The 118,047-nt window shown below is 46.1% G+C and overlaps 3 protein-coding genes and 1 long non-coding RNA gene across 4 annotated transcripts; 2 read left to right on the top strand and 2 right to left on the bottom strand.

The window, feature by feature from the left end:
* Positions 1–42,859: 42,859 nt before the first annotated feature.
* On the bottom strand, positions 42,860–50,972 carry LOC114036772. Its single transcript, XR_003568369.1, has 4 exons — positions 50,909–50,972; positions 46,780–46,910; positions 44,131–44,225; positions 42,860–43,200 (listed from the first exon to the last, which is right to left on the bottom strand). It is a non-coding gene; the product is annotated as an uncharacterized LOC114036772 (long non-coding RNA).
* Positions 50,973–51,222: 250 nt separating this feature from the next.
* RNF34 (ring finger protein 34) lies at positions 51,223–66,437 on the top strand. Its single transcript, XM_027853551.1, has 6 exons — positions 51,223–51,406; positions 58,900–59,118; positions 60,639–61,046; positions 63,476–63,532; positions 63,695–63,896; positions 65,041–66,437. Exons 1-6 carry the CDS (start codon positions 51,401–51,403, stop codon positions 65,229–65,231), a joined length of 1,083 nt encoding a protein of 360 aa, XP_027709352.1. The 5' UTR covers positions 51,223–51,400; the 3' UTR covers positions 65,232–66,437.
* Positions 66,438–71,180: 4,743 nt separating this feature from the next.
* On the bottom strand, positions 71,181–102,506 carry KDM2B (lysine demethylase 2B). The gene is given in 12 exon segments (XM_027853536.1): positions 71,181–71,648; positions 75,016–75,234; positions 76,764–76,785; positions 76,787–76,926; positions 77,017–77,180; positions 77,728–78,398; positions 78,533–78,571; positions 79,360–79,620; positions 79,832–79,918; positions 81,161–81,304; positions 84,230–84,454; positions 102,425–102,506. Coding segments are annotated over 12 exon segments (2,211 nt in total). The 5' UTR covers positions 102,482–102,506; the 3' UTR covers positions 71,181–71,466.
* Positions 102,507–102,515: 9 nt separating this feature from the next.
* LOC114036819 (nascent polypeptide-associated complex subunit alpha, muscle-specific form-like) lies at positions 102,516–108,315 on the top strand. Its single transcript, XM_027853523.1, has 2 exons — positions 102,516–103,739; positions 108,034–108,315. Exons 1-2 carry the CDS (start codon positions 102,516–102,518, stop codon positions 108,313–108,315), a joined length of 1,506 nt encoding a protein of 501 aa, XP_027709324.1.
* Positions 108,316–118,047: the final 9,732 nt, after the last annotated feature.

Below are 118,047 nucleotides of genomic sequence, written 5' to 3'. Positions count from 1 at the left end.
TAACTTGATTTTGAAAATCTGGGTAGTGGCCTCTCTCCCATTATCCAATTCTGAAGCCTCTCTTCCCATTTCCACAATCTTTCAAAGGTCACTTACAGTCCCCAAGGATGTAGTTCACTAGGCTTAGTGACTTACACCCATGAAGGGCAACTTGGTGCTTTCTTTCTATCTCAAGTATCAATCCTCTATTAGCCATTTTTGTTATTCCAATTATCTCTCTGCAGATATCTATATCCCTAATACTTCCAATATCTATATACCCAGTCTCACTGCCTGGAACACCCATTTACATTGTCAACTGACTGCTGGACATTCTATCAGCATCCCAAACTCAAGATGTCCAAAAGAGAAAGAATTCTTTTTCTTCCAAAATTTATCCCTCCTTTAAATTCCTCTCCATTGAAGGGGCAGCATCACCCTTCTAATCCTGAAAGTTCATTATTTCAGTCTTTTTTTCCCTTTCCTTTTCCTTCTTTCCTTTTTTGTTTCTTTTTCTTAATTTTGCAGTTGTTGAGACAAGTTCTCCCCTATTTCTCCCAAACTCAACTTGTCTTTTGTCTCTGTTATCTCATGTAGATCTATTACCTGGGCCCTCCTCACCTCTGCCTTTCAGAACCCTCGGTTTCTTCAGAACTGAGCCTGGGGACCACCTCCTGATGCCAGTTAACTGCTGCTTCTCTTCCTCCTGAAAAGACTTTGTCTATGCGAAATTATCAGTGTACCTCTTAGATTCCACCCCCACTGAGGAACGTCAGCTCCTTGAAGGCAGATACTGTTTTGTTTCTGTCTTTGTATCCCCAGCCCCTAGCACAGGGCCCGGCATAGAACAAGCAGGTTATAAATGTTTGTTGATCCATTGACAGAGATAGGTGAGGCCCACGCGAACACTCAATACCATGCAGTGAATTCCGAAGTGTTTCAAGGAACTGGATGAGGACATGAGCCATCTTGTACATACCACAGTGCGTAGCAAACGCAGGGCTTTTTCCATCGCTCATTTTTCACGTTCCTCATTGGGCAGTGGTGCACCAGTAGTAAAGTGTTTGCACTGAGGCTTCGCCTCCCACAACAGATGGGAAAGCCAGCAGCGTGGCAGAAATCATGCATTACCTGCTGCTGATACCAGCCTCGCAAGAGCTTTGGAAAATTACGAACTCCAGCTACGGTTGTTGGGCAATTCTAAGACAACAGGTTAGGGAAAACAGATCATCACTGTGATAGCACTAAACATGAATTACCCAGCAGAGGCTTCCCAAGGAAAATGTAATACATGAACCAATTCTCCTGGGAACACACATACACAAACTTGGAATATCCCGAGAAAATACAACATGACTTAGAAACTGAACCTCCGGGGAGGAAAAGATCTTTGATGTTCAGCGAGCACTGACTTTGAAAGGATCGGACTGTCTCCTGGCTCAGTCAATACAGAAAGTTCTGGGTAATTAACTGAGCCACTGGAGAAACTTAATCTATTCCCTATCAAGCATCACTCAAGATTTCCAGACACAAGGTAACATTCCAGCTTTAAGGCACAAAGAGTGAACTGAACTCCCTTCCCTGGGGAAAGCAGATATTTCTCATCTGCTCACAAGCCTTACTGTCCCCTGGAAAATAAATGTCACCAGCTGTAGTGGAGAAGATCAATTAGCAAATTGATTAATTCAGGCCCAGTTTACACTTTGGTTGCCAACTGCAATAATTTGTTTCTTTAAGCTGACCGCCCTCCTCTTCATTAGAACTTGTCAGCAAGAGATAATATGCTTAATTTCCAGAATTGTGGATTTCATGCCTCCTGCATTTCCTTGAAGGGGCCCCACTTATTCTGACCTTATGACAGTTATAATCAAGAAATAGGTGATAATTTAAGATGATGAATGGGTGGTTTCCACAACAGATCTATAAGCAGGACTCTGTTTAATGAATAGGCTCATAGCTCTTTCCTCTTCACAGTATATTAACTCCTGTTCTTTAGTGTGGACCAGTGCCTAAAGCATGAGCTATGAAGCCAGAAAGACATAGATTCAAATCCCACCTCTGACGCTTATTAGCTGGGTGACCCTGGACAAGTCATTGAACCTCTCAGTGTGCTAGGGCCACGCTCTAAGACTGTGAGCGGCTGACCTGCATTGGTAGAGGGTATGGCCTCTTCTGGGAGTTCCTTGTACTGTTAGAATCACAGGTGCAGTCCCTGCCCCCATCTTTAGCAGAGAAATAACAGAAAATTCATTTGGAATAGTTGGCTGAACCATGGAACACAGGCCTTTCCTCTTTAAATTCCATTCTTGATCCTTTTCTGCACAGGAAAGTGGTAAGACTGGGTCTTAAAAGGGCAGAAACAATCATAATTTGTATGTTTTTTAGAATATACAAGTTTTAGTGCAGATATCACCTGCTAGATGACCTGACTGCCATTTTATGAACTCTTTGACTTCAGTGTCCTCATCTGTAAAATGGGACCAAAATGATAGTGGCATTACCCTGGTCAGAACACCACTGGTGTGCTATGAATGGATCTGATTCCAGAGGACATTGATAACCAGGAAAGCACCCAGGGAAAGGTAGCCGGGGCCTTCAGTTCAGGCCACAGAGGATCAGTCAAATGTCCTGGTTGGCATTTACCCTGGAGAAGAGAGGACTTAGAGTATCTTCCTTGTCTTGGGTAGGAGACAAGGACTGGGGAGGAGATGGGGGGAAGGACCTCAGTTAGATAAGACAGTTGTCTTCAAGTATTTAAGGGCCTATCTCATGGAAGAGTGATTAGCTTTCATCTGCTTTGCCCCCAGAGAGCAGAACAAAGTCACAAGGAGGTGATTTTAGGCAGGATATCAGGAAAAACTCCCTCAAATTAGAGCTGTCCCAAGATGGGGTGGGCTGCTTCAGGAACCTGGAGGACCCTCCCTCACTGGAGTTCTTCATGCAAAGGACATAGGACACCTGTCAGTTACATTGCAGAGGAAATTATTGTCCATGTATGAGTTGGGCTAGATGGCTGCTGACGAGCTTTCCATTGCTTTAATTCTGTGAAAATTAAAATCTGTGAAAGCTCACAGGGTTGTCTGTGCTCAGAATGAGATGATGTGGGCAAAGCATTTTGTAACCACAAAGCATTGTATAAATGTAACTTGTTATTCTTGTTTATGGGCTGAATTTAATTACTTTAGATGTAGATTTACAACTCTCTTTCATCCACTCCCTCTCTGTCTCTGTCTCGCCCTCTTTTCTCTCTCCCTGTCTCTCTCTCTCTCTCTCCCTGTCTCTCTCTCTCTCTTCTCTCTTCTCTCTCTTTTCTCTCTTCTCTCTCTCCCTCCCTCCCCTCTCTCCTCTCTCTCTCTTTCTCTCTCTCCTCTATCTTTCCCTCTATCCCTCCCTCCCTCCCTCTCCTCTCCTCTCTTTTCTCTCTCTTCTCTCTCTCTTTCTCTGTCTCTCTTTGTCTCTCTGTCTTTCTCTCCTGCCTTCCCTGTCTCCACCTTTCCCTCACTTCCTCCTCTCTTCTCCTCACTCTTTTTCTCTCCCTCCCTGTTCTCCTACAAAGAGTAACTTCTTATTGGAACAAGCCAAGAAAAGGCATTATTCCCAGCTGACATGTCAGACAGTGCTCTTGGGATCTAAACTTTGCAGTATCTCTGAGTCTGATCAGAACAAATCGGAAACACATTCTTAGCATCTCATTTCAAGTCATTATGGCATGCTCTCATTCCTACCCATGCCCAGCACATGGCATGTATTTCATTCAAGTACTACCTGCTTTGGGTTGATGGTTAAATAGTCCTTGTCAAACCAGATTGGCAAGATAACTCAAAGCAGTTTCACATTTCCTAGCCTTGGCGATGGAGGGCATATTTTATGTGGAGCCTTGTAACTTCAGGACACTGATAATTAAATCTCAAAAATTGGATGTTTCTATTCTTCTTTGCTTTCATTATTCTAAATGGCCTTGTACCAAAGAGGCAATTAAGCTACTGGCAAAAACCTGTAATGTCTTGAATGTTTTATGTTCTTGCACTATTACAATCAGTATATTTCATTGAAAAGCTATTATAAAAGGCCTCATTTCTCAAATATATAGAAAACTGAGTCAAATTTGTAAGAATACAAGTCATTTCCCAAATGAAAAATGGTCAAAGGATATGAACAGGCAGTTTTCAGACAAAAATCAAAACTATCTATAGTCATATGAAAAAATGCTTTAAATCACTGTTGATTAGAAAAATGCAAATTACAACAACTCTGAGGTACCACCTCACACCTATCAGATTGGCTAAAATGATAGAAAAGAAAAATGATAAACGTTGGAGAGGATATGGGAAAACTGGGGCACTTATGCATTATTGGCGGAGTTGTAAATTGGTCCATTCTGAAGAACAATTTGGAACCATGCCCAAAGGGCTATAAAACTGCATACTTTGATCCAGCAATACTATTACTAGATCTGTACCCTAAAGAGACAAAAAGAAGGGGAAAGGACCTATTCTTACAAGGGTATTCATAGCAACTCTTTTTGTGGTGGCTAAGAATTGGAAATTGAAGGAATGCCCGTCAATAAGGGAATGGCTGAACAAGTTGTGGTATATGATTGCAATGGAGTACTATTGTGCTATAAGCAATGATAAGCAGAAAGATTTCAGAAAAAGCTGGAAAGACTTAAATGAACTGATGCAGAGTGAAGTAAGCAGAACCAGAAGAACATTGTATACGGTAACAATATTGTACGATGATCAACTGTGAATGACTTAGCTATCCTCAGCGATGCAACGATCCAAGACAGTCCTGAAAGATTCATGATGAAAAATGCTATCCACTTACAGAGAAATAACTGATGAAGTATAAAATACAGACTGAAGCATACGATTTTTCACAGCAGAGGACAACTACAAGTAGCTCCAGAAAGAATGAAATGGCTGGGCCAAAGCCGAAAGGAAGTTCAGCTGTGGATGTATGTGTCTGGTGATGAAAGGAAGTCCTGTGCTGTAAATATCAGTATTGCCTAGGAACCTGGTATGTAAGATCTATGAACTGAGGGAAATTATTTTTCTATTATATTAATAACCAATTATTTAATTGGGATCCAATTTTTTGGATTAGGAAAGCTTGGGATCCAAGCTTTTAGTTTTCTATTTCCTCATTTAGGGTCCAGCCCCTGGAGGTCAGTCAGCCAGTCTCTGAAGGATAAGGCTGATAGAAGAGATTGCCCAAATCCTCCTGGAACTTGCTCCTTAACCTTGGGCAACACCCCACCCAAGGAGGAGACCTTACTTCTATTTTGAGTGTAAATGGAATCTAATCTATGTATTCCAGCCCCAAAGCAATGAGCTTATACCCTTGTACCCCCACAATGGAGTTTAGGGTAACCCAGCTCATGAAGGAGAAAACCAACTACAGTGGTCTGAGTGGACCTGGATTCCTCTGTCCAGATTGCCAGAGGCAGCTGAGTCTCAAGCCATATCCTTAGTAAGAGGAGCTGAAGGTTTTTAGCCCACCTCCTCATTAATATGCCCATTGTCTCATTAATTATTCATCAATTAGGGTTGATTTCTCCTGTCAGGGGCATTCCCTTTCAAAAAAAATTTATTTTTAAGGCATTAAATATCTTCATTAGTTCTTTGGTTACCAAGAAAAAACACTGACCATCAATTTATTGATTATTAGCTAGCCTAATTAATAAATTGATTATCAATTGCCCAGAAACTCTGTCTCCTGGCTTTTTCATTTGTCTCAGAACCAAGGTAAGTTGGATGTGGTCAAACAGGAGATGGAAAGATTAACATTGACAACTTGGGTGTCAGTGAACTTAATTGGACAGGGATAGGTGATTATTACATCCACTACTATGGGCAAGAATTCCTTAGAAGAAATGGAGTAACCCTCGTAGTCAATAAAAGGGTGAGAAAAGCACTAATGGGGTATAATCTCAAAAATGACTGAATGAGATCTGTTTGAATCCAAGGCAAACTGTTCAACCTGTAATACAAGTCTATGCTCCAACCACGGATGCTGAAGAGGCCAAAATTGATCAGTTCTTTGAAGACCTACAATATCTAAAAATAAAACCCCCAAAAGATGTCACATTCATCATAGGGGATTGGAATGTTAAGGTAAAAAATCAAAAGACAATTGGAACAACAGGCAAGTTTGGCCTTGGAGTACAAAAGGAAGCAGGGCAGAGACTAATAGAGTTTTGTCGAGAGAACTCAGTGGCCGTAGCAAACACTTTTTTTTCAACAACCCAAAAGGCGACTCTACACATGGACATCACCAAATGGTCAATATAGAAATCAAATTGATTCTATACTTTGTGGCCAAAGGTGGAGAAGATCTATGCAGCTATTTAAAACAAGACCTGAGTTAACGGTGGCTCAGATCATGAGCTTCTTATTGCCAAATTCAGACTTAAATTGAAGACAGTAGGGAAAACTATCAGACAATATAGGTATGACCTAAATAACATCCTTTATGAATATGAAGTGGAAATGGTGAATGGATTTAAGGGATTAGAGCTAGTAGATAGAGTGCCTGAAGAACTATGGACAAAGGTTAACAATATTGTGCAGGAGATAACAACAATAAACATACCAAAGAAAAAGAAGAGCAAGAAAGCAAATTGGTGTCTGATGAGGCTTTACAAATAGCTGAGGAAAGAAGAAAAGTAAAAGGTCCAGGAGAAAGGGAAAGATAGACCCAACTGAATGCAGAATTCCAGAGAATAGCAAGAAGGCATAAGGAGGTTTTCTTAAATGAGCAATGCAAAGAAATAGAAGAAAATAAGAAAATAAGAAAAACAAGAAATCTCTTCAAGAGAATTAGAGCTATCAAGGGAACATTTCACGCAAAAATGGGCATAATAAAAGCCAAAAATAGTAGGAGCTTAACAGAAGCAAATGAGACTAAGAAAAGGTGGCAAGACTATACTGAAGAACTATACAAGATCTTAGCATCACCTATAACCATGATGGTGTGGTTACTGATCTAGAGTCAGACATCCTGAAGAATGAAATCAAGTGGCTCTTAGGAAGTATTGCTAATAATAAGGCTAGTGGAAGTGACAGAATTCCAGCAGAGCTTTTTAAAATCCTAAAAGATGATGCTGTTAAAGTGCTGCACTTGATATACCAGCAACTTTAGAAAATCAACAGTGGCCTCTGGGTTGGTAAAAATCAGTCTGTGTCCCAATCCTAAAGAAGGGCAATGCCAAAGAATGTTCCAATTACCAAACAGTTGCACTCTTTTCATATGCCAGCAAGGTTATGCTTAAGATTCTGCAAACTATAGGCTTCATCAATATGTGAACTGAGAATTACCAGAACAGGCTGGTTTTCAAAGAGGTAAAAGAACTAGAGACCAAATTGCCAACATTCACTGGATTATGGAGAAAGCAAGAAAAATCCAGGAAAACATCTACTTCTGCCTCATTGACCACAGTAGAGCCTTTGACTGTGTGGACCACAACAAAATGTGGCAAGTCCTCAAAGAGATGGGAGTACCAGATCATCTTACTTGTCTCCTGAGGAACCTGTAATCAGGTCCAGAAGCAACAGTTAGAACTGAACATGAAACAGCTGATTGGTTCTAAGATGGAGAAAGGAGTAGGATAAGGTTGTACATTGTTACCTTATTTATTTAACTTATATGCAGAGTACATCATATGAAATTAAGGCTGCCAGAATTATCAATAATCTCAGATATGCAGATGATACCACTCTGATGGCAGAAAATGAAGAAGGAAAGTTATCACAAATCTGGACACTACCTTGCCGAAAAGGGTTGGTATAGTCAAAGCTATGGTTTTTCCAGTAGCAATGTATGGCTGTGAGAGTTGGACTATAATGAAAGCTGAAAGCTGCAGAACCTATGCTTTTGAATTGTGTTGCTGGAGAAGCTGGAGAAGATTTTTGAGAGTCCTTTGGATAGCAAGGAGACCAAATCAGCCAATACTTAAAGAAATTATTTCAGACTATTCACTAGGAGGTCAAATACTGAAGCTGAAGCTTAAATACTTTGGCCACATAATGAGAAGATGGGATTCATTAGAAAAGACCCTGATGTTGGGAAAAATTGAAGGTAAAAGGAGAAGGGGATGGTGGCGGATGAGATGGATGGAAAGTGTCAAGTTAAAAATGAACATGAGCTTGGACAGACTTTGGGAGATGGTAGAGGATAGAAGGGCCTGACGTGCTATGGTCCAGGGGGTCACAAAGAGTTAGATATGATTGAACAACTGAACAACAACAACAATAATTCTTTGTTGTAACAGAGAGCTGTATGTATCTATGTGTTGGAGGCTGGGAGGGAAGTCATTGGGGAGTGACAATTACATTTTTAAAAATCCATAAAACATTTTTTAAAAGTTTGTCCCCAAATATTCATAGTTTGGCAAGGTTTGCCAAGAATGAGAGTAACAAGTTTATACCTACCTTTGCAACGATACTTTTCACTAACACAAACTCTGTGCCTCGATGGGACTGATCCCATCGCAGAAGCAACATGGGGTACGTACGAGAGAGGGCTCAGGAGGCAGAAAGTGCTAACAGCTTAGCAAGGCACTAAAACTTTTGGGATGCCCTGTAGAGTCTCAAAGAGGATTTGGTAAGTCAACAAAGACCCTTGAAATGGGAAGAAAATAGAGGAAAGTTGGGGTGGGGAAGAAAGGGGAACATGAAAATTAATAAGATAAAATTAATAAAATACATTCCAAAAAGTGTAATAGAGGGTTCAAAATTCATTATTATTAACTTTAAAGTCATAGTCTTCTATCTTTAATCTAGAGAAATAAAAAACAAAATTGGACAAATCCAAGTTTCTGGTCCAGTCTAACTTGTTCAGGAGTACATGGTGTGAGGAATGCCAAGTGAAACTTGAGCACCGGTTTCCCCAAACTATTACTGTTATCATCTGCTTTATGTTATCAGAAGTTTTTTATAACCAAATTTTCACAAAATGTATGACCTTAAAATAAAAAGATTATAATCTAGCTTTGAGGGATGGTTCACTAAGCCCACAGGGACCCCTCCCTACTGGTTCCTAGCTACTGTGATCAATAGTCAGGGTTCAGTCCCAGGCAAGCAGGAGTTCTAATTAGGTGGATTGGTTCATTAACCCCACCCCATTCATTGCCTCAGGGTCAATTGCTTACGGTTTGTGGTGTGACTCTTATATAGGACCTCAAAACTGGGGGGGGGGCGGTAAAAGGCTACTCATGGTGGAGTGTGAATCAGGTAATAATTTATTTATATTCTCTAAAAAGAATGCTAAGTCTATAAGAACACATTAACAGAATAACTAGAATTCAGTAACTTAACTTGTAGTTCTAATTACAATATGACGGGAGGCTCATATTTATGTCTCATCGGAACAAAAGTAGTTTGGCAAGACTGCTAATTAGTTTACGTTTCATCCGGGCATCACACTGTCCAAATGCTCCCTGTACGTATCTGTTGGTAAAAAGGACAGGTGTGGCCAATCTTCTCTAATGCAGAGGCTTCCCTGCCATCAGTCACTGCTGCTCTGGGGCCATCACAAGTTCTGAACTCACAGGCCTCTCAGAACCCCTGAGTCAAGCATGGCCAGAGCTGGAAGGAAGTGGAGAACATCTCTCTTCGTGTCCTGTACAGCCCCTATTATAATAGGATCATAGGCTTATGGCTAGAGCGGGTCTTGGAGATTATCAACTCCACCCTCCTCATTTCGCACATGAGGATATTGAAAGTTAGGTTGACTCAGTGACCCTCTGTTCCCAGAAACTGCCTGTCAATCAGTGTGGGGGAAAGCATCACCCAGGCTGCAGTTTTGTATTGCCTGATATTCATCACATGGCAAGTCACCCCCCTACCTGTTTGGACCTGAAAATGGTCACGTACTTAATATCTTGTTGAGATGCAATGGCCCATCCCCTTTTACTGACAGGGAATTATCCAAATTGTCTTTATGTCATTACTAAAGTCAACAGTAGAAGTCGGTCCCATCTTGAAGCCATTGTTGATGCCCTGTAATCAGCCCCTAAATGTGTTGCTGCCTTTATGTACTTTAATAAACTTTTAATTCTCTCGTTCCTGAGTTTTGCTTCCTTAATCAGGGTGAAAGCCAGAACAAAAAATTTTCCTTTTGTTAGAAATAAGGCCTTAGAGAAATAAAGCCTTCTAGTTAAAAACGAACTAAGCTCTGAGTGAGTGAAAAATTATTTATTTTATAGTCCGGGCAAAATCTCTTGGAACAGATCGCGCCAATTACAGAAGTGAGAAAGAGTTTTATACTGTTAAACCACGACTCCTCCCTTCCAGGCCCGGATTGATCGGTTCATTTACGGGTTACAATCTTACAAGGCCACCCATCTCATGTCCCCTTGACATGCCCCCTCCATCCCTTGTCATCCAAGAGCTCGTGCCCTTTGTCCTACTTAGGGCTAGTTAAAACTGGCTCTGCCCTCTAGAACTTTGGGTCTATTAAAAGATTAGGGCCCTTCTCCTTGATTTGCCCTTTCAAGGTTTTGAAAGCTCCTTAAGACAATGTAACTTGTTATTAACAAATTCTTTGCTGATGTTATAAGATGTCAAAAGTTATCTTAAATTCTGGGAGCATGATACCTTGTCCCTTATACTTTTAACAACTGGCAAGCCATGTAGTCTTGGGGAAGGAAAAGGGGAGGGATAGAGGCAGAACAATTTGAAACTCAAAATCTCATGAAAAATGAATGTTGAAAACTATCTTTACGTGTAATTGGAAAAAATAAAACTGTTTACTTTGAAAAAAAGATGACCCACCCCCCAAAAAAAAACATTTGGCAAGCCAGCCAGGAGTTCTTTGGAAGGCTTTCTTCCTTGATTATAACTGTGAGCAGGCCTGCTCCATCCCTACTCCCACCCCACCTATCTCACCACCCCAAAAGTCAGCATTCAGGCATTGCCTGAGGGCAGGCTGGAGGGGAGCTCCCTACCCTCCATACTGGTTAGTTAAACAGTGAAGTGGTGAAGAATTTAGTTCCCCAAGACTCGGGATGGGAAGGAGAAATAGGTCCCGAAAATCCAAATTTTTTAATTTTTTTTCACTTGTGTATGAAGAAGGGAAGATGTAAGGAAGAGGCAGGTGAGTAAATGGGAATACGGGTATTCACAGAGCGTGTGGGACTCAAAGGAGATCAAACCGTAATAGCTTGGTGAAATCCTGCCAGTTATGTCCACAACTGAAAGGGGAGGTTCAGTAGGGACTGGGAAAATTATGGAAAAAAAGAAAGACAGTATTTAGGACAGTTCAGAAATGGGACCAATTAGGTATTGTGCCCCGTCAGACGTGCATTCTAGACTTGATATGAAGGTCTGCAGCCTTGGGAAGCTTGGGGTTTTCAGCTTTGAAACAGCAAAGAAGGGAAAGAGAGATTTAGAAAAACCTTCAGAGGAGCCAGAGGAAGGACCAGTCACATGGGAACAGGTATCCCACCCCCACCATAGTTTAAGCCCAAGCTCTGTTCTGAATAATGAGGACAGATATTAACAGTGAGCCGGGAGTGGGGGAAGGTGACTAGGGCCTGCACGTGTTTTTAGAACTTTAAGGCTTTTAAAGAGGGGGGAAAAAAGCGCTCTCTCTCTCTCTCTCTCTCTCTCTCCCTCCCTCCCTCTCTCTCTCTGTCTCTCTTTCTCTCTTTCTCTCTGTGTTTCTCTCTCTGTCTCTCTCTTTTTTCTCTCTCTGTCTCTGTCTCTTTCTCTGTGTCTCTGTTTCTTTCTGTGTGTTTCTCTCTCTTTTCTCTCTCTCTTTCTCTGCCTGTCTCTCTCTCTCTCTCTCTGTCTCTCTCCTCTCTCTCTGTCTCTGTCTCTCTCTCTCTCCCTCTCTCCCTTCCTCTCTCTCTCTGTCTCTCTTTCTCTCTCTTTCTTTCTCTCTCTCTGTCTCTTTCTTTCTGTCTCTTTCTCTGTTTCTCTCTGTTTCTCTCTGTCTCTCTCTTTCTTTCTCTCTCTGTCTCTTTCTCTGTGTGTCTCTGTTTCTTTCTGTGTATTTCTCTCTCTTTTCTCTCTCTCTCTCTGCCACTCTGTCTCTTTCTGCCTCTCCTCTCTCTCTGTCTCTCTCCTCTCTCTTTGTCTCTGTCTCTGTCTGTCTGTCTGTCTCTCACTCTCTTCTCCCTCCCACCCCCCAACCCCATCTCTCTGTCTGGCTGTGGCCAAGCTGGCGAGGTCGAAGAGAAACAGATAAGAGGGAAAGATTTTCCTGGAGTAAGGTTTAGTTCTATAGATAGATAGTCTGGGATGCAACTGGTAAAGGATGCATCTGATCAGGATGTAAAAGAAAGTTGTAATCTGAGTAAAGGGTTTTGGAGATTTGGAAAGAGAAGTGAGGAAGGGTTTGATCTCATTCAGATAAGAAGAAGATGAGAAATTTTATGTGGTGGTTCTTTATAATATTCAGCTAGAAAACTCCCGGGCTCAGAAGCTGGGGGATGAGAATTTGATGTTGCTACCCAAGGCCATTTCTTATCTGAAAAGCCTCAGGCCTGGGTAAAAGAGGCTGGGGACTAAGAATTGATCCAGATCTTTGAGGAAAAGTTATAGGAAGCTAGGATTGCCACCACACATCTTTAAAAATGAGTTTATTGATAATAATGGGCTTTTTTGAAGTGCTAACAGTAAATGGCCCTTGGTTGAAATGAGATTTAAATGTTGCCATTAGCAATTATAAATTCAGAGTTGATTTGACTGAAATCTGTCCTGAAAGTAAATCAGAATGTGGTCTATGTGTGCTCCCCTATTAGGATTGTTGTCAAATGCCTTCAATGAGTAAGAACACAGCAGCAAGGTCAGTTGCCACACTGATGGTAAATTATTCAACTTGAAAAGGCTACAAGCCAAGACTAAAGTGGAGGGAGTGTTGGTGCATGATTTTCTGTTTGCAGATGACTGTGCTCTCAATGCAGCCTCTGAAGCTGAGATGCTACAAAGTATGGACTGATTCTCTACTGCTTGTGCTAATTTTGGCCTAACAATTAACACCAAGAAAACACAGGTTCTCTACCAGCCAGCACCACACCATCCATGTGTGGAACTATCAGTTACAGCAAATGGAGAAATTTTGAATGCTGTGGATACTGTGGATAAGTTTGCTTACCTTGGCAGTATACTTTCCAGGGATGTACACATTGATAATGAGGTTGACGCATGCACTGCCAGAGCTGGCTCAGTGTTTGGGAGGCTCCGAAAGAAAGTGTGGGAGAGAAGAGGCATTAGGCTGTCTACCAAAGTGAAGGTCTGTAGTGCCCTCGTGCTGACCTCAGTGTCGTATGCCTGAGAAACCTGGACAGTCTACCAGCACCATGCCAGGAAAGTGAATCACTTTCATTTGAACTGTCTTAGGAAGATTCTGAAGATCACCTGGCAGGATAAGGTACTGGACACTGAGGTCCCTTCTCCAACTCAACTGCCAAGCATTCAGACTCTGCTTCAGAGAACACAACTTCAATGGACTGGCCACATTGTTCAAATGCAAAATGTATGCTTGCCAAAAAAAACTATGTTATGGAGAACTCACACAGGGCAAGCGCTCACATGGTGGTCAGAAGAAGGGATACAAGGATGCTCTCCAGGTCTCTCTTAAGAAGTTTGGCATTGATTGTGTGACATGGGAGACACTGGCACAGGACCACTCAGCATGGCGTGCCCTCAGCAGAGAAGGTGCTGTGCTCTATGAGCAAAGCAGAATTGAAGTAGCTTGAAAGAAATGTGAAATGTGCAAATTTAGAGAATCCACCCCAAATATTCACATTGACTATTTGTTCCTGACCTGAAGTATAGCCTTCGAAGCTTGTATTGGTCTGGTCAGCCACAGTCAGACACACTGTAACTTGACTCTAACGTAGTGATGTCATTTTGGCCCTTTTCAAGAACAAAAGACAATAACCATTAGGAGAATTGTGGGGAGGCAGCTAGGTGGCACAATGAATAGAGTTCCGAACTTGGAGTCAGGAGGACCTGAGTTCAAATCCGGTCTCAGACACTTGACACTTACTAGTTGTGTGACCCTGGGCAAGTCACTTAACCCCGATTGCCTCACCAAAAAGAAAAAAAAAGAGAGAGAGAGAGAATTGTGGTAAATCAGTACAGTGCAAAAATACATTTGCTATTTAGCATTAAAGCATGAAAATGCTAGAAAATGCATGGATCAGGAAAACCTAAGTTAAAAAAAACTCTACTCTCGGAAATTTGTTAGCTGTGTGAATTTACCTTTGCTAACCTCAGTTTCCCTATCTATAAAGGGAAAAAATGAAATAATAACACCCACCTCCCAAGGTTGTTATGAAGATCATATGATTGTAAAGTGCTTAACACAGCACTTTGCAGATGGCAAGCATTACTTAAATGTTAAGTATTGTTGTTATTATTAATTCTTTAATTAGATGTAATTGTTTCATAGTTGATAACTTCATACAGGGTTTTAGATGTGATTTAGATGTGTAAAATGCCAAAGGTGATAGGAGGAATGATTTTCTATGTAGGATAACTTGGAGATGCATTCAACTGAATTGAGGTCACCTGACCGGTAATAAGTTTTGTTTCATGTTTCAAATCTATAATATTTTTTGTGTTGTTGTTGCATTTCTAGATTTTCTTATATTGTGAAATTTGGTAAACTATTGGCTGTTAGAAAATCAACTTCTCTTATAATCTAGATGTTGTTAGATTATGAATTGAACTTTTAAAAGAAGGTAGAAAAAAAAGTTTGAAAACTGTTATGTTATTTTATCAACTCTGCCAACCACATGTTGTAATATTCTGAAATGCTGAAACTTAAGAAACTACAGTTATCCCTTCCACATTGTGAGGGCTAGAGGCATGGAGCCCCCTCAATCTGGAAAATCCGAATAGAAATTTTTGGCCCTCCCTTCATACCAGAAAAGAAATCTGAATTTTTCTTCTTCTTTTGTGGGTAATTCAGGTTAAGTATTTGGTCATAGGCTCTGTGTTGTCTGCTGGCCTTCACCATCTGTGGCTTCTGCAAAACTCTCCCAAATTCCCATTTAATTTCTATACCAACACTCAACATATCAAAACCTCAATGGAGAAAGTCACAATTTGGAAGAGATAACTGTAGAAACTTTGAGGTTTGCCTATAATACAGTGGAAACTTGAGCTAAAATTATTTGACTATCACTTATGAAAATTATGAGACTGTTAATTAAGTTATTAGGGGTTATTGTCATAATGTTAAAACCTATCAAGTGTTTACATGGGTATATTTTCAAAGGGAAAATTGATAATTAATTACTATGTGGGAAAAGTACAAAGAAAGGACCTCGTACAATCTCCTTATTTGTAAACTTACAAAGTTTCTTGGAACCATCTAATCGTAAACTCTTTTCAGCTTTGTGCATGAGCTTGCTGTGTTGTGAAATTCCTAAACAATGAATTGGTTTACTTAGTAAAGGGGATCCCCTCCTCCATTACAAACACTTCTTGCACAAAATGGGGTTGAAATTTTTGATCCTGCTTATAATGTAGACTGAGTTTCATCTAAGGATTTGCCCATCACTTGTGAAAGTTATGAAGTTATACCTGAAATAGTATATGCTGAGATTATATCTTAAGCCAACTTAGTCTCAACAAACTCCAGTCTTAAAGATTTATTTTTGCTTTAAAAGGTGAATATAAAATACTTTGAGAGATGGATATCTGTTAGTCTGGAGGTTTACAGCAACAGGCCAGTGTTGTTTTTCTGAGTTTGTGAGTAAACTATCATATATTCACTGTCTATATTCTGGAATTTTTGAGTAAACTATCACATATTCACTCTATATTCTGGAATGTAATGATTTTCTTGATTTCCAGTGGTAGATATTTATAACAGGATGAGTTTAAACTGAAAGAGAAGAAAAAGAAAAGGAAGAAAAGGATATTGAGTAAATTTTTAAAGGCCTGGTAAACTTTTATTATTGTAACACCATGAGAGAAATAATAATCACTTAGCCCTAAGGTATGATTAGGAAAAGTTGCTATTTGAGGTAATATCTCATAGGACTGTATTCTGATATTTTTCTAAGTTTGACTTCAGGTTTGATTGTCTGCATTGTCATGAGGCCAATAGTCCACCATTCAAGGGGAATGCCATGTGCTGTCCAGAGGGAGTGCAGTGGCAACTATTGCAGGTGAGATGTCAATGACTAGAAAAGGCTCAGGGGGCAACCTTGGCATGGCCAAAAGTAGGATGCTTCTAACTCAGTTTCCCTATAGTACTGTTTCCTTTTAAAAGGGATGTTTCCCACCTGGTTAAATCCTGAGCCATTAAACCCCTCGAGGCACAGAACAATATTTCAATGACTTGACCTGCCTTGGAAGTGATCCTTTTGGGCCTCACCCAAGTAACAAACACTTTTACTCCTTGTTAAACATAACGGTAGGGGCAGCTAGGTGGAGCAGTGGATAGAGCACCAGCCCTGAAGTCAGGAGGACCCTGAGTTCAAATCTGATCTCAGACCAAACACTTGACGCTTACTAGCTGTGTGACCCTGGGCAAGTCACTTAAGCCCATTTGCCTAAAACAAAAAAAACAAACAAACAAATAAACATAATGGTAGAGGAAATTCAGTCAGAAAACATGTACTAAATTCAAGTCTTAGGAAAGATTTGAACATTTAACTTTTTTCCCCATTGATCATGAACCCATTTTGAAACTTTAATTTTCAACACATCTTTCAACTCCATTACAAACACTGCAGAGTAATAGAAGAGAGACTGTAAGCTTCTGGATTTCGATCTTCATTTCCAAGCACCAGTTATCTTGAGTACATAAATTACATGGCTTACTAATTTTTTTTTTCCCTGAGAAAGTGTTAAGTAGGAAATTAAGCAGGAAAGCATCATGCCAATAATTTTATACAAGTAAATATCAGTGATTAAGTGAATGATGAAAATAGAAACAACTTAAAAAAAAAAAACAGAATCCATCCTGAGTGGGGTTTATGTCCTAGTGATTTTGGGTGCCCAATTATTTTGTCAAGGTCAAAATAAAATGGGCAAGTTTATTTATTTATTCTTAATCTTCCTCTATGCTTTTAGGAACTGGTATAACTGAGTCTTCAATTACTTTCTGAAAACTACTGGAGCAAAATGACTAGCTCCAACCTTCCTGGCGCCATTTTCATTTCACATTGCATTTATACAGAAGGAGAATGAATGAATGAATGAAGCAACATGTATTAAGTGCTTCCTATGCACCAAGCACTGGGCTAAGCCCTGGTGATACAGATACGAAATGTGAGGCAGCCCCTGCTCCCAAGAAGGGTACCCACACTCTTTCTGGGGCAGACATCACCCTCCTGATGTCATGGTCCTCTTCAAGAATGAAGGACAAACAACAATCAGACATAACATGGAAGAGAGTGCCACAGGGCACACAGGTGAAGAGGTGGCACATATGACAAGGTCCAGGGATGTCAGTCTGATGACAGTACCCGGAAGTCTGAAAAGTGTATTAACAAGGAGATTGGCAAGACCTGAAGGACCTCAGGGCAGTTCAAGGGCAGTTCAAGGGCAGATTGGGAGGTTGGTGGTCCTCCGTCTCACCTGAAGCCTTGGTGAATCCCAGTGCATCAAAGTAGCATGAGCATGACTGTCTGAGTCCATCTTCCCAACCGGCTGCTCCATGGAGTCTGAGCAGACCAAAGTTGGGCAAGGGGAAGAACAGAAAGAGAAAGTGGAAACTCACTTGTTGGTGGATGGGGCCCCAAGGAAATGACATCTTTTCTGGAGGAATTCTTTAAGAACTGGGATAAATAAAGCACATGCTATGGAAAGGGAAATTTCCAAACCTCTAGGACGCCTCTGAAGAGATGAAAAATTGCCCAGAAATAAGTATCCTCGATTCCCCCAACCAATTCAATAAATCCCTCTTTAGCCCTTACTAGAGGCAAGGCATAAAACTAGGTCTAGGGGAGGTAGGAGTAAGGGTGCCACACAAAAGAGCAACACTGTAGAGCCCGAAGGAACTTTAGGGCCCGTCAAGTCTAACCCCCGCATCTTAAATTCAAGGAAACCAAGGCCCAAAGGTTAAGTAAGTTACAGAGGCAGGATTTGAACCCAGGTCCTCAGATTCCATATCTAGTCTTTTTCTTCACTGCATCCCACCACCTTTAGAGCCAAGGTCAAGTCCGTGCCATAATATCAATTTCTCCGTTTCAAGTTTGTCTAAAAGTTGAGATCCTAGGGTTTGGTGGCAGAGTGCAGTGATCGAGACAGAGAAGGAAAGGAAGAACAAAAGAGAGGAAGGAACAAAGGTTTGGGGATGTTACACATGTGCTTGAGCCGTAGCGTTATCATTTCCTACAGAACGACAGAAAAGTTACTTAATTAAACCTTAATGCGATTCTTCAACCAGCAGTCTACAAGGACTTATTAAGTGTTCTCTAGAACAGTGAGTGCCCAAGCAGACGCTCAGATGCGGTGTCTAAGCCAGAGAACTCCCCCAGCAGAGCGTGACTGATTGGGTGTGGAGTATCTACGATGTAGGGCATGTCACTAACGTCACTATCTGAAGGACACTTGCTCCAAAATCAAATAAATGGGAAGCCCCACAGTTGTCAGACTAGCCACCGTCCCTCTAGAGAGGCACAAAAAGGGGGGCAGCTAGGTGGCGCAGTGGATAGAGCACTGGCCCTGGAGTCAGGAGGACCTGAGTTCAAATCCGGCCTCGGACACTTGACTCTTACTAGCTGTGTGACCCTGGGCAAGTCACTTAACCCCATTGCCTAGCCAAAAAAAGAGAGAGAGAGAGGTACGAAAAGGATTGAGACTGGATCTTCTTGTGGTGGGTTGTCCTTTGTTCTCAAAGAGGACTGTGACACCAGGGAGGAGATGCCATGACTTGCAAGTGGATTGAACGGAAGTGAGGGAGGGCTGTGCAAAGTCACCGGCCTCACTGTCTCCTCCGGAGCCATCTGGGTCCAGTGGCCAGGTATGGATCAGGACGACTGGAGATGGCCCACAAGACTGGATCCATGATTTCATTGGTATGGGAGCTCCCAAAAGGGGAAACTACCCTTAGAAGGGTACCTGGAACAGAGTTATCAAACACACAGCCCACAATGCTCCCGAGTGTTGCTGATCCCAGTGGAAATGGAATTGGGAAATATTTAACAAAATAAATGAAAATATAATAAAATAAAATAAATGAAAATATAATGAAAGGTAGATAATGTTAATACATTGTTTTCTAAGTCAATACGCAGCCTGCAAGGCTCCTTATGCATGACTTGGCCCCTTGGAGCCCCCCATTCCATTTGAGTTCAATACCACACAACCAGCAGGCGTCTCCTTGCTTCTGAGGCCAGCGACAGATCCAATGTACAGCACTGCCTCTATGATACTGAAACCGAGTTTACCCTTTGACTTAGTAATCCCCCCTCCTAGGACTATAGTCTAAAGATTTTATTAAAAAGAAAAAGGGCCTATCTTTACCAAAAAAAATATCCATGGATACTTTGAGGCAGCTAGGTGGTACAGTAGACAGAGTATGTCAGAAAGACCTGAGTTCAAATCCTGCCTTATATACTTCTTAGCTGTACAGTCCTAGGCAAGTTACTTAAGATGCCTACCTCAGTTTCCTCATTTGTAAAATGAAAATGATAATTGCATCTGCTTGGATGCTTTCAGAAAAACTCATGCAAAGTGAAGTGAGGAGAACCAGGAGAACATTGTACACAGTAGCAGCAATATTGTGTGATGATCAACTGTGAATGACTTAGCTATTTCTAGCAATACAATGATCCAAGACAACTCTGAAGGACTTATGATGAAAAACACTATCCATCTCCAAAGAAGGAACAGATGGAGTCTGAATGCAGATTGAAGCATACTTTTTTTACTTTCTTTATTATTCTTGGGGTTTTTTTGGTCTGCATTTTCTTTTGCAACATGGCTAATGTGGAAATGTTTTGTATGGCTGCACATATATAACCTATATCAAATTGCTTGCCCTCTCAAGGACAGGGGTAGAAGAGGGAAGGAGGGAGAGAATATGGAGCTCAAAATTTAAAAAAAAAAACACAACAAATGTTAAAAATTTTTGTATACATGTAATTGAGAAAAAAAAATAAAAGAAAAGTTAAATGTAAAAAAGAAATTTATCATTGCACCTGCATCTCAGGGTTGTTGGGAAGATCAAATGAGATGATATTTGTACCATGTTTCACAGACCTTAAAGCACTATACGAACAGCAGCTCGCATTTGTGTCCCTCCAGAGGACTGGGAGCTACTCCTTGTCCCACTTCTCCGGTCATATCATGACAAAACCAAGCAGGGCAGGTGGCATGTTATTTAATTCTTATTGCCATGAGGTCAACAGTCCATTCAGGACATGTTCCTTACCCCGGGTGTGCCCATCTGTGGGGTCACCTGGGAAGTGAAAGGAGATTTCTCCAAATATGACATCTGTGTCTTTAGGACATATAAACCTGGCTGGAATTCCAAACAGTGGTCCAGCTCAGTCTCCTGGCTCTAAGGAAAACTGCACAAAACTACCGAAAATCAGGTGTGTTCTATTTTAATCAATCAAGTAATCAACCAATCGATGAACGAGTATTGGTTGAGCACCGCTGGTATGCCAGGCACTGCGCTGGGGATGGAGACAAAAGCAAAAAGCCCTTGCCCTCAAGGAACTCGAGACCTGGCCAGGAGAAATGACAGGTATATACTGAGGCATATAATTATATGCAACATTTTGGGATCAGAACACGGCTTCTTATATAAATGACAGGCACGGGAAGGAAGTTCAAGAAGCAGTAAGGGGCTCGGGAAAGGCCTCCCAGAGGAGATGCTGCTTGAACTGAGCTTTGGAAGGAACCAGGGAGTTTAAGAGAAAAAGGTGAGGAGAGAGGGCTTTCCAGGCAAGGAGGACAGCCTGTGCAGAGATACGGAGGCTACAGATGAAATATCATGTTTGAGGAATAGCAAAAAGGCCAGTTGGGCTGCAACATCGGGCACATGAAAAGGAGTAAGGCACAATGAGGCAAGAAGGCAATCTGAAGCTAGTTTATGAACGGCTTGAAATGCCAAACTGAGGTGTTTGTCTTGCATCCTCATTGGGACGCCACTGGAGTTTATGGAGTTTATGGTCACACTTGTTGCGTAAAGAACATCGCTTTCACAACTATGTGGAGAAGAGAGGAAATGCGTGAGGCAGGGAGACCAGGGAGAAGATTATTGCAACAGCCCAGGCCAGAGGTGATGATGGTGTGAGTCAGGGTGACCATATGAGTGAAGAGAAGGGGATGGAATTGAGAGACTCTGAGGGATTGGAATCTGCAAGTGTTGGCAGTGGATTGAACATGTAGAATGAAGGTGAGGTCATGTGGAATGAATATGAGGCATGGAGTATGACCCTGAGGTTATAATCCTACATGACTGGAAGTGGGGGGTGGGGGGGAGTACTCTGAAAAGAAATAGGGAAATCTAAAAGAGAGGGAGGTTTTGGGGACAGGCCAAAGAGGTCTAGTTTGGACATCCTGAGTTTGCCATGACTCTGGGATATCCAACAGGAAACATCTAATGGGCTGCAGTGACATAGAACTGGGTCTCAGGAAAGAGTCCAGGGCTGGAATTATATAGATCTAGGTGTCATCTCCCAGTGTCAAGATGATCATTGAACAAATGATTGTGGATAAAGTCATTAGGAGAGAGAGAGAGAGAGAGCGTATATAAAAAGAAGAGGACACAACCTTGGTGTATAACCAAAGTTGGGGGACAGGATTGGGATCAGGCGTGTCAAATTCAAATAGAAAGGGGAACCACTAATCCATTCAGAAGGATCCCCACAGATCGCACATTGATTTAGTTTTAAAATGCAATATTATTTGTGTTTGTATATATTTGGTTAAATAATTCCCAACTATATTTTAATCTGGTTGGGAGGGCAGTGACTGTTTGACACCTCTGATTTAGATGAAGATTTAAAAAAGAACAACCAAGGGAGAATATAGGAGAGTCCCCTCGTGGAAAGAACAGCCACCAGTAAGAGGCTTGGCCCTGGCCTGGTCACTTCACCAGCAGACTGGTACTCACAATTGTTTGGACACTGGGAGCCAAAGTGAACACAAAATATCTAATTAGCAGTTCCACTGATTTACTACCATTTTTTTTAACACCTTTATTTTACTTTTAGATTCCCTCATCATCTAGGTGGCACAGCGGATAAAGTGCCTGGTCTGGCATCAGGAGGACTCATCTTCCTCTGCTCAAATCTGGCTTCAGACACTTCTAGACGGCTTTATATACTGATGAAGTTTGAGAATCATCTTCCCAGCACACTATGTCAATAGTTATCATTTAAGTTGCTGACTCCTATTTTTAAGTTTGTTTTTGTAAAATTCACACTTGTGAGTGTCCTGTACTTTAGCGTTTCTTTTGAGGGTTAAATTACCCATCCCATAAGATAGTAGCTAGCATTCATACAGGACTTTAAGGCTTGCAAAGAGCTTTTCAATCTCATGTGAGCCTCACAACAATCCTACAAGGTAGATGCTATTATTATCCCCATTTTACAGATGAGGAAACTAAGGCAGAGTTTAAGTGATTTGCCGAGGGTTACACAGGCAAGAAAGTTCTAAGGCCAGATTTGAGCTCAAGTTTTCCTGACTCCAGGACAAGCATTGCATCCACTACACCACCTAGCTACTTTTAAAATTTGTACAATGTATTAAGTACCCTTTTCTACTCCCTCTTTTTGGAGGAATGCCCTAGATGTTGGCCAATGAGTAAAATCATCCCTGGCAAGTCAAAGTTGGTGAGGAGAGGGAACCTAACTTCTCTTGTTATAGGCAGGCTCAAGCCCCATGTCCTGGGTCCAGCACAAGAAAGCAACCCAGTTCCCTCAGCTCCTGTGGCGACCCAAAGGCATTTCTTCCTAGGTTTTTTAAGTACAGAGCTTAGATCAATTAGATCAGACTTTAGATCGATTTATTTGCAGTTGACACCTATGAAGAAGCGCAAATGCTAAGTGCCCGTCATTCCATCATTATCAAATGAGATAAAAGCACTTAGCACAGTGCCTGGCACATAATAAGATCTATAGAAATGTCAGCCATTTTTATAATTATTATTCCAATATGTTTGGTAACAAATGGTAATTCTGGAATCTTCAGAGACCAGCTCTGATCCAATATTCCTTATGAACAATTTTTTAAAAATAATCATCAACAAGATTTTGATAGTAATTTAAAAGGTGTTCAGCATATCGATTTCACAGGATTATTGTATAGAAAGTGTTTTGTAAAGCACTTATGTATGTGAGTTTTTACTGCCTTAGGTGCCAGCAGTGGTGACCTTATAAAGTCTGTAAAAGGCAAAGTCTGTAAAGTCTTATAAAAGTCTATAAAAGGAATCCTCTTTCTCAGATACCAGGAAATTCCCCCGACTCTTCTCTTTTCACCTCTTTTCACCTGACCTACATTAAACAGCTCACAAAAAGTAATTTTAAGTGTTAGATGTGAAATAGGGACTGTTGGGATTGTTAGAAGGCAAGACTTGAGTTGAATAAGATTAAGAGTAAAATGGAATTGGTTCTGCTGAAACCTGAATAAAGTATTTAGAACAATCTTCAAAGCAAAGTCAGGAAGGTTGAGGTTTTTATCATAACTATGGTAGACCAGTCACCGAGGAAACCTGAAGGATGATGGATGGTCTGAGTGCTGCCCTGGTACCCATATAATGCCTAAAAGAAAACTCCAGAGGACAGCCTGTAACCCACGGGGAGGCCTCCAATTGGAGGAAGCCAACCAATCCCTGTGGAGGATTCATGGCACAAAAGCTACACAGGGTGAAAAAGGGCGCAGTTGGCATCACTGATGGGAGTATACCCGTTGGAGAGATCACAGATCTACTGAGATATTAAACTATGACCAAAAGAATCATTTGAAAGAATTTACCCTGTAAAATTACATGATGTGTAGGGAATCACTGGGGAGTGCTTTGACCATTCCAGAGAACATGAGAGTGAGCTGGAGAGTAGACCCCAGCCCTGGATTACTGCCGCCATCAGTTCCTTTCCACCGCTACTGACTCACTGAACAAAGCTGGAGGAAGTCATTCATCACACTCACTGGGCACACTCCAAGTTCAGGTGATCCGGCTTCAGCTGAGCCCTCACTGCAGCAAGGCAACCTTTCATTGCTTTTAATTGATTCCTTGTCTCACCACCCTCAGAAGCTATTCCAAACCTTCCCTTCGCTCCTCCACATTCCCCCTGCCCCCCATGCACACATCTCCTCTCCCCTTAGTGAGGGCATTGCTTCTTTCTTAATGAAAACCCTGAGGCTCCCACAATGTGAGTTCCCACTCCTCCCATCTTCTTCTTTTTAAAGTCCCTGGACATCATTCCCCTACTCTCACCCCTTCCCCTTAGTCTCTGACAAAGAGGCATTCCTTCTCGCCAAGGTCAACCCCTCTACAAGTACTTGTAATGCCGTCCCCTCTTGTTTCCCCAGCAGACTGCCCACCAACCATCCTCCACTTCTCCCTATCTACTGGTTCTTTCTCTACTGTCTTGAAATAAGGTTTAAAAAAACAATAGCAACAAAAAAAACACCTTCACTAGGTCTTACTATTCCTTCAGGTTTCCATCCTACATCTCTCTTCCTTTCCTCAGCCAAACTCTTTGAAACAACTCTCTACATTTGCTCAGTAAGTAAATTAAAAAAAAAAAAAAGAAGAAGAAAAGCATTTCTTAAGAGTTTACTATGTGCAGGCACTGTGCTAAGTGCCAGGGATACAAAAAGAGGCAAAAGACTGCCCTCATGGAGCTTATAATCTAATGGGGAAGACAACAGGCAAATAAATGAATAAACAAACAAACAAGTATATATGTTTGTGTATGTATTTGTTTGCATATATATATATATGTTTGTGTATGTATATGTATATATATATACATACATACACACAAGACAAGCTATATCCAGGATAAATAGGAAATAATTCACAGAGGGAAGGCACAGGGATGAAGAGCGGATAGGGAAGGCTTCCTATAGAAGGTGGGATTTTAGTTAAAGAAAGACAGGGAGGTCAGTAATCAGAGCAGAGGAGGGAGAGCATTCCAGGCATGGGCAACAGTTAAAGAAAATGCCCAGAGTCAAGAGATGGAGGGTCTGGTTCATGGAACAACCAGGAGGCCGGCGTCACTGGATTGAAGAGTATGTGTTGGGGATGAGGTGTAAGAAGACTGGATGGAGCCTGCTGCCATACATTCCAAATTAAGAACGCTGAAGGGGGAGTGGAGAGGAGGGTATCATGTCTGTGCAAAAAAAAAAAAAGAAGAAGAAGAAGATGAAGGGGCAGCTAGGTGGCGCAGTGGATAGAGCACCAGCCCTGAAGTCAGGAGGACCTCAGTTCAAATCTGACCTCCGACCAAACACTTGACACTTAGTAGCTGTGTGACCCTGGGCAAGTCACTTAACCCCAATTGCCTGAAAAAAAAAAAAATAAAAAAAGATGCTCTATTCACACGGCGAGAGGGGCAACCACTGGACAAGCCGTGACCGTCTGTATCCTCATGAGGAGGCCAAAGCCCCCCAGACTATTATGTTAGGTGGATCCCTAAGGGCAAACTTAGGAAAAGACAGAAACTAGAGTCATCCAAGAAGGGCAGGGATGGAGGGAGATGGTTGACGTTGTCATCCAAAGGAGCACTTTCATTGAGGAGGCCACAGATTCGTGCAAATGTCTAAGAGCTCTATCTGGCTGCCCACGATGCATCCTTTCCGCAATGAGTGTAAGTCAGCCTCAGTGCTGAACTTGCCTTCAGAGAGAAGGTCCTAGGCCAGGGGTGGGGAACCTTCAGCCTCGAGGCCAAGGCCTGCTTTGTCAATTTTCTCTACAACATAATAGCACCAAAATTTTAGAAACAGTGGTGTTTTTTTATACTGATCTTGGAGAAGAAGCTCCTTCACTTTTTTCACGTCCTGGTTGCCAAGACAATGGGTAACATTGACTTAAACTCTTCTTAACAAATTGTGAGGCTAAATAAATTGCAGTTATATGGAGAAGTATATAGAGGGTTGGAATGAGTCAGGAAGACCCAAGTTCAAATCCTGCCACGTACACTGACTAGCTGTGTAACATTTGAAAATTCACATCACTTCTCTTAGCCTCAGTTTCCTCATCTGCAAAATGAAGATAATGATGCCATCTTCTTCACAGGGCTATTAGGAGGATCAGATGAGCTCCTATTTGTAAACTGGTTGGTAAACCTCAAGTGCTAGCCATTACTTTTTATCTTCCGGCTCTGGCTGTGCCCCATGCTTTTCTCTTCCTCTGTGACTCTGACCTCACTGGCTTCCTTTAAGTCCCAACTAAAATTCCATCTTTTACTGGAAGCCTTCCCTAACCCCTCTTAAGTCTAGGGCCTTCCCTCTGATAATTATTTCCTATTTGTCCTGTATATAGCTTGCTTTGTATAAATTGTCTGTATTGTCATCCTCATTAGATTGTAAGCTCCTTGAAGGCAGGGACTATCTTTTGCCTCTTTTTGTGTCCATAGCACTTAGCATAGAACTTGACACAAACTAGATGCTTTGAAAATGTTTTTTGATTGACTGGTTACCTGTGGTCAGCAAGGTAACCTAATGGATGGAGTGCTGGGCCTGAAGTATGGAAGACTCACCTTCCTGAGTTCAAATATGGCCTCAGACACTAGTTGTGTGACCCTGGGCAAGTCACTTAACCCTGTTTGCCTCAGTTTCCTCACCTGTAAAATGAGCTAGAGAAGGAAATGCCAAACTACTTTGGTATCTTTGCCAGGAAAACCCCAAATGGGGTCACGAAGAGTTGAACACTGCTGAACAACAGCAACAACAAAGTGGTTACTAGGAAGATGGGTATCATGACTTAATCTCTTCTTAATAAATTAAGAGGTTGCACTTAACTGCTAAAAATAATACCATTATGTCTGTGAGTGAATGCTTGAAATGTCACCCTTTCATATTTATATAAATGTTCCATTTGGATACCACTCAATTCATTCAGAATTCTGGAATAACTAAATTTAATAAACTGATCTAATTTGTGTGTTATTCAAAATTAACTAATTCAGTGGGCTGCCACAGCAGAATTCTCTGCCCTGTTGATTAAAGACTTAAATGTTAGAGGTTTATTTTAATTCTTACCAACCGTTAATGAGAAAAGGTTACTTTAATTTTGAATTTTATAACAAATATGAAGAGGTTCTAATTACTGTCTTGGGACCCAGCCATTGGGCAAAGAAGCTGGGAGTCCGAAGTTTTCCATATGCTGTCCTCTTTCTGGTTGGGGACAAATGACTCAACCTCTCTGCATTTCAGTTGAGTCCATCTGCTAAGTGGATTTGATGAATAACTATGATGCAGTAAGAGATCTTTGAGAGTTCCTCACTAATTTCAAAATGAATGGGAAAAACGAGAAAATATTTTTATTACTCTAGCTGCAGATAGGATCTAAATCCTCCCAAAATATGGTCAGTCAGTTTCAACAAGCCTCCAAAATGCAGTCAGGCAGCTGGGCACTATGTGCCAGGCACTCGGTAAGTACTTAATAATCATTCCATCAAGAAATATTTATTAAGCATCTACTATATACCAGGCACTGTGCTAAGTGCTGGGCTTATAAAAACAGGCAAAAGACAATCCCTGCCCACCAAAGAGCCCACAATCTAATGGGGGAGACAGAAAGCGAACTAATATGTACAACGCAAGTTACATGCAGGATAAATAGGAAATAATTAACATATGGAATGCACTGGAGTTAAGAGGGTTGGGAAAGGCTTCCTGAAGAAGGCTGGGATTTTAATTGGCACTTAAAGGAAGCCAGGGAAGTCTGGCGTGAGAGCTGAGGAGGGAGGGCATTCCAGGCATGAGGGACAGGCAGAGAAAGTGCCTAAAAGCCGAAAAATGAAGTATCTTGTTCATGGAACAGCCACAAGACCACTGTCACTGAATTGAAGGGTATATGTTAAGGAATAAGGTGTAAGAAGACTGGAGAGAGGAGGGGGCTGGGTTATGAAGGGTTTTGAAAAGTCAAACAGAGCATTTTGTATTTGATCCTGGAGGTGACAGGCAGTCACTGAAGTTTATTGAGTATGGGGATGACATGATAGGACCTCCATTTTAGGAAAACCACTTTAATGGCTGAATGGAGAAAGATTGGAATGGGGAGAGACTTGAAGCAGGAAGCCTCACCAGCAGCTGTTGCAGTAGTCCAAGCCCGAGGTGATGAGGGCCTGTATCAGGGAGATGGCAATTATGAGAAATGAAAGAGTTAGGTTTCCACATAAGTAGACAAGAAATCAGCACAGACAGGCTAACTCCTCCATGGCTGGGGGGTGGGGGGGGGGGGGGTAGAGTGATAACACAATTCTAGGCACATAATGTATGTTAAGGGTGGTGCATGTAAGGAAGATTATAACCCAGAAGGATTGGGACCTGATCCAGAAAGGAGGAGTCAGGCAATTACTAACTATAAAGCTTGCTCTGGCTTTTTTTATGCTACCATTTTCTCCCCTTACGAGGAGGTGTGCCCGCTTCACGAGAGAATCGCAAGGACACACTTCAACCTCTTTAATAAAAAGTCTTTGAGACACCAGTCTTCAGAACTGAGTCTGGGGTCTTCTTTAAAACAGGCAAGCTTTGAATCTCCAAGATAATGGTTACTAAGAAATATCATTTTTCATACAGGGAACCTTTTTATTTCTATTTCTTAAAAGGTTCCCTGCCTTTGTTTCATTAATGTTTTACTTGTGATGTGAATAGTACAACTCGAATTGAGGGGTCTGTCAAGGTCCAGAAGTTTCATCTTCAGTAACATTATCCATAAGACTAGAAACTCTGGAACACTTTATCTCTCTTTGTACTGTTTACCATGGAGTGGACCCATATAGAAGCTTCTAGGCTGTTTCTGATAATTTGGATAAGGAATTCGAGATTTATGCTTGGTTTAGTCTTCTATGACAAGGTATTTACAAATTCCCTGTAAACAGCATTTCTCGACCTTCTACTGCATATTCACACCCAACTATTAGTGATCTCATTGTTCTAAGCCTACATTCCTCCTCAAACTAAATCCCTATTCTCTTCTTACAATCTAGCTTCCAAACTTATGGTCCACTAAAACTGTTTTCTCCAAAGTTTTGTTATTGTCCAGTCAGATCCAGCTCTTCATGACCCCATGGACTTATCCATGGGATTTTCTTGGCATAGATACTGAAATGGTTTGCCATTTCCTTCTCCAATGTGTCACCATTTTACAGATGAGGAACTGAGGGGTTAAGTGACTTGTCCAAGGTCACAAAGCTAGTAAGTGTCTGAGGCTGGATTTTAACTCAGGTCTCTACTCCAGGCTCAGCACTCTATCCACTCCACCAACCACCTGTGTTACTAGTGACCTAACAGTTGCCAAATCCAATGGCCTTCTCTCAATCCTCATTCTCCTTGACCTCTCTGTGGCCTTTAACATTGTTGATCACTCTCTCTTCCTTGATTCTCTCTCTTCTTTCTAGATTTCTAAAGACACGAGTGTCTCTTGGTTCCTGTCCCACCTATCTGACCATTCCTTCCCCTTCTCCTTTTCTGGATCCTTCTCCGGATCATATCCTCTAACTAAAGGCTAGGTGTCCCTTAGCGTTCTCTGCTTGGCCCTCTTCTCTTCTCCCTCTATACCACTTCACTTGGTCATCTCATCAGCTCTCATGGATTTAATTATCATTTTAATGCTGATGATTCACAGATCTACCTATCCTGCCCCAGTTTCTCTGTTGACCTCCAGCTGTCTCTCGGACATCTCTAAGTGGACATCCAGCAGACTTTTGAAACTCAATATGTCTAAAATAGAACTCTCTTTTCCTCCCTGTTACAGTAGAGGACAACATGTTCCGGCTCACAACCTAGGAGTCATCCTGGACTCCTCACTCTCTCTCACCCCTCCGTATCCAATCTTCTGATTTTACCTTCGCAATGTCTCTCTTATATGCCCCCTTCTCTCCTCTGACACTGTGTTATAAAGAAGACCCCAGACTGAGTTCCAAAGACTCGTGTCTCAAGGACTTTTTATTAAAGAGGTGGGAGTGCATCCTTGCGATTCTCATGAGAAGCAGGCATACCTCCTTGTAAGGGGTGAAAATGGGAGTGTCAAAGAAACCAGAGCAAGCTTTATAGTTAGTAATTGCCTAACTCCTTCCTTCTGGATCAGGATTGGCCTTCATGCTTCTGAGTTACAATCTTCCTTACATGCCCCGCCCTTAACATATGTTATGTGCCTGGAATTGTTTTATCACTGCTCTCCTCTCCTCCCGCCATGGAGGAGTTAGCCCGTCTGTGCTGATTTCTTATCTACTTATGTGGAAACCTAACTCTTTCATTTCTCACATTCCTCCCAGCCCCCTTCTTCCAAAGGTCAGTTTCTTCCTCAGAAGGACACTACTGATAATGAGTCGCATAGAGTCTCCTTATCCTGGTCAAACCCCAACCCAAGCCTAAATTGATTTAATCCAAGGTAGGAAGTTCCTTTGTGTTTTTCTCAGGCTTGGATGGAGACAGATTCTTCTATCTAGATAGCCCAAGGCTGGGCGTGGTGTGATAGAAGAAGTTATTTCCTCTGTCTGGAGATAAAATGATAATGGGGTGATAGCCCCTGTTGAAAATATTAACTGGGCACCCCAGCCCCCAAATGGAGCCCAGTTCTAGACTGGCTCCCTTAGCGGGGCTCCGTCTTTGACTGTAGCTTCGCACACATGCCATCAGCTTGAGAGAAATAAAAACATGGACTTCGACAACCTAATTTCATTTGTCTCTCTTAGATCAAATCCTGCCAGGCTGTCACTTGGATCTTACATTGAGCTAAGTGAATAGATAACTCTGATTAGAATGTAAGCTTACATGTCAGCAGTGCACTTAGTATAATGCCTAGCATAACATAAATAAAGGAATGTGTAAGACTGAGGTCATTGCTGGGAGGAAAGTAGAACAAAAGTCACCAGCTTTCAAGGCATGGTGGGAATTGAAAAGAGTTGAAAGGAATTTTTTCCACCCTAGATCAAAGAGCTAGGAATGACAGCTGAGGGGAAAAAAATCAGTTAAAAAGGCAGACACAATGCCTAAGGGCGTCTCTGACTGGCGGACTGGCTGGCTGCGGTCTGAATCACAGAGAGCTGGGGGTGGGAGGTAAGAAATATCACTCAGAAAGCTGGCAGCAGCAGAAACTCAACAAATGGGAAGGCAGCACAGAGAATAGCCCAGCAGAGTACCTCGTCAATTTGGGGCAACCAAAAAAAGCGTCACCAGCAGTCAAGAGCTCTGCAGTAAGCAACTGCAATGGGAGTAGAGAAGGCTTCCATTGCAAGGTCTTTATTATTATTATTATTATTATTATCATCATCATCATCATCATCATCATCATCATCATTATTCAGTTTTGTCTTAAGTGCATTTTATGCATTCATTCATTCGTTTATTTATTTTCAATTCCAAATTCTCTCCCTTCCCCTACCCATTGAGAAGGGAGAAAAAGAAAACCCATTACAAATATGCATAGTCATGCAAAACAAAGTCCCACATCAGCTATGTCTTAAAAACAACAACAACAAACGAGAAAGAGAAGAAAATATACTTAAATTGGTACGCTGAATATATCAACTCTCTACATGGAGGTAATTGTCATATTTCATGCTAATCATTAGTCCTTTGGAACTGTGGTCATTGTGTTGATCAAGTTCCTGAGTCTTTCAAAGTTGATTATCTTCACAATATTGTTGTTACTGCATAAATTGTTCTTCTGTTCCTGCTCATGTCACTTTGCATCAGTTTATACAAGTCTTTCAGGTTTTTTTCTGACACTGTTTCCTTTCTCATTACTTACAGCACAATAGTATTCCATCATATACCATTCCATTCACATATCGTAATTTGTTCAGTCATTCCCCAATTGATGGACATCCCCTCAGTTTCCAATTCTTTGCCACAAAAAAGAGCTGCTATTCCTCTTTCTTTGATCACTTGCTGGGTCAAAGGGTATTTACAGTTTAATAGCATTTGGGGCATAGTTCCAAATTGCTTTCCAGAACGGTTAAACTAGTTCACAGCTCCACCAACAGTACATTACTGTACTTTAAGCATTTAGATGCTGTGTCACTTGGTACACATATGTTTAGTATTAATATTAATTCATCATCTATTATTCAACATCTACCTGTTGGCAAATTTTAATTTTCTTGTTTATTTCTTTTCATTAAATCATTTTTGCTTTTGCTTTGTCTGAGATCATGATTGTTACCCCTACTCTTTAAACTTCAGCTGAAATATAACATATTCTGCTCCAGCCCTTTATTTTAATTCATTGTGTATCTTTCTGTTTCTAGTATGTTTCTTGTAAACAGCATATTGTTGGATTCTGGTTTCTAATTCATTCTGCTCTCCCATTTCATTTTATGGGTGAATTTATCCCACTCACATTCACAGTTATGATTGCTAACTGTGTATTTCCTTCCATTCTATTCTCTTACACTTTCCCTTCTCTCTTTTTCCTGCACCCTTTTCAAGAATCTGTTTTGCTTCTGACTAATGTCTCCCTTAATCTCTCCTCCCTCTTACTTCCCTTTTTTTCCTTTAGCCTCTTTCCTTCCTGTTTGCCTGTTGGATAAGATGTTTTTTTCTGTACTCAACAATGTGTGTAGTCTTCTTTCCTTTATCTAATTCAGATGAGAATGAGTTTCAAGCATCATCTGCCCCCCCCACTACCACTTCCTTGTTGTATAAACTGCTTTTTGTAAACCACATTTATTTAAGACAATTTTCCCCATTCTGCCTTTTCCTTCCTCCCCTTTCCCAGTATATTCTTCTTCCCCACCCATTCTATTCTTCTTCTGGATTATCCAAACACACAGAATCACATCCAGGACCTCTTTCTAATTAGACTTCTATGATCCCTGGTGATGATAAAGTTCTGAAGGGTTACTATCATCTCCCCACATAAGAATGTTTTCTAGAGTTTAACCTTGTTTAGTCTCTTATGATTTCTCACTCACGTTTACCTTTTTCTGCTTCTCCTGACTCCTGGGTTTGCATATCAAATTTTTAATTCGGCTCTGGTCTTTTTAACAAAATTGTTTGGAAGTCCTCTATTGTATTAAAGATCCATTTTCCCCTGTAGGATTATACTGAGTTTTGATAGTTAAGTTATCCTTGGTCTTAAAGCCTAGATTCTTTGCCTTCTGGAATATCATATTCCAAGGTCTCCATTTACTTATAGTGGTAGCTGCTAAATTTTGTGAGATTCCAACTGTGGCTCCTCAGTACTTGAATTCTTTCTTTCCAGCAGCTTATAGTACTTTTTCCCTGACCTTGGAGCTCTGCATTTTGAATATAATATTCCTGCAACTTATCACTTTGGGAGTCTTTCCAGGAAGTTACTGATGGATTCTTTCAATTTCTACTTTGCACTCTGGTTCTAAGATGACAGTTTTATCATTTCTTGAAATATGATATGTGGGATATTTTTAATTTATGGCTTTCATGCAACATAGTGATTCTTAAATGTTCTTTCCTTGATCTGTTTTCCAGGTCAGTTATCTTTCCTATAAAGATATTTTGAATTTTTTTCTGTTTTTTCTTCAATCTTTTGACTTTATTTTATTATTTCTTGATGTCTCATGAAGTCATTAGTTTTGATTTTGCTAATTCTAGTTTTCAAGGAGTTTTTCTTCAGTAAAATTTTGTACATCTTTTCCTAAGCTCTTAATTCTCTTCTCATATCTCACTTCCCTCTTTTTAAAAACTTCTCCCCCACTTAACAGAATTTTATTTTTTCCAATTACATGTATAGTTTTCAACATCCATTTTTATAAGATTTTGAGTTCCAAGCTTTCCTCCCTTCCTCCTTCTTCTTCCCTCCTCCCCAAGACAGCAAGCAATCTGGTATAGGTTATACATGGACAATCAGGTTAAACATATTTCCACATTAGTCATGTTGTGAAAGAAGAATCAGAAGAAAAGAGAACAACTACAAGAAAGAAAAAACAAAAAACAAAAAAAATGAAAATAGTCTGCTTCAATCTGCATTCAGACTCCATAGTTCTTTCTCTGGATGTGGATAGCATTTCTATCATGAGTCATTTGGAATTGTCTTGGATTATTGTATTGCTGAGAAGAGCTAAGTCTTTCACAGTTGATCATCTTTACAATGTTGCTGTTATTGTGTACAACGTTGCCTGTTTCTGTTCACTTCATTTTGCATCAGTTCATATAAGTCTTTCCAAGTTTTTCTGAAGTCCGCCTGCTCATCATTTCTTATAACACAATAGTATTGCATTACATTCTCATGCCACAACTCGTTCAGCCACTTCCCAATTGATGGGCATCCCCTCAATTTCCAATTCTTTGTCACCACAAAAAGAGCTGCTATAAATAGTTTTGTACATGTGGGTCCTTTCCCCTTTTTTATGATCTTTTTGGGATACAGACCTAGTAGTGATACTGCTGGATCAAAGGGTATACACAGTTTTACAGCCCTTTGAGCATAGTTCCAAATTGCTTTCTAGAATGGTTATATCAGATCACAACTCTACCAACAATGCATTAGTATTCCAATTTTCCCACATTCTCTCTAACATTTATCATTTTCCTTTTCTATCATATTAGCCAATATGATAGGTGTGAGGTATTACCTTAGAGTTGTTTTAATTTGCATTTCTCTAATCAATAGTGATTTAGAGCATTTTTAAAATATAACTATAGATAGCTTTGATTACTTCATCTGAAAACTGCCTATTCATATCCTTTGACCATTTTTCAATTGGGGAATAACTTGTGTACTTATAAATTTCACTTAGTTCTCTATATATTTGAGAAATGAGGACTTTATCAGAAATACTGGCTGTAAAAATTGTTTCCCAGATTTCTGCTTTCCTTCTAATTTTGGTTGCATTAGTTTTGTGTATGTGTGTGTGTGTGTGTGTGTGTGTGTGCGCGCGCGCATCAAAATTATCCATTGTGCATTTCATTATGTTATCTATCTCGTTTAGTCAGAAATTCTTACCCTCTCCATAGATCTGACTAAGAAACTATTCCTTGCTCTCCTAGGAATTCTTGTTGGATTTACATCCAAGATCATTTTTTCTTTGAGGGTTTACTTGTAGGTATTTTTGACTCATTCTCTATGTTCATGTCTTTAGCTTCCCTGTCACCATAACATCTCTTTATGGTCCAGTATTTTGTTCACTTCTCTAGACTACTCCTTGATTTTAGACTTTATGTTAGTGCTGAGCTCTGCATACTTCTTGGGATGTGAGGGGAATGTCTAGCCTGAGCCTGTATCTTCTTCCATGCTTCTGTAGCTTTCACAATTCAGGCTAGAGACCTATAAACTTTCAGCACTCCCAAAGTGGTGTAATCTCAAGGGAAGGTCTGTTTACTGCCACCCTGGTCTAAGTTCTACAAGTTCTTGACCCAGGTTTGGATCTATTGGCTAATTTCTGGATGGGAATTTCATCAGACTGCTGCTTGACTCAGTTACTGTTGGCCCCATGGGAAGCTCTGTAGGTTCTGAACAACTAAACTGCCAGTTCCTCTTTGGTCTATCATGCTATATTCTGCTCCTGGATCAGAGCCACCCACACAGCTACTGTTTGCTTCTGGAACTATGCTCACTACATGGCTATGGACACCACTCAGCACTGTTCCTCTCTCCCCTGCATCTGTGACTCAGAACTGGGTAGTGGGTGACAGAGCTGCCTGATGGCAGTCATTCCTGCACCCAGCACTTGCTTAGGGAAACCTTGGGATCTCTTTCTGGTGCCCTGTCTCAGCTGTCTCTCAGTCACAGGGTGCTGAAATCCTCTCCCCTATTGCCTCAGCCACATGCAATCCTGGTTAGACCCCCTCCCCAGTGTTAATGACCTCTCTGTATCTCTCTCTAAGCCTTCCTGGACTGGAAAAAATGAGTCATTGTGACTTTTTCTTGGCTTTCTTTTATTCATTATTTTTTTTGTGAGGCAACTGGGGTTAAGTAACTTGCCCAAGGTCACATAGCTAGTGAGTATCATGTGTCTGAGGCCAGATTTGAACTCAGGTCCTTTTGACTCCAGGGCCAGTGCTCTGTCCACTGCGCCATTTCTTGGCTTTCTTGATCAGAATTCAGTCTGGTACATTCTCTGGGTCTTTGCTGAGGAGGTGTGGTGGGAGAACTAGACTCCAGTGTTTCTTCCCACTCTGCCATCTTGGCTCTGTCCTCCTCTCAATGAGATCTTAGCTGGAGGAGCGTGAGTGCCCTGGACATGCATGTTCCCTATGAGTATGCCCTCTCCTACACCTGTTCCCTGGCCATTCACGTTCTCTGCCTATGTTCTGTCTCTCATCAGTGGTGGAATCTGTGGGAGACTTTATCCTTGTGTTAGGGGTAGTGGGGGATTTTCATTGCTGTTTATTTGCCATGTATGCTGTTTAGTTAGCTGTCTTTTGCTTTCAACTAGCATGTCCCCTTGTTGGTTTGGCAAAAAGAAATGTTAGGAGGATTTGTGAGCTGTGCTTTCGAGTGGTTGGTTGCTGCCCCAAATGGTGCTTTGAAACTGAAGTGGCTTTAAAGGCCCCATATTGAGGGGACTTAGGCTATATGAGTAAACAAATAAATAAATGGTTCATCTATTCAATGAGAATTGACTTACAATTTGAGCAAAGGGATAAGAAATCAACACCTAGGAAGAACAAGCCAGGGAAAGTGAGTTTAATGGTATGAGGAATGGTCTTTCTCTAAGATTATAATCTGCATACAGCTTATCAGCACACAACTCTTTATTTTTAAAATGTTTTTAAGTTCAATTCTATCAATTCATATCAAACTACTTCTCAAAAAAATTATTTTTAAAAGGAAAGTAAAAGCAAGCCATATGCCCAAGCCTGAAGGGACTGTCACCATCCGATGACAGTGGCCAGAACATGACCACGTGCAGCTGGAAAATCACAAAGCAATGTTTTCATTCAGATCAGATCAGAGGAGCCCCTTGAGGCTCCCCATCCCCAAACATTAGTCCTTGGGACCTTTTGTCCACTGGAGTTTGGCTGGGAGCCCTTGGCTCTGAAATCTTGGCTGGAGAACAAAAGCTGAGACAAAGAGACCTTCCCAGTTCTAATCAATAGCCTCTTTGCTCTATCACAGCTGGTGTGCAAAGCCAGGAGCTTCTCTATTAGCAGAAGAAATCAAGTCCCTTTTTTTTGTCCTGGCTTAGAATAAAGGAAACAAGAGTATTTGAGGGTCCTTTCCATAGCACAGACACAGAGAAACACTTGGGTCTTTTTTTTTTTAAACCAGAGATAACAGTATATAACCCTATAGAATCTCTTTTAAATGTGAAGTAGATCTTCTTAGTTTACTTGCCCTGGACTTTTCTTTCCCTCTTCCTAAAGAGAGAGGGAAGAACCCTAAATTTATTCCTTCCCACCTAAATTAGCTGTCTCACTGTACTTGACATTTTTGTTCCCTTCTTTTATGTCCAATTAGTTTCTGCTATTTCAATTATACTGGTGGGAAATTACACCAAGTCAGGAATAGCTGCATTTTATTGGTAGGTGAACTGTCTCCCCAACGTGATGTTTTTATTACATACAGAAGAACTACATGGCACCATACAAGAATTAACTTGCTTTGTTAGGTCTGAGTCTTTAATAAGATGAGTGAGTGGAGCCCTGGAATGGAAATCAGAAGACCTGGGATCTCTTCCAATTCCCAACACTGACTAGGTAAGCAGGTCAATTAACCTCTGTGTCTCCATTTCCCAAGCTACGAAAAAGGACTGGGCCTCATTCCTTTTTTGTCTACTAAGAAAGATGGGTACAAATGCTTATAAAGTGCTCCAGCTGCCCAAGAAAAAGCATAAATTCTTCCAATATTATTTATTATTGTCCAATAGAAACCCATTCAAAATTATATTGTTTCTGTAACACCTTTCATCTCAGAATTTTCAAACATTTAGCAAACTTTAAGACTGAGACCAAGAAAGGTAGCTCAGTAATTATTATCCCCAACAGCTGGAGAAGAGCAAGGCAAAGGAAGATTAAACAAGTTGCCAAAGTCTACAAAGTAAATCAATAATAGGAATACCAAATGAACCCAGGAGTCCCAAACTGCTAACCAGCTGTCATTCAGCTATTGAACAGGTCTACGCGACATAATGAGAAGCTCTTAACTTGGTGTCTGTGGACTTGACTTTTTAAAATTATTTGCATTTATTTTGTTAATTATTTCTCAATTACATGTAAAAAACATTTAACAATCATTTTTTAAAATTCTGAGTTCCAAATTCTCTCTCCCTTCCTTGAGAAGGCAAGCAATTTTATATAGGTGCAATTTTATACATGTGCAGTAATGCAAAACACATTTCCATATTAACTATGTGACAAAAGAAAACGCAGACAAAAAGAAAAAACAAGAAAAATAAAGTTAAATAAAAGTATGCTTCAATTGGTACTCAAGGTTCATCAGTTCTCTCTCTGGAGGTGGATAGCATTTTTCATCATGGGTCCTTTGGAATTGTCTTGGATCATTGTCTTGATCACAGTAGCTAAGTCTTTAACAGTTGATCATCTTTACAATATTTCTTTTACTGTGGACAATGTTCTCCCAGTTCTGCTCACTTCACTTTGCATCAGTTCACATATGTCTTCCCAGGTTTTTCTGAAACCATCCTGTTCACCATTTCTTATGGCACAATAGTTTTCCATCATGATCACATAGCACAACTTGGTTTACCATTTCTCAATTGCCTCAATTTCCAATTCTCTACCACCACAAAAAGGGCTACTATATTTTTACACATATGGGTCCTTTTCCTTTTTCTTTGATCTCTTTGGGATACTGGACCTAGTAGTGGTATTGCTCTTTCAAAAGGTATGCAAAGTTTGATAGCCCTTTGGGCATCGTTCTAAATTGTTCTCCAGAATGGTTAGACTAGCTCACAACAGTGCATTAGTGTCATGGACTTGGTTTTTTTAAAAAATATTTTGATAATTGTATTTCGATATAATTGGTTTCCTTTGTTACCCTACTTATTGAAAAACCTTATTTCGAGGGGTCCACAGACTTCACTAGACTGCCAAAAGGATCCATAATCCAAAAGTGGGCAAGGAACCCTAGAAAAAGCAGGCCAGACAACGAAGCTTCAGATGGGATTTAGATTAGAGTGAAATTAAAATAAAATCTTTTTTTCCCATTTCTAATAGTTAATACTCACAATTTTAACATATACAAGCCTGCTCAGATTAACTGGGGTGGAGGCTGTACCTTGGCGTTTACTAGGGTCCTTGATTAGGACTTGGTTAGCTCTTTGAGAAAGGTTTTAGTAGGGATTCCTTTCAGTTAGACTAAGGATGATTTATGTCGGTTCATACCTGGGTCATTCATTCCTACTTGGCCTTTAAAAGGGAGAACATGGACAAAGAGAAGAAGAGGATGAGAACCAGAGAGAGACACAAGGAGAGGGGCAACATAAATGGGCTCTTAGTTCTCTGGAGAGAAAAAGACTTTGAAATTTTGAAGTCTCTCCAGGGAAACATTTAAGAGAGTAGGGAAGGGTCAGGCTTCTCACCTTATTAAAGGGCACATTTTGGCAAGGGTTTGACAAACCCTGGCTTCAGGAGACCCGGGGAAATGAACCTTCCCAGGTTCCTCCTGGGCACACCCTCTAACACTTGAGTGTGTAAAGAGTCTCTTAGTTCCCCTAAAAGCCATGAAGGTGAAGGAAGGGTCCAAAAGAGGATGGATCATACTGAATGGGTGAAATAGTCATTTATGAAGGTGTTCAAGGTTCAATACAGCATTCCTATCCGCAGATACACACATCTGGCTCCCATCAAGGCAACCGGAGCCATGCATATGTATCCAAGGATAGAATTTAATCTAGAGCAGCAACACATTGCATAGTCCGTCAAGCCAGAGGAAATATGAGCGATCAGATGGACGGCATGGATTGATTCCATGTGCCCTGGAAATCTACCCTAGTCACACTCCAATGTTTTAAGGTTCAAAAATACAAAATATTGGGTGATGCCTATGACACAGCAAATAGGCCGACTATGTTTTCTGAGAGAAGCAGGTGGTTTGTAAAGGAACAATTTGCTTCAGCCACGCAAATGACATCATATTTCTTGAAATTCGATCCAACTAGCATTAAGTACTTCCTATGTGCTGGGCACTGAGCCAGGGGCTGGGGACACCAAGACAAAACAAAAACAGTCCCTTTCCTCAAAAATCTTATATTTTACTGGGGATATGCCATGTAAACAGGTAAGTATATACAGAATCATTTGAGGATGAAAAAAATATTAACAAGTCCAGGGGAATTAGGAAAGGCCTAATCTTTGAAAGAAGCTAAGGCTTCCAAAAGGTAGAGCTGAGTTCCCATTCAGTCACGGGAACCTGTGCAAATTTGGAGACCAGAAAGGGGGTCAGTTTGTCTGCAAGAGACCAGTGGGGGGAGTAACATACGATAAGCCTGAAATGGTAAGTTGGAGCCAGGTTGCGGATGAATTTTAATATCAAGCTAAGGAGTTTATATTTTAAAATCTAGAGGCAATAGGGAAATACTTTAGACAAGCATTTATTCGGAATATTACATGGTCTGTGTGGAAGAAGGAGTAGAGGGAGGAAGAGGAAGTAGCAAGGAGTCAAATCAGGACTCTAGTGCAATTGTCCCTCAGAGAGGTGATGAGAAGTGAACATAACATGGCGAGGTCATGTAAGTGGAGAGAAGGGAATGGATTTGAAAGATGATGAGGAAGTGGAATCAAGGAGACTTAGAAAATGATTGGACACTACTGAAATCAATCAATGGTTCTCTAATCATGTACATTAGCTATCTTTTCTTGTTGTTGAAATGTGACTTTTAGATAAGGAGGAAAACCAAAAAATGTAATTTGTCTATAAGATTTAGACAGGAATTTCAGCTTTTGTCCTCTTCGCATGCAGTACATATCCATTTATTGAAAAAAAAAAAGTTGGCTGGTCTTCTGGGAGAATGTATTGATCCCTTCCTAAACTCTTTCCATGGTCTTTATCCTTTCACACCATTTAAAAGGAATGCTCTATGTTTCTATTTTGGGGAAAACATACAAGGTTTTTGGTTTGTTTGGTCCATGTTAGAGGTAGAGGAAGGATTCTCAGTCTGAACCAAGTGTGACTAATGAGGTCTAAAGGTTTAGGGGTGCTGGGACCCTGAGATCACAACACGTGGGTCCTGCCTGAAAGAATTCAATCCAAGCCTTCTTTCAGCCAAAGACAAGGTTTATTAAAGATCCGCCATATTAGCCAAACTCTTAAGGAATCTGAGAGTCTGTGAAGTATTGACTAGATTCTAAGAATCTGAGTGTCTTAATGGAGACAAGATGGACCTTATATACAGAAAGATTGTGGGAGGGATCTAAGAGTGGCCAAGTAGTTTGGGGTGACTGGAGGAGGGGTCTAAGGAAGATCTGAATGGGAGTGGCCAGTAAACTGGGGTGAACAGAACTCCTGGGACCTGAACAATGGAGCCTAGCTAGGATTAAGTGTGGGAAATGGCAGGGGACTATAGGAAGGGCTAGGCTAGGTTAAGGGTAACAGAATTGGGACATTGGGTGTAGCCACAAAGAAAGGCCAGTTGATGGGATTATAGCTTCAGGTTAAAGCCAGAGATCTGGCTATGTGGGAAAGTCCAGGGTTTTTTTCTTTTGGGGATTTGGCCATGTGGGAAAGTCCAGGGTTTTTCCTTTTGGGGATTTGGCCATGTGGGAAAGTCCAGGGTTTTTCCTTTTTGGGATCTAGCTCCCGTCCTCATCATGACCACTGTTGGATAACATCAATCTTTTCAAGTACTGACTTCCTTTTAGTTCTAACTCTGTAGCTCATTATGGTACAGAGATCATCTGGTACGTTCAAAGTTACTTGTGGAAGTTCTGGATGAGTCCTACCAAAGTCTTCCTACCTGTGCCCTGTGGCAGGATCTGTTGCTATATCTTCTCTGTTGTATCTGTTGTTGAAGGACCAACCTAGCTAAATTTGGAGAAGCTCAAGTAAGAAAGCTGATTATCAGGCAATCAGCTACAGTGATGCATTGTCCATAGAATTTATAAAACCATCAGCTATTACTAGAAGGTAAAGTAATCTGCATTGGTGAAAGATGTTAACTCCACCAATTATACATGACACACCCAACAAATTGGCAGAGACAGCAGGGTGCTGTCAATTTATGCAACCATTCTGTAAAACAATTTGAAATTATGCCAATAAATTGACTTAAATGTTATATTCTTTAGCCCAGAGATTCCACTGCTAGGTATGTGTGCCAAGGAAATCACAAAGAGTTTCCATGTACACCCAAATATTTATAACTTTTTGTGATAGCAAAAAAATGGGAACAAAATAGATTTTCATTAGTTGGAGAATTGTTTAAATTAGATGAATATAATATATTATTATGCAGTAAGAAATGGTGAATACAGAGAAGCACTGACTTATTGAACTACTGCTAAGTAAAGTAGGCAGTAATGAAAAAATAAGATATACAATGACTATAGCAATGTAAATGGAAAAAATAACAACAAAACAATGGAAACCTTACATTGTAAAGTATAAAAAACAAACTTAGCCCCAAAGAGGAAATATGAGGAGACTACTCCCTATGCCCCACTCCTTTGAAGAGGTGAGGGTCCACAGGTGTGAAATAATGCGTGTAACATCACTTTTTTGGGGGAGGGGGGCTAGGCAATGGGGTTAAGTGACTTGCCCAAGGTCACACAGCTATAGTAAGTGTTATGTGTCTGAGGTCAGATTTGAACTCAGGTCCTCCTGAATCCAGGGCTGGTGCTCTATCCACTGCGCCACCTAGCAGCCCCAACACATTTTTTTAATGTAATGTTTATTTTTGCTGAAAATTTTTTATTCCTTTTTTTAAAAAATGTATATCATAAATACATGGTCTTAGGAAGGGGAGAGTGATATTTAAAGAATTTTAACAGACTGAAACAAGGTTAAAATATCAGGTCTTTGAAACCTAATGCCTCCTTGATAGGTGTAAATACCTTCAATAAAACTTCACAGGATTTGGATCAAATGGCTTTGGAGGGAGTAGCAAGTATCTTTGACTATACTTGTTGACCCAATCATATCACATTTTTGATGAACCTTGAACCATGGAATTAATTGGTGGAAAGCAAAGGGAGTGGTTTGATGAGGTCAGGCTGTTGTCCATCTGAGCTTTGGGACCTATAAAAAGGAGACAGAGAGACAGTGTGATAAGCTGGAAAGGGAGTTGGATTTGGGATCAGAAGACCACTATGGGAATGCCATCTTTGACTTTTATTACTTATGTGACCTTGGGCAAGTCATTTTTCTTTTCTAGCCTCAATTCCTCGTCAGTAAAATAAGTGGGTTAGACAAGATGGCCTCTAAGCTCTCTTTCATCTCTGAATCAATGATCCCATGAAGAATAATCAAAGACCTCATTCTTTAACCTTGCTAAGAAGCCCAGATTTGTTCCTAGTCACACTGCCTACCACAATAACATAGTCCTCGAACTTTCCAAAACAGAGTTATAATTTTTGCTTAGTTTACTAATCTGTAAAATGGATAGAGGGAGGTAAGGTACCCTCCTATTTGGAACTGGACTGAGAAGGCAAAGCAATTGATGATGCTCAAAGATATAAGCAGATAGTCCTCAAAAGAAAAACTGCAAAAGATTAACAACCATATAAAAGGCATTCCAGGCATGGGGGACAGCCAGTACAGAGACATGGAGATAAAGAGATGTGAATGTCTCATGCAAATAACAAGGCCAGCATGGCTTATAGATCAAACACAGAAAGAAACATCTCATATACACCTCAATATTCATCCCAGAACTTCTGGGCAGCAAAGACCTAAAAACCAAAAATATGCCCATTGACTTTGGAATAGCTAAACAAATTTTAGTACATGAATATAATGGAAGATTACTATGCTTTAAGAAATGACAGGTACAAAGAATTCAAATTAACACTTATGTGAGCTGATATTCATGACTATTTCAAAACTAAAAAGAACAAAGAAACACAAAACTGAAGTGAACTATATAAGCATAATGACAGAGCTTGTCCCCAGAAAAGAGCTCCCTTCTTTGAAGAGGTGGGAGGCTACAGGTATGGAATACTCACATACCGTCTGACATGTTTGATGAATTGTTCGGTTTTGCTGAAAAACTTTTTTCTTCTTTTAAAGTCTTTGTTATTATAAGATGGTTTGCTGGGCAGAGACTGGGGAAGGATATATTAGGAAATTAATATGATGCAAAGGAATAAAAATAAGATTTTTAGAAATAAAGTCTATTAATCTGTAAAAGGAGTATAGAGGGGTATGGCTACACTCCCAAACCTGAAGACTAAGAACGAGTGGCAAGTTAATTGATTCTACTACCACCAGAACATCTGGGATTGGCCTGTGACCAATGTCCCTCGTCCCGTTGTGAGGCATTGAAGGTCAAAGACAGACCACGTGGAGGGCTAGAAGAGGAGATGGTTGCACCGTGGGCGTGAGAAGTGGTCAGAGGAGGCCAAACCTCCTCTGCAGCCCTGCAGAGTCTTTGGGCAGGCCTGGGGCGGGTGTGGGTGCGGCTGCTAGGGACATCTCCAGCCTCTGCGGGGCCTTCCCCTTAGGCAGGAGCCTAGAGCCACGTGGCCTAGAGGACAGCTGCTGAAGGGAAGGCGGAGCTCTCTGGGAGGCGAGAGATTTGATTGGTGGGCACCCATTTCTCTCAGGACTGACATCAGAGCTTGGCGACCCCTCCCCGCCCCACACTTGGAAGTGAAGTCAGTGGGGAGAGAGCAGCAAGTGCTGCGAGGTTGGGAACCATGGGGAAAGTGACCCCAGGGCCTTCTGGGGGCCCAGAAGTGGGTGTTACAGGACCGTCACATGCTGCATGGGTGCACATACATGTGTATGTGTGAGTGTGCAAACCCTTTCCCACACAAGTTCATACATACACACTGACTCCACTTCCTGTGTTGGAATAGACTGTGTATATATAATTAAGATATTATATTCATAATTATTGGCAAGATCATTACTATAATATGCATATGTTTTCCATGGCTTAAGCTTACTCACTCCACTTCCTGGTTAGGGTATATGGTCTACATTATTATTTTATTCTCAGTAATCAGTATTAATATAATTGTTAATGTGTATATATTTGGTGTATATTATACTTAGAGACTCCATTTCCTGTTACAGTATACTGTGTTTACATATAATTAATGTTATTATCAATATTAACAATTAATATGCTTATACTTACTGATTCTACTTCCTTGTTAGGGTATACTATGTGTATAATTAGTGTATTTTATTAATAATTGTTATTGATATTATGGTACATATATTTTATATATCTTACACCTACTAACTGTACTTCCTATAGGGTATACTGTCTGTATATAGGTAATTAATATTTATATTAATTTATCACTTCCTTGTTAGGGCACATAGTGTGTATATATAATTACTGTTGATGTTATTGATAATAACTATTGCAGTTACTAATGTCTTTTATACTTAAAGACTCCATTTCCTTTCTTATGGTATACTGTGTGTATATAGCTGTAAATAAATCTATCTCTATATATCTCTGGCTTATATATATAGAGAGAGAGAGAGAGCGATACATACGCATCTCTATATATCTATATGTACGTATATGTTTCTATCTATATCTAAATATGTGTGTGTATGTATATATACATACACACACATTATTAATGACTCCATTTTCTGTGTTAAGGTATACTGTATATCTATTCATCCATCTATCTCTGTATCTATCTGCCTAGCTATCCTTACTGCCTCCACTTCCTCTGTTAAATACTTTTTTTTGTTGTTTAGTCATTTTTCAGTTGTGTCCAACTCTCTGTGACCTCTTTCGGGATTTTCTTGGTAAAGATACTTCTCCAGCTCATATAACAGGTGTGGAAACTGAGGCAAACAGGGCTAAGTGACTTGCCTAGGGTCACACAGCTAGTAAGTGTCTGAGGCCAGATTTGACCTGGGGAGATGAGTCTTCTTCACTCTAGGCATGTCACTAGCTGTCCATCCATATATGCATAAAGAGAGATACAGAGAGATTTATGTAATCTATCTCTGTATTTTTCTCCTACTTATCTATCTTTAGGTATCTTTCTTTCAATCCATATCTATCTGTAAAAATCTATATATCTGCATATCTAGATATACTTAATGATTCCCCTTCCTCAGAGTATATACTGTGTGTGTGTATACACATACACAGAGTATGTGTACATCTGTATGTACATATTATACATGCTGACTCCACTTTGTGTGTTACACTGTGCATATGTCTATTTCGTTAAATATAGATATATTTATATATCTCTTTCTATCTACACACTTACTACTTCCTGGTAGGATACACCGTATATGAAGCTATAGCTATATCAATCTATATATACTTACTGACTTCACTTCCTGTATTCCCCCTATCTCTGTCTTCCCTCTTTCTTAACCCCCCCTCATTGACTCCACTTAGTGTTAGGGTATACTCTGTGTGTATACACATACTGCAAAAGTCCACAGATATATACACATACTAAATCAGATCCACAGACTCCTGTTTTAGGGTAACCCAGTACATATATGTGTCAGTTTTTACTCTTATTATTATCCCAATATTGAAGTCTCTCCATCCCTATGATCATTTCACTTGACCCTCTCTTGATGTTTTCACATTCTGCTAAGTATTCCAGATGAGAAGAATCATGGTTTTGTACAGTTGACAATTATTTACTGAATTCTTACCATGCTGTGTGTCAAGAGTCTGGAGTGGTGCTGGAAATGAGAGAAATGAGGAGGAGGGGTGGTGTGTGTATCACTTGAGCTGCAGAATAATGAGGTAGAAGGTTTCTTCTGTAGGACCAGCTCCTTCAGGTCTTTGAGAGGAAAGCAGGATAATTCATAAAAGCATCTCTACCCCACTATTCAAATACTTACCGAGCAGGTGCTTTTCTGTTCTAAGTTCTGTGAAGAAATAGAGTTCAAAGATACTGGTGCGTCACAGTAGAAGGAACACCGAATGGGGAGTCGACCAGTAATTTAATAAATTGGATTCTTATTGTACTTTAAAGGTTTACAAAGTACTCTTCCACGAGTCTCTGGATTAAGGTAACTAGTTCTCCATGATTTTGTTGTGCATTTCTCAGATGCACTTATGTATATTGTGTATTACTGCTCTAGGGTTGGTGTCCTATCTCCTTATAAGCTCCATGAATCAGAGAACAAGCTTTCTCTCTCCTACAGTGCTCTGCACACAGTAGGCATAACAGGTGCCTCATCACTCTTTATTAAATGAGTCATGAGATCTCCAGAGTTCCACCTTCTGCAGGAGGGAACTTTGTGGCATAAATGACTGACCTCAGAGGTCATCAGCAATCTCTGGGGAGGCAGTGTGGTTCAGTGGAAAGCAATGACATTGGATCCTAGCTTTCTCCCTTCCTTTCTCTGTGACCTGTATCCCTAACCTCTCTCACCCTCAGTTCCCTCATATGCACAACAAGGAGGTCAGGTTAGATGGGTCCTCAGGTCCTTTCCTGTTCTATTGGCCTTCTGCTTGGAGGGGGGGGGCTGGGGGGGCTGGGAGGCATGGTACAAAACCACCTTTTGGTTCGACTGCCTTGATAAGTAAGACGCAAATATGTCCTTGAATAAATCAAAGTCATCGTGTGTGAGTGTTAATAAATGTTCCGACGGAGAGCTCCTAACGAACCCCATTACAGAAAGCACTGAAGCGCCTACTGTGTTTTCAAATGTGAAAACATCACTCCATAAACACTTGGTTTAAAACGCAGGTCTCTGAATCTGGGAAGATGAGATTCTGAGGTCTGGAGAATTGTTTTTTTTCCTGAAGCAAAAACAACTTGAAGGATGGATTTAGGAGAGAGGAGTGAGAGGGGATATTGGCCTAGGGGACAGTCAGCCTGGGGGTTGTGGGTTAAGGCATTGTGGACCACAGGGTGAGCCAGGGCCTAGAGGAGCTCCAGGAAGAAGGAGGGACCTCTCAATGTTAGCTCCCTACCACAAATCCCTTGTGCCTTATGCTAGTGTGAAAGCACATGAAATCCCTTCCCCTTGCCCTCACCCCCTCAGAAATATTTTCTCAATGTCTGTCCAAACCTTTATCTGTATGTGATCATTGCCAAAGGGACAATGTCTAAAGTCCTTGAGTGTTATTCTTATCAAAGGCCTCACCTCTTCCTAAAGGAACGGGCCAGATCATCCCCCTCAGATGCTACTGAGCAGAAGCTGGAAGAAATCACTGGGCCAAAATTGTGCTGACTAGATCCCACTTACTGGGCCCTTCCTGCATCCACACTGTCCACTTTGACCTCTCTAATGGACGCCCTCTCCCACCAGAGCCTCTTCCCAACCTTTTACTCTTTTCCTTGGGCCTCCCGTGACTCCCCTCTTGAACCCTCTCAGCTGAGAGCCCCCTCTTCTCTCCTCCACCTCCTTGTCTCACATCCCTCACTCTCAGAAGAGGGGCCCTTCTGGCGGCCTAGGCCAGCCCCCTCCTACCTGCACAAGTGGTCCCAATCCATACCATCTTCTGTCATCCCCACTCTCTCTCCCGTCTGTTGGCTACTTTCTGCTGCTTACACATATGCCCCAGTCTCTCCCTGCTATCTTCCCATATCTCTCCTCCCCTTCGTGGCTGTTCTCCTTGAGAAGGCTGTCTGCAATGGAATCATTCCTCTCCTTCTCTGCAGTCTGGTTCTGACCTCTTCATTGATCCCAAACTGCTGTCTCCAGAGTTACAGTGACCTCCTAATAGCCAAAACGAGTTGTCTCTTCTCACCCCTCATCCTTCTTGACCTTTCTGTGGCCTTTGACACTGTTAATCACTCTCCTCTCCCTGATGCTCTCTTCTCTCTGGGTTTTCATGACACTGTCCTCTCCTGGTTCTCTTCCAACCTCTTCACCCATGCCTTGTCAGGCTCTTTTGGGTCTTCATTGAGGTCATAGCTGCTATGGTAGGTGCCCCCAGGGCTTTGTCCAGGGCCCTCTTCTCCCTCTCTCCTACTTCATTTGCTGATCTCATCAGTTCCCATGGATTTAATTACCATCTCTTTGCTGCTGATTCTCAAATCTGTTTTTCCAGTCTTAAATCTCCAACTGCCTATTGGACATCTCCATCTGGATGTTCTGTAGATATCCTGAAACTCAGCATGTCCCAAACTGAACTCATTATCTTTCCCCAAAAAATCTTCCCTTTTCCTGATTTCCTTATTATAGTCTAGGGTACCACTATCCTTAAAGACCAGTCCGTCCTCCAGTCAACTGTCAAATCGATCTTGTCACCCCTCCTACACAGCAAACTCCATTGGCTCCCTATCCCTTCCAGGATCAAATACAAAATGCTCTGTCTGGCATTCAAAGCGCTTTATAACCCAGTCCCCTTCTACCGGTCCAGCCTTCTTACACCTTACTCCCTGACACATTCTCTTCTCTCCAGGGCCACTGGCCTGTTGGCTGCTGCACGTACAAAACACTCCATCTCTGGGCTCTGGGCATTTTCTCTGGCTCTCCCCCATGCCCAGAACTCTTCCCCTCCTCTGTTCCAACTGCCGACCTCCCCGGCATTCTTTAAATCCTAGCTAAAATCCCAGCTTCTACAGGAAGCCCTTCTCGGTCCTCCTTAGCACTAGCTAAGGATTGTTCCTGTATTTTGTTTGTACATAGTCGTTATTAAGACTATCACAGTGACTGGCACATAGGAGGCATTTAATAAATGCATATTGTCTGATTAGGGAAATGGTCAGCCCCTTCAGTTAATTCGCTAAGGGAAGGGTCTCTTGAATTCACCTTTAACCAAATAAAAAAAGAGAATCCTTAGAGGGAGTGGATAAAAATGGATTGGTTTTAGGGAAATGATTCTCCAGGGTGCACCAGAATATCCATTTGGAGGAATCAGAACTGTTACCGGCGCTTTGTGGTTGTTTAATCTTCAGTCTAGAATTTTATCTTTGTTGTTGAACCCTGTAAACTGTATTGGGAAGGGGCTTGGGCAGATGGGGAGGGCTGCTCCGGGCGAAACCGGACTCCATGGCCAGAACCCTCAGAACTCCCAGGCACCCCCACCTCACAATGGGGAAGCAGTCACAGCCCCGGGGATGGAAGGCAGCCGAAGCGGCTACTTAGTGCATCCCCTCCCCCAAAGGAGGGCGGACCCCTCCGTGCACGGGACCCCTGGCACATGCTCAGAGCTTAGTGCACGCCTTCTGGTGGCAAGGAGGAGGGTAGAGCAGGGTTCATATGCACCCAAGACCTCCCGCCGAGGCTCTCTGGGCCTCAGTTTCCTCATGTGTAACTTCATCTTCTGCAAATCAGTCAAAGCTGCGCTTCGGCGTTATTTTGACTTTTTGTTTGATGTTTTTGCTTTTCCCCTGAAACTTTGCTGTGAGGAGACGGCAGCGAAGCCCCTTCCCGCTCCGAGATTGGGGGGGGGGGAAGGTACTGCACACAGTAGGCGCTTCAGCGCTTTCTGTAATGGGGTTCGTTAGGAGCTCTCCGTCGGAGCATTTATTAAGCGCCTCTGGTGTGCCAGGTCCTGGCGAAAGGCAGCCCCAAAATGAGTTCCTCCGGGCCTTCAGGGCCTCTCTGCCCTCCTGACCCTAGGAGTTCTTTCGTGCTGTATGGCAGGGTTAGGTTTCAGAGCCACTCATCTACTCATAGAGCCCAGAAGGGCGTCGATGGGGCGAAGAAGAGCGTGGGTCAAGGCGAGGGCGCGAGCACGCACGCGCGCCCCGCGAGGGGCCGTTATAACCGTTGCAGCCGTTTCGAATTCCCCTCTGCCTTCCGCGCCTCTCCTTTCCCCTCCTCCTCCCCTGGTCAACGTCATCAGCCAGCTCTGGAAGGGAGGGGCGGCCCTTACCTCAGGAGAAAGATGACTAAGGAGCTCTTCCTTCTTCTTCATTACTGATGAAACCTGCTCTCCCCACTTTGGCGGAATGGTTTCTTCCGCACCTCCTTCTTCCCCCTCCCCGCCCACCTCCTGCCCACCACCTGGCTGCGGACCCGCCCCTTTTCCTACGCTTGATTGGCTCTCAAGGCCGGTCCCCTTGGGCTCTCCCCCTGGATTGGCCGCCTCGGCCGCCGCTCACGCCTCGCTCGCCCCTCCCCCTCCTAGTCTTTTCCCGTTCTCGTCTGGCGTACCCCCACGCCCCTTACGTGGCGACGCAGCCGCCGACGCTTCCTCCATAGACAACCGAGTGGCTCGCCGATTAGGAGGTGTCTGAGCCGGAGCTGTAACCCTTGCGGTCGCCGTCTCCCTCGCCCTGTGAGGACGGGAGGTCGGTGGCTGGCCGAGGGCTGCTATGGTGTTGAGTTCTCCCGTAGAGCCGACCGAGGAGAGGCGGTTGCGGCCATGAAGGTAAGAGGACTCCCTCCGGAGTGGGGGGGGACGGGACGGGACCGGGGCCGGCGGCTGCCGACGACCCCCCCTCCGCGGTCTCCTCAGAGTTCCCCGGCCGTCCCTCCGCGGAGGGGCCGCCTCCCACTGCCCGCCTTGGGCTCGCGGGGGGCGGGCTCCATGGCAGTGATCCGGCCCCCTCGGGAGACCCTCTTCCCGCCCTTGCGGAGCCCCTCAGCCCTCCCTGGCGGCCGCAGAGGCGCCCGGCCCGAGTCCGTCAGGCGGCCGGCCGGCCGGCGTGGGGTGCGCGCCTCCCTCCTGGGCCCCGCCGATCGCGGGGGTCGGACCCGGGGGCTTGGAGCTCTCGCTCCTACGGGACGAATGGATGAGTGCCTGCCGCGTGCGGGACCCCCGGGAGCGAGCTGTCCGGAGGGAGGGGGGATGGGGGAGGGGATCTTGTAAACCCGGGGAAGTTGTGGCCTGCTCGGGGGACAAGAGTTTGCTGTGAAGTCTTTTTTACCCGCCGCCCCCCCCCCCCCCCCCCCCGCCGTGTTGGCCGGGGGCTCGAGCTGAGAGCCAATGGAAGGACATCGATGAAAAGGTGCGATCTGAGAGGCTGGTGAAGGGGAGGGAGTTAGCCCAGGATGGAAAGTCGAAGGGCAGTGTCCGGTGCCTTTAAACTACTTGCATTTTGTTTTTTCCGGTTTAGTGTATTTAGTTTTTCAACAGCTTGATTTAGAATCTCCTCAACAGTAGGTGAAGTTGGATACTCGCCGACAACTAGCATCCCCGGTTGCTGGAAGCTCGAGAAAATCGCCTTCTATGTGTCTCTTTAAATTGGTACTAATCACTTCTGAATTACCAACAAAGAGTGAAGTAGGGACGGGTTCCGTGCCAAGGCAGTTTAGTCCTTTAGTTTTTCTGGTAATGAAATCCGGAAGATTTAGAACTATTCAGGAGGCATTTTTCAGAAAGTGATCGTGAGTTGAAGTGGAAGGAAATTTTCTGTGAGATGGGATTTTAGAAGTAGAAGGCATTTGAGTGAATGTCTGACACTGTTCTCAAATCCCAAAATGTTGAGTACTAGTACCAATATATTACGAAAATATTGGGATTTGGGAAGCAGAGGGAACATAACATTTAAGTTAGTGCCCTGAACTGATTCGTAACTATGTATGTCATAAAATCTCTAAAAAGTGTAGGAAGGTAGGGTTTTCTTTAAGGAAATTCTGGTGTTTATTTTCTTCTTAAATCCTCTTTTTTTTTTTTAAGCACTTCATCTGAAAATTGAGTTAAGGCAGCTCTTTTTTCCTTACTAATAACTTTTCTTGTTTTTTAATATTGTGAGCCAAATGTGCTAACAAGTACAAATTCTGACTAATCCTAGACTTTTGCTAACTGGTAATTATAAACAAAAGTTTTCTTTATATTTTAGTTTTTGTGAAACTGGCTTTTTCAGGATATAAGTCTTAGGCCAGTTTACTAGAATGACAACTATTTTGTTGAATTGATTTATAAAGTCTGGTAAGGGGTAATAATCAGCTTTTGGGCATACTCACTTGTTTTGTTTTGAGTGGTACTAACTACAGGAATTATATCATGTGAGCATTCACCCAAATAAGTACTCTTTTCAGTGAAATTAAAATGACTTTTTAACTACTGGGAAGTTGACTAAACACATTGCAACTTTGCCCTGGAAATGACCACTTTTAGTGGGTTTTTAAAAGATTTTTATTTTTATGAGCATTATCTTTTCCTTTCACTCCCCACCCCATTGAACAATTTTTAAAAACATCAAAAACCAGAACCCTTACAACAAATAGGTATAGTCCAATAAAAATATATAACCACATTATCAGTGTTCAAATATGCATGTTTCATTCTAGATTTTGAGTCCATCTCTCTAGCAGGCAGTGTGGGTGTAATGATTGATCTTCATTCCTCTGGACTTGTGGTTTATCACAGCATTCATCAGAGTTCTAAAGTCTTTTCATGGTGTTTTTCCCCATAATAGTGTTGTAATTGTATAAGTTGTCCTAGTCTGCTTAACTTGGCATTAGATCATAAAAGCACTCCTAGTTTTCTCTGTAACTGCCCATTTTGTCATTTCTTATCACACAGCCATCTGTTAGATTCATATGCCATTGTGTGTTTAGCCATTTTCCAAAAGGTGGGCACCTGCTTAATTTACATTTGGGAGGGCTATGAAAAAAGCTGCAGCCAATGTAATTATATATATTTTGTACATACGAGTGTTTTTGCTCTTTCTTGGATCTTTTTGGAGTAAAGGCCTAGTACTGGTATAGTTGGGTCATACTCTGAATGAATCTATCATATACAGTTTAGTAACTTTTGGAGCATAGTTCCAAATTGTTTTCGAAAATGGTTGGACCAGTTCACAGGGCCAGCAACAATTCCTTGGTGTGCCTCTTTTCCCACAGCCCTCCTGTATGTTTTTTTCTTTCTAGTATATTTTTAGTGATTATTGACTTAAAATCAAATAATTTTCTAATATCCTTACATTGAAGGATGCTTTTTATCTTCCCATGCAGAGCAGGATTTTTAAACTAAATTGGAATCTCATGTTAATTAAACTTAGCTCTTGAATCTATTTTTCCACAGCCATGGTGGTTCTGACCCAAACTACATCTGAGTGTGTAACCACTAGACTTCTGATTTCAACCTGGTGGAAACTCCCAGCCAGACAGATGAACAGTTCATTTGTAACGTAAGAGTTTTAGAGTAGTGTCTCTGGGGTGCTGAGAAGTCCTTTGCTCACGCGGCTTAACTACTATCAGAGGCAGGATTTGAACCAAACATCTGCCACTTCCAAGGTTGGCCCTCTATCCATTATGCTGTACTCCTCAGATTTAACAAGGAGACAGTATGTTAAAATGGAAAGAGCCCTCGAAGTGGAGTCTTAACACCTCAGTTTAAATCTTGACTGGGCAGCCTACTACCAGTGTGACCTTGTGCAGGCATGTAACTCACCTCCCCGGACCTCTATTTGTTGTGAAATGAGGGTGTTGGCCTCTTGGTACCTTCTAGTGCTAGATCTCTATATTTATCGGTGACCAGGGTTAAGAGAAAACTGCATTAGGTGATACTGGGTTCTTCCTCGCTGGCAGTTTTCAGAAGACATTTATAGGTAACAATCAGTGTTCCATAATTCCTTAGCAAAGAGCACTATACAGATCTAACAAATCTAACAATGGTGTGGCAGAATCGGGGTGAATCACCTATTCACTTTCCTCTCAGGAGCTGTTTTTCTTGAATTCTTTACCTAGTTCAAGGTCTGAAGTGTTTTGATGTGTGACTGGCAAGTTTATTTTGTGAATACCATACTGGATAAGTAAAAGTTACCTTAAAATTACTTGTTTTCTATTATCTGCAGTAACATAGCATTCAGAATTTTGTAAGATACCTTTTGAGAGATCTCCACTATAGTGCAAATAATGTTGAATATCTGATGAAATATCCTGCATAAAAATTCATTAAGTCGTTAATACTAATTAATGTCTGTCTGTGTAGGAATTTTCATTTCCAAATAACTTCGTGGAAAAACATTTTGAGTCTAGAATTTGTTGAATGGATGAATGAAAAAACATTCATTTATTAAGCACTTACTATGTATGAGGTACTTGTTTCTCTTAATACTAATAGGATGTTTTGGTTAACAGAGTTGAGTTCTGTATTCGGTAGACACAGTAGATGTTTATTGAATTTTTGGAATTTCTCCACCTACTAATAATAGCTTTTAAAAATAAATCCTTATATGTGGTAAGGTAGTTTCCTCAGGTGTCCCTAGTTAGGGTCAAAATATTAGTTATCATCTTTAGATTCTTCTTTGTTCGTCTTTAATAAATGCTCTGGGAAAAGTAACTAACTTGCAATCTTTCCCTCTCTCCCATAGATAATATTTAATTCACATCAATGCTACAATTTAGAATTTCTCATTTTGTTAGGTTAGCAGCATTTGATTTGTATTTTGGTGCATTGGGTTTGGATGACATAGAGATTCCTGTTGTCCTTCCTTTTCCTACGTGATGGCATAAAAACATTCAAATTCTCAAGTTTCTTTCTGTTGCTGAATTTGAATGACCTCTGTTCTTCATTAAAACAATCACATAAAATGTTAGTGTGCCTAATTCTTAATTTAGTTTGTAGCCTGATAAGTAACTTTCCAAATGTGGGTAGTCTTCGATTGTAAACGCCCTCCTGGATTTGGCCACGGACTCAAACTGCAACTTCCTACTATTGTTCTGTACTACCATTTAATTTCACATAACAACAAACTGGTTTTCCCCATTTCCTTTAAGTTTAGTTGTGTTTATGGTAGAATCACTGAAAGGGCTTATAAAGCCCTGTAAACACATACTCTAGTGCCTTGGTTCTTAACGTTGGGGTCTGTGGGACCCCACAAAGGGTTTGTAGATTTGAGGGGGTCTGTGAACTTGAATGGGAGAAATACTACATCTTTATTAAACTATAATTGGTTTCCTTTGTGATCCAACATATTTTGTACATTTAAATTAGCAGTTTTATGCATAAAAATGTTTTTTCAAAAAGGTTTCTAAGACACAAGGTTTTAAGAACCCCTATGACATTAGGACTGTATTAAAAACATAGCACGAACTCTTTTTTCAAAAAAGTTTTGAAGTATCCTTTATGCAGAATCATAAAGTCACATTAGATTGTGCACCCATAAGCAAAATTTAACATGTGAAGCTATCTAACTGGCTCACTCTGTCTCTCAGAAAAAAGTTTCTGTTGCTGCCCTTGCTGTGGAATACACTTTTGTTCAGGGCAATGATGATAATATGGGACAGTCTGAATATTTCTTTTATCTAAAATTTTTTCTAAAGAATTACTTTAAAGAGAGAAAGCTTAGAAACTAGAGAGCTTGCTGTGTAATTTTGGAAAGAATGGCCATGATGGGCCTTCCCTCCAGCATGCATATTGTTTAGCTTTTCACATAAAATTAAAGAGTAATATAGTTCCAGGGGCAAATAGTTTGATTCTCACTGCAAGGTCTAATAAAACTTTTTAACATTTTATCTCAAGATTCTGGTTTAACATATTGGCTATTGTGGTTTCACTCTGGAAGGTTGTGTTTAGACTCTCATCATCCGGAGGAGAAAGACCGACAAAATATGTAGCTGTTCAAATCTCAAAGGGAAATATTCTTTGAGGGCTTTCCTAATTTGCTAAAAGTCAGTAAGAATTTGTTAAGCACCTGCTGTGCGTCAAATTTGCCTAGCTAAAGGATCCAAGATGCAGAAAGGTTAAGAATTCCTGTTCTAGCTGTTTTTGTTTAAAATAAAAAAAGTAACAGTCCTTGCTTTCAAAAAACTTTGATGAAATACAAGATTAATTTTAGCTTTCGAGAGCTTCAGAGACTGCATTACATTGAGCTTCTTGGGGAGAGAGGTGATAAAACTATGCCTGCAACTGCAGTAGACATATATTTGAAAGAGTGTGGGTAGATTTTTAAGGAAAGTCTTTAATCAAAAGTACTAGAGAAGCTTACTATATTGAGAGACCATCAAATCAAACCCATATCTGAAAAGGCATTATCTCCTCTACCAGTAGTGATGAGAAACTCACTTCTTCCGGAGGCATCTGGCCCTTCTTGTGGAGATCTGTTTGTTGGGCATGAAGCCTGAATTTGTTTCCACAGCTTCTACCCAACCCATTGCTATTAGGGTTAACCTGTAGGGTTGAACTGGAAAACGGATCTCTTTTCTACTTGAGACAGCCCTTCAAGCGCTCAAAAGTAGATTTAAGATCTCAGTCCCCTGCTAAGTTTTCTTTAGGCTAATCTTAGAGGAAATTGTCTAGAAAAGATGGGATCCTTTTGTCAGGAAAATCACCCCCTAATTATGTTCTTAAATCATATTTTAATATATTTAGTTTGCTTTAAACAGGGTATACTTATAACTCCCACAGTGAATATTCTTTTATATAGCTAGCACTTGTATAGTGCTTTAAGGTTTGCATGGCTGAACCTCACAACAATCCCAGGAGATAGTTGCTATTATTATCTGTGTTTAACAGATGGGGAAACCGAGGCAGACAGGTTAAGTGATTTGTCCAGGGTCAAACAAGTTAGTAAGTGTCTGAGGCCACGAATTCAGGTCTTTGTCACTCCAGGTCCAGCGCTCTATTATTGTGCCACTAAGCTATCTCTTTTAAAATTCAATCCAGTAAAACAGTTATTAAGAGCCTACTATGTGCTTTGCACTGTGATAAGTGCTTTATAGATATCTCATTTGGTCTTCATAATCCTGGGATCGAGGTGTTGATATTATAATTTATATGAACATTTTTTGCATTAAGTCAGTAAGAATTTGTTAAGCACCTGCTGTGCGTCAAGCATTGTATTACGTGATGGGGCTACAAAGGAAACAGCAGTCCCTGCTTTTGAAATCATCCCAGAACCCTGATTGTATTATTACTCAGAGGCAGCACTGTATAGGGGAAAGTGTCAGTAGATTTATAGATAACACATGTGAGGTCTGAGCCCCAGGCACCTTGCGGAAGGTTCTTAATCTTTCTGTCCCTCTGTATCCTCATCCTGAAACAGCACTGTCTGGATGACCTGTGGTGAAGTTGTAAAGATCAAATGAGATTGTGTACAGCAGGTGCTTTGTAACTGTACCACACAGTCAGCAGTTAATCACAGAGGCTGCCCTCTAATTTGGAGCTCTCAGAAGTAGCTTCAGAACCTCGGGCTACGGTTAGTTTCCCATTGTTTTGTGCCTCTTCCCCATGCTGTTGACCTGTGGCTTCCAAGTATCAACAGGAACTAAAAATATAGAGGCATCTTTGGATAGATTCTCTACATTAGCCTGCTACAGATACTACATAGTTAATATTTGATTGTGGATTCAGATAGGAGAAACTGCTTGGTTCAGGTGCCCCATTTAACTATGTTAAGAACTCAATTATCTGGCAGCTTTACCAGGAAATGGAGCCAAAAATCACTCTGAACAGCCAACAAAAATGTCACAAAGCCTATACATACTAACATGCAAGACCTTCAGACTCTTGCTCAAAGCCAATTAGCTCTTACTTTACACACAGTTCTAAAAAGCTTTGGTATCTGGCTTCTAAACCCGACAACAAATTGCTGAGGCAGAGCAAGAATTGGAATGAGAGGGGGCTGCTATGTGCAAGCACATAGTAGCTAAGAAGTGGCCCCCAGCATCAAGGTCCTCTAACTTAGTGGCTACTGAGCATTTTACTCTACTGGAGCAAATAAAATAATTGATTATAATGATAACCTTACAACTTTAAGAAAAATTTAAATTATGTTTATTCTTTAAAATGGTAAGGAAGTATGTAATACATTTTAGGAAGATTTCTGTTCATAAAATGAGAAATCTTGATGCTTAAAGGGTTATTAAACCATCCGATAATTCCTAATTATTCATTTCCAGAGAGGTGTCCAGATAGCTGAGGCTTACTATACTTTGAAATGAATTTACTAATTGTCTGGTGGTTTCTTTCAGGCGGGTGCCACATCTATGTGGGCTTCATGCTGTGGGCTGCTGAATGAAGTCATGGGAACTGGAGCGGTAAGAGGTCAACAGTCTGGATTTGGGGGAGGTACCGGCCCATTCAGATTTGCACCAAATGCTGACTTTTCCACATACCCACCAGCAGCTACAGGAGGAGCTAATATAGTTTGCAAAGCCTGTGGACTTTCATTTTCAGTTTTTAGAAAAAAGGTGAGTTTTATTTATTTTTTCAAAATGTCAGTCTTTGACACGTTAAATCAAGTAACAGGCAAATTCCTTTAGGCTTTTGACTTTTTTGTTTAGTAAAGTTCTCAGAACTAGAAGGGGTGGGGTTACTTATATTTACTATTCTAATTTTCTTGTCTTAGAAACAACTTGATGTTTTGTTCTGGTGGTTTACCAAGATAAAGCTTGCTTTTAGAATTCCAGGGTTTATATATAAAGGAGTGCTTTGCTGAAGCTTCTCACTTTTTCTTCTTCCAGTTGACAGTGTTCAATGCTAAAAGCAAATTATGAACGCTTCTAGCTCTAATACTCAGTGCTTCTATGTGTATGTTGATTTTGTATTTATGGCTGCTTTAATCTAAAAAATGCTTTAAGCATTTTTAAAGAACCACCCTTGGCACTTAATATTTTATCGTTGGGTAAACTGAGGCAGATACCAACTTGAACCAGTCCTGAAACTTGCCTGTTGATTTTCACAGCTTGCCTTGATACCCAGGGATCATGTGGCTTAAGTAGTTACACTGCAGCTTTTGTCTAAGGAAGAATGAATTGTTTTCATAGAGATCTGTGGTCACTTCAGTCAGGGCACCAAGGCTCCTCATTGATCTAATTGTACCAAGTGCCTATGCCCCAGTGGGAAAGGTTTGAGCATTTCTCCAAATTGGTCTGGTTATTATACTGTTACTCTGATCTCAATTTTTCAAAATCATCCATTGGTATTAAGTATTAAATGAAGTCATAGAATAAGGAAGTCACTGCTGTTCTTCCCATTTCAAAACATTTTTCATGTTGCAAAGTAACTTTAAATGTTCTTTTTGAGGGTCCTCACGTTTCCAGGTTGTCTTGAATTCTCTTAGCAGTTCACATCTTAATTTTTTTTTTCTTTAAGAAATATTAGCTTGTGGAAACACTGCAACAAACAGAAATAAATGATTGCATTTCTTTAACTACCTGTTTCTAAGCTGGGATGTAGAAATAGGTTTGAGAGTGATTAAGGCTATGAAAAGGTAGAGATTATTGTATTAGCAGGGTTCTCTATTTCCTAGGATTAACCTTGAAGGATCAATTGCCTTTCTCCTTTATTCACTCTCATTGTGGTGTTCACATCTTTCTTTAACTGGGAATAAATGTTCTATGAAAAGACCCAGGATGAAAGTTTCTCACTGTTCTTTCCCCACTTGGTGGTGTCAGCTGTGCTCTCTGCTAATTATATGTTTGTGCTGGGGGTGGAAAGGTTTTAATTCATTAACACAGGCTTGTGTGGTTTTCTGAAAGTGTCTTTATTGGACTTCTGTGAACCCAAATTGTTTCAACAGTTTGTTTTCAAGTGTTGCTAACTCCCTTATAATCTAAAGACCTATGCAAATGGGTCAGTGGCATATAGTGCTTCATAACAATGGCATGTAGTATATTGATATTAAGAACTGCTAATGCAAGAAAAACAAGCAAAGACTGACTGAATGGCATCCTTAATTAAGTGGTTTCTTTCCTGTCCATTTCTTTAGCATGTGTGTTGTGACTGCAAGAAGGATTTTTGTTCTGTCTGTTCAGTCATACAAGAAAATTTCCGAAGATGTTGTACTTGTCACTTGTTACAAGAAACTGCCTTTCAGCGCCCTCAATTAATGCGACTGAAAGTCAGAGATCTGAGGCAGTATCTCATTCTTCGAAATATACCAATAGACACTTGCCGAGAGAAAGCAGACTTGGTTGACCTTGTACTGTGCCATCATGGATTGGGCTCTGAGGAAGACATGGACACGCACAGCCTGAATTCTTCAAGGTCACAGACTTCCAGCTTTTTTACACATCCATTTTTTTCAACATACCCAGTCCCTTCTCCAACAGTGTCTTCATCGCAGGGAGACCTCACAAGCCAAAGAGGAAACTCGGGCCCTGCAGTACTTTCACAGGTAGCTGACTTGGGCCTAATTTCTATAAGTACCTGGATGTCTGTGAGCCTTTTTTGAGTAGGAAGGGCCCACCAAGGATCTTATCTTAACATAAAGTAGTAAACAAAGTAACTGAAAGTTTTAAGTATGCAAAATAGTATAATTCCATGTTTTCCTGATTTTTAGTCTGGGTATCTTAGCAAATTTGAGGCCTTTTATAGCCTACTACTGAAGGTGTCAGGATTAAGATTGAGTGATTACCCTTGTATCCCAATTTGCCTATTTTAAATGGGAATAACATTCTCTAGCATTTCCTGGGAGTGTTGAATTCATGGCAGAATGTGGTACAGAATGAATATGGAATTATTTGTGGAATTAAATACATATGGATGTGCCAAGTATTGCAGAAATCTTATATTATGCAAATTGAGCACCAAAAGGTAATGATGTTTTGGTGCAGTGTTGCCTCACTAATTCACATTAACTGAGGGGAGAGATAATATTGTAATACCTCTAAATCAGTCTTTAAGGAAAGTTAGTTTTGTGTCTTTAGCATCTCAAAACCAAAATGTTGCTTAGTAGAGATCCTCAGAAGATTTAGCAGAATGAGTAGATTTATCGATGTTGTAGGTGTGCGCGTGCGCGAGCACTTGTGAAGTTAAGAAACCATTTCACCCCATGCCCCTCATTTTAAAGGGAGTCAGCTAGGGCCAAAAGAAGTTGACTTACCCTTAAAATTTATCTTAAATACTGTCCTCCATAATCTCTTTTGCCTTTGCATCATACTGTCTAATGACAAAATGTATTATGAGGAAAACTTCAGGTTCTGTTGTGCTCCAAGCTTTAATGGAGGGAGTCAGACACAGAGAACTGATTCAAAAGAGAGTTAAGTGCTATGAGAAATCTTAGATGAGGAACATCTTTGACACATGAAGAGAATGAACAAGATCACCCATTGCGGGGGAGGAGGTCATCAAAGAGAAGGATCCCAGAAGATGGGGATAAAGTCTGTCATGGGGCTGGCGTGAGCAAAGACCCAGTGAGGAGGGTACGAAGGGAAGGTTAAATAACTGTTGAGAATGCAAAGGAGTAATGATGGGATGAAGCTGAAAAGACAGGGTAGGGACTAGCCTGTGTGTGAAGAGCAGCCATTTTTATTTTTTTAAGTAAGCAGAGGGGAAGTAACATGATAATTCAGTGCATCAGGAAAATTATTTAGGCAGCAGTGTGAATAGCAGAAAGGATATATTGATCAGAGCAGGAATTAATGTTTTTAAAAGTACAAAATAAAAAAAGTTTAAAAAGTATAAAATAAAACACATGATTATAACAGCAACAAATTATATTTAAATATACACACATATATTAAAGTTCCTGGACAAGAGGGAGGAAGATTGGTTATATGAGGCCATTATTACAAGAGTTCAGTTGAAACGGGAGGAAGGCCTGAAAAAGGATAATTACAGTGGGAGTTGAGAAGGAATGAATACTAGAGAAATCAGGACTTGACATTTGGCTATGAGAAGGAGGGAAAGAGTCGAAGATGACACCACCCTTATGAGCTTGGGTAACTGGAAGACTGGGGCATGTCAACAGAAGAGTAGGTTTGGTGAAGGGGGGTGGGGTGTGGGATGAGTTGTTTTGAATATATTGAAGACCTGATAATAATATCCTGATGGCAGTAGTAAATAAATACAGGACTAGAGCTCTAGGAAAAATACCTCGAGAGAAGGGGAAAGGACAAAATTGGAAGAGATTGCTACATTTAAAAGGTAAGAGTAAGATGTGACAACAGGAAGAGGGTTGGGGTTTTTTTAGATTAATTTCTGCCTGTCCCTAATTAGAGGTTTTATTATTACTGCTACTCAGTGGTCTCATGGCAGATACTAGAGAATGGGAAATTCATCTTAATGGAAATTGAAGGCTCTGCTTTTGAAAAAGCATTTAAAAAAAAAACTAGCTTCAGCTATTGGTCGACGAGTGTTTATAGGTGAGAGAGTATTAAGAGTTTTCTTTTGGGATATCCCCGTAGGGCAGGGCTTTTAAATTTCCTCTACTATCCATTCCTTTGAGCATCAGCATTATAGTTGAACTGGCCATTTCTTATCTTTGATAATATTTTTGTGGCATTGGCAAAACAACACTGTTGGACCCTCTTCAGTAGATAGTCTGGTTAGGTTTTGCCAATTCCTCGGTTGTTCTACTTGCACAGAAACTTTAGATACTGGATATACATGGGAATATGCTAACTTTGTAGGGAGAAACAGCACCAATGCATGGAATCATTCTAGGAAGCACATGGGTGCTCTTTGTGTCTAGAACCGAGAAGCATCCAGAACATGGGAGACATCATTTCATCACTGTGTGGTTTTGTAAAGTGGTTGTTGGCCTGAGTTTTGTTAGGAAAGTGTTTTTTTTTTGGTCCTGATCCGATTCATTCCTGTGCACAGGGACAAGGTGAAACGCCCTCAACAAACATGGAAGATGATGAAGAAAATGCCGGAGAGGTGAGAACATAGAGCCACCTTGGGTGGGTGGGTGGGGAAGAAAGCTGCCTTCCCAGGCTGGGGGTATTGAGGCGTGAAGTGCTCCGTGAGTGCCAGAGCAGTCTGTGCCACACTAGCCTTACTCTAGAGTGCAGCATAAGCGGAGGCTGTCTGTGTTTGCAGACCCCTGGACTCTCTCGAAAGCGGATGAGGGCTTCATTATCTGACCTGTCAAGTCTCGAAGACGTCGAAGGCATGAGTGTCCGACAGCTGAAGGAAATCCTCGCTCGGAATTTTGTCAACTATTCTGGCTGTTGTGAAAAGTGGGAGCTGGTAGAAAGAGTGAACAGACTGTACAAAGACAATGAGGAAAATCAAAAATCATGTAGGTTTGTTTTCTTTTTTTTTCCCTTCCCACAACTCCCCCACCTCCAGGCTTTCATTGTTAAGAGGAAAACCGGTGACGGTTGGTATAAAATGTGCTCAGAATATACAAAAACAAACTTTCTCCCAACCTTTCTTTCCATACCAAAGTAAAACTATTAACAAAAGCCCTAATAATAGCACCAGTCACTATTTTTAAAAAAGGGTATAATCTAATTAATCCCTTCTGCAGGACAGTATCTTTTACATTATCTCACTTGTAAATCTTAAATTTCTTTTTAAAGGTGGTAGCGGGTATTCCTACAACGAAAACGAGTATGAGCCACTGAGTAACTTAAAATGGAATATTTCCATTAGGTCCTCTGGCTCCAAATCACTTTTTCACTGATCAGTTTTCTTTCAATGGATAGGGAACTAGACCATAAAGTAGTGACTTCATGTACAAGATGTGTGGGCAAGAAAGAAAGGCAAAAATTCTGGGTTGGTAACAACTTTGTATTTGTTACTTGACAGTCACAAGTTTACTTCTCTTTACTGTTCGTGCATCTCGGGTAGTTTTTATTTCGCAATTATTCAGCATTCTCCTAAGCAATATTATTTCTGGAACATGCAGGAAGTATTTAGACACTGTTAAGTTCCTGAAACAACAGTTAACAGTTTTGGTGGGGAACTACCTATCGGACGTAGAGACTCGGTTGGCACCAGGCCGCCCGTGGCCGAGTTACTCTTTTTCTCCAGTTCTGGTTCTCCAGCCATTCGTGCCCATGAGGACATGGTTGTGGAGAGAGGACCCTCCAATTTGGCCCTGTTGGCAGCATCACATCTGGAACTCCAAATTCACATCTTATTCAGACCTAAAATTTCCTCAGATTCTGCCAGATAACTGAGGTGACGTAAATGTCATGATTTCTTGTGGCGTGGTTCCAGTGGTTGGAACGTGCTGTTGAAGACCAGTCTGAGACTGAATTATCAAGTGGGCATGTGTGTATGTATAGAGGGAGCGAGCAAGCAAGCAAGCATGTGCAGGACTGATTTGCTCTTAGGTCCCCATCCTCAAGCAGGCGCTCGCGTGTCTGGGCTGGGGGCGCTTTGGATCCATCTGTGTGTTTTCCTAGGGTCCTGCTGTACTTCTGATTGCTTTTCAGATGGAGATAAGATGCAGCTCAATGACGAGGAAGATGACAACCTCTGCCGCATCTGCATGGATGCAGTCATTGATTGTGTTCTTCTGGAATGTGGCCACATGGTCACTTGCACCAAATGTGGCAAGCGCATGAGCGAGTGTCCCATCTGCCGGCAGTATGTGGTTCGAGCTGTGCATGTGTTTAAATCATAGAAAGGCTCCTATTCAGCCCTACAATTTTATTTCAGCAGCATTTCAGTAAGCAGACAGGATTGGAAACCATTATTGTTCAAAGGCTGGACTGTTTTGTTTTCTTTTTGTTTTGATTTTCATTATGAACTGTGGAAAAACGAGTTTATCTTGCTCAGTTTGATGTGGAAACACTTTGTGATATTTCCTTTGGCAGTCTAGGAGGGAGTTTTAGGGGTGGTAGAAGGTTCCCAGGACCCTTCCCAATTAACAAGAGCTTCCAGATCTGTTCATAAACTGTTTCAGCTTGCCTGTTGCTCTCTTCTCCTCCCTTTCATTGCTTCAACATCATTTTTAACTTAACTGCTGCCCCCTTCCGACAAGATCAGTGTCAGAAAGTGGAGCACATGGTGCACTAAGCAGTGGTCACACATTATTTACCCTTTTAGTCGAGTGTGTTTAAAATGCTAATTGAGAAATACAAGTTTCCACATTATTGCTGTTCTAGTATTTAAATTTAATATAATTGGAGACAAATGAGTCTACATAGAAAACTGCCAGAGCCTTAGAATAAACATGTCAATTTATGTTCTGATTAAGCATTTCCTACCAATGGCTGCATCAAGAGTATTTGTCATTACAGAAGTTTGTATGTTAAGGACTTTTTTTTTCTAGTCTATAACATCATTTTACATTTTTGTATAGTGAAGGTGTTTTTGTTTTGTTTTCCCCGCAGTACTATCCTGCTGAGTTCAAATTTAGGAATAAATTACAAATTTTAAATTAGTCTTCACAGGTGTGTTATGTATAGTCTTGGTCAATTTCTAACAAATACATAATATGAAAATAACTAATGTGTATTAGCTACATATATCATCAGGGTGCTGTAATCTGAGGTATATGTACAAAAGACCACATAGTTTAGAACTTCTAAAGACCCAAAGCATGTCCATTAACATTCTTTTCTTCACTTGCCACAGAAACAAATCCATGAACCAGTGGTCCTGTCTAAAGAAAGACAGGCTTTGTTATGTTTAAAAAAACAAATGGAAATTAATAACTTGAATTGACTCATTTCTCTTTGACCACTTTTCATCTTTTAATAAGCATTTCTGGGTAGCAAGCACTCAGGGCCCCAATGTTAAATCAATGGAAAATCCAGTCCAAGATCCTGATGTTACACTTTATATTTTGCTGAACTTAAAAATTAAAAACTTGCTGTGCTGTCAAGCGTAGGATCGTGTTTCGGTTTACATTCTCAAAACCGGTGAGGAAGGTAGGGCTCTCAACCCTCCTCTTTTGAAAAAAATAATCCCTTGAAGTGTGGGGTCTTGGAAACATTTTTCTAGCATTCTTAATTTGAGCATTGGCTGCTTTTGAATCACAGCCCCTGGAACATCCCCTCGTCCAGTCAGTATACTAGGGAGGTGTTAACTCATTCTCTTCCTGGAAGCATCCTGTGATCCCTGCACCTGCTGTGCCTGAAACAGTACTCAGCTTTTCTCGTGAAGCCCTGAACTTAAGAAATGTTCTGTTTTCCCCCAGGCTTCCCATTCCCAGTGTTTTCAGAAATCTGGTACGTAGCAGGTAGTGTTGAGATGTTCATGAAACCACAAATAAGAGCCTAAGCTAGCAAGTGCTTTGGGGTGGGGATGGGGGAGCCTAAGGTGAAACTAAAAAAGATTTTAATCCAAACGTAACTTTAAATCTGTTTTTTAAAAGGGAAACAGAAAAAGTAGCTTGTGTTTTAAGGTACCAAACATTAAAATCCCCACAACCATTACCTGTGTACAGGACATAGTCTGTGATGGAACTGAGGCCTTTTGGCATCTCAGTGAGATCGGCCCCAACAGTTACTCCTTTTGAGACCTAGATTTCCTGGGTCAAGATGTTGAAATCTCACGTGGCAGAATCCTGTTGCCCTTTGGTTTACTGCTAAGCTCCACTTAGCGACATTTGCTGCATCTTGTTTAAGACCTCTTCCTTAAAATCAGTCTTTGTTTACCTTTCAAGTAGATACTTGTGGGGCAGCCAGGTAGTGCAGTGGATAGAGCACCAGCCCTGGAGTCAGGAGGACCGTGGTTCAAATCCGGCTTCAGACACGTAACACTTAGTAGCTGTGTGACCCTGGGCAAGTCACTTAACCCCATTGCCTAGCAAAACAAAAACGATTAAATCAAGTAGATACTTGCAAACTTGAAGTAAATGGTAGTTTCTTTCCTGATGTTTAATGTCCCCTGGAGAAGCTGGACCTGTGACCACAAATGCTTCCCGAGTCTTGTTTGTCAAGAGTAGAGCGAGCTTCTCCCTGGACTCCAGCTTTGAGTCCTCCAGCTTGATGAATCCTGGGTACTACTGGGCTCCTCTGCACTGGTCTGTATCCAGCGCTGCCAAGGTGCTAACCACGTGGTCTTTGTTGCAGTGTCAGGGCAGGCCTGCTCCCTGCCCTTACCTTTTGAAAGCAACTATAACCACCAAAGAGCCATTTCTGGAAGGAGTCTGGTTTTCTAGACACAGTAGCAGCTTGGAAGGCCAAAGGGATCAGGAGAGAGAGTCGTGTCTACAGGGAGCTCCAGTTGCTCTAACAATAACGGAAGCTTTATGAACAAGCCTAGGTGAGCCTCATGTGGCACTGTGGCACTTGGGTCAACAAACTAGAGAGATGTGAAAGAGGATTTTTGGGCGGCCCAAGTCAAAGAAAGATGGAAGTCTGGATTGAATTTAGAAAGCAAAACATATGCTGAGTAAGGCTGGCTGTGATCTACTGTACTCTGGACCTCTGTTCCATGGCAAAAGGGAGGGGAAAACAAAAAAATGGAGTCTGAAAGGTTCCAAAATGACAGGCATCCATGGACTAAAAACCTATAGGGGAAGGAGTTCTGAAGGCACAGGACAGGCTCCAGTTCTGGGCCAAACTCTAGATGATGTTAAAGGGAGCGTTAATCAACATTTGTCTCAAAGAGCAGACAGTGACCACCAAGAGCCATGTTTTCAGCAGTCACAGGTGGTGAAAATCAGCTGGTCCCATCAGAGGACTAGGGAAGCGGTGTACCGCCCCTTGGCAGGGAGGTACTAATGCAGAGGTGGAGAGAGGACCATTAAGTTCGTTTGGTTTTTGCTGAACTGTATCTCCTTTGTTATAAGGCAGGGTTCTATTGGAAATCATTGGAGAATGGCAGTATAGATCAGGGGAATGCTATATTATATAAATTTGGGGGGGGTGAGGCAATCAGGGTTAAGTGACTTGCCCAGGGTCACATAGCTAGCGAGTATCGTGTCAGGCCACATTTGAACTCAAGTCCTCTATTCACTGTACCACCTAGCTGCCCCAGAATGCTGTATAATTTAAATTTTTGGCAAAGCATTTCAAAAGAGGCAGAGATGTGGATTTGAACTGACCACTAGACCCAAAGGAAGGTCTAGGGGTGTGTGTGCCTTTGTTCGTATCGGCCTTGTAGGAAGTCTGCGGTAGAATGCCCCAAAGAACAGTGCTTGAAGGCCTTGTGCCGTTTTTTATTTTTCTCAGTGACTACTTAGAGAATGGCAGCGATGACATGCTTAACGATTTTACTATGAAAAGTCACAAAGGCCAAACAGTGTACGTCTTTTAATAGGGACAAATACGGAAGTGGCTAGGCAACAGTTTGTCTGGAAGATTCGGAGCTTTTGGTGGCCTGGAGGGCTAACAAATTCCACAGTGTGGCAGGACCACATCAAGAAGCAGTGTCCAAGTCTTGCCATAAACCGGCAGGTGTCTGGCATACCGAGTTCAGTCGCAAGCACTTCATGAAGAGCCCCAAGATCAAGCCACGTGAGAAGCAGAGATGCTGAGCCTTTGGGGGGAGAACAGAACAGCCATCAAGAATCCAAGGGCTGTCACGTGGAAGAGAGAGTGACCCCAGAGGGCAAAGTCAGGAGCCAGGGGAAGTGACAAAAGGGCAGATGGAGACTCCCAAATGAGAAAAACCTCTGGATGACTAACACTAGGCTACCTCCAGAGGGAGGCGCTCCTCTCACGGGAGAGCTTCAAACCAGTGTTGGAGGCCACTCTCTACGTATGGTGTCCGAGGAATCCCCAAGGCTGCCGTGGGGGTGGATGGCCTTGAAGGCCTTCTGGGAGCTCCAAACCGCACCCTGTGCAGAGGGCAAGAGGCTTGATTTTAGATCGGCAGGACCCCAGCTGTCGCCTGCTCTGGACAGAGGGGGCTCCGCTACAAATGCGACTTAATCTGAGCCTCAGTTTGCCATCATTTCACCAAAACACTCCAGATGCGGACAGGCTGGATCCTGCTTCACATCAAGGCCTCTGATGAGGTAGGGTTAGCTGACAAAACGGTTACTGGGAGTGCCTTAGTCTGACAGAAACAACTGCCTTGCACCCTCCAAAGGATACTGCAAGCATCCTCATTTTACTAGTGATGAAACTGAGGCTCAGAGAGAGTGGCTTGTGCATGGTCACAGGCCTACTAGCAAATAATGGGACACAGATCTCCTTAACACTACTTCTGTAGTTTCTCTGTGATACCTTGAGATTTCTGGCAACTGAGGCAAATAACTGATACCTTGAAGGGCAGCAACCTAAACCATGAACTTTTTAGAAGTAATAATCGGTGATTAAAGTCCCACTAAGTCTGTGACACTGTTGTTTTCTGCTAGAAACCCAAGTGTTACAGGATGTGTTTTTCTCAAAACACTAGTAGTTAACCCCTCGTTAGGTCTGAGACTACTTGTTGTACCTGAACTGTTTGCTATAAAACGTTTGAGGTTCTCCCTCTCCATTTCGTGGTAATGCCAGAAATGCAATTAAGAGTGCTTTCTGAAGAAACAGGAAAAAGAAGTGAAAAGAATGCTGAGTAGACATGTTGCCTCCCATACAGACGAGGACCCCGGACAAGTCCACGCAGCCTTGTCTCTCCCAGCTCCGTCCAAACCTAGGAGAGTCATCTGTGTTACTAGGAATTAGAGGGTATTGCTGTTTCCCATGGTGTTTGCTCTCCTGTGACATGGTCAAGATGGGTTTGCCCTCCAAACCGATTCTTCCCCACCTCCCAGAACAGAAACCCTCAAAGGCTTGCGGTGTTGTCTTTTGTACAATTGTTTATACAAATTCAACAAAGGTAAAACTTCATCGAGAAGGGCTATGAAAACACCACCTTACAACAATGGCACTTATGAATGCATAATTGTACAGTAAGGAAAGAATCGTGGCAGAAAACCTGAACCGAGAACTCACATTGCAAAGGAAAGGAGAAAAGAGACTATGTTTGACCATTTATTCTGTGGCTTGACTCACTGTATAAATTAGGTCTATAGAGTAACAAGAGCTCATGCTGGAGCGAAAACCTCCGATGTGCAAAAGCTGAAACTGGAATTGAAAAATTTTGAGAAAAAAGGTGAATCCTATACAGAGAAGACTTGGCCAAATGTCTTACTTCAACTATAACTGACACTGTTTTTCCACAACATGCTTCTGTCACTTCTGAAGGATACAAGCAGGATATAAACTCCCATTCAAACATGCTTTTAAATTGAAAGTGTGAGCCTGCTTGGCCAGACCTGGGCACATCTGCTGATGGATTATTTTTGTCTTATGAAGTCTAGATAGGTTAAGTTGTCTCCTACCGTAAGTAAACCATAAATGTTGGCAAGCCCAAACCAAAATCAAAAACAAAAAACAACACTGGTGTGCATTCAAATGTTGCATAAATAACCTTTAAACAATTTGTACAAAAATAGTTCTGCATCATGTATCGTGTAACAAAAACAAAACAAAACACAGGATGGGTTGAGGCGGCAGAAATGCAGCTTGTGGTCCATTGGAAAGATACTAAAAACTTGGCAGGGGAGGGGTCACCGTGGGAAAAAAGAGGAGCAGAAATTAAAAAAAAAAATGTACACTTCCAAGCTCATGCTCTGGTACTTTAAATAATATCTCCACAGTCCATCCTTCCCTCCCTCCCCACCCCACCCCGCCCCGCCCCCCAGCTGTGAATGTCTCTTAGGAATCGTCACAGAAGCCAGGGAGTGCAGAGTGCCCTGGCCCGTGTGTGCGCTGGGCGTTCACAACGAGGGAGGTGAACTCGGTCCTTTCCGGGATCATTCGATCAATAGATAGGGCTTGTAAAATGGGATCTTTGCTCTCCTCTGTGAGTCCAAGTTCCAAGTGTAAAATAAAATCCCCATGTATTCTGAAACGAAAGTCATTTTCTCCCTCTCCTTCCCCCCTCCCCAGCCCACTATTTACACACCTGTCCTTGGACTAACTCAGTTTCTGTAGGAGTTTTTCTTCCACTTGCCCAAACTGGACACTCACTGACATCTCGGCTATGAACTGCTCACAGCCTTCCTTGGTCACCTGTTTACAGTACCTTAGGTCAATCTGACAGATATTTCCACAACGTTTAAAGAATGACAGGCACTGGTCAGTAACCTTATTGCAGTCTGCAGTGAAGACAAAACAGAAAGAAGACAACTATCAGTGTTCTTGTTTTTCGGGACATTGACACACATTAAGGTATGACTGAAGCTCTGGTCATCTGGCAGCCGCAATGACAGATGGCCAACAGGGGAAACCCAACTTCCCTCCCGCCATAAACGGCCTGCAGGTCGATCACAGGTTGGTAGGTGGCCAATGAGAGCCTAGACTGAGAAGTGAAAGCAACCTCTGATAGATGTGGGACCGAGGGCCCAGATGGATTAAATTAGCTGTCTGTTAAGGAGTTGAGCTGGGATTCAAATCCATGTGGATCCTGCTGCTTCCCACAAATGACCTCAGAAACTATCTAGTTTAACTAGCTAATTTTACTGAGAAAGTAAGGCCCTGTATTAGTGAGTATTTGTTCAATTGAAATGAATTGTCCATCAGAAGTGTCAAACACTAGGAGTGTTGCTGCTGAACCAGATTAAAACATAATTGGTAAAAATTTTACAAAATAAGTAAAAATACAACAGAATGTAGATAATGTGAACTTGTGGTTTTCCGAGTCAACATAGCCCTCAGGGAGCCTTCTGTATGGGTTAGTGTCCCTGTTTCTATTTGAATTTGACCTCACTGCCCTAGATCATACTGAGAGTCAAACTCCACTCTGACTCAGATGGCCTAGAATGCTTTGAGTCTGATCTTCAAAGCCGATTTCCGATGCTGGAAAGCAGAAAAGTAGTGTGGTAAAATGATAAGATTTGGAGAGACAGGTCCGGGTTGGGATCCCAGAGCTTTGCCAGTCACTGCCTAGGTGATGCTGGGGAAGTCCCTGACCCCAGCTTCAGTTTGCTCATCCTCCTCCAGGCTCTCCCTGTACTCCTGAAAGCAAGGTTAATCCACCTGAGAGGACCAGGAGGACACGCGAACTGTCTGGAAGAACCACCCAGCCCCCATCCATGGCCTCAGGTGGGGCCAACAGCAGAAAATGGATGCTGCACTCTGCCTGGCAGCTCGGGGGCTGGGAAGGCCCACCCAGTGCTAGGCGCAAGGTGGAGACATGGTCCACAGGGCCACATCACAACCACACTTCCCGTGCTGGGGGGTTAATGGTAAAGGACAAGGCCAAAAACCGGCCTGGAGCAAACCTGAGAATCCCCAGGAAGTGGCCACACAAGTGCCCCCGCACCCCCACCCTAAACAGAGGCTCCCCAGGAGCGTGCATTTCTTTGACGCTGATGGGCCATGCAGCTCCGACAGGGCCATTGGGGGCCTGGCTTGAGCATGCGGCCTGCTCCTGCTCCCCAGGCTCAACTTAGCACCAAGGAGAGCAATGAGAACCCTGGGCAGAGGGACTTCCAAGTTTCTTCCCAAACAAAAGACTCAAAAAGGTGGGTCCTAAAGGGCTACAAATTCTGCAGGCAAGAGTGCTTGAGGATTAGATCAAAGAGGGAGCTGGAGATCTAGCCACCACTCAGCAGGGCCTCCCTGCAAAAGACGGGGCCCCGCCCTTAGCAATCTTCAGATCTTCATGGGGAAGCAAAAGGAACATAAGGAAGGGAAACAAATCAAGAGTCCATAGCAGGGCATAACTCGGTGGCCAAGTGGACCGAGCAGAAGGTAAGAGCAGCCCTGGCCTGTCCCAGAGGCCCACAAGAGGTCCTGGAGGGACGGCAGAAGCCGAGTTACCCAGGGAAGGGAGCTGCCACGTCCACTGCTAAACATCATGACGTGGAAGAGGCACACACCAACTGAAGCCCACCTAGGAGGGCATCTAGGACCTTGTAAAGTCCTACGTTTGTGACATGTGGCGGATCTACTGCAGGAACTGAGAACACTGAGCCCAGAGAAAAGGTAGGGGGAAAGGCTCTCTGCATCAAGCATCGGCCTAGGTTCAGGCCCTCTGCGAATCCGGCACAGCACAGGGAGGGCAGTGAGTGGCAGCCGGGGAAGGGACGTAAATGGGGCCACGACAGGCGAGCCACGTGCTCCTTCCTGAAGCCGTGGGAGTGCTGATGTGGCAGGTCAGGCTCAGAGAGGACAGAACAGACTCGCTCGGAGCAGAGGCAGAAGGTACAAAGAAGTCAGTTCAGACGAAGTTCAGAAAAGCCTCCGAGAAACAGGAGCTGCCCCCAAGTGGGGTGGGCTGCCAGGGACACAGGTGCACGCGGCTGCCCTCTCCTTGGCGGCGTTCAAGTGTAAAGAGGACCACTCGTGGGGATGGCGAATGGGCAAAGTCATGGATTCAGAGCTGGAAGGGATATCCCGCCCAGACAACTGGCGTCATCGACGTTCTACTGCGAACTGAGCTCGTTCGCTCCTTCCCCACTACATCTGAATCTGCCCCTCTGGGGAACGCCGCAGCCACTGCGCATCTGACACCTCTGATCATTTCATGGATGAGGAAACGGAGGCCCAAAGAATCACCTGCCCAAGCCCCAGCAGCCTGTCAGTCTCAAGCTCTTGCTAGCATACCCCAAGACCTCACCCAGCCCGGCCCACTTGGGACAAAGGGGAGCTGGAGCAGAGTCACATGACCAGCAGAGCGTGTCCACCCGGTGATTTCTGCAGCCAGGGGGGCTCCAAGGGAGCAAGTCTTGGGCAGGGACGGCCCGAGGCCCAGAGGCCATCGATGGGGCTGATGGAGAGAGCAGTCAAAGATGCTTCCGAGGATCTGGGCCTGGCTCACAGAATGGTGGCTTGCGGCAAGAAGCTCCAAGTGGGGAGACTTGGCAAGAGACAGGCTTAGCCAGACTGCACGGTTCAAGACGGCCGGGAGCCATGTGCCGGCCAAGTAGACAGAGATCAGGAGCCCTGGACGCCCGAAGGAAAAGGAAGGAGGAAGGGGAGGGAGGGCTTGAGCTCTGGAAACATCCGAGCAACTTTCAGGAGCAGGCTCCTTCCGTTAAAGTTGGAGGAGCTGAGAAAAGTGCAAAAAGGGCAAGAAAGCCAGAGTGTGTTGTGTGAGCTGCTAGTGTACCCCCCCCAACCACACACACACACACGTGCGCGCACACGCACACTCACACACGGAGAGGGCGCATGGGTCCCAGAGCTTGTTGTGTGAGCTGCTAGTGTAACCCCCCCCCCAACACACACGCACAGGGAGCATGGGCCCCGAAGATGCTGCTGCAGACACAATGCACTGGTGCCTGCCTGGGGTGGGTTCACAAGGACAGGCCCTCGGGGAGGAGCAGGCAGCGGGGTGGGTGTGTAAAGTACAACAGAGAGGAAGGGACAGGAGGGCAGCCAGAAACCACGAGCACTTTCTAACCAGCTTTCATCAGCACAGGAAAGCCTCTACGCTCCAAAGCGTGGAGCCTCAAGTCAGTGTCTCCGGCGGGTCCCTCCCCCACCAGCCCAGCTGGCCAGCTGAAGACAGGTCCTTACCTGATAAGTTAATTTCTGTTAAGGAATCCCTGGTGGTCGTCCCTACCGCTGTCAGCAGGTTGATGGACTGGTCAGTGACGTGGTTACAGTAACTGAGGTGCAGTTTGGAGAGTAGGGGCATGTGGCGGATAATGAGCCGCAAGGAAGCATCTGTGATGTCCAGCCCAGCCAGGCGTAGTTCCACAATGTTTCGGAGCTTACTCCTATTGTCCATCTGGCCTGATTAGGGTAGGGAAGAACAAGTGTTAGGTTAAAAGTAAGTAAAAAAGAAAGAGACAGAGAGCAAGAGCACGAGCTGATCCTGGTGGAGCACTCCCAGAAATGGGAGAATGGCCAAGGTGCAACTGGGTTAGAGGCTGGAGTGACGTGGACCCCAAAGGCCCAGATCCAGATAACCCCCCTACCTGCCACCCTCGGCAGCAGCCAGGGATGGAGGGCAGAGAAGGACTGTGCTGAGGCCCCAGTGACAACACGTAGTCAGTCCAGGGGCCGTCATGAAGGGAGGAAGGGGGAAAGGGAGCTAAAAAGGAAAGGAGCCCGTGCTTGCATGCCCTGGTCAGAACTTGAGCCACCATGACTATACTGTAGATGGTAAGCTCTCCAGGGCAGCAGACCCACTGTGTACTTAGCAAATACGGTTGTTTTTTCATTGAATACAGCAATTTTTTTTTTTTTTTAAATCAAATGCTCCCATTATATTAGTAGGATGTAAGCTACCTAAGAGCAGCAAGTGTGCTCCATTTTTGCCTTTGAGCCTAGCATAGGGCTTGGCATAGAGCACTGTAGATTCCCTCAGCCCCCAAGGCCTTAGCGCTTCAGGCTGACTCCAGGGAAAGGCAAGTGCCCAAGGTCTCTGTGCTCCTTACAGTCCAGAAGGGAAACTTGGACCTGCTCTAAACTGTGCCCCCCGGTTCCCTGAGAGCTCTGCCCTGAATATGGCCTTAACGCGAACCTTTTGTTCCTGTGGGCAACAGGGAAAGGACAAAGACTGTGGAACGTAAACGATGGTGTTGGTGAGCTGTGAGCAAGTCAGAGCAAGCTGGGTAACTGACTGATGGATGCCAGGGAAGAAAGCAGCACCAAGAGAATTTACAAAATGACCAGTGATGTAAATGGAAAGGACATAGAGGAAGGCAAAGACAGTTGTGTGTAGAGCTGTACAAACACTGTGCAGTTGATTCACTGAGATAGCATTTGATATCTAAAAATATGACTGATACAAAAAGGATTGCAGCTGGATGGCCCAGTGGATAGAGCTCTGGCCCTGGAGTCAGGAGAACCTGAGTTCAAATCGGGCCTCAGACACTTGACACTTACTAGCTGTGTGACCCTGGGCAAGTCACTTAACCATGATTGCCTCACAAAAAACAACAACAAAAAAAAAAAGGACAAAAAGGATCAACAAAAACCTTTAAGAATTGTAATAACATTAATGGGCTGATTTGACCACAGGCTGTCCAAGAGCCCTGATCTATGTGAGTGTGCTGGCAGAGGCAGCAGCTCTAGAGGGCAGGGAGGGGGGCACCTCGTCCCCCAGTACTGCTCCGCTCTGTCGGCACTGTCCCTCACTGCGAGGGCCTTCCCCACTTCTATCTGTCCTGTCGGTCTCTTGTATTTACCTACTTATGGGTTCCCTGTCTCCACCCGAGGGCAGGGACGGACATTCTTCCCCTGGTACCCTCAAGGCCCGGCACACAGGGAGTGCTGGTTTCCCGCCCCTTGACAAAGGCACCCGTCTGCCATCATACCTGGCCGGTTGTCTGTGGGGGGGGGACAGCAGGTCCCGCATCTGGGCGTCCTTGAGTCCTTCCACCCACTGCACGTCCAGTGTTCGCAGCAGAGGACAGCTGGAGCTGCACAGGGCAGAGACGGCGATCCAGGAGCAGCCAGACAACAGCAGGTCCCGGAGCCCTGCGGAGCACGGGCAGCCGTGAGCCACACGGTCAGCCGCGAGCCGCATGCCATGCTCCGCCGGGGGTGGGGTGGGGGGGGCCCACTCACCAGGCAGCCTGTTGATGAGCCAGCTGAGCTGCTTCTTGGAGATGTTGGTCCAGCTGAGGTCCAGGGTGATGGGCTGTCGGCGGATGATGCCACTGAGCATGAGCGGGGTGATGGATTTGCAGTGGTTCAGGTCGATTTTGGTCCATAACCGCTTATCACAGCACCTGCGACCGACGCCCACAGAGAGGGGTGAGAGGCCACAGAGGCGAAGGGACGGGCCCTGGGCAGTCATTTCCGAGCGAGGCCCGAGAAGGGATGAGCTGACACCCCGATGGGGGCCGGCCCTCCCATGCCCTCCAGCCTCGGCGGCTGCCCCTACAACTCCTTCTTAAAGGAGTCTCCAGCCCCAGAGCACAGGCTCTTCACCGCGGGTGGATCATGAATGTGGACAGGAAAAAAATTTCATCTTTATTTTCACTAACCTCTAACTGAAATTGAGCATTTCCTTAAAAAAAGACTGTGACTGGCACTTAACAGCTTCCCCAGGTGGCCAAACGCCATCAAAGGGGAAGGGCCCGTGGGGCTCACTCCCATGGCCCTCGAGCCCCGGACGCCCCATTCTAAGAAGAGAGGCCCTCCGGCAGCGTTCTGTCCCCCCACTTGGGCCCAGCCTTTGGCTCGGTGTGTCTGTGCCATGACACCACTGCCAGGGTCTGCCTTCCCCGGGGGCACCACTCCCAGTTCCCCTTCCAGCCCCTCCCCGCTCCTCACCAGCGGTTCCAGGTCTTGCAGACCCGCATACAGACACAGAGGTCACTGTGGCTGAGGTAGCTGAACACGGCCATCCACACTTCCCGCTGCATGACGTGGGCGGCGCCGTCATCCAGGGGCAGCGAGTCTGGCGGGGGGCTGATGGGCGGCGGGCGGATGACGTGCCGCTCCATCTGGATGCACTTGGGTGGGGACAGGGAGGGCGGGGGCCGCGCCGGGACGCGGGGGGGGCTGCGCAGGCCGGGCACGAGCGGGTGCCGCAGCTCGCGGGGGGCCCCGTTGAGGCCCTTGCTGAAGCGGGGGGGCCGCTCGCTCCCCAGCATGCGCTTGGGCTCCTCGTTCTCGCTCTCTGGCTCCGACTTGATGGGCTGATGGTTCTCATTGGCGAGGCTGTTCTCGGTCTTCTGGATCTCCTGGTTCAGCTCCTTGCTGAGTTCCTTGCTCAGTTCCTTGTTGGGGAGCCGCCGCTTACGGCGGGCCTTCATTTTTTTGTCTGGGCCCTCGGCGCTCTCGGTGCTGGGCCCTGCGGTGGGGGAGCTGGACCTGGACTGGTCACTCTCCTTGCTCTTGGGGGGCGCCTCGGGCAGGTCGTCCTCGGGCTCCTGCTTGAAACGCCGAGGGGGCTTGTTGGCCAGGCCCACGCGGTCCTCGGCATTCTTCCAGGACCGCCGCTGCAATAACAAGGTGGCCTGGCCTTAGCAAAAGGCACCCCAGGGCACCCCGCACCCCGGGGCCCGACACACAGCTCCAACAGGGCGAGGGTCTAGGACTCTGGGGTGGAGAGGGCTCAGGGGAGGGGAGGTACCTTTTTCCTGAAAAGCTTCTCCTCCTTGACGAGTTTTAGCTGTCACGGGAAAGAAAGAACACAGAGCTTGGCCCCTGTTTCTAGGGGCCGGCCCAGCCCCAATGCAGCTCTCCCATCCTGACCAGGTCCACGGTCCTGAGAGAGCCTGGGAGCGCAGGCAGGCCTCTGGCCCCATCCCTGTGACTCCCTCAACAACACCAGAATGACGGGCAGCTGGGTCCTGCCTCTCTGCTTTTGGGGAAAGCAGAAAGGTATGGCTAGTGGCCCATTTACTCAGTGCCTACAGAGGCTGGCCACTGGACATGAGGAAAAGCGGAGTCCTCTGGAGGTGACGTCCCAGGACAGACGGGGAGCCAGCCACACCAGAGGCCACAATAAAGGGGAGGAGAGGCTCCAGGCGCCACCCAGTGGCCAAGCGGACGTGGCCAGGATCCTGGAGATCATTGATAGAGGTTTGCAAAGTGCTTTGCATGCATTAGACCAAGAGATGGACAGATGCAGAGACCATCTGCTGCACGGGGTGCGATGGGTCTGTCCTCTGGGCACGACCAACACCTGAGAAAACGGGAAGGCATCTGCCGCCTTCTGAGCTCTGCGGTGCACAGACCCCGCCCGGAGCTGGCCAGGATGTGGGACAGTCGCCCCCAACGCTCCCGGCCTGCTCCGGGGAGTTTCTCTGTGTTCAGGGCAGCTCGCAGCCGGGCCCCCTGGGTTCTACGCCCTGGTCCCATCCCCACAGAGCGCCTCAAGGTCCCCTGGGCCGCGGGCCTAGAGCCGAGCCCCCCGCCTTCCTGCTAGGTATCGTGCCCGCTGCCGGCCGTCCCTACCCGCTTCCGAGCGTTTAGCTCCTGGGGCTTCTCGAATTTCCGCTTCCTCCTCAGGTGAACTTCGTCAGACTTTCTGCGAAGGACGGCATCGGCAGGCGCCTTCTTGGCGTGCTCTTCGGACTTCCGCCGGGCAGCCTCCTCACACTCTCCTCGCCGTTTGGTCGAGTCCGGCCCTTCCTTGTTGTCCCGGTTCATCTTCTGCTCCTTTAGCAGCGAGCCGGGCAGGTTCGAGGCGTACTTGAACCCGGGGCCGCGCTTTTGCTTGTACGCCAAAAAGAGAAAAACACAAACAACCTTTATATCTTCGGACTTGAGCCTTCCTTTATTCACGCCTACGCCGTGGGGTGGATTCCTGGGGCAGAGTGGAGGCCGGAGACCCCAAAGTGGACCGGCCAGCCACGAGGCCCCACCCCTGCCCGACGCTGGCGTGACTCGCCCTGCCCTGCCCTGGGACCTGGCCACTGACACTCACTTTCCCAGTCTTGCCAGCATGATTGCACTTTGGACACTCCCAGCAGTTGGGGAGCTCATCGTTGACCACGCCGTCTGACTCCTTCACCTGCACGAAAGAAGGCACGTGAGCGTGGAGGAACGTCGCATCCCCACACCCCCTTCCAGCACCACCACCGCTGGTCACCCTCTGGCCAAAGCCCCACCTTGTCCAGACACAGGAAGAACATGAGGCCCAGAAGATCTGGACGTGAGGGAAGGGGAGGATGGAGATGAGAACTGAACAAACCCTGGGTGGCCTCACCCCCGTCCCCAGGCAGGGGCACCCCGGGCAGCCTCCACAGTAACCCATATACACCCCTCCTCCTCTCTCCTCCCAAGCTACCCTCATGCCTGTTACTGACCGGGTTGGTGCCAGGGGTAAAAAAAGGTGCCCGCTGGGGCCATTTTCCTCTCAAAAAAGTTGCCAGCTGCTGCAGGAGGCTGGCCCTAGCCAGTGTCTAAGCTGAACTACACACAAGATGAAGTCACCCTGCCCCTTGGGCACCCAGCTTCTATTCAGGTACGGTGAGGTCAGCCCTGAAGCACTAGTTCCCTGGGCAAAGGTCACGAGGGAATATGGGAAATCCCTGGGGCCGGTGGAAGAACCAAGCAACCAGAGGCTTAAGAACATCCCAGCTCACGGGGCAGGCAAACGGTCCTGGGGGGGGGGGGGGCTCCAGTGTTCTCCCCTGCTCCCCCCTCCTAGGAGGCACACAAGTCAGAAATCTGGACGAGCTCCCCAGGCACCCTGTCTCCACCCAGAAAGCTCAGCTCCCCTCTCCCTCCTTTTCTAGGGGGGAGGGGGGAGCTGGAGAAGACAACCGCAGTGGATTCTGGGAGTTGTAGTCCAACTGTGATAACGACCAGGGTGGAAATTCTGACCAACTCCTCAGAAAACCTTCCTGAGATGGTGGTGGCCATGCAGAACCCACCAGCTTCAGCTGGCCAGAGGCCTTCTGGTGCCAGCCCAAGCAATGGGCACCTAAGGGTATACGAGGGCTCTAGTTTCTAAGCAGGAGTGCCCAGGTCCAAGAGTGTGGAGTCTGCTGAAGGCCTAGGCGGGGGGGGGGTGTCTGCCATTCAGGCCCGTGCGACACTTGCAGTCTGACTAGATGGCCCCAGACCGCCCAGGCCATCTCACACCGTCTCCAGGAGGATGGCCCACAGCACTCCTCTGCAGGGGGGGCCGACAGCCACAGGCCTTGGGTAACCATCCCCGTCACAGAAGCAAGGTTTAAAGGGCAGGGCAGGCTGGGGAGTGACCTGATGACCCCACAGCAGGCGCAGGCATCCCGGAGCCAGCACTCACCTTAAGGCATCCAGGGTGGATGATTTCATTGCAAATGGAGCACTCCATAAGCATGAGGTTAAACTTGCCCTCCTCCTCCTCCACCGTGTCTTCCTTCCCTGCCTCTCCACACACCAGACACACGGCAGTGTGGGGCAGCACTGGCTGTGACCACGGCAGAAAGAGAAAACAAGGAGAGTCAGGCCCTGCAAGCAGGCAGCACCCATGGTGACCCCCTAGTGCCAGAGGCCTCCCTGCCATCCCCCTGAGGTGCGACCCTCAAGCCGCCGACCATGGCCCTGGAGGATCTGCAGGCTGCCTCCAGGGAGGAGGCCGAGGCATGGACGAAGACACCAAACAAGGCTCAAGGGAAAACCCTGTTCCTTCATTTCTGGGCAGACCCATGAGGAATGGGACAGAGACACCGCCCTTGAGTTTACACCGACACGCACCCATGCCTGAGCCCTGAGCAAGGGATGACCAACGTGCTGGGAGGCGCTGGGAGAGCTCACAGAGCCTGGGGAGTGGTCAGAGCGAGCTTCCTGGAGGAGGCAGCGTGAGAATGAGCCAGCAAGCCCTTGAAAGGCAGTGATGACAGGAGGACAAGGAATGTATTCGAGTTGGGACAACAGCTGAAACACAGTCCCCCATGCAGAGCAGAGGGAAAAGAAAGTGAAGGAAGCCGTCATCCTAACTCCGGTCTAATCTGGCGAGGGTCTGAACAAGGGGAGGAGAACTGAGGTCGCAGAACCCCGAGCACTTGCAGGTCAGGCCAGAGCAGGCAGAGGGCCAATGGACTCTGGGGTCCAGGACTAGCCCCAAAACCAGAACAAGAATGCTGGATCTGGGGCTGGGCAGGAGCACAGGGCCAGGGACAGCAAGCAGGTGAGGATGACCTCCTAATGTGCACACAAGCCAGGGGTGAACAGGGGAGTGTGTGCCGTGTGCAGCGGGACGGGAGAAGGTCCAGGGGCACCTGAGCAGAGGCAACAGCAAAGAGCCCGTGAGCAGACAGATCCCCGGAGCACAGATTTTGTGCTGGTGAGACCTCAAGGAGTTATCAAGTATAACCCCTTCCTTTTACAGGCTCAGAGAGGCTAGGTGACTCGCCCAGGGTCACACAGCTGCCAAGCCTCTGGGAGGGGATACAAACCCAGCTCAATAGAAGATGCTGCCTCTAAGGCTGTGCAAATTAGCAAGGGCCAAAAGTCAAGGCCTGGGAGCATTGGGCAAGTGCCTCCTCTCTCTTCTTATTCTTTCTGAGTAGAAGCTAGAGGTAGCTTGGTGGATACAGCGCTGGGCCTAGGGTCAGACCCGAGTTCAAATCTAGCCAGGTGACCCTGGGCAAGTCACTTAACCTCTGATTGCCTTAATCTACTGGAGAAGGAAACGGCCAAAAAAAAAATTATAAAAAAAAAAAAAAATGGAGTATCTTTGTCAAAAAAAGTCCACGAACAGTCTGGTCCACAGGGTCACACAGAACTGGACACAAGCGGACAACAAAGCAGGATAATGGTCACTGCCCATAGCTGGGCAAGGCAAGCGCGAGGCCAGATCCATGGTGGACGCAGGACCCCACGTCCCAGCTCAGCCCTCTAACCAGAGCTGGTCTTAGGCAAGAACTCAGAGAAGAAGGGGATGGGGCTGAATGGCCAGAACGTCTCCAGAGCCAGACTCTGCTCTCTCCCATGCGCCCCGGGGTCAGTCTTAGGGGTCAGTCTGATGCCAGGCAGACGCAACAGGATCTGACGGGCTGCGTCTGGGACAGCTTCCCCAAAAGACAGACTTATCATCCGTCTCCTGCGATGGCTGTCCAGGAGCCAGGTCATGCCTTGGAGGGCTCAGCTGGGGCTCTGGAGCTGGGGCCCTCCTGGCCTGTCTGCCACAGCACGGCATCACTGCGGACGGAGTCCAGGGCGGGATCTGTGGAGGCCGCCAGACCGGCCCAGCCCCTGCCGGCTGTCAATCACCCCTTATCTCACGCAGGAGTTCCTGGGGAGTAGGGCGCTGACCTTCCACCAAGACCTCTTCCTTTGAAAGCAGGAAAAGAAAGACCTAAAACTATCATCAACCCAACGACAAACTGCTGGCAGCCAGGTCACAGACAGGACACACCGCTGCTAGGGGGTGGGGGTGGGGGTGGGGAGCACAGAAGCCTCTGAGTTGAAAGCACTCCGTAAAAACCAAAATTAGAGAGGATGGAAATGATTTTTTTTGTTCCCCGGGGCAGATCAGTGCCTCCCCGAGTGAGGGATAGCCATCTTCTGAAGGGGAGCCCAGGAGCCCAAAGCAGCTTCATGGCTGCCCACAGGCAGTGCTGAGGGCCCTCATCATCTGGGGGCCATGCTGGGGTGAAATCCAGGAGGAGGGGGAGCTAGCAACAGCATCATCTGGGAAAGGGGCCAATTGCTGCCTTTCAGTTCACCCAACTAGGGACCCGGGGAATTAATAATGAAGTAAAGTCAGAGACCGGCAGCCTGTGCGCCACATGGGGGCTGTGGTGCCAGGAGAGCCGGTCAGCTTCCAAGGCAGGCCCCTCCCTCCTGAGACAGAGTGAACAATGGAGCCCTGGAGAACAAGACCCAGGCTGGCAGGCTAGGGCAGCATGGGGCCTCCTGGGCTCCCCACGCCTAGCGCAGGAGCTTTATAAATGCTAGGCTCTTGACCGACTACTGTGCTATATATAGCAAGGAGCGGGCTGCTGGAGCAGGATGAGACGCCTGGAACTCGCAGGACTGGTCTTCAGGCTACGGCCACGCACCTGGCGGGCAGACTCCATGTCCTGCTGGCATGGGCACAGCCGGCATGGCCTCTGAGAACCAAAGGTCCCCTCCAGCCAGGAGCAGGCCTTGGAGGGAGCCCTAAGAGAGGACTTGAAGACCAGACTGCTCCAGGCTAATCCCTGAGGTCAGAGCAGCCTGTGGGCATACGAGGGTCACTCAGGTCTCCTGTCCCATTAAGGAAGGAAGGAAGGGAATCGTGTCTGAGACTTTGAGTAGGGAGCCGTGGCTCAGTCATTCCCAGCTCACTGTGAGGGGAGAGGAGGGAACCGTGGGGGCCAGGGCCCTGACAAGCCCTGCTGGCACTTACCGCGATGCACTGTCTCATGATGCAGGACTGCTTCATCCGCCCGGGCCCCCCAAACTTCTTCATGTCCTTGCAAAAGTGACACTCTCCACACTCGGTCCGCAGGCAGGCCTCGCACTTGCGGCATCTCGTCCGTCGCCGGCGCGCCCCTGCCGTCGTCCGATTGGCGGCCAACTTCACCGCTGAGGCTGGGCCCAGCTTCCCCTTGGGCCGACCTACTGCCCGGTTCTGCAAGACGTCAGAAAACGTGCCTCGGTGAGGAGCTGCCCCAAGAAGGCCCCACAGCTGCATCCGCCCGGGGACAGCCCCTGGCCGGGCACAACACGGACTGCACAGCCCGTGTGTTCTCTGCATCTCCGCTGCCCTGAGAGGACCTCCCCCTCTGGGGCAGGGAACCGGGGGGGTGGGGGGGAACCAACGGCAGGGCAGGGAGTTCCATCCTGGGGTCTTTACTCCTAACCCCCAGCCCCATCACAGGCCCTAAAGTTGCCTCCAACTCTGAGGCACGTCCCATGTTTGCTGGGAATCAGCTGTGTTCCTCTGCTCAAAAACTGTTTTTAAAAACCCAAACCCAAAACAGAAAGACCCAAAAACACTGGAGGCAGTGGAGGACCATGGAAACAGCCAAGTTTGGAGTCAAATTAAAATTTGGGTTCAAATGAACCTGAGTTCAAATCCCAGCTCAGCAATGTACCCAAGTGACCTCGGGAAAGTCACTGAAACTTCTCTCTGAGTCAGTTTCCTCACCTATAAAATGAGGACAACAGCACCTACCTCATAAGGTCGTGAAGATCGCAGATCAGATCAAAAGCACTTTGCAAACCTTAAGGTATTCTAGAAATGCCATTATTACTCAACTGCTCTAGGCCCAAGCCTCCTCAGTTGTAAAATAAGTAACAACACGTCATTTCTTGAGATCTCAAACTGCTCTTTTGACGCTCCTGCCCCATTTTACACAAGAGGAGACTGAGGCTGTGTGGTCGGGGCACTACTAAGTGTCTGAGGCAGGACGGGCCCTGATTGATGTCTTCCTGCCTCAGAGATGAAGGCCTGGCCCCCACAGCCTCCACTGTCTCTTCAAGCTCTAAGAACCCATAAATCTCCCCTGGAACAGGGCGGGAAGAGGTAACCGGTACATTTCCCTGCCTCCTGCCCAGGCCTGGGGCCTGCCTGTAAGTTAGTCTATGTTATTCTATACTTAGTGAATCAGAGGCCACTTTTTTCTGGCTGAATCCTTCCAGCTATTGAGAGCCTTCACATTAATCCCAGGGTCCTTCTGAAGACTAAATGTTTGGGAAAGGAGATAGCTGCCACGTTTCAGTTCGCTGTACTAGGAACCAGGGGAGTTCATTTTAAATTCTGGACCACCCCTTTCCCAGAAAACCACCCAACTCGGTCTTTGTTCCACCACACACAACCAGAAATACCCTGGCTGTGGAGCAGTGGAGGAAGAGCAGAAAGGCCTTTCTACGTCTGGGGCCCCAGGTCCCAAGGGGCTGCCTCTGGGAGGAGAGCAGGCCTGAGTATCAGCAGAAGCCCAGGGCCCTGGATGGCCGGCCGGTAGAGTGGGAGCACCTGGTGCAAACCCTGCCTTCAGTTACTAGGCAGGAAACTTTGGGCAAGTTCCTTAAACCCTGAGGGGCTGGTTTCCTCATAGGAAAGAAGAGGCCTGGACTAAAATCCTCCACCCAAGACAGCGCGAGCATGCACGCGTGTGTGTCTGTGTCTGTGTGTCTCTCCTCCCTGCCTCGCCCCGCCCCACCCCCAAAATACACACAATGGCCCCTCTTCCAGACCACTTCTCCATATAGGAATTTTAAATTTTACATCTTCCTCCTTGGGAAAGCTCACCTCCATCACTTTTGATATGTCAGCTCCTGTGCCCCAAATTCACAATGGAGGCACACCCCCCACTTCTGTGAACATAAAGCCACCTATTTAGAACTGAGACCTCAGAACCCCATTTTGCAGGTGAGGAAACTGAGGCACAGAAGGTAAATGACTTGCCCAGGGTCACCCAAATAGTAAGTGTGAAGTTAGGTGATCTAAGAATTCAAGTCCTTCTAACTCTGACTCTCAGGTCTACAATGCCATGCTGACGGGGCTTCTCTAGCTGGTAACATCAGCCTGACCCCCAAGGTGAAGCCTCCAATGTCCCCCTCCCAAGTGTGCTCCAGAACCCTGGGCAGAAGCTGGCTCTCCAACTACCCATCTCCCTCCCTTGCTGAGCCAGAGCTCCCTCCTTCCAGGCTCAGGCCAACCTGCCCATCAAAGCCGGGCTTCACCCCCAGCCACTGCCCAAGGCTGTTCTGGAGTATCAGGAGTTCATGTGTGGGCAGGTGTTGAGTGAGCTCCCCCTAGGGACGTACAGAGGGGAAGGGCCTGCCCACACTCAGGGAGGAGGGAGGGGTACTTTCAACGTGAGGGGTCTCACCACAGACTCTCCAGGACCATCTCAGCCTCCCACGCCCTACCCCGCTGGAGCCTCCAGCTTACTAGAAAAGAAGGGAAGGCACAGCTGACTGTGGAGAAGCAGGAGCTGCCACGCTGCCCCAAAGTGAGCAGGACAAGATGGCATGGGGGCATGGAGGAACAGTGTGTCAAACCCCAAATGTGACAGACCGCCTCACAAGGCCGTGGGTCCCCCTCACCAGGGGGCCTCACACCACGTCTGGGGACAGAAGGACCAACTTCTGTGACAGCTCAGCTTCCCCGCCTTGGTCAAGGGCATATTCAGAGGGAGTGGATCTGGCCAACATCTTCTCCCATGCCCAAGGACTAGCACCGTATTTTGTAAGTTAAGTCTAAGTGTGCCTGCTGGCTACAAGAGACTGCAAGCCTCCCAAGGGCATGGGTGGTCTTTGAGTGATTGGTGCTGAAAAAACACTTGATTAACTGATTGGTAGAAAATGCATTCACAGATGGTCAAGGACAGGACAGATCTAAAGCCTCAAGAGCCCTCACAGGTCACCAAGCCCAATCCCCTCATTTTACAGCTGAGGAAACTGAGAGAAAGAGAGGAGAAGGAACTTGCTTATAGTAAGTATCAAGGAGGATCTGAACCCAGGTCCTCCTCTGCCGTCTCCACACTACATGAGCCTGGGGGCCTCCGATGGCCCCGGCATCGACGACGGTCAACAAGAGGGTGTCTGGAAGGCAAAGGACAAGCGAAGGGAGTGGCCCAGTCAGAAAAGGCCTGATGGGAAGGGCTAACAGAAAGGGAAATACACCGAGTGGCCAGGCCAGGAAACACACCCTGAGACCAGCCCCCCCAATCCACGAACCACACCCCCATCAACCCATCTGTAAATCCTAGAGACAAGTCACAGCTCAGGAGACAGCCACGGACTCCTGCACTCAGCGGCATCCTGCCCTCTCTTCCTCCCACCACAAACACAAACGGAAACCAAAGCTGCCCCATCTAAACAATTCTGACCTCCCCCTCCCCCGCGGGATCGTGGAAGGCAGCAAAGGGCTGTTGGCTGGAGGCATCTTCTAGTCCTAAGTTCATACTGGCCGTGCGTTTCAATCCTCTCCTTTTACAAGGAGGAAACAGGCCCAGAGAGGCTGGTGAAGTTACTTGCCCAGGGTCACACAGATAGCAACATCCTGACATCCAAATGGGCTCCCAGATCCTTAGACCCAGCAGGTCAGAGCGGCAGGGGGTCTCGGAAGCCATCCAGCTCAACTCTTACTGAATAAGAATTCCCTCTACAACACAAAGAAACCTCCAATGACTCCCTAGTACCACCATGTGGAAAACAAATTCCTCAACATGGCTTTTTATTTATTTATTTTTGGTGAGGCAATCAGGGTTAAGTGACTGGCCCAGGGTCACACAGCTACTAAGTGTCAAGTGTCTGAGGCTGGATTTGAACTCAGGTCCTCCTGACTCCAAGGCCAAAGCTTTATCCACTGCGCCACCTAGCGGCTCCTTCTCGGCATGGCTTTTAAAGCCTCCCACCATCACCCAGCTCCTACAGACCCTTCCCGGCTCATTAAACGCCACTCCACATTCATGAACCCTGAGTACCAGTCACACAGTCTGCTGGCTCTTTCCTTACACGTGAAATTCCATTTCCCACTCTCAAGTCTGAAACACTCTAAGTCACTAATTAGAGAAATGCAAATTAAAGCAACTCTGAGGTACCACCTCACACCTGTCAGATTGGCTAAGATGACAGAAAAAGAAAAGGACGAATGCTGGTGGGGCTGTGGCAAAAGAGGCACGCTGATGTACCACTGATGGAACCTCAGCCAGGCCAACCTTTCTGGAAAGCAATCTGGAACTATGGCCCAAAAAAATTATTAAACTGGGCACAGCCTTTGGGCCAAATGAATCCCAAAGAATCAAAGAAGAGGAAAAAGACCCTTTTTGTGGGAGCAGAGGGGATGTTCATCAACTGGGGAACGGGCTAAACGAGCTGTAAGAAACAATGGGGACGATTTCAGAGAAACCTGGAAAGACTTGCTGAAACCGAAACCAACTGTAACAAGCAGAACCTGCTTCCGGTTAAGGAAGTAATGGAGACTCAGCGTAGACTGAGAAACCTTTTTTGGACATAAATCAAAGCAGGAATTTGTTCTGTGTGACTCTTCATATTTGTAACAGGGGTTTTGTTTTTCTTGCTTTCTAAATGTTTGGGGGGTGGGGTGAGAGGGAAAGAACGAGGACTTGAAGTAACAATCATCTTCCTTCTGACCGCTTGTTCTTGCGAGGCAGTTGGGGTTAAGTGACTTACCCAGGGTCACACAGCTAGTAAGCCACAACCGACCCTGAAGCCCCCCAGGGAGAGGCTGGCCTAGATGTGTCCCCTACTCTGATACTCTGACACTGTTATCCATATGATGTCTTGGACAAGGAAAGGAAGATACTGAGGAGAGCCCTCCCCACTCCAAACAGTTTTAGAAAAATCAAACCCTCTGTCCTTCCAAGCCTGAGAGCCAGGGAGCCAACGAGGTCTCAGACCCCAGGGCCGGAGCCTCAGAGACTTGCACTGCAGGGGGCTCCCGGGCAGCCTGCCCCACCCTTCTCAACACCAATCCCTCTACAGCACAGCCAGGGAGTCATCGGCTGGATGCCCACTAACGGGGCTAACAGGCTCCTTTCCAGAGCTCCTCGTTCTACCTTGGGACAGCTGTCACTACTGGGAAGGTTTTCTTCCCTTCGAGCCTGAAATCCCGCTCTCGGCTAAAGGCCCGTCAGCCTGACTCAGGCATCAGGCCCATTTATCCAGCCGTCTCTCTTTGGGCCTCAGGGCCACCGGGAAGGGCCCAGGTAATCCGTTATAAACCTAAGGGATTGGCAAGTAGACATTGGGGCAGCTACATGGAACAGCGGACAGAGCGCCGGGCCTGGAGTCGGGGAGACCCGAGTTCAAATCTGGCCTCAGACACTTACTAGTTGTGTGACCCTGGGCAAGTCACTGCACCCTGTTTGCCTCGTTGATTCCCATTTGTAAAATGAGCAGGAAAAGGAATGGCAAAATTACTTTAGTATCTATGCCAGGAAAACCCCAAATGGGGTCATAAAGAGTCAGACACGACTGAAAAAGACTGAATAAGGAGATGTTTGGAGCAAGAAAGGAACGGGGAGCGGACAAAAGCAAAAATGGACTCCTTGGTGGGTCATCAAAGAATCGTGGATTTAGAGCTGGGACTTCATGAAGCCCTTCCTCATTTTACAGATGGGGAAACTGAGGTCCAGGGAGCTGAAGTGACTTGCCCAAGGTCATACAACTACTGAGTATCTGAGGTGAGATTTAAACCCAAGTCTTCCTGACTCTAACTTCCACATGATTTCTGCCACTCAACACCACCAATGTCCAGACCTAACTATCCCAGCATCCCTAGCAATCCCAAGCAGAGGTCTCATAGCTTGAGACAGAGCACTAAGGAAAGTTAGCTCTAGAACCCAGAACCTTTGCCTTGGGAGGCACCTGGGCAGCCATCTGGTCAAGCCCATGCCCCCCACAGAGCCCCTTCGATAACGATCCCAATGAGCAGACATCCAGCCTGCGCCTGAAGACCGCCGGAGAAGGGGAGGCTGCCGCCAAACCTGCCGCGGCCTAAGGAAGCCCATCTGTGGAGGTCTCCAAATGAAGAGACAAGCGTTTACGAAGCTCCCGCTATGTGCCAGGCTCCGTGGAAAACAAACACAGAGAAGGCCCCGCTCTCTGCTCTCAAGAAGCTTACATTCTAAGGGGAGATGACAGCCGCATACAAGTGTACGCAGACTCCCAAAGCGGAAGGGGCGGCATCTGAGGAGGGGGAGGTGGGAGACAGCCCAGGCAGGCAAAGCCGCAGCCATGGCAGTCAAGGGTCACGGGGGAGGCACAAGGAGAAGGCTGGTGCGGCCAGATCAGCAATTCTGGGAGGCAGAGTTAACGGATAACGAGGCTAGAACGGTAGGCTGGGGTCAGAGCTTTCCGCCCCTACAGAGGAGCTTCTATTTTATCTGAGACAATTACTGTTAGCAAGTTTTTCCTTAGCCCCATTCTGAGCTGGCCTCTGGGCAGCTTCCTGACCTCTCCCACTCAGCTCTGCCCCGGGGTGACACTGCTCCTTCACCAAGCCTGGATCCAAGCGGACAGCCTCCGAGGGCAGGGGTGTCCTTGGACAGAAGCCCCCCAAATCCCTCAGCTCTGGTGTGCTGAGGTTCACACTGACCTCGGCAGCCTCAGCTGGGCCCTCCCCTGAGAACAGGTACAATGAGAGATCAGAGTAAAAACCAAACCACAACAAGGGAAGAAGAGAAAGGCTTAGATGAAAATGGGACAAGCCCACTACTCAGCACCTGCTCTCCAAAGGACCCAGACAGAGCTGTTGGCGGGCAGGGTAAAAGAACACCAGCTCTGGAGTTCAAGGACCTGGGTTCAAATCTCACTTCTCATCTTGGACAAATCACGTACCTTCCGTACCTTCTCTGGGCCCCAGTTTCCTCCCCACAGAGATGGATCCAGTGACCTCTAAGGACCCTTTCCAGACCCACATCTACTATCCTACCCAACAGCACAGTCCTGCTCTACCCCTCAAAAAAAAACAAAAACAAACAAAAAAAAAAAACCCCAAGGGGCAACTAGGTGGTGCAGTGGATAGAGCAACAGCCCTGAAGTCAGGAGGACCTGACCAAAAATCCGGCCTCAGGCCAAACACTTGACACTTACTTGCTGTGTGACCCTGGGCAAGTCACTTAATCCCAATTGCCTTAAAAAACCAAAACAAAAAAAAACCCCAAAACCTCACCATGGAAAAGCTGCACCTACCAGAGACATCAGTGCAACACCTCCCTATATTATTGGCGAAGAAACTGAGATCTGGGGAAAAGTGGCTTGCCCAGGGCCCCAGGCATCCGAGGTCCTCAGGTGCCAGGGCCCGGGTATTTGCACGAGATTGGAGGGTGGCCCCCTTGTTGCTTCCTGTGCCCCGGGCTTTGCCCAAGTAGTGCATGTCCTCCTCTCCTGCTGGCTTCCATCAAGCCTCAGCTCACCCCCCAGCACCTACACACAGAAGCTCTTCCTGACTCGCCACCCCCCTCCAGATGCGAGCTCCTCTCCTTCCCCAAAGGATCTCTTTCACGTTCTGTGGTAGGATGGGAACGCTGCTGGCTGAAGAGCCGCTGCCCTGCGGCCCAAGACCTCCTCTGTCCCTGGCAGAACGTGGCAAAGGGGCGTCTCCCAAACATCCCAGGCTTCTTCCATTCATTCACGAGGGGCCAGGCACTGGACACACTAAGACAAAAACAGCTACACACAAACAGATGAACGCCAAGGCTACGCAGAACGGTGCCAACTTAAAGAAGGAACCCAGATATAAGGAAAGGCCTAGTGCCTGAAGGAGCCCACAAATCCTAAGAGGTAAAGGTATGGGAGGCGGGGTCCCCAAGAGACAATGCTCAGAGGTGCATGGCATGGGCCTGGAAAGAGAGGTGGGAGTCCAAGGGTGGGCAGCTCTAAGGAGCTGATACTGTATCCCAGAGAAAATAGGGAGCCAGGGAAGGTTGTGAGGAGGGGAGGTACTTTAAAAGCCATTTCTTAACTAAGAGACCAGAATTACAAGGAGCATCCAAAGTCTCCCCAGATTGCTTGGGGATCTGGCGTGTGTGGAAGGTGCAGGGAAGCTGACCCTCACCGGCATGGAGGCTGGTAGCACCATCCCTCATCTGACAGCTGACATTCAGAGTCCCTTTGAGGCATCCTGTGTGTGTATTGGGGGGCTGGGGGGGCGGGAGAGAGAGAGAGAGAGAGACGCTAGAGGGACACATTCTCATTTTACAGACCAAGCATTTAAGGTTCAGCATGGAGATTCCTGCCTGGCACCTGACACCGACTTAAATGTCAGGGGCAGGGTTCAGATCCCCATCTCTCCTGCGTTTTTCTAAGCTGACACAGAACCACAGAAGGAGAAACGGACTTAGCAGCCACCAGGCTCCTTGTCTGGATGACAATCCTCTCACCACCACATGCTGGGTTCCTACATTGGGACAAAATTAGGAATCAGGGGATCTGGGCCCAAATGGCGTCTCTGATACGCCAGAGTGCACCCTCAGGCAACAAGTCACTTCATTGCCTGGATCTGCTTCCTTGTATATAAAACAAAGAAATCTGGATGGTGTCTAAGGTCCTTTCCAGCTTTAACTCGATGATCCTATAAACCTAAATCCCATGGTCTTTCTATTACTGCACACTGACTCTGCTCCTCCCCCTCTTCCCAAACCTCTTTGAATTAGTGAGGACTGGCAGTGTGTCTGATTAGAGAGAACTGGGCTTGGCGTCCAGGAGACCACCTGGTTCCAAATCCAGCCTCAGACACTTACTAGCTGGGTGACCCTGGACAAGTCACCTAACCTCGGTTTGCTCATCAGTTTCCTCATCTGTAAAATGGGGATAGCACCTACCTCCCAGGGTTGTTGTGAGAATCAAATGAGATTGTAAAGCACTTAGCACAGTACCAGGCATAGAGTAAGCACTGTACAAATGTTAGTTATTATTATCATCAGCTGTGTGACCCTGGGCCAGGTCATTTCTTCTCCTTCTCCCTCAGTTTCCTCATCTATAAAACAGAGATAACAACACCTGCTGCACTTATCTAGGAGGATTAAACGAGACAGTGTATGTAAAACCCTTTGCAAGCCTTGAAATGTGATTTTTTAAACATTTAATTATTTTCATCGTTGTTGCTGTTACATTTTACATTCCGAGTTATCCCGTCTGCCTCTGAACCCCACACACAGAAGGCCAACACGTGGCCAAGATGGATGTGGGGAGCCGGACGACACATACTTCCACTGGCAGGTCTTTCTGGAGGTGGAGAGCATTTTCCTTCATAGCTGATCTGAATGCTCACATCAGTGAGAGTAACTTCGTCACTCCCAGTTACTCTCTGAACAATATGGCTGCTACTGCATACAACGTTCTCTCTTGTTCCAATCATTTCACTCTCTGTGATTTCCTGCCAGTCTTTTCACGTTTTTCTAAAATGAGCCCACTCATCATTTCTTACAGCACAGCAATATTCCATCACCATCATACACCACGACTTGTTCAGCCATTTCCCAACGGATGGGCATCCCCTCAATTTCTAGTTCTTTGCCACCACAAAGAGAGCTACTACAAATATTTTATAATATATAGGTTCTTTTCCCTGATCACCTTGGGAAATAGACCTAACAGTGGTATTGCTGGGTCAAAGGGTATACACAGTTTTGTAACTCTTCAGACATAATTCCAGATTGCTCTCCAAAACCGCTATACCAGTTCGCAATTCCACCAACAATGTATCAGCGTCCCAATTTTTCCACATCGCCTCCAACATCTGTCATTTGTCCCTTCTATCATTTTTTGCCAATCTGACAGGTGTGAGATGGTACACCTCAGAATTGTTTTAATTTGCATTCCTCTAATCAATAATGATTTAGGTGATTTTTTCATACGGGACGTTCCTATCAGTTGTTATTACTACATTTTTGGAGGAGAAGGAATACCACGAGGCCCATGGGGGTGCTTCGGAAAACACAAGAGAATCAACCAATCTACAAGTATTCATTAAGCACCTACTATACGCTAGGTAACTCTACTAGGTGGTAGGGATACAAAGATGAACAAAGGAAAGCTTTCAGCTCTTTGTGCCCTTCAGATTCGCTGCAGAAATAAATGATGTAAAGTCAAGATGCCTCTGCTTCCATCACACACACAAAACAAATGCCAAGTGAGTCCAGGTGGGGAAGGGGAGGGGCCCAACCAGCCAAGAAACTCTTAGTAATTAAGACACCAAGGCTCTCGCTTCCAGCGAGCCCGTCAAGGAGGCTCCAGATGCTGTAGGTGGCTTGCCCCCACGCCTCAGTGACGTGGATGCCGACACAAGGGGTGCTCAGGTTCTCCCCACACCTCCCCAGCCTCCCAGACAAAGCTGCAGAGCATCACGTAACCTCTCAAGTCGGCATCGCTAACAGGTGAGGCTGTCACAGCCAAGGGCTCTCAATGGGTAGAAGTCGAGCGCCCAAAGAGTCAGAGCTCAGGGCTGAGGCCCTGGGCCCACGGAGAGGCTCCATCTCCCCTAACAGTACCAGCAGTCACGGCCCAGGCCTGAGACAGAAGTGGGCAAAAGTCTGCCCATTTCCCCCAAACCATCCTTGTTCTGTGGCTGCAGGTCCTTCAGCTGAAGCCAGCCCCCCCACCCTCCACTAAGCTGTCCCTTCTGAAACGGCACCCATCTGCCCCCCACTGGGATGGGCTGACTCAGAACCCAAGGGCACAGCACGTTCCAGGGAGCAAAGCAGAAGGACAGATGGGGTGGTGGGGCCCAGGCCCCAACTGAGAAAACCGGCTGGGCATCAAAAAGATATTAACAAACTGCTTAGATTTTTAAACTCAAGGCAGTAGAAAACAGAATCCCAGCTCTGCGTGACTGAGCCTCCATCTCTTGGCTCCAGGCACCTTCTCTGCCGTCCCCCATTCCTGCAGCACTCTCCCTCCTCATCTTTGCCTTCCCACCTCCAGCTTCTCTGAGGTCCCAGCTAAGATCCCACTTCCCACAGGAAGCCTTCCCAACCCCTGGGAATGCTGGCAACTTTCCCTCTCCGAATTATTTCCTGTTTACCATGGAAAGAGCTTGCTTTGTATATGTGTGGACTCCCCCAATAGACTGCAAACTTCTTGAGGGAAGGAACTGATATGTGGAACACAGAAAGAACTGGATATATACTGACTGACAGAGAAGGAAACAGAAAGGGGAAGCGATTGGTCCAAGGCTGCAGAGCGAGCCAATGGCAGAGCTCCTTGAGGGCAGGGACTGCTTTGGCCTCTGTTTAGCACAGTGGGTACTCAATAGTGCTGTTTCCTTTTTTTTTTTCTTTTCTTTTTAGGCAATTGGGATTAAGTGACTTGCCCAGGGTCACACAGCTAGTAAGTGTCAAGTGTTTGGTCTGAGGCCGCATTTGAACTCGGGTCCTCCTGACTTCAGGGCTGGTGCTCTATCCACTGTGCCATCTAGCCGCCCCTTGAGTGCTGTTTCCTCTGGGCCCCAGTTCAGTCATCCAGAAAAAGGAAAGGGCCAGGTCAAGGTCCTTTCCAGCTCTAAATCTATGACCCTAACACATGGACCTCAGCTATGGGAAGAGTCAAAGGACCTACCTAGCCTGGAACTGAGGAAATACCACACCTTTAAGAGGTCTGACACTGTCCCCAGACTCTGTCTCTTCATTAATAATAATAACAATGAAGATCCCACAGCCATTTAAAGTCTGCCACGGGTCTCGTGAACATTATTTATCTCATTTGAATCTCTCAACCACCCTGGGAGGTTATAGTATTATAACCCCCTTTTACAGAAGAGGAAACTGAGGCGTCGAGAGGGTAGGTGACATTCCCATGACTAACAAGGATCTGAACCCGGGTCTTCCGGACACAAGTTCAGGGCTCGGTCCACACTGCCTCTGAGCTATAACGTTACCTTAAGGATTCTCTTCTCCAAAGTAAGACGTCGTCGCTAGCTCCTTCAATAGCTCATAGGAGTCATCACCCCGCCCCTGTGAGGGCTGCCTTCCCCTATTAGAGCGTAAGCTGCTTTCCACGTAGTAAGTGGTTCATTTCTTCACCGGACCCTAGCTCCAGCTAGATCTGAAAGCATCCTCAAAGACCATCAAGTCCAAGCACCTACCTCATTGTGCAGACGAGGAAACCGAGGCCCAGAAGGCGAGACCTGACCAGCGTCCCAGGGCTGCTGAGCATCATGATGAGGGCGCCCTCGTCCTGACAAGCTTTGCAGATGTGGCGTCACCGGCCCTCACCGCCCTCCCTGTCGGCACACGCCCCCTCGGCTGCCCCTGTCAAACTCTCAGCTCTCCTCCACGCGTCTCCCATCCTGGACTTGGGAAACGGATCTTTGGAACCCACGGTCCGAAGCACTTGGCTTGCTCAATCTGAATCCGGACTGTCGCTCGTCAGAGCAGCCACTTCTCCCACTCTGTCCTCCGCGCATCTGATAAGCCTGTCGCTAGTGCTTTCCTCCCAGTCACCAAACAGCCCGGGGTCAAGGGAGAACAGAATCCAAGAGAGGAGCGAGACCTCTCTCTGGACCGACCTTGATTCTGGAATGACGACTCCTAGAGCCTGGTCACTTATCTAGTCCCACTGGTCTTCTGGGCCGCCACGTGACACTGTGTAACACTAGGCAAGACACCGGATCGCTGAGCCTCAGTTTCTTCATCTGTCCAACGGGGAGAACAGTAGCAGTTCCTATTTCTATAGCGCTGAGATCTCCATACCTGCTCTCTCTGACGCTGCCCTGCCTGCCAGCTGGGTTACTTACCCGATCAAAAAAGGAAAATGAGGCTCATGACCTGTTCCTAATGGAGCCATGAAGGCTTCCACGGGAGAGGTGGGTTCAAATCCTGCCTCAGACACCTACTAGCAGTGTGACAAGAGGCAAATCCCTTAATGGAATCATGCCTCAGTTTCCTCACCTGTAAAATGGGGATGATAAATTTTCCTTCTTCCCTAGGTTACTGTTCAAATGAGACATGCAGGCAGAGTGCTTTACAAATCCTGGGACATCATAGAAATGGGAATGCTATCACCACTGGATGAGGCCCGCAGACTTGCCCAAGGACACACAGGTGGCTTAAGAGCCAGGTTCCAATCCAGACGTTCCAACTCCAAATCCATTGTTCTTTCTATAACATGATGCTACCTCTCTAGTAAAGACCCCAGGTTGCTGCTTAACTGCTATTAAAATACTCACTGGCTGAAAATACAAGACAGAAGGCTCCCTGTGGACCAGCCGGTCCAGTGGAATGAGCCACGAATTGGGAAGGATGCACATGGCCTCACCAGACCCCAGTTCTAATCCTGACCCTGCCACTTATCACCTGGGTGACCACAATGGGCTTCTATGAGCCTCAGTTTCCTCATGTGTAAAATGAGCACACTGTCAACGGCCTCTGTCGCCCCTTCCGGCTCTGGAGCTCAGACACCATGGAGCAGCAGACCAGAGACTGAGGCAGCTGCAGAGGAGCCAAACCTAACCAGTGGCAGGCCTTTGTCTTACAATCCTGCACTCCAACAGGCAGGGCTGATGCAAAATCTGGAGAATTAGGGCTCTCCCAGATCCTCAGCTAGAATCGCAGAGACCACATGGATGCCCGGCCAACACCGCCATGCTTTCCAGACCAGGCCTCTGATCTCCTGGGTCATCAGCAGCCTGGGATTTCTTTTACCAGAGCACTAGCAGCCAGCACTAGGTCAGTCCAGTCAGGTTTACTACAGTCCAGACCCTGGGGGCGAGCACTAGGAATACAAAGAAAAGTAAAAACAATCCCTGCTCGCAAGGAACTCACCGTCTAATGGGGAAGATGTCAGACAAATAATTAGTAACCCACAAGATACAGACAGAAGACAGAAAGTAACCTTTGACTTTCTCCTCTTTTAGAAATGTAAACTCCTTAACGACTTCCTAGGATCCAACGCCCCTTTATAACTGTTTGTTGATTGACTGGTTGATTCTATGAGCTCCCTCCCAGAGCAAGGGTCAAACCTAGCTCATCCCTGTCTTTCTCCTACTGCTCCTTAGAAGAGGGATGGAGGGAGGGAGGGAAGGGAAAGATGAGGCCAGCCAAGTCCAAGGACAAGGAGGCATTCTCCGACAACCATTTAGAAATGCCTCTGGCTCTACCGTGGAGACCATAACACATGAAAGTGGGAAAAACTGAAGAGGTTGCGGAGGGAGAGAACACCCCTGTCCTGAAGAGGCGGCCTGTTGTACTTGGAGACACCTGCTGAAACAGGACCAGAGACCTGCTGGGATGATGTAAAGTCCCTGGAGATGTCACTGGGATGACTAACTTATGGGCCTGAGGGGTAGCAATAAAGCAAACCAATCAGAAGAAAGAGGCAAACCTAGTGGACTTGGAATCAAAGAGAATGAGGGTTCAAACCTCAAAAAGAACAACTGTTAACCCCAAGACAAAGGGCAAGTCACTTGGTCCCTGCGGGCTGTGGTTTTCTCATCTGTAAAATGGGAGTGTATCTCTATCACTGAGTTGTGGTGAGGTCAAATGTGATGTTGTCCATAAAGTGCTTTGCAAAATGCCAGCCACTATTATTATATGGGATCCCGAGGCATCATGGTTAAAGCGCCCACCCACCTCAGCCAGGAAAATCTGGGTTCAAGCCCCACCCTGACCTGTACTGGCTGTGTGACCCGAGGAGAATCAGTTAATTTCCCAGGGCCCAGGCAACTCCTGAAGACCGGAAATTTCAGAGCAGGTGTGTCTATCTGCATTGCTAGAAGGCCTTTCCTCATTTAGAGGCCCCTGCACCACTGAAATCCCAAGTCCAGTCCTGGTCCAAGAAACGAATGCATGAATCAACAAATGATGGGGGCAGTGTGTCTCACAGCACTGTCTAGGCCTCCTTTATACGGACACAGTGTTCTTAAGGCAAGAGAGAGAACCACCCAGTTCTGCTATGGGAACTAGGGAGAGTTGATCGACACCATCACCAGGCCGTAACCAAGAACGAGGGGCCACCAGCCACCTTCAACATAAGCACTCAGGAGCCAAGGGGGGCACGTGTACACACACAGCTTCCCGCACCCCACCGGCTGACACGTGGTATGTCACAGCGCTTTAGAGGGGGGCCCTTGGAGGGGGCCTCAGTGGCCAACCAGCTCAACCCTGGGATGCCCAGGAATGCCCTCTGGGCCATCCCCAGCCTCTGCTTGCAGATCTCCTGGGAGGGGGAGCCCAGGATGTCCTTGGGCAGTCCAGGCCACCTGGGGACAGCTGTCTGCTACTCCCACTCACAGCTCCGAGATGGGGATCAGACTCCCAACTTCACGGGAATCCCCTCCAAGAAGCTCATAATGAGCCAGCACTCTAAGGGTTACATGACACTTGGCTTTAGAGCTGCCAAGGACCCAGATTGGAAGCCCACCTCTGCTTCTTCTCAGCTGTATGACTTTGGGTGAGGCCCCACACCTTTCTGGGCCTCAGTCTCCTCATCTACAAAACTAAGAATTTGGGGTCCCTTCTAACTCTCAGTCTTTGTATGTCCTTATCACCATCTGAGCAACCTGATAAAGGTGAGAGGCTAAAGTCACACGCTGAGCAAGGGTCTGAGGCAACATCCCTCAACCCTGAGCCATATGCCTCTCAATAATTTAAAAGGTTTTATGCACATGATCTCATTTGGTCCTCCAAAGGACCCCCCGTGATATTACTGTGCTATCATTATCCCTATTTTACAGATGAGAAAACTAAGGCTCAGAGAAGCTGTGACTTGCCTAGGAGGGGATGGGTGGAGGTCCATACAGCTTTTAAATATCGGAGGTAGGGATTCGAACTCAGATTATCGTAACCCCAAGCTCCACACACCAGCTTTTGCCTGAAGATCTCCACCAGCCACTGCCCCTGGTGCCAGCCTATTCCATTGTGGGCTAACTCAGGCCGTCACAAAGTTATCCCTGACATCAACCCTAAAGCAGGAGGGTTCACCAGGCCTGACACGTTCCCCAGCTGTCCCTAACTTGCTCTCCCTTCTCATCTCAGCCTCTGGGTTTCCTTCAAGCCCCACCTGAAATCCCACCTCCTACAGGAAGCCTTGCACCTTAATTCCGGTGCTTTCCCTCTGCTGACCTACAATTTATCCCGTGCACATCACATGGGCGCACAGTTGTTTGCTACTGTGAGCTCCTTGAAAACAGGGACTGTCTTCTGTCTTCTCCCCACAGTTAGCCCAGCGCCTGGAACACAGTTGGTGCTTAATAAATGTTTACTGACCCACTCTGACATCAAATTCATTAATAGGGTCATAAGTTTACAACTGGAAGAGACTTCATTCCATCCAACCAGAGGTGCGCTAAGGCCAGCTCTAAAGTGTTAAATTTTCAGGGTAAGCATTTACACTTCAGAAATCCTCAAATGACAGAAAGCAGGGCTTGGTGTGTCTCGTTCATTGTCTAAGAGAATGATGAAGAAAATGTTAATAACCCAGATTAAACTCAAAGGCATATAGGTTCCAGAGAGTCGGTTGTTAAATATTTACTAGGACACCCTTGATTCTAACCCTCTCACTTTACAAAAGAAGAAATGAAGTTCATAGGTGTTAGTGGTAGATGGGGAACTCGAACCCGGGTCCTCTGATTCTAAATCCATCGCTCTTTCTTCTATACCAAAAAAATCACGTGCCAAATTGTGAAAAGCTGACAGCGCAGTGATGTGCCCAAAGCTACAGGTGGGAGATTTTTCATCAAAATTAAGAGGCACGACTAAATAAGCCAGTCAACACTTCTCTCTGCGCCACTCATCAACTTGTCAAAAGTTGGCAGGCTCAAAGGGGGGCAGGGGCACTCCTCCGGTTAATCCACCGGCCCAGCGGGCGGGGGGGGGGGGGGGGGGGCGGGGCCTGGGCCTGCAGATCAGAAGGTAAGCAAGCCTGGAATAAGCCCTGCAGCACAATCTGACAAATTCTAAGAAACTTGGCTGATTCCACTAAGGGAGCACCTAGCACGCGTTCTCGGCTTCGCCAGATAACGTGTGGACATGTACACAACGATTCTGTTTCCTTTCTGGCCCTCCAGGATGGCAGCCCCATCTAGTCCGGGCAGCATCTTCTCTCCATCAGCCCAAGGTTGCGCTCATTATGGAAAAATCGCAAGGCACTTCCAATGCCCTACCTCCCCGGACCAGGACCTGAATGCCTCCTCCCGAGTCACAGACATAATCTGTACCACATGTTTCTGATATTATTTTACAGATTACTTCATAAAACCTGAACTTTCTTCCCCTCCCTTACAACCCAATCTGTTTCAGGAAAGGAAAATACACTTACACACGCCACCAAAATCCTGGAAGTAAATTCCAGTTGTAAATGCACCCACCGCTTTGTTTTACAAGCGTTTCTCCCGGTCTACCCACTCCCCTCCCCCCACTTCCCTCCTCCTTGCCCCTGGAGAGATGATTTTTCCTTATAGATCAAATTAAGGCCAATTAATGCTGTCCTGGAGTCGGTTTCCTGCAGCAATCACGCAAACCTTCTAAGCATCCCCGATTCTCTTAAGTTAAGCCCCCCAAAGCGGCCCAGGCTGGAGCCCCTTCCTGTCCTCCCCCCTCCCGGACCGGAGGAGAAAATCAAGCCCGGACTGTCCCAGCAGAGGCGTGCACCTAAGCCACGCACCTCCCCCGCCCCCCGAGCCGCGGGAGGCCCGAGTCCCGGCACAACTTTGCAGACTGACAGATAGACGGGCTGCCGGAGGGAGCGGAGGGGATAAAGGCGTCGGGGAAGTGCCGGCGCTCCGCAGCCCGGCCGGGCGGCCAGGCGGAGGGAAGGCGCTCCGCACGAGCCGCTGCCCGGCTCCATGTGCTCCCGGGGCACGGCAACTTCCAGAGCGGCGCCCGGCAGGAAGGGGCCGGGGCCGGGCCGGGCGGGCACGCTCGCGCCGCGGGGCTCACATTGTCTCGCTCCCTCCCCCCGCTGCACGCTCCCTCCCTCGCTCGCTCGCTCGCTCCCCGCTCCCCGCGCACACCCGCACTCTCCCGCACGCCCCCTCCTCTCCCTCCCCTCCCCCGGCCGGGCCCGGGCCCAGCGGCGCCCCCGGGCAGGGCCGGGCCGGGCGGGCCGCGCGGGGCCGGACGGCTCAAACTTTGTTGGGCGGCGGGGCCCCGGCCCGGCCCTGCCCTGCCCCCCGCGCCCCGGGGCCGACCTGGTCGTGCTCCGGCTCCTCATAGTCGTCCTCCTCGGCGCTCACGGACATGGCCATGGCTCATGGTGGGCCCAGGTTCGGGCTCCCGGGCATGGCGGGAGGAGCCGCCGCCGCCGCCGCCGCCGCTGCACCGCGGGAGGGAGCCCGGGCCGCGGCCGCTGGGCTCGGGCTCCGGCGCCGCTCGCGCACTCTCCCTCCCGCGCCCTCGCACACTCTCGCTCACACTCACACACACTCGCGCACGGGGGAGGGGGGGGCCTCATGCATATTCATGAGCCGAGCCAGGAAGGGGCCGGCCCCCACCCCCCGCCCCACCCCACCCCACCCCACCCCCCACCCCCGGTCAGCCAATGGCGGGGCCGCAGCGGGTTCGGATACACACAAAGGGAGCCCTGCCCGCGGTGACACGGGGCCGCCCGGGGCTGGGGGGGAGGAGGCCGAGGGGCCGGGTCCCCGCCCCCCGGCTTCCCCCTCCCCCCTCCCCCCGGGGCCCCTCCCTGGCGGGCGGCGGGCGGCGGGCGCGGGACCCGGGCCGGGGGAGGTGTGGGGGCGTGGCCCGCGCGCAGCCCGGGGTGCACATGTGGGGCGGCCGCGGCTCCCGGAACTGCACTCGGAGGCTGGGGTGGGGTCTTTTGTGTGGTCTGCCGGATCGCGGACGGGGGAGGCGGCGGGGGGCAGCGCCCATCCCCCAGCCGCCCAGACGCTCGGCGGGAGCGCGCCGGGATTCGGCGCCGCTCCGGGTGGACACTCGAGAACGGGGGAGGCCGAAGGGGCAGCGGCCGAAGGGGCAGCAGCCGGCCGTCCCGTCCCGTCCCGTCCTCCGTCCTCCTCTCCGGGGGATACAAAGGACGGAGAGGAGGTGCTCCCAGTGCGGAAGCTCCCTCCACCGATGCCCCCCGAGGTCCTGCCCGGCTCGACAGCGCCCCGATCCCGCCCCGATCCCGCGAACTTGTCCCCGACTTGGAAACTCGGCGTCGCCTCGGGCGCCGTGGCTTGCTCCTTGCTCCGGGAGCCAGGAGTCGGGTCTCGGGCGCCCTGCTCCCGGACTGCCCCGCCCGTCCATCAGGAGGGGCCTCTTGGTCCAAGGGGGAGCCTGACCCACCCACCCTCGATGCCCGCTGCTCCTGACCCTGCTTCCTGCCAACCAACCGCAGGAAGGGCACGGGCCCTAGCAACAGCTGGACCCGGGCGTCCGAGGACGCGGGACCAAAGTAGTCTTTCCCTATCCAAAGGCATCCTGGGGAGGCACCGATTCTGGCTTCTCATACAGAAAAACTTCCCTCTGTATGCTGAAGGGGCTTCATGCCACCCACAGGTTCCAGCCAAGGAAGATAAGGAGATAGGAAAACAGGATAGGTCGAGAGGGCATGGAGGTCTGGTTCTCCCCACCCTTAGAACAATGAGGAGCGCATATACTGTTTACCTTAGCCAAGTCACTTCCAAGTCTTCATTTTCCTCCTCTTTAAAATTAAAGAATTAGTCTGAGCCCATTTCTGGGGTTGACTATTTCTAATAAACTTTTTCAGATGAAACACTACAAAGAAGCCTTTTGAGATGCCAAGCATGGGTCAGTCCCAAGGAGGTCTGTCCATCAGGTCTTCAGGCTGGCGACTTCTGTGACCAGCACCCCTCAGTCCTCAGAGTGGGCACCCAGACCCTATCCTGCCTATCCCTCATCTCCATTTCAAAAGCAGCATCTCAGTGGTGGGGGATGACAGGAGGGCCCAGCAAGTCACAGCCTGGGCTTTCAGCTCAAGGGAGTAGGAGGCATGAGCCCTGGAGGCCTCCTGAAGGAAGTTCAAGAGGGTCTGGGAGCCCTGAGATCAACCCAGCTGCCATCTGCACTGGGTAGACAATCCCAACCACCAACGTGCTGCTTGCTCCTGAGACGCTGTCCTGCCCCAACCGAATTAAACCCTAGAGAAAAGTGGATGCCCCATGGCTGGGGTCGCAAGAACATAATGAAACATTGTTGCAGAGTTCGAAGAGACAGTGAGGAGGAGCTCAGAGAAGACACACAGACAACAAATACAACCAAATTGTAAATTCCAATACTCAAGCCTAACTAAGGGGATTAAATGAGGAGACCAACTTCCTTCCTTTCATTGGGAAAGTGGGGGGCAGAGGGTACGAAATGCTGCATGCCCTATCCACCTGGCTCAAACTGTCAGTTCTACTTAACTGTTTTGTTTCTTCCTTTATTATAAAGACAGGTTCACTGGACCAGGGGAGGGGGAAAGAGTGTATCTGAAAATGCCTGTGAAGTAAAAAAAAAAAATACTGATAAATTTTTTCCCCCTAATGTATTAATATCACAATCCTCTTAACCTCAATCGGCCCTATTTTCCTCACCTGAAAAATGAAGCCCACGAGGTCCCTTCCAGCTCAGACATTCTGTGTTCTAGATCCTGACATTCTGTATTCTCAGGTCCTGTCCAGTTTGAAATTTAAGGATCCCACTAATAACAGTAACCCAAATTCAAACCTCAAAACAGTTTGATTTAAGGCTCCTCAAACTCTTCCCATGATTAAGGAGAGGTTCCTACTATTCTGCATTTCCCTCTTTTCTCCTCAGTTCCATGGTGCCACTTGCCAGGTACAAATAGAGAGGCAGATATGAAATCCCCATCTTATTTTCAGATCAGCAAGTCCCTAAGAAATAGTCAAAACCGGGGCAGCTAGATGGCGCAGTGGATAAAGCTCCAGCCTTGGAGTCAGGAGGACTTGAGTTCAAATGCTGCCTCAGATGCTTGACACTTACTAGCTGTGTGACCCTGGGCAAGTCACTTCACCCCAATTGCCTCACCAAAAAAAACCAAAACAAAAACAATCAAAACCAACAGAGGAAGGAAAAGGTCAAGGAAACTATTACTATCAATAAAGAGAATAACAAAAGGGAAAAGGTTTGTCCGTTAATAACAACTCTCATTTCCATAGATTTGAAACTTACAAATAGCCCTCCTCTACAAAAACCTCACGAGGTAGGTAGTACATGTGTTATCATCTCCATTTTACTGACGAGGAAGCTGAGTAAGAGGGAGGGAAAGTGACTTACCCCGAAGTCATACAAGGTAGGTAAGGGGCAGGCCAGAATTTGAACCCAGGTCTTCTGACAGCAAAGCCTGTGCTTGCATGCTGCATCCTTAAAGCAGGGAGTGAGCCCATGTGTTTGGACTTGCTTTTGAAGTCAGTGTAGTTTTATTACTCTCATTCATTTATTCATTCAACAAATATTTATGAATGAATTTAACTGAATCTCAAAAGTCTTGGGCCAAGCCAGACACATGGTCCAAGGAACAATTGATTGGCAAAATAAAAGACCTGAATTCCAGTGTCAGATCTGTTGTGTAAGGTTAGGGAAGTCTGATCTCCTCTCAGGCTGTCTGTAAAAAAGGGGAGAGTTGGGCCATCTCTAAGGACCCTCCCAGCTCCTGAGATGCTATGATTTTAACCCTAGAATACCAAGAGGATCGAGAAAAGGCACCTTTCAGCAGAATCATAGGCCACCCAAGAACCATCCTCTTGTCCCCAATAAATTCAGCCTCTCTCCCTACTGACTCTCTGATGGACCAGGGTGTTAACTATAAATAAGGGACTCTTTTGGCCTGGACTTGTGATTCCCTTGGCCCAGGGAGCTCCTAGTAAAGAAGCTCCTGTGTTTGGCAATTTACAGTCTTCCAGTCCTGCCCTGGGGGGCCGGAGAGGCTATTAAGTGACTGACTTGCCCAGGGTGACATGCAGCCAATTTGTATTAGTTTGTATAACTGAATCCATTTTACAGATGAGAAAACTGAAGTCTGGCCCTCTTCCCACAACCCACTTTCTGTTTCTCTAAAAATAATCCTAATAACCCTAAGAGCTGAATTTACAGAATGCTGTAAGGTATGCAAAGTATAATTTACACTCATTCTCTCATGTGATTTTCCCAACAGCCCTGTGAAGAAAGCCCTCCTGGGGATATGATCCCCATTTTATAGACGATGAGACAGAGGCCCAGACAGTATGAGGGACTGGCCAGTCTGTTATCACTCAGCTAGCAAGTGTCCAAGGCACGATTCCAACCCAAGCCTCCTATCTGTACCCCACTGCCCTTCTTCCCTTCCCCCTTCTTCCTATCCATAACCAACATGACAAAGTCCGCATGGGTGTGAACAGGAGAAAAATGCCCAACAAAGGCCCTCTCTCATCAATACACTTCATACTCCAACCATGGAGAATACAGTCAGCTTTAAAAAAAAAAGAAAAAGAAAAGAAAAGAAAAAACAATTGGCTATAATGATTAGTGCCTATAAATTCTATTCAGCTACCAAGTTCAGGGGGGCAAAGTCTCCAAACAAACTATGTCACAGCCAATGAGGGTATAATAATAATAATAATAACAATAATAACATTGACATAGTACTTTAAAGTTCATAAAAAATAGAAGCAGGGCCAGAAACAAGCACTGACAAGTGGCATAGCTTTGAAAATTACATGCTGAGGTCATTATGTACTTTAAAAAAAAGGTCATTAGGTACCTAACAGAGATGTTCAATTTCATACACAATCCTCTACCTTTGGTTCTAAAATGTACTTGTTGAAACTTTCTGTTATTTGGCGTTTGCTTAGTTCAGAATCTTTTTTTAAGACGCACACTGGGGAAAAAAGTTTACAAAAAGCATTAGACCCATTATGTCATTGGAGTCTCTCAACAACCCTAGCAGGTGGGCAATATTTCCCATTTTACAGATGAAGAAACCGAGGCTAAGAGATGAAGTGAATCCGTCTGACTGAGGAGCTAGGAAATGTCAGAGGGAGGATCTAAACCCAGGTGTCCTTCACCCCCATTAAACCCCATCAGCACTGCAGTTTATAATTTGGAGAACTATAAAGTTGGGCTCCTTCCCAAGCAAGAGCCAAATGCTAGGGGCAGCTAGGTGGCGCAGTGGATAGAGCTCCTGACTCCTGGAGGACCTGAGTTCAAATCCGGCCTCAGCCACATAACACTTATTAGCTGTATGACTCTAGGCAAGTCACTTAACCCCAAATGCCTCACTCCCTCCCCCCAAAAAAAGAGCCAGATGCTAGATTAGGAGTAGGAGAACCTGTTCTATGAGCAGCCTACTGGGACCCTCTAAGGCATGATCAGGAAGTTTTTATTTTAAAATAATAACTGCATATTCACGTGTCTACTACCATCTCCCCAACAAGAAGTAAATGCCTGATTCTGGCATTCGAGGCCCTCTATAATCTCGTTCTCTTCCATTCCCTCTGAGTGTGTGTGTGTGTGTGTGTGTGTGTGTGTGTGTGTGTGGGCAGACATGTACGTATGAGCGTAGAATGGATCACAGGGGCTGGAATTGGAAAGACCTGAGTTCAAATTTGATCTCAGACGCTTACTAGCTATGTGACCCTGGGCAAGTCCCTTAATCTTTATTTGCCTCAGTTTCTTCAACTGTGTGGGTGTAATAACAGCACCTGACCCAAAGGGTTGTTACGAAGAGGATATTTATAAAGGACTTGGCATTCAGTAGGCAATTAATAAAAGGTTATTTTCTTCCTTTCTCCTCCAAGAGTATTTTATTCTATAATTCCTCCCCTTTCACTAATGGGTTGGTTCCCCACGGCAGCCCCTCCCCTCTATGGAATCACAGAATCTCACAGCTGGAAGGAACGCAGAGACCTGCTCATCACCTCCAAGGACAGAACATCCTCGGACACCCCCGCTGCGTGGCTTTGCTCCAGTAAGAGCGGCCCACTCCACCTGGGGGCAGTTCCCCTCCTCTGACCACAGTCCTTTGCTCACAGGTCTCAGGTCCCCTCGCCCCCTGCAGACACCCACACTCCACTCTCTCCCAGTCTCTTTTTTCAAGTGCCCGGTTGAAATCCAGGGGCCGCCGCCTCCTCCATGAAGCCCTCCCTCCCCTCCCTCATTTGAAAATGGCCCCACAGGGGTCTGCAAACCTCTCGTGGCACTTTTCCCAGCCCTCCCCTGGGTCCACATCACTCTGCTGTGACACATCTGTGTCATTTGCACAGACAGCAGTTCACCCATCAGACAGGTGGCATTCTAGCACAGAATGTGTTCTGCAAGCCCCAAGACATTCACAAGGTTAGATTTGGAGGCAGAAGGGACCTCAGAGGTCAGTGTCCAAACGCCTTATTTTACAGATGAGGAAACTGAGGCCCACGCAGGAGAAGCGAACTGTCCGAGGTCGCACAGGTACCAATGTCAGAGGAATGTATGAACTGAACTGAGGCTTCCCAAGTCCAGGCCTGGGACCATCCGAGGCCAAGAGGGGGCACCTGCCTCCTGCATCACTATTCCTCACACAGGACCCCTCCTGTCTCCACACCAGGGTGTACACCTGTGATTCCACTGCTATTAAAAAAACAAACAAACAAACAAACAGGAAAATCCCCTAGAGGCCCTTGGGTCAATAAGAAGTTAAGGGACTCATCCACAGTCACACAGCCAGTACACGTCAGAGATGAGACTCGAACCCAGGTCCTCCTGACTTTTCTATCCACTAAGCCAAGAAGTCTACGGCTGAGAAATAGCCCCTGTCCCGGCCGTTTCTGTCGGCTAAGTACTACAGACAGCACTGGGGCCCTGGGGATAAAAAAGATCTGGGTTCGAAACCCAGCTGTGACTATGATCAGCTCCAAGTCAGGCCACTCGAGTTATCTCTGAGTACCCTCTGAGCCCCATAGAAGGGCGGCTTTGTGAAGGCGCTAAGAATCTCCCACACCTTCAAATGCTGGGACTTTAGCAAATGGCCACTTGCCTAAGGTAAATGATGATTTCTGCTTAGCAAGCAATAAAAGAATGCTGATTTTATTTATTTTCCTACTCATCTGTGTGTTTTTACTAGCTTAAAAAAAATGGAGGGCTGGTGAATGAGGGAGGAGGGGAGGGGAAAAGGGACATTTATTCAAAAGTTTGCAGAGAATGTCACCAAGGCAGGATGTTTATAGCACATCTGAGCTGGTAGACAGCCAAGGCCCTGGGGTTCAGGGAGCGGGAAAGGATGGGCCTGACAGAGGAAAAGATACAGATTTTTCTTAAGGAAATTATTAATGTTCCTTCCATGGATGCCTCTTCCTCCCGGGGAGGCCCTTCTGCAGTGCTCAAAGAGAGAGCGTTTATCTCATGGAAGCTTCTAAAAAGGATCACAATTGCTCTTAAAGAGACAGCTCCCTCAAGAGGCTTATTTCATGGAGGGGAAAAGGGGAGCGGAGGGGACCTTAGGGATCATCAATGCCTTCTTTTTGCAGAAAGTGGGGCCCAGAGAGGCGAGGGAAGGCATTCACCTAGCGAGTCAGCTAGTCAGACCTCAAAGCCAGGGTCCTCTCCATCACTCCACACTGCATTCTCTAAAGGGAAGTGACCTGTGCACGCATGCGTGCCAAAGCACAAGGAGACCCCGATGCAGTCCTTCCCCGGGCAGTGTAAGTGAGCTCCCTAGGAGAGTGGAGGCCTGACCTAGATTGGCATGTAGAGCCCCCACGTGCTGGCTGCAGCCTTCCCTCCCAGCCTTGCTGTGCATCCCTGCTCTTCATGCGCCACACCCGCCTGCCTGCCGGTCCTCACCCAGGACCCTCCATCTGCAGTCTCTGGGCCTTCTGAACATGGCTAGTACGCACTCCCTGGCCCACACCCCCATGTCTTAACATCCACAGATTCCCCAAAGCTCCTTTTACAGAAGGGGCTTCCTGGATCCTCCCCAGCTGCTGGCACCTCTGACCCAAATGACCTTCATATGACCTTCCCCCATCAGAATGGAAATTACAGAGAGCAGGGCAGGTTTCATTCCTGTCTTTGTTCCCCCAGGGCCTGAAACCTGTTAGGCATTTTATAAAGGCTTGTTGATTGATTCTGGGGACCCCTCCCCAATTACTAGTGATATTCCCTTTCCACCAAGTGATATGCATTTTATCAACCACCCACTATGGGCCAAGTGGGCAGCGGGCCTGGTGTCAGGAAGACTCGAGTTCAAATCTGTAATTTACTAGAGTTAAGGGACCCTGGGCAAGTCACTTAACTCTGTCTGCCTCAGTTTCCTCATCTGTAAAATGAGCTGGAGAAGGAAATGGCAAACCACACCAGGATCTTTACCCGGAAAACCCCCAACAGGGTCACAAAGAGTCAGACAGGACTAAACAACAACAAAAATGAAGGAGCTGAGCCAGACGGCCTCCAAGGTCCCTTCCCCTCTAATCCTATGATCCTATTAGACTCAGGCTAGCTAGCCCTACCATCAGAACTTTCATTATTGAAAATTCAATGAATATTTTGAATTACAGGGAAAGAACAGGCGACTGCTCCTTCCCCAAACCAGACTGCCCATCCCAATTCCCCCCAAAGAGAAACAGCAGCGGAGAAACGGGCCCCACTGCGCAGGGGCCTCCTGGGCTTTAAAAGCAGGGGGCAAAAATGAAGGAAATACTGGAAGGGATGGCATCAGAGGCCCTGGGTTCAAATCTCACCTCGGACATGCTACCCACGTGACCTTGGACAAGTCACAACTTCTCCGGGACTTGATTTCTCATTGGCAAAATGAAAAGAGTTGGACCGGATTAAACGAAATTAATTAAATAGCTGTCCTGTGAGATGCTTCCACCTTGAAAATTCCACGAATCTGCCACTAATTGTGCAGCGAGGTCCCTTCCAGTCCTAAATCTATGCGCCCAGGATTAAAATACTGTGTGTTCTCTATATAACTGTGTGGCTTGGTCCCTAGAACAAGGACAAGAGGAGGAGGGTAGTTGCCAGAAATCAGAAGACGGCTCAGTTCATCCCCAGAGGAACTGGGGTTGAATCTCACTGCCCGTGGGAACTCTTGCTTGGGATAGACAAACTGGCCTTGGAGGTCCCTTCTACCTTGAGGGTCCAAAGGAGTTTCCATTCTCTTAAAAACAGGCCCAGCTGGGAGAGCTAGAGGCCCAAGTGGATAGAGAACCAGCCCCGGAGTCAGAAAGACTCGAGTTCAAATTCGATGACTTACTATATGTATGGCCCCGGGCAAGTCGCTTAACTGTTTAACTCGACCATTTTTATATTTTTATTTTTTTATCCTCTTTATATTTATTTTTTATTTTTATTTTTTAACCTCTTTATATTTATTTATTTAACCTTTTAAAAATGGCTGCTTTTAACTCAAAACTTTTAAAAAATGTAAAAAATTGTCTGAACATGTAATTGGGGGAAAATAATTTTTTTTAAAAAATGGCTGTTTTTAAAATATCCTCTTCCCCTTTCCTCTATACCCACCACACTAAAGAGATTAAATCTGAAATAAGAACTAACATATATGTGAGACCTTATCTGATGCCACTCACCTTGAGCCTGGGAGGGAGGTGCTATTATTTTTCCCATTTTAAAGATGAAGAAACTAAGACTTGGAGTGGTGAGACAACTCACCCAGGGTCTAAGGGCCAGGATGGGCATGAAGTGGGATCTGAACCCAGGCCTTCTCGATTCCCAGCCCAAGTCTAGCTTTCTATCCACGGATTGCCCTTATGAGAAAGGCAAAGACGAGGCAGAGAGAGAGGGGGACGGGGAGGCAGCATTTAGGATCCCTCTCCTGGGGGAGCACACGACTGCCGCCTGGGCCCCAGGGGCTAAAAGCCCTTCCAAGGACCCGGGGGAAAGGCTAAGTCTCACCAGGCCCAGACAGGAGGGGATGGGGAAGGCAAGTGCCAAGGAGGTGTAGCCAACTGAAAATAACCATCACACAGATGTGGGCACCTGTCTGTCCTCCTTTCAATCATCTACTAAATGTCAATAACAATCCAACGAGCATTTATTAAGCACTTCCTGGATGAAGGGCACTGAGAAGACAAGGACAGAAAACAAGAGGGTCGGCCTGCATTAGTCAGTCAATAAACATTTATTAGGCACCTACTGTGTGCCAGGCACTGTGCTAAGTACTAGGGACCACAGAGATTGTTGTTTGTCCTTCGTTCTCCAGGAGGACCATGGCATCAGGGAGGTGATGCCATGACCTCCAAGTGCATTGCATTTAAGTGAGGCAGGGCTGTGCAAAGTCACCAGCCTCACTTTCTCCTCCAGAGCGGTCTGGGTCCAGTGGTGAGATAAGGACACTAGGTGCACAAAAAGAGGCAAAAACCATTCCCTGCCCTCGAGGGGCTTACAGTCGAATGCGGGAGGGGAGCGACACACCAACAAATCTGTACAAACAAGCTCTATCCAGGAAAAACAGGAAAGAATTAAAACAGGGCAGATGCAGCCCAGCTCTGCTTCTCAGATCCCAGGAACCCATGATCGCTCTCTGCCTCAATTTCCTCATCTGTAGAGTGGGAATGATAACAGCACCAACCTTCACACAGTCGTTGTAAGGATCAAACGAGTTAACAAAGTGCTACCAAAAATTACCCATTAATACGGAAATGTGCTCTGCATGATTTCACATGCATGACTGATACCATACTGCTTAATTTCTCAGTGGGCAGAGGAGGTTTGGGAGGAAGAGAATTTGGAACTCAAAATTTAAAAAAAAGTTAAAAATAAATAATTTTTTTGACAAGTGTGAAAAAGGGCAGGGGGAACATGAGCTGCTATTATCATCCCCATTTTACAGACGGGGAAATCTAAGGCTCAGAGAGAAAGAAACTAACTTGTCGCACCGCTAAGTGTCTGAAGAAGGATGGGGAGAGCAGGGTCCCTCCTTTAAGTCTCAGGGGCAGTTAAGTGCCGCAGTAGATACAGCTCTGGCCTTGGAGTCAGGAGGACCTGAGTTCAAATTTAGCCTCAAACATGTAACACTTACTAGCTGTGTGACCCTGGACAAGTCACTTAACCCCATTGCTTAGGCCCCCCCCCAAAAAATTTTAGTCTCCATCCCACATTCTCAGAGGATGTCGAATTTCAGAGAAGGTCACCGGAGGGTGAACAGAAGGTCTGACAAGAATCCCCTTTACAATAATGCCCCTGGGGGCATCCCACACTGGCCACGTCAAGAGGCCCTGCCCGCTAAGGATAAGGGAGGGAAAGGTTGGTCCCTATCATGGTCACCATAATGCCCGCGAGCTGGGCAGATTGGAAAGGCATGGGCGATCTCACACCATCCTAGACCGAGAAAGGGAAGGGCATCTTTTGGTCATTCAATCCAACACCTTCATTTTACTGAGGAGGAAACAGGCCCACAGAGGCCCAATAACTTACCTGTGGTGACACCTTCGGTCAATAAGCACTTATTAAGCACCTACTATAAGCCAGCCATGGGGCCAGCACTGGGGACGCCCTCAAGGGCAGAGACAACATGAAAAGAACTATGTTCTAACAAGATATGTATACGATGACTTGGAGATCATGTAGAAGGAAGGTGCTACCATAGCATAGACAGGGATGAAAGTGGTGGGATCTTAGCTGGGCCTTGAGGGCAGCCAGGGAGGCCAGAAGGCAGAGCCCTCCAGGGATGGGCCCTCGTCCCAGCTTCCCTGCCTCATTGCCAGCGGCCTCTGTCATTGATCTCCCTTCCTATCTCCCCCCCCCCACACCACTGCCCTTTATTGCCAGTCTCCATGCCTTTGCCTGGGCTGTGCCCCCTGCCTGGAATGCCCTACCCCCTCATTCCCACCTCTTAGAATCTCTGGCTTCCTTCAAGACTGCTCAAATGCTACCTTTGACAGAAGGCCCTTTCCAGTCCCTGCAGCTGCTGGGGCCTTATTCTCTATGTATCTAGTAGATACCTACTCGGACATGTTAACTCCTTCATTAGAATGTAAGCTGCTAGAAGGCAGGGTCAGGACAGCTAGATAGCACAGTGGATAGAGCGCCAGGCCTGGAGTCAAGAAGACTCATCTTCCTGAGTTCAAATCCGGCCTCAGACATTTATTAGCTATGTGACCCTGGGTAAGTCACTTCACCCTGCTGGCCTCAGTTTCCCCATCTGTAAAATGAACTGGAGAAGGAAAAAGCAAAGCACTCCAGGATCTTTGCCAACAAAACCCCAAATGGGGTCACGGAGAGTCAGACACAACTGAACAACTGCGGTAATTTCTTTGTACGTCCAGCGCTTAGCCCAGTAATTGATGACTGATGAGTAGGAAGTCTCAATGACTACTTGTTGATTGTGTGATTAAACACCAGGGCTTTAGCTGTAGACACCTTCTCAGGGACTTTTCTCCCTGGTTGGTCATTTCCCCTCCTCCTTCTCCTCACCCAGGACCAAACCACTGGTGGCGGCCAAACATTAATGGGTCACCCCTCCCCCGGCATCTCTCTCCTTTCTCTGTCTCTCTGTCTCTCTCTGTCTCTCTCTCTCCTCTTTCTCTCCTCTCTCTCTTTCTCTCTCTCATACACACACACATACCTCTATCCCCAAACCCACATACCCACACCCCGCGCCAAACCATCTCCAAAATCCCAGAAGAAAAATAATTTTGGTCTTAAAAAGATGAAACCAAAGGGTTTCAGAGTAAATTCCTCTGAAACTGTCCACTCCACCAGTTCCTTGGGGCTGAAAGCCCGGCCTCCTGCCTGCTCACATGTGGGAGTGGGCAGCGGCAGCTGGGGGGGGGGGGCCCAGCCATTAAAACACTTTCTTTCCTTCAGTCTGATTTTGCTTTCACTTTCTAACCAGTTTTGCTGTCCCGTGGCTGACACGGGAGATTTCCGTTTCCTTCACAAACCGAGTTCCTATCTGAGGCCCCCACTTACTATACTTCCTGCCTCGAGCCCTCACCGCACCCCAAGTCAATAATGAATAAAGGGGACACATCGAGGGTAGCTCCATTTCCACCTGAGCTCACAAAGCCCCCACCCTCTGGCTCTGGCTGGGGAGGGGATTTCCAAAGTCAACACTCAAGAAAAAAAAAATCAACCTCCATGGACCAGCTCCTGACCCTTCCGAGGCCTAAAAGCAAGTCCTGTAGATCTGACCATGCCACTCCCTCCCTCAGGAAACTCCGATGGCTCCCTCTTGCCTCTAGAATCCAACATGGGTGCCTTCGTTTGGCTTCTAGAGCCTTCTAGAGCCTGGACTCTAGCACACCTCCCTAGGCCTTACTCCCCCTTCACCCCCTTATCAGGATCACCAGACCAGCCTCCTAGTAAGAAGGCTCCTCAAACAAGACGCTGAGTTTCCCATCACCGGGCCTTTGCACAGGTTGTGCCCCCAGTACTCCTTCCCTACCGCATGAACTCAGTTCAAATACTATCTCCTACATGAGGCCTAGCCTGCTTCCCCAGTAGTGCCTCGTACGCCCTGAGCATCTATCTTGTATAGAAACACATACACACACATAGCGGTCGTGTGGTCATCTCCTTCCTCCCAGACAGAATATAAGGACCTGGGGGGGCAGGGGAGGGGGCAAGAAAGATCTCATTTTTTGTCTTTGTCTCCCCATGTCATTAAGCAATTAATAAAAAAACTTGCTGACTGGTGGGCTCACTTATGGCACCTGGGCCACCCTGGAAAAATCCTGCACAAACATGATTGGGGGAGCTGAAACTAGGGATGGGCCAATACAAGTCCATGGGATTGGGGGTTTAAAACTGGAAGGGGCTGTCAGGCCGTCTGGTCCAACCCCTTCATTCTACAAACGAGTAAACTGAGACCCAGGGAGAGGAAAGGAAGAGTGAAGGGACTTGCCCAGGGTCACACAGATAGGAAGAGTCTGAGACTGGATTTGAACTCTGGAAGATGAGTCTTCCTGACTCCAGGCCAGACACCCCTTCCACTGCACCAGCTAGCAGCCAGGCACATAGTCACATAATCGGGGGGTTACTAAATGCTGGGGGGAGTGGATTAGTATCAGAATCCCCGAGGGCAAGACCTGTCTCTGGCTTCTGTACCCTCTGGCCTGAGGACAATGTAGGAACTTTTAATAAATGCTTGTTCATAGGAGCACAGATTTAAGGCTGGACAGGGCATTAAGGACTATCTAATCCCAACCCCCTCATTTTATATAACAGGTCACACGGGCAGTCAGAGGCAGAGGCAGAATTCGAACCTGGGTCCTCTGACTCCAAGTTTAGCGCTCTCTCCACCTCACCAAAAGACACCGCTTCCAATCCCAGAAGCGCTAACCGCGCCTGACTTGTCCAAAGCTGGGCGCTAGATACCGCCAGAAGTGCCAGCAGCCTCCACACAAATAGGCACTCCCCACCAAAGGCGGGAGCATCCTTCTCTCCCCCATCCAGGCCTCCATCACCCCAAGCACTCCAGCATCCCGGAGGGAGGGAAGGGGGGAAGGGGCCATAACAACCTATTACAAACGTACAAATGTCGGCAGGCAGTCAGACGTCTCCTTCTAAAACAGGAAAAGATAAGATGGCATTTGAAGGAGTCGCCAAAGTCTGAAGGGTTCACTATTGTTCCGTAAATAAAATCCTGATAATGGAGAGCCCCTGAGCGACAGTGCCTTGCCTGGTTTTCTAATTATTTCACCAAAGGCCCGAGTCCGCAATATCTCAATTGCTTCAAGACGATTTGTCTCTGCCATGATGAAGGCTGGCAGCAGAGCAGGTTATCAGCCTAAGAGGGTGCTCCTCCTTGGTGGCAGATGCTATTTAAAGGGTATTACAGCTGACCGATGCCCAAGGAAGTGAGCTCGAATGGGGGGGGAGGAAGGCCAAGCAGGGCGGGGGTAAAGGAGGAGAAAGGGGGGGTGGGCTCTGGGAGGTAAAAGGGGTGAGGGACAGGAAAGGCAAGAACCCTGGGAACCCGCCAAGGAGGAAGAGGGCAGAAGCCCTTGGATGCAATGGGTAAGGGTGAGTACAGTGTAGTGAGCGGAAAGACCCCGTTATTATTAACTAGAGGCAGTGTGGCCTAACGGGTAGAACCGGGCTCAGAGCCGTAGGAGAGGGGTGCCAGCAGACCTCTGACCCAGAATGGTCGTGTGCCTCTGGACAAAGTCATGCAACATCTCTCTGAGGCTCTAAACCAATCACTAAGCATTTCATTTATTAGGCACCAACTGGGTGCTAGAGATTTATATAAATGGACGCCAAACACTCGTGTTTGGCGAGGCAAGGAGGGAGGCCGCGCTGGGAAGGGAGGCCGCGCTGGGGAGGGAGGTGAAGAGGGAGGCCGCGCTGGGGAGGGAGGCCGCGCTGGGGAGGGAGGCCATGGGCAAAGGTCCACAGCGGGAGATGGGCCAGCAAATCACAGAATTGGAGAGGTGGAGGGGACCTCACTGGCCACCTGGTCCAGCCCACACAAACCCCATCAGAACATACCCCAAAGGCGGCCATCCATTCTTCCTGAAGCCCTCCAAGGATGGGGAAGCCCCAGAGTTAATGGCTGGGAGGGTCTTCTCAACAGGGAGTCTTAACCGGCCTCTGCAACTCCCCTCTCCCTCATCTGACCCCTGGGGCCCAATGGATCAAATGGAAGCTCTCCTCCACACTGAGGGCCGTCAAATGCTTGAGGACGACTTCTCCAAGCTAAACACGCCCAGTCTCTTCAGCCCCTCACCCTACGGCATTAACTTGAACCCTAGTGAGTTAGAGAAGGTACAGAGCCACACCTTACCAGCAGTTTCTCACCTGGAGCTCCTTCAGCTGAGTAAGTCATAGGTTCAGACCAAAAGGGGGAGGGCAGAGAGGAGAGGGGGAAGGGGGGGAGGGAAGAAAGAGAGAGGGAGAGAGGAGAGGGAGGGGGAGAGAGGAGAGG

This window comes from Vombatus ursinus, unplaced genomic scaffold (assembly GCF_900497805.2).
Source record: "Vombatus ursinus unplaced genomic scaffold, bare-nosed wombat genome assembly UNPS02009994.1, whole genome shotgun sequence".
NCBI classification, from domain to species: Eukaryota; Metazoa; Chordata; class Mammalia; order Diprotodontia; family Vombatidae; genus Vombatus; species Vombatus ursinus.
Note: the sequence above shows the minus strand (reverse complement) of the source record. Positions and strands in the feature narration are given on the sequence as shown.

Excerpts from the sequence above, each read along its gene's own strand:
- LOC114036819 (XM_027853523.1), top strand. The coding sequence starts at position 102,516 with ATGGCGGGAGGAGCCGCCGCCGCCGCCGCCGCCGCTGCACCGCGGGAG. Across the intron at positions 103,740-108,033 it reads GGGCTTCATGCCACCCACAG|CCCCTCCCCTCTATGGAATC; the intron begins GTTCCAGCCAAG and ends TCCCCACGGCAG.
- RNF34 (XM_027853551.1), top strand. Across the intron at positions 59,119-60,638 it reads TTTCAGTTTTTAGAAAAAAG|CATGTGTGTTGTGACTGCAA; the intron begins GTGAGTTTTATT and ends CCATTTCTTTAG. Across the intron at positions 61,047-63,475 it reads GCCCTGCAGTACTTTCACAG|GGACAAGGTGAAACGCCCTC; the intron begins GTAGCTGACTTG and ends TCCTGTGCACAG.